This window comes from Populus nigra, chromosome 4 (genome assembly GCF_951802175.1).
Source record: "Populus nigra chromosome 4, ddPopNigr1.1, whole genome shotgun sequence".
Classification (NCBI taxonomy): Eukaryota; Viridiplantae; Streptophyta; class Magnoliopsida; order Malpighiales; family Salicaceae; genus Populus; species Populus nigra.
In genome coordinates, this window is record NC_084855.1 from 9,060,183 (window position 1) to 9,182,078 (window position 121,896).

General features: G+C 34.4%; 18 protein-coding genes and 1 long non-coding RNA gene across 23 annotated transcripts; 6 read left to right on the forward strand and 13 right to left on the reverse strand.

The window, feature by feature from the left end:
• Window positions 1-476: 476 nt before the first annotated feature.
• On the forward strand, window positions 477-1,552 carry LOC133690511 (LOB domain-containing protein 38-like). The gene is made up of 2 exons (XM_062110735.1): window positions 477-784; window positions 888-1,552. Exons 1-2 carry the CDS (start codon window positions 601-603, stop codon window positions 1,328-1,330), a joined length of 627 nt encoding a protein of 208 aa, XP_061966719.1. The 5' UTR covers window positions 477-600; the 3' UTR covers window positions 1,331-1,552.
• A 3,285-nt stretch (window positions 1,553-4,837) lies between these two features.
• On the reverse strand, window positions 4,838-10,596 carry LOC133690757 (QWRF motif-containing protein 2-like). 3 transcript variants are annotated; one of them, XM_062111024.1, is made up of 7 exons: window positions 10,504-10,596; window positions 8,826-10,252; window positions 7,186-7,305; window positions 6,619-6,735; window positions 6,436-6,525; window positions 5,359-5,466; window positions 4,838-5,180 (listed from the first exon to the last, which is right to left on the reverse strand). In XM_062111024.1, exons 2-7 carry the CDS (start codon window positions 10,098-10,100, stop codon window positions 5,106-5,108), a joined length of 1,785 nt encoding a protein of 594 aa, XP_061967008.1. In that variant the 5' UTR covers window positions 10,101-10,252; window positions 10,504-10,596; the 3' UTR covers window positions 4,838-5,105. The 3 variants fall into 3 exon arrangements, with proteins under 3 accessions (XP_061967008.1, XP_061967010.1, XP_061967007.1); XM_062111026.1 differs by having other exon boundaries at window positions 8,826-10,246; window positions 10,504-10,594; XM_062111023.1 differs by having other exon boundaries at window positions 8,826-10,587.
• Window positions 10,597-20,592: 9,996 nt separating this feature from the next.
• Window positions 20,593-22,809, reverse strand: LOC133691474 (small ribosomal subunit protein uS14z/uS14y/uS14x-like). Its single transcript, XM_062111990.1, has 3 exons — window positions 22,529-22,809; window positions 22,013-22,112; window positions 20,593-20,778 (listed from the first exon to the last, which is right to left on the reverse strand). The coding sequence occupies exons 1-3, from the start codon at window positions 22,588-22,590 to the stop codon at window positions 20,770-20,772; spliced, it is 171 nt and encodes a 56-aa protein (XP_061967974.1). The 5' UTR covers window positions 22,591-22,809; the 3' UTR covers window positions 20,593-20,769.
• Window positions 22,810-34,302: 11,493 nt separating this feature from the next.
• LOC133691345 (uncharacterized) lies at window positions 34,303-35,993 on the forward strand. The gene is made up of 2 exons (XM_062111810.1): window positions 34,303-35,001; window positions 35,234-35,993. Exons 1-2 carry the CDS (start codon window positions 34,408-34,410, stop codon window positions 35,591-35,593), a joined length of 954 nt encoding a protein of 317 aa, XP_061967794.1. The 5' UTR covers window positions 34,303-34,407; the 3' UTR covers window positions 35,594-35,993.
• Window positions 35,994-36,133: 140 nt separating this feature from the next.
• LOC133691344 (transcription initiation factor TFIID subunit 4b-like) lies at window positions 36,134-43,489 on the reverse strand. 2 transcript variants are annotated; one of them, XM_062111808.1, is made up of 14 exons: window positions 43,205-43,489; window positions 43,014-43,119; window positions 42,079-42,629; window positions 41,897-41,992; window positions 40,871-41,806; window positions 38,326-38,450; window positions 38,119-38,206; window positions 37,867-38,002; window positions 37,696-37,751; window positions 37,568-37,624; window positions 37,347-37,487; window positions 37,107-37,172; window positions 36,750-37,014; window positions 36,134-36,630 (listed from the first exon to the last, which is right to left on the reverse strand). In XM_062111808.1, the coding sequence occupies exons 1-14, from the start codon at window positions 43,241-43,243 to the stop codon at window positions 36,458-36,460; spliced, it is 2,835 nt and encodes a 944-aa protein (XP_061967792.1). In that variant the 5' UTR covers window positions 43,244-43,489; the 3' UTR covers window positions 36,134-36,457. The 2 variants fall into 2 exon arrangements, with proteins under 2 accessions (XP_061967792.1, XP_061967793.1); XM_062111809.1 differs by having other exon boundaries at window positions 40,871-41,802; window positions 41,893-41,992.
• Window positions 43,490-46,903: 3,414 nt separating this feature from the next.
• On the forward strand, window positions 46,904-48,363 carry LOC133690639 (casein kinase II subunit alpha-like). The gene is made up of 6 exons (XM_062110874.1): window positions 46,904-46,924; window positions 47,049-47,195; window positions 47,479-47,595; window positions 47,685-47,750; window positions 48,122-48,196; window positions 48,331-48,363. Exons 1-6 carry the CDS (start codon window positions 46,904-46,906, stop codon window positions 48,361-48,363), a joined length of 459 nt encoding a protein of 152 aa, XP_061966858.1.
• A 216-nt stretch (window positions 48,364-48,579) lies between these two features.
• Window positions 48,580-49,744, reverse strand: LOC133690882 (uncharacterized protein At2g23090). The gene is made up of 3 exons (XM_062111152.1): window positions 49,473-49,744; window positions 49,290-49,330; window positions 48,580-48,860 (listed from the first exon to the last, which is right to left on the reverse strand). Exons 1-3 carry the CDS (start codon window positions 49,546-49,548, stop codon window positions 48,741-48,743), a joined length of 237 nt encoding a protein of 78 aa, XP_061967136.1. The 5' UTR covers window positions 49,549-49,744; the 3' UTR covers window positions 48,580-48,740.
• Window positions 49,745-54,136: 4,392 nt separating this feature from the next.
• On the forward strand, window positions 54,137-57,608 carry LOC133692734 (acyl-CoA-binding domain-containing protein 3-like). Its single transcript, XM_062113864.1, has 5 exons — window positions 54,137-55,102; window positions 55,951-56,056; window positions 56,137-56,237; window positions 56,331-56,405; window positions 57,296-57,608. Exons 1-5 carry the CDS (start codon window positions 54,321-54,323, stop codon window positions 57,327-57,329), a joined length of 1,098 nt encoding a protein of 365 aa, XP_061969848.1. The 5' UTR covers window positions 54,137-54,320; the 3' UTR covers window positions 57,330-57,608.
• A 989-nt stretch (window positions 57,609-58,597) lies between these two features.
• On the reverse strand, window positions 58,598-63,801 carry LOC133690644 (uncharacterized). Its single transcript, XM_062110882.1, has 2 exons — window positions 63,614-63,801; window positions 58,598-58,784 (listed from the first exon to the last, which is right to left on the reverse strand). Exons 1-2 carry the CDS (start codon window positions 63,799-63,801, stop codon window positions 58,598-58,600), a joined length of 375 nt encoding a protein of 124 aa, XP_061966866.1.
• Window positions 63,802-64,805: 1,004 nt separating this feature from the next.
• On the forward strand, window positions 64,806-67,718 carry LOC133692341 (subtilisin-like protease SBT1.7). The gene has a single exon (XM_062113210.1). The coding sequence runs from the start codon at window positions 65,140-65,142 to the stop codon at window positions 67,477-67,479; it is 2,340 nt and encodes a 779-aa protein (XP_061969194.1). The 5' UTR covers window positions 64,806-65,139; the 3' UTR covers window positions 67,480-67,718.
• A 1,576-nt stretch (window positions 67,719-69,294) lies between these two features.
• LOC133692342 (protein TRIGALACTOSYLDIACYLGLYCEROL 5, chloroplastic) lies at window positions 69,295-71,188 on the reverse strand. The gene is made up of 5 exons (XM_062113211.1): window positions 71,088-71,188; window positions 70,969-71,019; window positions 70,850-70,894; window positions 69,833-69,865; window positions 69,295-69,713 (listed from the first exon to the last, which is right to left on the reverse strand). The coding sequence occupies exons 2-5, from the start codon at window positions 71,006-71,008 to the stop codon at window positions 69,577-69,579; spliced, it is 255 nt and encodes an 84-aa protein (XP_061969195.1). The 5' UTR covers window positions 71,009-71,019; window positions 71,088-71,188; the 3' UTR covers window positions 69,295-69,576.
• Window positions 71,189-73,251: 2,063 nt separating this feature from the next.
• LOC133691634 (3-oxo-Delta(4,5)-steroid 5-beta-reductase-like) lies at window positions 73,252-74,796 on the reverse strand. Its single transcript, XM_062112225.1, has 2 exons — window positions 74,624-74,796; window positions 73,252-74,528 (listed from the first exon to the last, which is right to left on the reverse strand). Exons 1-2 carry the CDS (start codon window positions 74,660-74,662, stop codon window positions 73,395-73,397), a joined length of 1,173 nt encoding a protein of 390 aa, XP_061968209.1. The 5' UTR covers window positions 74,663-74,796; the 3' UTR covers window positions 73,252-73,394.
• Window positions 74,797-81,565: 6,769 nt separating this feature from the next.
• On the reverse strand, window positions 81,566-83,128 carry LOC133691633 ((S)-8-oxocitronellyl enol synthase CYC2-like). Of its 2 annotated transcripts, none has more exons than XM_062112223.1 (2): window positions 83,020-83,128; window positions 81,566-82,921 (listed from the first exon to the last, which is right to left on the reverse strand). In XM_062112223.1, exons 1-2 carry the CDS (start codon window positions 83,056-83,058, stop codon window positions 81,788-81,790), a joined length of 1,173 nt encoding a protein of 390 aa, XP_061968207.1. In that variant the 5' UTR covers window positions 83,059-83,128; the 3' UTR covers window positions 81,566-81,787. The 2 variants fall into 2 exon arrangements, with proteins under 2 accessions (XP_061968207.1, XP_061968208.1); XM_062112224.1 differs by having other exon boundaries at window positions 81,566-82,918; window positions 83,020-83,115.
• A 3,272-nt stretch (window positions 83,129-86,400) lies between these two features.
• Window positions 86,401-88,685, reverse strand: LOC133690645 (uncharacterized). Its single transcript, XM_062110883.1, has 2 exons — window positions 86,819-88,685; window positions 86,401-86,534 (listed from the first exon to the last, which is right to left on the reverse strand). Exons 1-2 carry the CDS (start codon window positions 88,653-88,655, stop codon window positions 86,401-86,403), a joined length of 1,971 nt encoding a protein of 656 aa, XP_061966867.1. The 5' UTR covers window positions 88,656-88,685.
• Window positions 88,686-93,172: 4,487 nt separating this feature from the next.
• On the reverse strand, window positions 93,173-98,315 carry LOC133692003 (pumilio homolog 12-like). The gene is made up of 5 exons (XM_062112644.1): window positions 97,089-98,315; window positions 96,755-96,917; window positions 94,761-94,924; window positions 94,408-94,666; window positions 93,173-93,715 (listed from the first exon to the last, which is right to left on the reverse strand). The coding sequence occupies exons 1-5, from the start codon at window positions 97,904-97,906 to the stop codon at window positions 93,593-93,595; spliced, it is 1,527 nt and encodes a 508-aa protein (XP_061968628.1). The 5' UTR covers window positions 97,907-98,315; the 3' UTR covers window positions 93,173-93,592.
• Window positions 98,316-100,639: 2,324 nt separating this feature from the next.
• LOC133692124 (uncharacterized) lies at window positions 100,640-106,353 on the forward strand. The gene is made up of 3 exons (XR_009841826.1): window positions 100,640-100,853; window positions 101,890-101,952; window positions 106,162-106,353. It is a non-coding gene; the product is annotated as an uncharacterized LOC133692124 (long non-coding RNA).
• Window positions 106,354-107,239: 886 nt separating this feature from the next.
• Window positions 107,240-110,708, reverse strand: LOC133692123 (metal transporter Nramp2). The gene is made up of 4 exons (XM_062112833.1): window positions 109,856-110,708; window positions 109,371-109,507; window positions 108,598-109,250; window positions 107,240-107,978 (listed from the first exon to the last, which is right to left on the reverse strand). The coding sequence occupies exons 1-4, from the start codon at window positions 110,449-110,451 to the stop codon at window positions 107,754-107,756; spliced, it is 1,611 nt and encodes a 536-aa protein (XP_061968817.1). The 5' UTR covers window positions 110,452-110,708; the 3' UTR covers window positions 107,240-107,753.
• A 3,098-nt stretch (window positions 110,709-113,806) lies between these two features.
• On the reverse strand, window positions 113,807-116,282 carry LOC133691521 (cytochrome P450 81Q32-like). Its single transcript, XM_062112061.1, has 2 exons — window positions 114,981-116,282; window positions 113,807-114,545 (listed from the first exon to the last, which is right to left on the reverse strand). The coding sequence occupies exons 1-2, from the start codon at window positions 115,860-115,862 to the stop codon at window positions 113,928-113,930; spliced, it is 1,500 nt and encodes a 499-aa protein (XP_061968045.1). The 5' UTR covers window positions 115,863-116,282; the 3' UTR covers window positions 113,807-113,927.
• A 2,960-nt stretch (window positions 116,283-119,242) lies between these two features.
• On the reverse strand, window positions 119,243-121,395 carry LOC133691044 (cytochrome P450 81Q32-like). Its single transcript, XM_062111356.1, has 2 exons — window positions 120,359-121,395; window positions 119,243-120,027 (listed from the first exon to the last, which is right to left on the reverse strand). Exons 1-2 carry the CDS (start codon window positions 121,241-121,243, stop codon window positions 119,407-119,409), a joined length of 1,506 nt encoding a protein of 501 aa, XP_061967340.1. The 5' UTR covers window positions 121,244-121,395; the 3' UTR covers window positions 119,243-119,406.
• Window positions 121,396-121,896: the final 501 nt, after the last annotated feature.

Genomic DNA, 121,896 nt, shown 5'->3' on the forward strand with positions numbered 1-121,896 from the left:
CTTTTTGTTCAACCTCAATTTCAACCACAGTTTTAACCAAACATATATTTTTCCAAACCAACCTCAACTAAAAATACTTTTTATAAAACAACTTTTTTAAAATCACAACCACAACAGCAACAGCAATACCAAACACACTCTATAACTTCGTACTTTCAAAAACAGCAATTTAAAAGAAAACAAAAGGCAATGGGCCCACTTCAATCTTACGGCTCATAACACCTAAAAAGTAAAATCCAATGGCCTACCTTGATTTGCAGAACAAGAGACGCGAAAACACGGAGTCGCTCGTGCCCAGAGTTTGGAAGATATTCGCCTCAACAACCACGAAACGCTAACAAAATCCCCACCGTTCAATCCAAAATAACCTTAACTTAACCACAGTTACTTTTTTAGCTAAGCCCCCTAACCACACCCACTTTTTCCTTCTCTTATACGCCTTCACCACTCCCCAAAGCTCACTCCTTCCCCCCCACTTAAAATTAATCCTCCTTTGCTTTATATATACATACATATTTATATATATATAAAAGAAAAATACCAGAATTATATTCTTTATCATCATCAAGAAAAGCATCGAGATTTTATCAGACGGTGGATATGAGCTGCAACGGCTGCCGAGTGCTGCGAAAGGGGTGCAGCGAGACATGCGTATTGAGATCGTGTCTGCATTGGATCACCAACCCTGAAGCCCAAGGTAACGCTACTTTGTTTCTCGCCAAATTTTTTGGCCGTAGTGATCTCATGTCTCTCATCTCCGCCGTACCCGAAGCCCAACGCCCTGGTATGTATAAACATACAAATACAAACCAAGTTGTATATATATTTATTTATACACGTGGAAGAGTACCAATTAATTTTTCCTTTTTGTTTGTTTGGAAGTATAGCTCTGTTTCAGTCGCTGTTGTTTGAGGCGTGCGGGAGAACGGTGAATCCGGTTAACGGAGTGGTGGGGCTATTGTGGAGCGGTAACTGGCATATGTGTCAGCAGGCTGTGGAGACTGTGCTTTCCGGTGGAGCCTTACGGCCGTTACCTGGGATTCTCACCGGAGTCGTAGCGCCGAATTGCGATGAATCATCTGACAGATTCTCTGCGGCTGCGTACGCAGTACATAACATGGCGCGGAATCAATCAAGATCGTTTGCTAAAGAGAATAATAATGAAACGGTGTCTGATCATCATGTCAACCCGTGTCTCGCTAGAGGAAAAGGTGGAAGAGATAAAAGAGGAAGAGACGCGGTGTCGTTTTATACAGGAGGGGAATCGGAGACAATAAGCTTTGAAAGCAGCGGTGGTGATAAGAAAAGGCTTTTGAATCTGTTTGTTTGAATAAATAAAAAAGAAACAGAGTTTTGTTGTAACTTATTATTATTATTATTTTTTCTCTATATGAATATAATGTGGAATTTTGATTCGGTGCGTTTTTGGCTAGGTTTCTTTCCTTTGTAATTTGATTTTTACTAACTTCTCAGTTTCTGAATTAACGAAATTTAATGTTGGCGTGTAGCTGGTGGGTATTATTAATTGGGAATGAGTATCTATTTTATTGAAGTGTTTTTGTTTTTTTTAAAAAATTATTTTTAATATTAGTCTGTTTAAAACTTTAAATGAAATAAAAATATTAAAAAAATATTAATTTAAAGTAGAAAAAATAATGTTTTTAAAATATTTTTAAAACGTAAAAATAAAAATTTTAAGAAAATTATTAACAACATCATTAACATTAATACTAATTAATTTCTTAGTTAGTGAAGGGGTGGGGTCTTTGTCCCGTCCCGTCCGGTCCGGCCCGTACATATGCAGAAGCGGAGGATGGGAGCATCTAAGAGATAGAGATAAGAACCATGTGGCTCCAGGATGGAGACCTATGGTCTGACACCCACCTGACGGAGGTGGTTCTACCTAAGATTGAGATTCCCAGAAACCTTCTAGACGAACCACATCTTTTACACCTTTTTAACCTCTAGCATGCTATTTTGGTTTAATAGTGACTTTTAAATTATTTTTTTTTTAAATTGTTTTAATATTTTATGTTAAAAATAAATATCAAATTGTAGCAATACTTGTAAAAACAATTATAGTTATATTATTATTATTATATACGCATATACCAAATTTTAATTGGATGGCGCTCTAAGGTTAGATTAGAGAAAAATTCAACGAAGAAAAAGTATTCTAATTGTAGGGAATTTTGTGATTGTTATTAAATTTAAACTAGTAATTTAAATTTTTTTAACGTGATTTCTTATTTCATCTAAATTTTAAATTAAATTATATAGAAGTTATTTCAATGTGATATAATTAATTTATTTCACTTTTATTTTTTTATATTTGGCTCACATTTTTTTTTAATTTTTAATATATATTTATAAGTAAAAAATACTTTGAAAAATAAAATTTATAATGTTTTTAATTTCTCAAACAGGATAAGTTTTTTCTTATTGGAACGTGAAACATATATTTTTTGGGCTGTTTGTTTTTGTATTTTAAAAGTATTATTAAAATAAATTAATTTTTTTTATTTTTTTGCTTTAAATTAATTTTTTTTTATGTTTTTAAATTATTTTGATGTGGTAATGTCAAAAATAACTTAAAAAATAAAAAAATATTATTTTAATATATTAAAAAATATTTTTAAAAACAATAACCGCCGCTTTTTTTTTAAAAAAAACACCGTCCCTCATTAATAAAGTTCGGTGCAGTAGTTGTTCTTAGAATCTAGAACTGTACTTTCCAGAATAAATTATGTTAATTTGATTCAGAAGTCTAGATTGTTGAAATGCAAGTTAGGCGTGTGGATTTTTACACAATGTTGATTCTAGTCAATCAATTACTACACATCACATGTTTTAAAAGAAGAGAGCGTGTGTCCCATTGTACGAGGATGAAATCCTCAACTCTGTCAACAGTGGTCCTCCTCCACAAAATGGAGTTCAGATCTGCTACCAATTTCATTTGCCTCCTCCATCCTTGAAGGGAGCTACCATGCACTGTTCTCACCAAACATTTGTAAAACATAAATGGTATGTACTATGTATGTGAACTATCATCTGTCTAGTTCGGCTATGTATCTCTGCTAGCTGCTAAGGTTCATGGATGACGACTGTGTTAATTAATGACCTATATTATTCATGGTTGCTCTACTATCTCACTCCGCTCATTTATTATTTAAATAGTATTTACTTTTTAAAATATTTTTTTATTTAAAAATATATTAAAATAATATAATACTTGTTATCCCGTGTAGGCAAACGGGTCCAAGCACGTACCGGAGAAGCGTGAACTTCACATGATGTCAGATGATTTTTTGACCCACGATCTGAAAGCAGCCAAGCAGCCTGTAGATGGAGCGGAAGCATAATAGAATTACGTACTTGGCATGGAACTGAAAATGGGAGTGAAAAGGATGGGTCCCGGCTGGGATTTTGCGGAGCAAAAAATGGTGCGGGGCACGTCAGCTTCCTCCCCCAAATCCTCCTCCTCCATTGGAAGTGCGTTCCACGGCATTTTAATACCAAAATAATAATAATAAATCTCTCACAAAAAGACAACGTGATATCGTATATAAAAAGAGCACACAATTAGTTAAAGAGAAAAAAGAGAGTCGATATGATACCAATCCTTTCGACTCGCTGCGTCTCGTAGCATATGCCGTGGATCCCACGTCATCTTCATGGATCACCATTTTAGGGTACTGCCTTGATTCACCATTCCATCCTAGCAATGGGTGGTGGGCGATGCAAGGGTTAAAAGGCTAAATGTATGCGTGGTGCTTGCTAGAGAGAAGAAGTATGCTTATCATCATCATTAATTGAAGGAAAATGAATGGAATGACGTGAAGTCGAAAGAGACGAGGGAATCTTATTGTGATCGTATGGATCACAATTCCTCACCTTAACACTGTCGTAATTCTTGACATATAACATTATAGAAGGCGATTACCTCCGACGAGGAGGAGTTACTATTTGTTTTATAACTAATATTGTCTCTTCAAGTAATTCAATTGCTACAAACAGATGATTACTATGATAAATCCAATGGCCTTGCGCATGCATGATGTTATTGAACCGTTCATGCGATTGAAGTATGAAATGTGATTCTACGATAAATACCCCTTCGTTCATATACAATTAGTTCATTGGAAGCTGACCGCATATATAAAAGCAGCTGGGCAAAAGGAAAATACCGAACACAAAATAATGGGGAATAGGAAGGTCGGAAAGGCGACTTAGCCATGACGCACGAGGCTAGTCATTTGGTAATCAGCACGCACAACCATTTCTCTTGCAAATGCCAATTGTGCAAGTTTCATTGATAGCGAAGTGAAGTGCTTAACCAAATATATGTTGAATTTGGTTGCATGGATTAGCCAAATCCAGAAAAGGAGCAAGGAGGCGGGTAGAAGTGAGTGAACCATCCCATAAAAGAGGTGATTCACATCACAGCACAGCGTGACCAATAACATGACAAAGGCCCCTTTACATAAAAAGAAAAATAACTGCAAAGAGCTTATAAAGCAGGCCCCGAAAAAGTCTAATATAGCAATGGAAATCCATTTTCAAGCCAATAGGCCCAATACAGAGTAATTTCTTTCCAATCGTGGAATGAAATTTCTATTAACTTTGAACTGCAACTTTCTTTGTCTCGGTTTCGATTCGGGTCACTAGCTCCTGATCAAGTAATGCGAAAACATGTAGCAAATACACAACAGATTGATGGACGCAGAAACAAACTGCAACAGATCGTCGTGGGGACACCAAATGCAAGATCGCACAAGTCACAGACACTCGGCTAAACAAAACAGTAGCAAACAAGAACTTGAAGAACGCAAAAAAATAAAAAATAGAAGAGGAAACTTAGAAAAGAGAGATTGGAAACATCAATATGTATATTTACATGCGCTGTACTCTGCCCTGTAGAGAGGTTACCTCTATACAATCTAATTATGACTTTGATAATGGCAACTTCATGCCATCTATGCATACAAAATAGCTACTTTCGCTTTATCCATCCAATACTTTTCCCCTCGGTTCCTTGAATCACAGGATAATGAGGTGATTTGATGTCGTTAGCATTTGGGAACGAATTAGGTGATATGAGCTTTTTACACTTGTGTTGTCAGGCTGGAAGGCACTCGGTTTAGATGTAAAATATGAGTTCTCAGGCTACATTCTTTCACCTGGCAACATGGGCACTTTCAGTTAAAAAGCTAAAAGCATTACAGGAAAATGGTACGAGTACAAGTAATCTATAGGGTCGAAATATAGATGGCTCCTCTAATAAGCATACCAAAGGCACTAAATTGAATTTTACTTCTACCTCCTCAATTCTTTGTAAAAGTAAAAAACCAAAATTACCTGCAAGGCTGCAATAGTTGACAATAGATCCTTGCACTGATAAAGCCTATTACGCTCCTTCTGAGTTAATTTTTCCAGTTCCGCAACCAAAGAATTTACTTCCCCAACCTACCAATGGTGAAAGCAAAGGACAAATAAACCGTTAAAGACATTGAAAATGACTGCATCAACCCACAAAACTGAAGGATATGACGAAATTTGAAGCCATCTTGTCAAGCATTATTCAATTTACAACACATTGTTCATAATTCAGCTTACACTCAGTCGTAGGAACACAAAAATAAAGCCGTTGTAATGAAGTTTTTATATTTCATCTTTACAAGTCTTGGGCAAGAGCAGTTAAGCATTTACAGTATCAGGTTCCTGGCAGGACATGATATTCTAATGGCAATTCCATAAATTTATAGTTCTTTTGTTAGGATTCTGGAGGGGAATTCACTGGCAGGCCCAAATGTCCCTGAGCAAAACAATGTGCAGTGGCCGCTTCTATCCTATAAATCCCATCCACCTATCTCATGAAATCTTGAGCATATACACTGGACTATTGGCAAATTGAGAGAAAAAAAGGGGCTTAAACATGAGATAAGCCAAAAAATTTGGGCAACATAAGCTGAACATAAATAAAATTTAAAGATCAAAAAGCACATCATGCCATGTGTTCAACTTCATTAAAAACACAAAATCAAAAACCCACGGTCAGAAGGTCCTTCCTGATTATGACAATGAATATTTGACAAAATGATCTAAATACATGTTAATAAGGTTGGGCAGCAAAAAATGACACTTTTCCCGAAACCTGAAGAACAATACTCAATTACTCATTGAAAATGGCAAGGCATTGCATGTTTACTATGTGTTGGTACCAACTATAATATGTACTGCAGTGAGATAGCATGTATGGGGTACGGCTTATCATCACAAATTACATAGTTTATATCTGCAACAAGTCGATCAATAACTCTTTTCTGAACAAAATTCTGAAAAGTGAAAAGCACGAATGCAAGTATGAAGCAAACGTTGGACAGGCATAGAATTAAAAAAAAACTTTGAGGAGTGGGAAGAGGAAAATAGAGTGACCTTTGATATCAATAAGCAAATTGAGGATGCCATTGCCTGCATCACATCAACTGCTGAACAGATAGCATCCTTCAGATTTTGGACATCTGCCTGAAGAATTATGAATCAGATAAGCCATTATCAGAAACCCAATTGAAACAAAGTACCAAAAATGAAAATCAAGAGAAGGAAAATGGCACATACCCTTGCCCCATCAACAATTGGCAAACGGAGCGTGCTAGCCTGCAAAGCTTCAATGGCCCCTGATAAAGAACGGGAGTAATCCTGGTCAATCAATGCCAGTTCTTCCAAACACAACATCTGCAGCAATCATGAGTCATTAGTTTAAAACAGAATACCCAAATAGAAATCACTAGAAATAAATAACTTCAAGCTCCAATCATGCATAAATCTCCATTAAAATAAAGCTTTGGTTTTGGCCTTTGTTCCTTAATAAAACAGAACCCTGAATAGCATTCATGGCAGTGACATGGCTGAAAGTATGCCATATGGTTTGGAAGTCTTTAACAATCCATTCAAGAAGTCAGCCCAATGAGAGTCAGTTTATATGAAAATGTGTGTGTGATAAACAGAGAGGATTTAAAAATCAGCTTAAAATGATAAATGCCACATCTTAAAATTCAAATTATTAGAAATATTATAAGAGAAATTAAAAGGTACACCAGTAAAATTTGCATAAATACTGAAATGAAAACAAAACATAGAAAAACATAGTGCTTCTATGATGGGATCAAGTCAATCATATCTTACTTGCTCCTTGAGGATGGAAATCAGCTTCAAATTTTGCCTTAGCCATTGCAACTCTGTTCTTTTTGCTCTCACAGATTCACACAGTTTTGATGTTGTTACATGTGCATTATACAGGCTTTTCTGGTATAGATAAGAAAAATTAGACAAGAAAATTCCTCTAAATATTTTGACAGGTTGAATTAAAGGAAATTGCATAATGAACGAGTTACCCAAAATAAAAATGAGTGGCAATTGTAAGCATAATTCATACATAAATCATCATATTGCGAAAAGTGGACAAAACCTGGTATTAACATTGTTCAGATATCCTAAAATGGCTTGACTTTGGCCATAATCGTACTAAATGCTTGAAGTAATAGATGGACACATCTACAATGCATGTATGTTCTCCAACAGGACCAGCTATTACAATCTTACAGGCTTCAGTAAAAAATCTTAATCCCACATGAATAATAAATGTGAATAACACGTGACACAATTGACTCGGTCAAAACAATTTAAAAGGGAACTACAATTCAGGGGGAAGGGATCATTTTTAGCCAAAGCTTCTGGAAAGAATTATGAGAAACTAGCACCCATGAACAGTCAAAATGATCAGAATAAGCTAACTGAAGAACCAGCTGTCTCCATCATATTAAGATTTTCTACATCTTGTCAACATGGTTTCATGAACCACAAAATTTCTCTGTTAATTAAGATTTCTTATAAAACCCCATATAAAAGATTGCTGCCCAATAAGATGATATAGTTAAGGTTGGCATAGAAATTTATATTCGCCTTAGAATTGCATCCGTACACAAAACCTTATAGAATCAACTCTTACAGATTTGACACAGATTTTTCATTCCACTGATCCCCTACTCTGTTTTATTATTATATTAACAGAAAATCTTCACCCTCAAATACATGAAATTTAAAACTAGACTAGATGAACGATTGTATCTAGAAGGCAATTTAATGCCAAAACACCTGTTTTTAACAAAAATAATCAAACTCTGACACCAAAATATGGGGGCAGAGCAGCGAATGAGATTGCCTCACCTCCACTGGATCAGCCTCCCTTTGTAATTTAGCATGCTAGGCTTTTCAGGCAGTAAGTTTCATACAGCAGCATGTTCACAGGGGTTTTCAATTGCCTCCTCCCCCACCTCCACCAGGCATATATATCATTAGCCAATATACATAACCTTCCACCAGTTATAGTCAACACGGCACCAAATTGTTTTTCAATCTATAAATTCCTCCCAAACGCTTTTCAACGAATTAACAAGTAGCCAGTTTCCTTCTACTTGTTCACACATAACTAACTATTGTGCAAAAAAATTCATCATCTTTCGTGACTATTTACTTCTCAATCGCCTATCAACCTCTAGACAGAGATTCAGTTTTTATTAGACATCACTTAACCACCCAGATTTGCTTCAAATCCCTTAGTTAATAAAAGCTGCAATCATGAAAATTGGCACTTCTCACTGACAATTGAAATCAATGGAAGAACTACATGGAGAGAAGGAGTAGAGATGTTAAGGTTTCCTATCCAATAAAATACTCAATGCCATTCATTACTGATAGTAATTGCCAAACAAAAAAGCATGCAATAAAAAAAATAGATACTAAATCCTATAAAACAGTGACCATACCTTTGCATTCAACCGCTGAGCAGACAGAGCAGAATCAGCTCTGGCATTGATAAAACGCAATTGCAACAACCGATTATGAAAAATCCTTAACAAATGCACCTCCACAATCCGATTCTCCCCAATCTTCCCTCTCCTAATATCAGCAGCAAAGCTCAGAATTGGAGGGGTACTATTCACGTTGCTCAAATTACTACTCACAACACCTCCCACGGCATTCCTCACCCTCGATGGACTCATTCCCCTCATAGGAGACCGTGCAGCAGCCGATGATATCCCAAACTTACTAGGCGACCCAGGCCGTAACGCCCCACCACGAATAGGAGACATCTGTCCCCTACTATTGACAACTCCTTTTGGAGAAGATACTGGACTATCACTTCCAAACTTCTTTGGTGCAATAAGTTTGGCCGGTGTAGGTCCTTTCAATCCATTATTCCTAGAAACTGGTGACCCAGGCTCTGGTTGCCGCCTGATTCTACTAGCAGTCTCTTGCCAAAACCTTGCCGGCTCGATAAACCCACGCCCCCCCTGTCCTGCAACACCAACAGCATTTCCACTACTCTCTGAAGTAGTACCAGATGATACACTCTCAGTATCCGAAGCCAAAGGATGTTCACTATGAACATCAGATTCATTCACGTCAATAGGCTTCGTGGAATCGATTGTGCTAGAATCAGAACTCAATCTGCTTTCAATTGATGAGCTGGTATTGTTGTTATCCGCCATTGAATTTTGCAATGCCCTAACAACATTCAAATTGACTCCAGACCCAGCAAATTTCTTTCTATCATCAGTACAATCCATGCTTCTTCTAGTCATTGGATTCGGCTGCCTAAATCTTCCTGGCCACCGATGTTGCTCTATAGGCCCTAAATTCTCTACTTGATCAGCTCTTCTGGTCGGTATTGTAGTGGTTGCTTTACGCCTCTCTGGTGTTCCTTTTCTTACACTAATGGGAGACGGAGTTGGTTTCGCTTTATTCAATTGAAACGAAAACGACTCTCCTTGAAACGACACCGATAATCTTCTCGTTGAAGTTATCAACATTCTCTGGGCATTTGTCATCTCACCACTTTCAACAACCCCACAATTGGTATTTCCTATTCTCAAATCAAGAGAGTTAGTTCTTGGTGTAGCAGGACGCCTACGCTCCACTGATTGTGACCGTTTGATTGTGGAAGCAGCGGAAGTCGTTGAAGTCGCTGTTCGTCGTGAAATCGACGGAGAAGCGCACCGTCTTGACGTTGAAGTAGTGGATGCCGATGCCGATGACATGTATCGAGAACTGACTTCTCGGGATTTTGGACGGCGAGGAGCGAGAGCATTGTCGGGGTCTGATGGTAATAACGGAGGTCTTGTTGGGTTTTGGCTTTGCGTTGTTCTAGTTGTTGATGCCGTTTTGGGGTTTATTGGTGTTGAAACTGCAGCTACCATTGTCATAACAATAAAAATTCAAAATTCAATTCAGATACCATTCTTCTTCAAAACCCTAATTTCTGTTTAAAACCCTTTCTGTTAACTTTAAATAAAAGAAAAAATGGAATGATTATAAAGGAAATTAAGGAGAGAAATTAGTGAATGTGAGTCGATTTGGTGAGAGTGTGAGGGAATTTGTAATGAGTTTTTTTCTCTTTGAGAGAAAAAAAAGTGACCGGAGAGGTTTTCTTCTTACCGTTACCTTTAGCCGGCGTGGGAGAGGAGAGAGGGTGGCGTGGTTTGGGCGAGATTTAGGAGCATAACTGTCGTCCTAGGCTTTTTCTGTTTTTGGACTTCTTTTTTTCTTTTAATAAACAAGAATATATATATATATATATATATATATATATATATATATATATATATATATATATATATAAAACAGGGTTTTTGAAGATTTGATAACTTACTCGCGGGTTTTATATGCCGTTGAAGACTCGCGGGTTAAGGCGGTGACGTGGTTAAGAATGGGGGTATTTTTGGAGATGGGAAAGGGGAACGTGGCGTTTTTGTGACGTGGCTATACAAGGAAGCGAGTTTGTGGTTTTATTTTTGTACGCTACTGGAGGTGCCTGAAAAGGGGCGCACTGTGTGATTCTTCGGAGAGACGTTACGCAAACGACACTGCGCTGAATTTGATTTCTTTAGAATTATGGAAAAAATAGCCGTTTTGTCCGGTGGAGACAAGACTCACTGGTGCATGTAAAAGCAGTAGAGGCGGTGTTTTAAAGTGGTTTTATTTTAAAATGTATTACGAAAATATATTTTTTATTTATTTTTTAAATTTTATTTTTGATATTAATATATATTAAAAAATATAAATAAAAAGATAATTTAAAATTAAAAAAATATTTTTTAAAGAATACAGTTGGACCATAAAATTAAACAGTATCTAAATACAGGACTTTTATACAGGTTTTTTTCTTCATACTCCCGACGGCTGGGATTACCAGATTTTACTGCTAGGACAAGGAAAAGGGCTGAGCCACGTTCTGTTTTTACTGTTCATAGACAAGATCTCTAATGGGAATGCAAGCTGGCATTGCTAAAATGGCAGTGCGTCTAACGAAGGTATCAAATTAATGTTAACGCAATTTTTTCCACAACTAAACCTCTTACCTTCGTCTTCATTGAATAGGGGATTTAAAAACCTTATTACTTGATTGCTTAACATATATAAAAGGTGATCCTCAAAGTCGTCGTTACTGTGGGAAGGACAAAGACATCTGCAGTCAGGGAATACGAGGATTAAAGATTTAAGGTTAGATTAAAGTATTTTAATGTTTGGTTTTTTAAAGTATTTTTTTATTTAAAAATATATTAAAATAGTTTTTTTATTTTTAAAATTAATACATCAAAATGATCAAAAATATAATAAAAAACACATTTCATCGATATTATTTGATGATATCTATTTGTTTAAGTTACCCCCAACAATCGACTGTGTATCTTGCTTGATAAAATGGAAAGTTACATTCAAAGTAAACCACCAGGTTAAGATTACCCAATTATGCTGACCTGAATTTTTTTCGCACAAGAATAGAGAGAGGCAGATGGAACGGAGAGGCTTCAGCACCATCACAAAAGTACACTCACAATGATGTTTTGTCGGGTTTTATTTTGGATTTTAAGTTTATATTTTATATTACAATATTTTTTTTGTTTTAAATATATTAAAATAATATTTTTAATTTAGTTTCTTTGCGGTGATACCAAACACCCTCTTTTAGGACGCTTTGCTTCTTTATGAGTTTTACTTTTTCATGGAGAAGAAAAGGGAAGAATGTAATCACCAACTAAATTAAATTATACGAAGCAAAGCCAGTTGCGTCCGCAATTACCAAAGGCTAGCTAACTAACTATTGATTAGTCTCTTTCTTTATTTTATTTTATTTTATTTTATTTTATTTTGTTGAGAAAGGGCTACCATCCTGCTTTGAGTTTTTATAACTCAACTCTCTGTTAAGCTAATCCCAAGTAATCACGAGTGCTTTACTTCTATCAATCCGTCTGTGTGGTATCAAAACCAACCCACCTTCTTTCCATTCCAAATCCCTACACTTCTAGGTTATTTACAAACAGATGAAAAAAGATTGAAGAAGAAGTAAGAACCTCTGGCTCAACTTCTCCAGCCAAAACTATCCCTGAAAAAGAAAGAAGAAGAGAGTGGAGGATGAAAAAAGAACAAGGTAACCAAGATCGTGCAGGTCACGGTGGTTATTGAAGTCAAGGTCGTGAAAGAAGTTAATTATGGAGTTAGAAATTATCAATCATGACAGAACTACCCAACAATCTTAAGTAATAAGAGGGATGGAAGGAGCAGTGGTTCCTAGAGAGGAGGAGGAGGAAGTAATGCTATATGCTAATTATCATTAGTTCGACCATTATCCATCTGAATGTGAAAGTCTTGTCAACAATATTGAAGAAAAAGAAAACTTACTTTGTATATATCTATATATATCTTCTTCTTTTTATTAATGATTTTAATCGCATAATAACCTGGCTTTATTTTTTTGAAAAAAACGTAATAATTTCTTAATTACAGAATTTAATAAATGCAAGGTATAATAAATGGAAAATAAAAATGGATATGGTAAAGTAAAATAATGTCAAGAGTTCGTGACTTTCATGGTTTGTTTTATGGACTCTTCCTCCAAATTACAGACATTGCAGCCTCGGAAATATACCCTAGTTTTCAATGGTATTTGAAAGTGTAATATCATTTATTTTTTAAAATATTTTTTATTTTAAAATAATATTTTTTTTATAGTTTTAGATATTTTAATGTGTTGATTCAAAAACACTTTTCATTCACACTACCAGAATATAACTTTCATGGTCTAACTCCGTTGATGGTAATCGGTGGTTTGGGCGGTGACAGGTTTCTTGTAAGGATTCGTATATACGATGAAAATAATGCAGTTTGTTTGTTTTTAATTATTACTAGTATTATTATAGAAAAATGTAGAAACCAAAACTGCTTGTTTGCCTTTGTTTTTGTGTCGTCGCATGAGAGCTCTTGCCCAAAATCCCCACTAAAACATTAAGGAAATAAAACCCCACCGTTTTATCTTAAATCGTATAAGAACTTCAAACTATTTACACTTTTGAAGATTAGCACGATTTCTTTAGTGGGAACCGAACAGGTAAAGTCCATCGCCTATATATATGGAATGGTTTAACAAACTGAAAAGCTGATTAGGACATCATTTGGTTCCAAGCTAACTCGTTAGTAACTTAACATTGATGACAATCAATTTAAAATCGTATCTTTACCAACAAATCATGATCATTAATTAGGAGTTAGAAAGTGCCGTGAATTAAGCAACAATTTACATTATAATTGGTTTTAAAGTAACTAAGCCTTTTATTAACCTATGTTTCTAAGCTGATGTACGAGACCCCACTTTGAAGGCTACGGTAAATGTTTTTTTTTTTGTTTTCCTTGGTCCCAATGCTTTGATAAGTACGATGTTCATCTTTCCACTAACAAGCCCAGAAAAGAAAACAAGAGCAGGGCGAGACGGTAGGGACTCGAAGATAGTCGAGTCTCCCTCTTCCAATTCTTATCACGATACCCTGTGTTATCATTGAGAGATTGTGAAGAGAGAATGACTTGGGGAGAATATTGGTGAGCTAGCTAGGTGAGATGTTGATTTTCAAAATTGGATGGTAATAAGATTTAGCTTGGAGAAGAAGAGATCGTTTTTATTTCTGGGTCTGGTCGATGAGGGTTGGTGTGTGGATAGCTCAATTTTCCTTGATCGTTTTCTCCTTTTAGGTTTGGTTTGGTCACCCTCTAAGATGGACACTGTTCATGGTTAGCACTCAATTTTCGAGAGAGACACCATGATTGTTATTCTCTCCATGTTCTTGGCTTGTTTTCTGCTTGTTGCTTAGTAGGTATCCTCCGGGTCAAAGAATTTAGGTTCCAAGAATACATCTAGTTTTATATTATTTTTTAATATATTTTATATTGCACAATGTAACATGCATGCATGCTGAAATTGTTTTTCCATTTCGTTTCATTGGAGGTCTTACAAGACTGAAATTATATTTTTAAAACTAGTCATATATCACGTGCAATATAAAATTATTATTTTTTGCCATCCCTGCCGATGTCTTACATGAATTCTACTAGCAGTATAATTTTTTTTAATGGGATACCCATGGGCGGAGCTAGGAAATTTTTTTATCTTGGACTATAAATTATTATTGTTAATGGTTTTGCACTCCTGTGATTCTCTATTTAAATTCCTCTTCAAAACCTAAGCAAAAACCCGATGTTGTTGAGAAGAAGAAAATTTAAAATCCCATGGTGCTTCTCAAGTATTAATAAAGGTAAAATAGTGGTTTTTAATAAATGATGGAAGATAAAATCTTTGTAAGGAGTGGGTTTTCACAAAAAAAAAAAAATACAAAAGGAAAAGTCTTTGTTAACATATGCATTTGTAGGAGATAGCGTGTTTCTTGCTGGGGTTCAAGGCGAAGCCCCGAAATTTTTTTTTTCTTGCATAAAATCCATAGAATTCATTACTGTATATAAAGCTCCAAATAAAATTTATTCAAAATAATAAAAACACAACTAAAATTAACCCTACAAAAACATATAGGACTTAACGACAGTATGATTCCCAAAGAAAAGAAACAAACAAATTAAAGCTCTTAGCATTAGCTGCACTTGTAATCCTAGGCCAAAGATCAGCACACTCCTTTCCAATTGGACCGGTAATTGCTGAGCCTTTTATTTCTCCTTTGGGGTTCACAATGACACCAACATTATCTTCAAAATACATGAAAACACCATCCTTTCGGCGCCAAGGCTTACGCTACCTAACAATGACAACAGGCATAACCTTCTTCCTGAGATCAGGCTTCCTTTTCTTGACAATGGCCATTACCATATCACCAACGCAGGCAGAAGACAAACGGTTCAAGCGACCCTTAATTTCCTTCACAGATATGATGTAAAGGTCATGCAGGGAGAGTATTGAGTTTTTTAATAATAATTTTTTTAACCTAGGCTACAGCCCACCTTAGCCTCCTATACTTCTCCGCCCTTGGGGATACCAGCACTGGAATTGTGCTTATTGAATTTGAATTCTAGTTTTGTTTGTAAACTGAACCAAGAAAATTACATAAAACCATTGGTAAACATCACATCACACAAATTAACATAAAGATTAAAACTAGAAGGGAAATTATTGTGCGCTAAGACAACAAAAAAACACTTATTTATTATAATAGTATAATGATAAAATTATCCTTAATCATAAAACCTTTTAACTATATATTGGAGACAAGATGGTATTTCTACCATAATATAATTGTTATTTCAAATTATACCGGAATAGATTGATCTTTTTTTTTAACATAATAAAACTACTTAGTTGCCAAAAAAAATAACTTACATTTAAGGGTTTTTTAGTCTTTTTAATTTTTTAATATAGTAAAATAACTTAATTACCCTTATCTAAAATTTACTCAACTATTTTTCAACTATTTTCCAAAAGTTTTTTCATCCTTTCATCTTGGTTTTTTTGTTTGTTAATATAAAGATGACTCGAGCATAATTTTGTATTTTAATTAATGTTATATATTCTTAAAAAAACTTGTTGGTGTGTGCATTAGATGACACGTGTGGGGTTGTTTGGTGACGTGTTTGAATCATCTTGAAGGCTCTTTTATTATGCGTTGACGCGTGTGACCAATAAACTTCTAGTTTGATACCAACGCTCGTCTTTTTTTTCTTTTCTCTCTCATCCTTAATTATGCATATGTCTTTAAAAATCTCAAAGCAGACCTTCTATTTGTTTTTACTTCAGATTTGGTTCTTGTTCATTTTATTACTATTTGTTTTATTTCAGTTAATTTATAAAATTTAAACTCTTTTTTAATTTATTCCTCTTGATCCTTATTCTTTTGATTGCTATATATATATATATATATAATTTCATCATTCAACATTAAATTGGTTAGAAATTTAGGTTCTTGATTGAAGCTGGGATTAAGATTTAACATGTTACAAGTTTTAGAGATTAATTTATGTTTAAAAGTTTTGTCTAGGTTTGATTTTTTTTTCTTTTATTTGATCTCATGCTTTTTAAGTTTTATTTTTCAGCATTTATTTAATCAAAAATTGGGCCTTGTTATTTTTATTTATTTGCTTTCTATAAAAATTTTCACTAATTTTAAAAATAACTTAGGTTATCTCGAGCATTTTTATTTGTCATTTTTATTGAATATTCTTCAACTAATTTTTAATTTTGTTTGAGAATTAAGATTTTTTACAAGTTTAAAATATTAACTCAGATTTAGGAGATTCTCTCATGTTTGTTTGTTTTTTTTTTAAATTATGTTTTTTTAACTTTATGATTCAATATTTATATTATTGGTGATTATAGCCTGTTTTTTTATATATAATTTTTTTTATGAATTTTTAAAATGACACAAATTATTTCAAGCCTTTTTATTTTTTATTTTTTATTTTTTTAATTTACTTTCACAAATTTTTTCAATTAATATCTTTTATGGATTTGATTCTTCATCATTTTATCATATTGGATTTCATTTTCAAAAAGCCACGCTGCACCTTATCATCTAATCAATCCTTCCTGTAAAGTAAATTGTTATAAAACTTTATATTAAGAATTTTACTTTCAAAAGATTCGAATCAAATAAACTGCTCAAAAAAGAAATTCCTTGAATGTAAGCATTCAGCTGAGGCATTAATCTTTTTCCTACATCACCCAATCAATTCAAATAGTCACCTATCATCTATTTTTATTATTATTCTATTATTTTTTTTTAACGTGAGTATTTAGATTAATTTACATGTACCTCAATTAATTTTACGGACCTTAAAGTTAATAATCATATAAACTTTTAGTGACTATTATAATAGCAACTATAAAGTTCAATCTTGAAATTATAGGATGAACAAACCCTTTAATCCTAAACTTTTACTACTAAACCACCTAAATGATTTTATTATTCAACTCTTTTACAATATAAAGCGAAGAAAAAAAAAAACAGGAAGCTCTGCCCTCCCTTTTTGGCGATGCTCTGTCTGTCGATACAAACAATGCAAGCGCAGAGCATCGCCAACTGGTTATAGTGACAAATCACATTGATTGCTCCAGCTCTCAAACAAGCTAGATTCTAAATGTCTCCGAATCATTTGTCTCTTGCCTTCTGAACCTAAAAGATCGAATGAAAAGGACATAAATCCCTTTAATTCAAAGATAATTCATCATTTGAAGGGAAATAGATCTGTTTTAGGCAAGAGATCTGGATAACAAGCACGAGCAAGTAAGAACGAACATGCAGCAAAATCCGTTAATTATTACTCCAGTTCAAGGATGAAAGCAATCTCACTCCATTAATTTACCGCATAAAAATTACAGTTACTGTTGATGGATAGTGAATGCCATACACATCGTCAAATTACAAGCAACTTCAAACAAAGCAAAACAGGATGCATAAGTTGCCTATATGCAAAATTAAAACACGCAAAGTACTTGAAACTCCAAATTGAGATTAAGAGGCTACATCATTTTCGAGAAATGAGCATGTACACCAAGCAAACTCTAGGATTTTGGATGACCAGGACTGGGAGGAGAAGGCCTGGGAATATATGGGTTAAGAGGACTGCCATGCTCACTGGATCAATAAGGTGGTAACCTTCCAGATTCATGCTCTGTGCGTTGCTCTTAAAGTCACTGTTCAGATCATAGCCATTATCATGCAATTTCATAGAATAACAATCGAAAGGGAGTTAATTAGTGAGTTAATTACCATGTTAAATCCCAAATAAAGCCAATGCAAATGGATCAAATAAAAAAAAGTTGAAGGAATGAAATTAGAAAAGAGATATGAACTTCTTCTTGACCTTGCAAACCAGTCCCTTATGTTGGCAAAAAAAAAATTGGTATCTAAGCTTTAATTATTCTAAATCAATTAAATTGAGTTTTGTTTTGCAAAATCAAGAATTAACTAAGGCTATATTTGTTTTCTGGAAAGTGACTTCTAGGAAATCACTTTCCAAACTTTTCTGTGTTTGTTTGTCATTAGAAAAGTTGGTCAACGGAAAATACTTTCTAGTTAAAGAAAAATTTGGCTTGGTTTTCAAGAAAGTGTTTTCCTGAAAAATTTGGGAGGAAAACACTTTCCGGAAGATGTGAAAAATTTAGAAATGTCATATTATTTGTTGATTATATCAAATTTGGTCATCAAACTTTTGATTGTTATATATATTTTTTGTTTTGAATATATTTTTTTCAATTTCATCTCTTAAAATTTAATATTTATATTAAATTTGGTCCTCATTTTTATAATTGTTATTTGCTTTTCCCTTATCATTTTTTTATTGAAATGTTTTATCTATCAAATTTGATCCTCATTTTTTTTATTATTACTTATTTTATTTAAAATAATTTATGAAATGTTAATTATTATTATTTTAATTTCTTCATCTTTTATTTTTTTTATTTTTTAGATTTGATCTCTATTATTTTGATCATTATTTATTTTATTTGAAATAATTTATGAAATTATATTTTTTTCAATTTCATTCTCATTCAACTTTTTAATTTGTAAGATTTATTCCTCATTATTTTAATAAACTTGAGAAAAATAAAACATTAATAAGTTATTTTCCAGCTTATTTTCCATGACATAACCAAACACTGAAAATTATTTTCTAACTTATTTTCCATTACATTACCAAACATTAGAAAATATTCACTTTCTTAAAATTTACTTTAAAAAAAAAAACTACTTTCCAGCAAACAAACGGATGTAAGTGGCAAAACATATTCTTGACACCTCGAGATCTTTATATGCACACATTGAAAAATATTATCAATACAAACCACAAATCAAAGCAATTTATAAGGACTAAATAGAAAGAAAAGGAAATTGAATGATGAAAATGTAAAAAGTTCTATTTTTTAATATAAAAAAACAATGTTTGAATAAATAGTAGTTTTGACCCAAAAAATTAAGTTGTTAGAGGAAGAGAATATATATTAACGGTAATTTGGCTCGGCAAGTGGAAGGATCATATGCAAACCATGATAATGGTTGATGCTCTGTTCATAATTTCTCATTTCCTTAAGGAAAAAGATATAGTAGCAGTTTTGACTACAGATTACAATCTCCAGTTGTCTCTGTGAAAAGCATCAGCCTTTATGCTAGAAAGAATTTTCCAAAAGTTATTCTGAGATCCTTCCAAAGGAGTGCTGATGGTCAGACCATTTCCCGAGTTTACTTTCCGGAGTACTCCCGTTGTGCTCAGATCATAGCGGGGAAAGGACCTTTATCTGTCTGTTGCTCTATGCGTTTAGTGGCTCCCTGCTCGTTACAAGATTCTCCCTTTTGTTTTAGTTCTTGACTACATATTTGCCCAGCAGCGTATCCTTTCGGCTATTTTCCAATTGGAAGTTGTTTTGCTTCGCTAATTACGTTTAACAGGACGATAATTAGGGACTTAAAAGTTAAAACTAGGGAATTCATAATTCAAAGTCTTGTCATTTCACTCTAAAATCGGATAATCTGTGTTACACTTGCCTGAGGATATTTATTTATCATAATGTAAAATAACTTAAGAGCAACAATGATAAATGAGAAATCTAACAAAAAGAAAAGGGAATTTATGTGATACTACTGATTTTTGATCAATTGTTGGTCAGAATACAACATTTCCGTGCAAGATTTTAGCTCACGGAACCTAGCAAATTGCTTGAACAGGTTGAATAACGAGATCCGGAAAGGAGGGATTCTTCGCAATTTTTTGGCTCATTCATTACCAGCGCTCCAAATAAAAATCTTTCAAATTCATTTGATCTTAACAAAAAACTCGAGTCTTGCATGCATGTTCAAAACATCTTTCAGAATTCATTCGTCAAGGGGAAAAAAATTCTTTTGGAAACACGAATTTGATAGTAACCAGAACCCAACCAGCTTCTAATCAGGGGTGAGACGACACAGGGGTTAGGGAGGTACCAAGAACAAACCCATCATGGCAGACCAAAATATATCGCACTTGCACCAATCACAATCTGGTACTTAAATTCATCAAAAAGGTCTCCGGGTAGGGTTCATCTTCATACACATTTATTGAACACACAAGTGGAAGCTTACATCAAAAACCAAATCTGTAGATCCCTATACTATCTAATGTAAAACAAAGCTCTAAACAAAACAGAAATTATAAAAAACAATAATATAAACAAGGTGATATAAGCGCGCAAGAAGAACAAGTAAAATACTCCAAAAGAAATTCTAAGAATTAACATTCCAAAAAGTGACACTTCTATTGGCTCGAATGCTGAACAGAATATATAATTTGAATGTCTGAATCGCGCATATTACATCAGTGAGGGGGACAAAAGAAAAGGAAACAAAAACTCCCTCGCTTCATATTTCAAACAGAGCCTTCAAAAATAGATATAAAAAAGGTCCCCAATCAGCGATACTGCAATCAGAAACAAACACAAATAAGTCTCACCTCGCTTAATAAACGAATTCGGCAACAATAATGCAGATTGGTCTTGGGAAATGACACATCAAAAAATTAAATGGGAGAAAGCTTTCCTATTTGCTTCCTTTTATTCCTCTTTACAAAGCAAGGAGGGTCAAAGGCTCAAATTCAACAGGGCGAATTCAACCAGTGACCCATTCATAAAAAATAATCCCACAACAAATCCAGGCCAGGTCAATTTAATTCCTGGTTGTTTCATTTTAACTTACCGGATGTATCTAACCAAACACTTCACTAAGGAATATTTAAATTGCACTATAAGAACTTACCAATCTAAAAGAAAAGGGCATTTCAAAAAGTAGATAATACAACTACACAGCTGTATAAGCCAACAAATAAACGTAAAATCAAGGTTGTCAATTTCGTTCTGTTCCGCCCGGAATGGCCGAAACATTCCATACCAATTCAAAAAACGGAACAAATTTCATCTCATTTTAAATCTCAGTCCGTTCCGGATTTTTCGACTAAATTCCGCCCAGAACGTTCCGGTTCCATTCCACATGTTCCGTTCCGCTCTTGAAAAGCCATTGAATCAAATTGAACCTTATTCAACTTAATTAATTAAACCACCCAATTATAAAAAGCTCTTTTTCATTACTATTTTCTATAACAATGATATTGAAAATTATTATTACTATTTTCATTAACAATGATATTAATTTTTTAAAATTAGATTTATCACTAATATATATGGTTTATATTCATGTTGTTTTTTTCATGTTTATACTTTGTAGGAATTTGAGCAAAACAAGGGATGTTTTAGATTCCATTAGCCTTAATAACATTGACCTAACTTTATATTTAAAATATTTGTGTTAAAACATTTTACTTTCATAATATTTTGATATTTTGTTTAAGTTGAATTAATTTAAGTTAAAGATCTATTTAATCTTGACTATTTAGAAATATTTTAAATTTTGAAATTATATTTGTTTGGCATTGTGTTTGTATTGCATAATTTATAATTAATTTATCTTGAATTTGAATTATGTTTGTTGAATATATATATATATATATGAACAGTACAACCCCGAAACGGCACGCTGAAACATTCCGAAACTAAAACATTCCATTCCAATTGAAAAAACGAAACACCTACCGAAACGGAATTGACAACCTTGCGTAAAATAGAAACCAACAAAGTTAACAAATGTTTCTGAACTCTTACCTTGATGAAGCCTATTTCCTTGGAATTGCTGCGGAAGCACTGCCTACAACACATCAGTCCATACTTCCTGATTATCCCATGTGGGTTTCCACACACCCGGCTGCCAACAAGGAGATTCCAATCAAAATCCATAACTAAATACAGTAGGTAAAGTTCTATACATCGCAATCAATAAACATAAAATTCACTCGGGAAAAAGAGTCTGCCCGCATAGTAACTAGAGAACTTGTGAAAAAATAACTTGAACTGAAATGGATTAACATCAATTTTTTTAGCAATACGGAACAAGGAAAACAACGCAATCGAGCAATAGAACAAGGTTTAGATTCTGCATAAGATTCACTAGCCTAAGCTTCGTCAAACAAATAAGAATTTCATGAGTTGTTATTTCTTATTCAACAACTGTCTAACCGAAAACAGATAGCATGCAGATATCGAACCCAAAATCAAATAGAAACAACAAGGAAATCACCAGATCAAGATGACGATAGAGAGATGATAGGTTTGAAGAAATACCAGGTGCGAGATCCAGGACCGTAGTTCTTGGGATGCGAGTTCCAGATATTTGAGTGCCCCATTTCGTTCCTTTAATCGACGGAGAAAACCCTAACTCGCTGCGCCGCTCTCAAGTGCCACTAACCCTAACCGCGATTTCTTTGAGATGGAAAGAGATAGGCTTGCAGTTTTATAGGTCGAAGGCGGACCCACGTGATTTTTTTTTCTTTTTTTGTCTACAATTTCGCTGTTTTTTTCCAGGTTCTATTTGCTGCGAGGCAGAGATTCATGTTCAACCCCAGAACGTAAACTCGAAGGTCCCAAATTTTAATATTTAATAGGAAAAATTATATCTAACAACATGCTAAAAATTATATTTGCTTAAAAAAATTACTTTTTATATTTTAAATTTTATAATACACTATTATATAATATTCTCGAAAAGAATTAATTATTTATAAATTTACTACTATTTTTTATTTAATAACTAAAATAATGCTTTTTTAGTTTTTCTGCCTGTAGACCATGATCGATCTTCTTTTTTACTCTCACGATGGAGTATATGTTTGGAAATATCATGCAAATCATGTTTTTTAAAATTTTAATTTTTTTTACTTGAAATAATTTTTTTTATATTTTTATATTATTTTGACGTGCTGATGTCAAAAATAATTTTTAAAAATAAAAAAATTTTATTTTAATACATTTCTAAGCGAAAAACACTTTAAACCATTACCGCTACCACAATTTCAAACATGCTCTGCATATCTTCCTCGTCAACCACCACAAAAAGATTCTATAAAAATTGAAAAGAAATTAATTTTTAATAAAAAACCTAAAAAAATAAAACTTAAATCGGAAAAATATTTTAAACTAGTGATCTGAGTCATGAAACCGAGATTATCTTGTAAAAAAACACGAAAAAATCACAAAGTTAAATTTTTAATCATAAAAAATTAAAAAACAATATAAATAGTAATTAAAATAATGAAGATTGAATCTGATATAAAAAACTAAATGAAAAAAATAATTAGGGACTAAATAAAAAATAAAAAAAATAAAAACAAGAATTGGATTAAAAAAGTAAATTAAGTAAAATGTTGACAGAAAAAATAAAAATAATAATAAATCAAGAAAAGTATAAGAAAATAACAATTAAAATAATAAAAATTAAAATTGGATAAAAACAATTAAATGAAGTAGAATGTTAAGGGATGAAGTTGAAAAAATAAAGTAATAAAAGGATAAAAAAAACAATCACAAGAACGAGAATTAAGCCTAAATGAAATAAAATGTCAATTGGTGAAATTTTTAAAAAAAATAAAAAAACATTAAAAGTAAAAGAAATAACAATAAAAAAAAGGGGCCAAAATTGATAGAAATAGAAACTAAAGGACAAATTTAGTTATTTGCAAAAGGTTGGCGCGGATTTCTAGAATAAAAGAGAGAAAAAAAAGTAAAATCACTATAACCAACTGCATTTCCACTATGTACACGCACACCTCCAACAAAAAAAGGACAACATGCCGCTCTAAACGTTGTTGCGAACGAGTGCATAGCACATGTCATTAATTTTTTTAAAATAATATTTAATCTTTTCAAATTAGTAGACAACCTCTAGTTCAACCCAAAAAATAAATAAAAAAAATACCCTAGAAACCATTCATATATTTTTTATTATTTTAAGGGCAATCCCATAACTTCATTATTTAAAAAATAAAAACACAAAAAGCCTTTTTTTGCAAGGTTAATGGTCTGTTGCTCTTAAGGGTAATACTGTAATTTTAATGTGCAAATAATAGTAAAAAGACAAAGAAAACCCTTGAACCAAAGCTATGTACTTTTTTTCTTTTAAGGACAACAAGGTCATTTAACCGAGAAAAAAATGTGCGTGAATCAATTTATCCCCATTGAAAATATTATTGTACTCAATTGCAAGTTTTGTAGTTTTGATGAGAAGGGTAAAATCATTATCATATTGTTCCAATAAACAAACAGTGTAATGTGTGCAGTAAAACACTTATGACTTTTAGGTTTTTTTTTTAATTCAATCAAAGAACTCAACTGGTACATAAAAGTTGCTCCTGCGTTAGCAATGTGATTGGCTGGCTATATAATCATTCCAGGATTATTCATTTGATGCAGGAAGAAAAAGAGAAAATAGTGTCTGCGGACCATCGACTGTAGAATGTACCTTGCACAGCGTGATCCTGCACATATTATTCATTCATTTGGTCAGCTGATTCAAAATCCGATGCTAACGGATGATCGCACATTTTTATAATTTTCAGGTCAACTGGATCTAATCGCATGTGGTTTCCCTCGACGAGAGGATGAATGATGCCACCAGCTCTCAAAATCCTCCTTTTCTTCTGGAATCCCCGCTTCCAGATGTTCACCTTGTCCCAGATGACACAAATTAGCCACGAGTTAAGAAATCAACTAGAACACATCCCACACAGAAGCAAATCAAAAGATTGGCCCATCACAATTTCGAAAGGCAATTTATGGTGCAGCCATGCTTTTCAATCAGAATGGGATGCAATTTCAAAACAATGATGGTAGCTAGAACCAGGACTAAGTTTTGACCTCTGAACCGTTAAAGTCTAATTTAAAAGGACCCATCTTAATTATTCAAGCCACTTTCAGCAAATCACTCCATCATCTGAGTGTGCCAATCAATGCCTTAAATGGACTTTCTTCACCAATCTTCTCTCCGTTTGTAAGAATATCTAGCTATCTACATGACCAGTCCGATTCCAATCACCTCAAAGAGACTCATGCTAGATGGAAACAAAAGGACGATGATGCAAGTCACTCGTAAATGACAATAGCACAACAGCATGGAACACAATTTATATAGCCGCAAAAACATGGTTTATTCCGCTGGAGATGAACACATAAAGATAAGGAAGAGGTGGAACATATCCACACGGCGGGGCGGAGAGGAAAGGGAGGATATCTTGTACATGGAGCCTCCCCTTCTCTTTTATTATGATAAATTACTGATATCCCAAACGCAATCATCCGGATAACTGTTGTTTGAGAAGTCTTCCTCGTCTTCAAAGAGATGATAAGAAAGCGCGCTCAAGATATGGAGGTGCACCTAGCCCAGTGAAAACAATCCCACAAGGATTTGTTTTCGCGCTTTCTTGAGAATTGAACAGTTTCAGTTTCATTTCTTCTCAGCATCTTCCACATGACATGCACATCCGCGTACTCACAAGCTCTTACATCATGCCGTAGCTTCAGTAGTCCTGTTTTTTGTTTCAAAACATTATTTTAAAAATGAAATCAAACATACTTGGTCCTAAGAAAAATCAATTTCCAAAGCCATCACGAGAAGGGGAACTAAACTCTATATCACCAGCTGATGTCTATGTTAAATAGTACAACAACAAAAAAAAGGAAATTGGTTCAAATCTGAGTTATGCCTCATTCTTCCTGATAATAATGCGCAGGCTCATTTCCACGATAACAGGCAGGGGACAAATACCAGTGAATGGGGAGATACTGACCGCGTTTGCGAATCCAAAGACGCAAAGCGATGCCGTTCCAAACTCTTCGCAGCTTATCACACAACCCCATGGAGGAAGTTTTTCCGCCCTCCTTCCCTCCGAGGAGAGATAATATAAAGAGATCAAGAACGAACGAGCTGATTTTACCACTGCATCAAAATACCAGTACAAAATTATTCTTAATTTAATACTCTTAGCTACCGATCAAAAACAAAAACAAGCAATTGATTGCTGATTATTAAAATAATACTAAAGACTTCAAATTCGAATCGGAAGACTAATAAATTGTTATTACTAATACTAATTACCAGCATTAGGAATATGTAAAAACCTCCTCTCTTTTGCTTCCCTGTTCTCTCTCCCGCCTCTCTATTCCTGAAACACTCAAGTTAATATCGCTCTCCTCCGCTGACGCATCACTTCTCCATGTGTGCCACGTGTCTGTTTGACGGGAAGATCTTGACGTTGTTTGAGGGAGACGTGGTGGTTGGTTTGTTACCACGTGGAGAACAACAGTAAGAGGTCACTTCTTCGAGATTGTACGGCCATGTGATCGTGTTATTCTCTGTGGACCGAGACCTTGCTTGCCCTCCTCAAGCTTTTCCAGGTGCCACGTGTTGATGCTAAAGGTTTAAGCGCGTGTCTTGTCTTTGAGGAGAGGGGCAAAAAAAATTGCTGCGTGTTGGAAACGCACGAGGTGAAGGAAGTGAGATGTCTGTGTTAAGGCCAAAGCTTTAGTCAGTAACGTGGCATTCTAGCATTAGTTGGTCGGAAAGATAATGTCACCAGCGTACGGTGGCAGGCGAGACCCCACCACGGTTGATGGAGAGTGATTTGCATCTACACGATAAGCATTTTGATAGTTTTATACATAGAAGGTTCTGATTTTTTTTACAGGACCAAATTGGAATCAGATTCACATCCAAACAAATAGTACACAAATTTCAGCCTTGGATCATCAACAATCACATATAGGAGAATCCAAAACATCAAAATTTAAATTTGATTATTCTAACATGATTTAAAAGTAAAAGAGGGACATGAATTTTTCTTTCATGTTTGTTTTTACATTTTAAAAGTGTTTTTAAAATAATTTAAATTTTTTTATTTTTTCTTAACTTCAAATTAATATTTTTTTTGGTGTTTTTAAGTTGATGTTAAAAATAATTTTTAAAAAATAAAAAAAATATTATTTTGATATATTTCTGAGTGAAAAACATTTTAAAAAGCAACCACAACTACACTTTCAAATACGCTCTATTAGAATAGCACTCATCGAGTTACCTTTTTAGGTTTGGAATGCATGACAAGTAAATTCTCAACGCCTATAGACAGGCATCCTCCATTAATACCAGCCAACAAATATCGATACTCATAGAATTCTTAGAACAATCTGCTCATGACATTTGACTTGAAACTACAAGAGGAGGCGCGAGCATGAATGCATGTTGTATAATATTATAGCTAACATGGTTCTATAGGAAGTTTCAGGTCAACAAACCAATATCTACTCGTTAACATGCACTCCAACTCCTATGACCAAGAACCTTATATAATAGGATTTAGGCATCAAATTTCACGACATAAACATGATCATCTAGAGCTAAAAGAATACCTAAAAGCAATAAATGGTAAAATTATCTTGAATCAGCTAAAAGGCGCATCTATTGCATTCTTCTCCTACAACTCAAACTTGGAAAATTGCAGTTTTTAATTTGAAGCCCAAATCGGAGTATTAATACGTGCTTACCTTCAATAAGCTTGCAATGCAAGTTAAATAGATTGCCCATACAAATGAATAAATACTATTCACTAGTGGCTGTCAATAAACAATACCAGAAATCATATATGCTAGCAAAGAAAAATAGGAAGACCCTCAAAGTGAGCAATCGAGTCATAAGAATTAGGCACATACATATCTTCATAAAATAGGAAAGAAAAGCACCTTGAAGGGTAACTCAACTGATCAGGCTTTAGGTTTGATTTCCAATGATCATGAGTTTGAATCCTCTCAATGCCATTGGAGGCTTACATGATCGTTAACTTCAAGATCCATTAGATTAGTCAAGGTGCACGCAAGCTGACCCGGACAATTATGTTAATAAGAAAAAGAAAAAAAAGAAAATGACACATAAATACCGGTAAATGAATGGGCACAAATTTATTTATCGTAAAAATTACATGATAGCCAATAAAAAGACCATTCTTCAAAGGTGGAAGGAGGTCACGCTTTAATCTAGCTAGAAACTCATCGCCACTTTCACCTGAGGTGGTACCATAACATTCATCAAGAATGTCATAGTGTAAAAGAAATATAAACAATTAAACTAGAAGTCAATGGGCCTACGAGCAAGTCAGCACATCTCCAATCCATAAAGTTAGGGATGTTGGGTGAAACGAGTGAGAAGCCAAGCCATCCTTAGTCCTAACGTAAGGCCGAGGCCCCTTTTCCAAGGAAAAACTGAACGCGAGACAAAGTGAAAATTGAAAAAAGTAAAGAGAGAAAAGACTTATGAATATAAGAAGAAAAAGGAGTTAAAACAAGGGGGGAAAGGGCTTTAAGGGTATGTCTTCAAGTGGGGGTGAGGTTGATTTTTAAAATATTTTTTATTAGAAAATATATTAAAATAATATTTTTTAAAATTTATTTTTAACTTCAGCAAATCAAAATGGTTTAAAAACATAAAAAAATAATTTAAAATGAAAACAATTCAAATTGTTTTGAGACTCCAATGCAAATGCAGCCCCAAATAGGACCTAAAAAAATAGAAACAAAGTCAATAGCTTTGAATAAAGCATAAAAAACACCTATGATAATATTAAAAGTTATGTTTAAATAGTGAAATTCTAAAACAACCAACCATAAGGTAAAATTAAAATAAATAAATTAATTAAAAGTCATTAGTCTTTTACTATGCACCAAGACACAATTCATTTTGGATTGGAATAGTAAAATGATTGTTTTTCCCTTCGCTAACAAAATCATTTAATTAGCTATTAGAGGCAAAATCAATTTTTTCATAGGGTATATTTGTCATTATTATATTGATCGGGGATATATTAATCTTTATTTATTTTAAATGCAAAATGAAATGACTTGAATACCCTTAAAAAAAGAGGATCTAGGGGCTTTACGATATTTGACTGCTTTGGTTGTATAGTTTGATGACTAGATTGTCCTTAAAAGCATAAAAAATAAACATCCAAGGGTATTTTTTTTTATCTTTTCATCATGGTTTTTTAGTTATAATCAATTTAAATAAAGGCAATTCAATTTTTTACTAAATATAAACATCATTAAAAAAATAAAAATGGATGGCGTGTGTTATACAAGCGCCAACAAATAAGAGGTGCTCACTCTTTTTAGGATGCATGTGTGGTTCTTTATGGTGGTCAAATATCACCTTTCATGATGATGTTGGAAATGTCATGACATCCTTTTCCCAGTGGTCGGACATGTATGCATGACATAGTAGCGGTTGGGGCTATTATAGCTAGAGTAATATAAATGATACTTATACTAGTGGCGTCCTTGGTGAACTTACTTAAAATTTTTATTGATGCAATTTTTACTAGTCTTTGGGTGCCTTATTGGTTCAACTCTTTTAAATAGATTAATCGTCTAGGTTTGCATAAGCTGCAGTTCTCCTTCAATGGTTCTTAAAGTATCATTAAGGGTTAGGTCCATGATAAATGTAGATTCAAGATTAGACACTAGATAATCATAACACAAATGCATGTAACACTAGTTTAGAGGTGAAATTGAGATCTCAAATGCATCTTACAAATAAAAACAATATAAAAATAAAGTTAATTTCATTTTAAAAAAATAAAGAATAATCAAAACTAAAATACACCAAGACTTTTTTAGCTGTGGTGTATCTGTCTAGTTATGGCTGAAAATTATCATGAAGGGTTGTTATATTAAGAAAATGGTGTGACATGGCTCTTTTAATGAGTTGAATGGCAGTAGATAACCAATCTAGTTATGGGTTGAGTGACGTGGTTATTTGTTTGGCATTGACTGCTTTATAGTTGTTTATGGTTGAGATTGAGAGATGGGTTTTGCGTGGTCGATTTGACTGGTTCTTTTTAATTTGACGGGGTCGACTAAAATGGTTAGATGAGTTATTATTTTCTAGTGTTATGATGTCCAATAATGATGACGATTGTTACTCTCTAGACATTGTTGTGGCTTAGTCTATTAGTGAGAGAAACATAAATGAGAGGTGAATATCAAACTAGAAGGACACTAGTTGGTGACAACGGTGTTATTTCTAGCAAAATTAAGCATAACTGATGGTGATTATAGATTATAGAGGTTGGTGAGTATGTTGTAACACGATGACTGATATGTTTAGGGAGAAAATGAATAGCGATTGGAGTTTTGAATGTTTTGGGGTGTGTTTATGTAGGGTGTATAAGAATTTTTTTTATATATAAAAAGGCTATTCATAAATTCTAGGTTTTAGAAACTGTGTTGAATTTTGAGAGTTTAAACAAGTGTTTTAATGGATCATGTAATTATATGACTAATTAAAAGTCTTGCTCTCATATTAAAGATGATGCGAGATAAAATGAAAATTGAAAGAATTAAAGAGAAAAGAGAGGAAGAAAATTGAGATGTAACTTTTATAAAATTATAAGAAAAAAGCTCACTACAATGTGAGAAAATTATGTTTAAATAGTAAACCCTAAAATATCAATAATTAGGCTAAAGGCCCACTAAAAAATAAATTGAAGTCCAAAATAGAATAACATCAAGCCAAATAATAAATCTCAAATAAAAGTCTAAAGAAACTAAACATAATAACATAGGCCAAGGACTAATCAACAGATTAGAATATCATTCATTATCTATGATCATATGCGTGTATGAACCGTGTCTTAGGTTTGATTTTTCTAAAACATACAACAAAGCAAACATGTTAGATAGAACCTATTTTGGTTTAAATTATCATGTTGTAGCAATAAAATCTAGTGTTTTCTGTTGTTTATGGTTGTGTTAATTAGCTGCAACACTGGCTACCTGTTTGTTTTTACGTTTTAAAAACGCTTTTGAAATAATTTAAATTTTATTTTATTTTTTCTTTGCTTTAATTTTTTTGTGTTTTTAAATCATTTTGACGTGCTGATGTTAAAAATAATTATTTAAAAAAATTATTTTGATGCATTTCCGAGTGAAAAGTACTTTGAAAAGCAACCGAAATGAGAGCTTATAACAACCCATAGAGAACTTATAACAACTCTAAAGTTTAAAAAAGGTTGCACATAGTATGCTAGTAGCCGATAATAGCTACGAAAATGATAAACATTCACTGGTATTAAACAAATAGAGCCATGTTAAAGGCTAAAATAATCCAAGTATAAGGATTCATAACCAGATAAGAGCTCTAATATTGCCTTCAAATATTTGAACTAATGAAAAATGATTAAGAATTGACCAATAACGGCCACTCCATAACCTTGTGGTGGTAAAAAAAAACCCAAAAGAAACCTATAAGAGCCAAATATAAAATATCTTTTAAAATACCTGAGCCATGGAACATTGTAGTTCTAACAAAATAAAAATTGTGTTTACCTTGTAAAGTTGCATTATAGGAGAAGAAAAGAGTGTCAATAACAAGTCAATAAACCACTTGTCCTATAAATTGTTTCTTAAGGTAACCAATATGTTATGTTTTGGAAGAACTTTTGATATAAAATTGAACCAAAGATATTGCGATGGCCTTAAAAATAGCAAATCATATTCATCCATATGTAATGTTTTTAATTTAGTTAAAAGAACTAGATAATGACAACAAAGTCATTTTCATAAATGTTCACTATAAGCAATCAAAGAACTTAATTTTCACACGCTCATACACATAATATGATAAAAAGAGATCTTGTACTTAAATCTGAAAAAAAATATATCAAAAAGCTATTATGCATAGCCAAAATTATAAGCTAGTAAGCCTAGCAACAACAACAAAAAAAGAGCAAGTATCAATTTAAACATACACTTTAATGGAAAAAAAAGAGTAAACCAAGTAGTTTCATTCTTAACTTGTGATTATACCTTATAAATATTACATAATAACACCCAAAACTAAAATTGCAAGCCAAGAAAATTGTGACAAATGACTAAACTTGGATAAATATGCAATGATAATTAGAGTTTTGGCATTTATTAAAGTTAGTAAAGAGATAGAATCACGGAAAGAAGCAAATTTTAGTATGTCCATACTATACAATTAAATCTTCAAATAAAAGATGCAAAACTCTATTTTCAACCCTAACACCCAAAATGAGAGAGTAAAGATTAAAATGACTCATTTATCACTATGTCAATGTTATATTCATAACTTGAATTGCTAGTAGATGAAAATCCTAATAATGGGATCCATTAGCACTATAGGTAAACAACATCCTTCTTCTTCGAACATATTTATTAATAGTTGGGTTTCCTCCCCTCCCGCGGTGCATCTTAAATACAAAGTTGTGAAGGCTCAAATGCCTCGTTAATTATATGAACATATTCTTTTTGCATAACAAAAAAACTAAACTTGCATTTGATCGAACACAATTTATCCCTTTTAGGATAGGTATGTAAAAATCAAAACTAAACTATAATAAAATTAAAAAAGTTGGGTTTTAATACCTAATAGTGAAAGTTTTGGTGACAACCGAATACGATTCTAGCTGATTCAAATACCATCTTATAAATCTAACTTTAAATTTAAAACTTGAACAAGATGATCTTGATGTTGAAAATGGGTGTGAAAGGGGATGGTTTGTAGACATATAAGTGATGTATGTGGATTTTTAAGGAAAATATTTGTTTTCTTAGTTATTTTTTCCTATTCAATTTAAGAAATTAAATATTATACTTGATAATTTTATTTTTCCTAATTTGCTAAGGACTTTCATTACTTTTCCTTTATTTTTAGGTTTTCTAGTTTATTTAGGTTGTTTTTTGAGTTCATTTAAAGAGTTATAAAGTACCTCATATTTTTTTCCTTTGCCTTGGGTTGTCTTGCGATACCTTTTACAGCTTAGCTCGCAACAATACCTTGATCAACCCAAAGTCCAACAGAAGCAAGCATAACCACAAACCCAACAACAATAACAAAAGCAATAGAAATCAATCGATTCATGATAAATTCCTTGCAAAAAGAAAAGAGAAGAAGAAGAAATGGACGGAAACAATAAAAAAAAGATAGCAATAACAAACAACACAAATTTTTACCTAACAGGGTCATCGCATAAAAAATCTTAATTCTAAATTTTATTTCTCAAAAATTCACCACAATAAATAAGTTTTATTTGAGGTTTACAATCAAATAAACTCAAAAAACAACATAAACAAATTAGGAAACTTGAAAATAAAGGAATGACAATAAAAGTCCTAAAAAGACTAGGAAAAATAATATCCTAAACTAAATAGGAAAAAAATAAAAATAACTAAGAAAATAAATAACTTTTCCGAAAACCTCCACTAGTCTCCCCGAGTTGGAAAGAACTTGTCTTCAAGTTCAAGTTGGTCTTATCTCGATCTTATAGATGTCCAATCAAGACTCTCCAATCTCTTTTATTTCTTCGTTTTAGATGAATAACAATTTTATACATGAACTTAAATCCCTTCATGTTAAAATTACTCTGATTAAGAAGCTACTCATGCCTCTAAGACGAATTCTCAAAATTGATTATGGTTTTGTGATAACTCTCCTTGTTGTTCTCTAGTCTTCTTTTCTTCATCTCCGTTAATATATAAGATAATTTTTCAACTTGTCTATGCATGTTTACTATCATCAGCCGACGAGTTGATTTTGTAATTTATCTTTGCATGTTTTTTATCACTAATTTTTAAACTTTTCTTTCACAAGAGAGAAACACTTCATCCCCTCTTGCACGAGTACGCCATATTTTGCAACCACTTCCTCCATTCCTAATTATTTAACAACTTATAATAACTAATTACCAGAAATTGTTGGGTTGGGCTCTAATATCATATGAAAACTCTAACATCATATGCATATAGATATAACATAAGAAAGACAATACTAATAAACAATGCAAGATTCTATTTAATTTAATAGGCTCACTATATTAAAAACATTAATTCAAAATTTTATTTGTTAATAATTCACCAGACAAGTAGTTTAAGAGACTACCCCCTCGTAGAATAAACTAAAAAATAATCTCCTGAAAAAAAAACCTAAATAAATTTAAAAAGTAAAATTATTAAATATACCGAAGAATACAAATAACTTTCAAAAAACCAGAGTAAGATACCTCTGTATGATTTCTTTTTAAATCTGAGTGGGAAGGGGTAAGGCAGCTAAATAACATCTCCCCCACGTTAGGTTTGGATCCAATCTTCCCTCACTTATTTCAGGGATGGCAAATGCCTGGAAAAGAGAAAACAACAAACAGCCTAAACTCCTATCTCCCATCCTTCTCATCCTCTCACTCTCTCTCCTTCTCCTCCTCTTTCTCTTCTTCTTCTCTGCTCGGTCCCCGTCGAATCCTCCTAACTCCACACTATTTGTAACCCAAGTTTACCCAATCCCTTCTTTTAATTGCTTAGAATCTCCACAAGCTCACCCTGTGATTGCCAACATTGTGGAAAACCTCAAATACCCCTTTCTCTACTCTCTCTCAGATTTTGGGTCTTTGCCTGACAAGCCCCACAAGAACATTGTGAGGCTTCTGAAAGGAAAGCCTTTCAGGAAGCCAGATATTTCTGCCACGATTCAGCAGCTTCTTGAAGGGATGAAAGGAAGAAATGGGTTGGTGGTGGATGTTGGGGCTAACGTGGGAATGGCGAGTTTTGCAGCCGCGGTAATGGGTTTTAAAGTGCTGGCTTTCGAGCCAGTGATTGATAACCTTAAGAGGATTTGTGATGGGATTTGGTTTAATCGTGTTGCGGACCTGGTTACTGTTTTCGAGGCTGCTGTCTCTGATCGGATTGGGAATATTACTTTTTATAAGGTAAAAATTCACTCTTTTTCCAAAATTTACTCACTTCTAATTAATCTAATTTATCGAAGATATATTGGATTTTAGGGCTGATAATTATAATTGATTGATTTGATTTAGCCTAATTTGAAACTATCTACTGTATCGTCATCTGTGTCATTGATTTGATTTAGCCTAATTTGAACCATACTTCTATCTGCTGTATTGAATACTCGAGTCATCTTAGACCCTTTTAAATTGGCAGCTGGTAGGTCGGCTTGACAATAGTGCTGTCTCTGCCAATGGTGCAAAGTTGGCGTTCAAGTCCAACGAAGAAATAGCCTTTCAAGTAAGGACCATTCCCCTTGATGAACTAATTCCAAATTCAGAACCTGTGTTGCTTCTCAAAATTGATGTCCAAGGATGGGAATATCATGTGTTGAAAGGGGCCGTAAAATTATTGTCAAGAAAGAAAGATGCTGCTCCCTACCTAATCTACGAGGAGGATGAACGGTTGCTGCAAGCGAGCAACAGTAGTGCCAAAGAGATCCGGGATTTCCTCCATGGTGTTGGATATAGCCATTGTGTCCAGCATGGTACAGATGCCCATTGCACCAAGGGTTAACGAGCACAAGACCGTTTCTTGGGAAACACAACCCACCTAACTGAATGGCCTAGTTTCCGGACCTCTCCTCACCCCTTGCAAGGAAATGTAAGACATTTGGCTGCTTGGTGTTTGTCATTTCTTCGTGCCGTGAGAAATTTTCAGATATGTAGAGTTTGCATTGAAGACACTTGGCTGGCTGCTCTGGTGTGTGCCACTTCTTGCCACGGGAATTTTTCATGCAAGTAGTAAGCTGTTGTAGGTGACTGCCATATAGGGCCTCGGCATCTGTACTGGCTGAGAAAGGTCAAGTTTTCTTGGATGCGCATTCGAGCTTTTCGATTGTAACTTTTATGGATGCAATGATGTTTTTCTTCTCCTCTCTTTTGTTTAAGAAAATCTATGATTGATTTTTAGCCTATTATTTTTGCTTGTAAAACCTGTATTCACTAAAAAATTGATATTGGAGAGCTCGCAATCCTTGTAACAACATGAGTGGCGATCATCTCGCAATGATAAAATCTTGCCTTAATTTGCATGGCCATGGCTCATGTTGTTCGATTGGAGTTGCAAAATCTGCTCGATGCTAAATTTTAACAGGAAAGCGTCAGAGAGTGCATTACATTCAATGAGGAAAGCAAGAATTAAGGTGATAAATTAACACGAGAAACAGCAAACACATTGACCAAGGGCACATCTTCTGGCGCCCACCAAGTTACTGTGGACGGTTATAACTTGAACGTCGGAGCCCTATCATGCCGAGGCAGAAACTTCACAGTGATTTATCATATAAATCAGACCATGATTGAGCACGCAAAACTCAGGATCACAATCTTGTCGAGCAAAATACAAAAAGCCACCATTATCTGGGAGGCCCATGTGACGTTATTCAGGTGCAGCATCAGACCTGATTCGCTCGTACAGTTGGTAGATCAGAGTAGATCTGGACATCTGAGGTTCCCTTTCCAGCACCGCCATCACATCCTTAACAGTAATAGTACGAACCACCTTCGTTTGAGGCACAATTGCTTGCTTCCTTCCAAATTTCCTAACAGCTCCTGCCAAAGGATGAAAAAAGGCAAGGTGAAAAACCAACAAATGTAACGAACATCATTATACATATGTGATCACGAACTGAGTTTGCTTCAGCACATGTCCCGCTAATAGTCACACTTACCAGATGCAGAAGAAGGAACTGCAGGGCTCCTTTTTTCTGCTTCAAGATTTTCTTTCACATTTCTTCCAGATGGTGATTGAGGATTGCGGTTCACATCATTAACTGGCTGGGAACTAGATGCCCCCTCCATCCCTACTTCACGTTTCTGCCGTGCTTGTTCAGCCATTAGTTGCCATTTTGACAACATGTCATCTCCCCCAACAGCAGCTCGAGCAGCAACATTAGCAGCTGTTGTCCTCATTTTATCATCCTCCTCTTTGTTAGCCTACGTAGTTGTAGTTGTAGAAATTAGAAAAACAAAGATCTATTTTACTGGCTAGAAGGCAAACTTTTAATACTTGCCAACATCTTTGATACCTTCACTGACTTCACGCGACCTTCATCTTTCTCCTTGTCACCTTCACCTCCATTTTCACCCTCGGGCTGCATTTAGAGATATTGAGGTCATAAAAAATTAAGGAATTCATGCTTGCATAAATATATCACATGGTGAAATATCACGCAATATACTTGTGCATTGTTCTTTATGAACATGTACTTAATAAAATCATAGATAATGATAGTAAAAGAAAGTACAGTGCCATATAAAGCACGCACATCGTTAACTTTTTGGAGCTTTTCTGCTTCAGCCTGCCTTTTCTCCCATTCTTCCCGAGCTTTCCGGTTCATTGTCATTATCTGTTGCCTAACATCCGAAGTAATTAGAGTCTGGTGTCTTGGCTTCTCAGCATCAACACGCTGTGAGATCCAATTAAAATCATGAAAAGATAATTGAAGTGAGAAAATAAATACAAGCAGAGACAGATTAAAAAACTCACCTGCTTTGACAGCCTGATCAGGTCACTTATCAGTCCACGCATCCTTTCCTCCACGCACTAAAAATGGAATTCCATAAGAAAATGTGAGAGAATTATCACAAAGAATGCACCAAGAACAAGCAACTCACCAAGGACAAGCATCGCCCAACATCATTGCCAATGTTCTTCAAACCACATTTGGCCACTGGAGACAGACGAACCCAACACATATCAAACCATGTGAATGATAAAGCCTTCCATAAAGCACAAAGTGCATGGAGAAATGAGTTTACAACAGCTATAAGAACAGAAATACTAACTGATCTCTCCTAATTTTTTCTGCAAAGGTTTTTTCTGCAAAATCAGCCTTTCTTCTTCTTCCTGTACAACCCTCCGTGATGCTTCTGAAACTCGACTGTCCTCCTTCGTCCCTGAAAATAGTTGTTCTTCCTCTTCCTATTTCAAAGCAAAATATCAAAAGAATTACAAGCCTATTTGTCAAAGGGAGTGCTTTTACTGGCTAGGTGATACTTTTGAACAGGCAATCTTGATGATTGTAAAAAATACCATACCCTGAGATTAACTCCACTGACAGCAGTGACATCATTGAGGTGTTCAATGCTTTGATCAGAAAAAGCCCCAGATACCTTTTGCTTCTTACTGCACGTTATCCCACAGATTATGCATCAAACATGATCAAAAACAAGCTTTTAAAAAGATAAAAGAAATAAATGATCAAATTAAAATCACTCTCGCTCCATAAAAAGGAGCTATTTCACCTTGATGCAAGAGGCGATGAACCAAGTGCTTCAAATGGCTTCTTTTGGCCAACAGAAGGTTTTTTGGGAGGTGTTCTTGCACTAACTCCAGCAGGAGAAGCTACAGATGGGTTTCGCGAGCTTACCTGATGGCACATAGAAGCAAAGGGGATGTTATTCATCAAATAAACAGAGAATGACTAGTTTAATCATTACGAAAGTTTTGTGTGTGAAATTGAGTATGCAAAACAAGATATTTCAGATATGAGATAAATAAACAAAACTTTAAAAAACTTTATGTGATTGGAGAATCTGTTTTATATAGCATTACTCAGTCAAACCAAAAGGAAATAAGCTAGTAAAGACAAATTCATTCACATGTTCCATGAAAGGACGAGGATGTCTTTAGCTATATACCATATTGATGTAGGAACTTTAAGAAGATTTACATTTACTTGGTAATTTTAGTTTCTAATGCAGGAGCTTTTTTGGAAAAATAAATATTTTTCTTAGTTAATTTTATGTTTTCCTATTCTATATTATTATGTTTTTCTAGTTTTTTTTTCCTATTTAATGGGAATAGTTTTCCTAATTTATTCTTTTTATTTAGTATTACTAGGGTTTTCTAGTTTTATATATATATAGGTTGTGATAGCCTTTTGGCAAGTAGAGATATGGATGGATAAAATTAAGTATTTTAAGAGTCTCCTCATAGTTATGGTGTTCTTGATCCTCAAGGATTTTGACTTATACCAAACCCCATTATCCCTCGCTTCCATTTGTTTAAGTTGGTATCAGAGCCCAACGACTCCTATGGTTTTGGTTTGAAGTTAATGAGGATTTTTATCAAATCTCAACAATTCCTGGTGATTAGTTGATGTGAGATATTGAATAACCATGATTGAAAAAGATCCCAGAACAAGACATGCCCATGTCGAAGGAGATGAGAAGGTTCCTTCTTGAAAAAATGACATCCCGGAACTAATGTGTTGTTTTCATCTGCATTAGTTGCTCTTATCGGAAATCCTGATGGTAGCGGGCTACACAAAGATGTTGTGTTAGGATCCACAATGGGACGGTCTGAACAAAGGAGCTAGGAACCCACAATGGAGCTACATGCACAAAGGTGTTTGGAACTCACGATGCATGGCCCACAAAAAAAAAGATTTTCGTGGTGGATAACGGTTTTTGACTGAAGTCTAAACTTGAGAATGGATTCCTTCTAATCCAAAGAGACTAATGCAAGAGTTTTTTAGAAAATCAGATATTTTCCTTAGTTAATTTTATGTTTTTTTATTTTTATTTTCTTATAGCTTTTCTAGTTTTTTTGTTTTTCTATTTGAAAGGAATAGTTTTTCTAATTTATTTTTTTATTTAGTATTACTCGGGTTTTCTAGTTTTTTTTATATATAAAATGTTGTAATAATCTTTTGGCAAATGGAGACGTGGATAAAAAAATTAAATATTTTGAGAGTTTCCTATAGTTACAATGTTTTTGGTCCTTGAAGGTTTTGACTTGTGGCGAACCATATTCTTCGCTCTAATTTGTGTCAGTTTCTTATTTAGTTCACAAATCCTTACATTATTTTGAATTCATTATCAGTCCTAATAATAGTGCTTGGTTATTTGTATAACCTATAAATCATTAGTATTATAAATCCTTAGTGTTAAAAGGACCCTGCCTTCTTTTCATATAAGGATTAGGATTTAAACCTATAACTAGTATAAATAGGGCTGCGTATTCCAAGATGTCTTGTATTTTTAGAGATGGAGATTGATTTCCACTTTAGAGGTTGCTACAAACCCTAAACCTATTTTTCTAGTTCCAGCTTTAATTTTCTTCTAGTTTTAGCCATCATATTTAATCTTCTTTGCAGTTTTGAGTTGATTTCTCTTCCCACGCTACGTCATATTTGCTCACCTAAAAAGTACTCTAGTGGGATGAAATTTGTGTGTCATATCCAAGTATCTTGGACAATGCTACATTTTTCAATCAATTTCAAAGTACTTGCATGGAGGAAATTAAATTTCTAGTAAAAGATTTTCAAATTGCTAAACACATATGATTAATTAATTAATTCACGCCACTATCATTGGACTTCACTAGAAGAAACGTAAAGCCCAATACAACTGAATAAATCATCACAGACTAAGTGCGTGTTTTATATTGCGGAGCAAAATGCTTTTCAATTGAAAATGCATCAAAATGATTTTTTTTTATTTTTAACATCAATACATCAAAATAATCGAAAAACATTAAAAAACACCAATTTGATGCCTTTTCAAAGCAAACACACTTTTAAAAAGCATTCAAAAGCAGAAGCTACTGCACTCCCAAACAAGGTTAAAAGATTTGGGCTTGTGAAGCACTTAGAAACTCCAACCTAATAACTTTTGCTAACTAGTCCAGCCACCATCAAGTGATTTAATAAAGAGTCAGGGATGCTGTGCAATTTGCATCTAGTGGTTCAAATAACAACAAGGAAGATGGTAGATAAACTATGAAATCAAAAACTCCAAAAAACTAAATGTTGTTGAAATATATTAATGATCGGTGCGAGAGTACCTGGCCATTAGGGTCCAGTTGAGTCGCAATTGAAGGGGAAACAGAATTGGGAGGAACCATACCACCGGATGTTGAAAAAACAACTTTAGAAGATTGCTTGTCTAAAGATTGACCCTTTAAATTTCCTGAAATGGCATTTCCCTGTTCAACGGGTGCAGGAGGCAGCACTTGAGGGCTCAACAACTGGGGTTTGTTCTGCTGCTCACCAGCCTGTTCAAGAGAGCCCGGTTTTACATAATTCACTGATGAGAATGGAGCAGGACTTTGTTCTCTATTTGGTGGTGCTTGCCAAGGAACTGAATTCTGTTGTACAGCTGATTTGTTTGTATAATGGGAAACAGAACCACTGTGCACTCTACTAGGATCATTAGCAGAATTTTGCCTCTCAAACTTCGGCGTGCTTATCATGTTATGTGGTGGCCCTCCTACTTGTGTCACACCCATGTTCTGATGATGTGAAATTTGCCTTGTTTGTTGATCATGGGGTTGTGGCTTCACAGATGGTCCTGAAGTACTAACTTTGGTCCCAGGATATGAATTGTAATTACCACCACTGCTTCCATACATTGGAAAGGAAGTTGGTGGAAAGTGCACATGTTGTTGCTGTTTGTTCTGCCCTTGCATTGAAATAGAAGATCGCTCCCTTTCTTGATTGACAATACTGGTATTGGAAGAATGCAACTGGCTAGCTTGCATTCCAAGAGAATCTGGCTGCCATTCTACCGCTTTGGATTTCTGAGAATTGGCAATGCTTGAATCAGTCTGCAATTGGACTGCTGACGGAGGATTACGAGATGGTTCTGAAGAAATAGATCCCCTTGGGTGAAGTACAAAATGATGTGGATCAGGAAATTGAGCAGCACTGATTCCAGCAGGCATTCTCACATTGTTTTGGCGACCAGCTTGAGACTGTAACTGGGATTGGTTGGAACCTGACTGCAATATAGGACAAGCTGGCTTCAGCCTAGTATCACCTAAGAGAGTCCTTAGCTCGTTATAATGTCACTAAACCCATTCATTACTTGCCTGTGATTGCAGTTGTGCAACTGCCAACCTGAGCACTTGATCCCCAACAATATTTCTCATAAGTCTAACAAATTGGTCTTTCGCAATTTCATTTTTCTAAAAATGACAAAGGAAGATATATCATGATAACAATCAGTCCAGTGCATGAAAGAGAAAGCACAAAAGTCATGTCAGATACCCACCCTCAGTTTATTAAATAAAGTTTGCAGCTGCATCTCTCTGTCTTTATCAAGATGAGGTTTCAAGGCAGGCAACAATAATACAAAGGGTATCTGCTTGCTATTCTTTTGGTTACCAGCCTGATCTGTGCCTGCAGTTTGCTGATTGCCTATCTTCTGAAAATTTAAAAATTGAGAATCAACATCTGAAATTTGTATTTTATCAGGCTCGGATTTTGGGGTAGGATTTTGCTCAGAACTCTGCGCCCCGATAGATTGAGGAGTCTGGACAGGAGCTTGTTCCACAAGCTCTTGTTTAATATCATCTTGGAATTTTTTCTGAAGCACTGGTGGGTGGGTCGGTTCCTGCGGGACATCCCCCTTTTGTTGTTGGCTATCAGCATTAGGTACATGCTGCTTTGTCTCCATTGCAGATGACTGCTGCTCCTGATGATGTTGTTGTTCGACACTTTTTGCATCAAGTTCTTCGGTGTTACTGGCATTGTCATTTTGCCCCACAGCTGGCCAATTTGGAAATTGTTGACTGGAACTTTGATTGTTTTCGTGGGACAAAACTACAGTATTTTTCAGTTGTGTACAAAAAAATTATCAGAATTTTGAAAACACAATATTCCAGACAGGCTAAAATACCAAGCACAAGTACAAAAAACATTGCTGATATAATTAACATGACGAACATACAAAAGGCTAAAGACAAGCACAACTAATATTGCCACCATGATAAACTGATTGACTAATTAATGACTTAAATTATCACAACACCCAAAACACTCTGCAACTTTTAAAAAAAAAAATCTCCAACTTTATGCGCTTACATCGCAATGCTAATTTCCGCCATCTTATTTCTCAGCCTAAATCATATAATTAAGCTATCAGTAAATCATAAGAAACTGAATTATATAATTACAAGGCGGTTGAATGAAAGATCAAATAAGTACCCGAACTCGAATCAGACGGCTGAGAGGTGGAGACATCACCCCCGATGTCCCGATTTAAGGCAGCTTGAAAAGCCTCCACGTCAGCACCGGAATGCATGGTTTCGTCCTTTAAACACAAAACCCTCGAAACTGAAAACCTAAAATTCATAATATTATATAAAAAAGTAAAAGAAGAAGACAGAAATGCGTACCTCGTCTTCTTCAAGAAGCTTCATTATGTTAGGGTCCATTATAAACCAAACAGCCTGTGATTGATATTACAACTATGTTGCTTTTTACACAATCTGTTTGCTTCTGGAATGGATAAGATTTCGAGGTGCGAAATAAATAGAGATGAAATTAATTTAGAAATTAAGTAACAGAAGCAATAGTGGAGCTAATTCATTCAATTTTATTTTTATGTTCGAAAGACACAGACAGAACAAGAGACAGGTTTTTCGGAGAAGAGAGTGGAAACCGTTGCAGTCTTGTGTTCCCTTTTCCGTCTTATATATAGTAATAATATAGGGACCTGGTGATCCAGAACTGGTTTTTTTTTTTTTTTTGGCCTTTCCTTGTTGCCCGAACCGTTTCGTTGTGAGGGGCTTGGTTTTATTGTTTGTGTGGGCTTTGGGTTTTAGAGACCAGTCCTTCATGCGCTCTTTTATTCGGAGGCCTGTTTCAATTTTTTGGTGTTTTTAATTTGAGAATGAAAATGAAAATAATTATTTATAAATTAAAAAATAATAGGAGATGAAATTTAAAAAAATTATAGAGGATTAAACCAATAGAATAAAACCCAAAAAAAATAAAACAAAACCTAAAAAAATTAAAACATAAAAAATAAGAAAACATGAGCTCTAAAGAGAGAAGATAAAACAGGGGAACAAGAGTGAACCTTTTAAATCTGGTTTAATCTCTAAAATCTATAACTTGTGAAATTTTGAACCTAAATTGAATTCAATCAAGAAACTTAACTTCCAACAAATTTAATCTTGAATGATGAAATTGAGAAAAAATATTAATAAAAAAAACTACAAAAACAAAAAAACAACAACAAAAAGAATGAGGATAAAATTAAACAAGAAAAAACCCAGCAAGGATGAAGTTTGAAAAAACAATTAATGATCCCAAACAAAATAAATTGCAATTAAAAGAATTATGACCAAACTTGAAAGATTAAAAAAATCATAGAGGGTGAAATTAAAAATAATTTGTAATTTGATAGATTATTTATAAATTAAAAAATGATAGGGGTGAAATAAAAATAAAATTGTAAAGAGCTAACCCAGGAGAATTAAACTAAAAAAGAAGAAAAAATAAAAAAAATAAGAAAACATCAATTTAGAAAAGGAGAAATAAAACCAAGCAAACTCAACAAACATCATAGACTTGTTCTAATCTCTAAAAGTTGCATCTTGTGAAATCTTTGATCCGGATTCAATCAAAAAGTGTAATTCTTAACCAATTTAATTTTGAATGATGAGATGGATAAAAAAAACATTAATTAAAAAATCCTACAAAAGTAACAAAAAGAATGAGAATAAAATTTGATAGGAAAAACCAAATGAACATGCAATTTAATGAAAAAACTTAAAAATGATCCTAAATAAAATAAATAGCTATTAAAAGAATAAAGGTAAAATTTTAAAGATTAGAAAAATCATAAAGGGTAAAATTGAAGACACATTTGTAAAAACTTAGAAAACTTGGGCAAACATCCTAAACCTAGTCAAATTTTAAAAACTCGTAACCCATGAAACCTTGGATTCGGGTCCAATTAAGGAGTTTATTTTAAGCCAATTTAAAAATATTAATTTTTAAAACTTGTAAAAGCAAAAAAAATAGTAATTAAAAGAACATGGATTAAATTTGATAGGAGAAAAAACAAAGAAGGATAAAATCATAAAACAAAACCACTTTAAGAAATGATTCCAGATAAAGACTTGTTAAGACAAAGAAATTAGCAATCGAAAGAATAAGAATTAAATTTGATAGAAAAAAAGAGAGCAAAGAAGGTAAAATCACAAAACAAAATCAACTTTAAAAATGACTCAAAATATAAAAAAAAATAGCAATAAAAAATAAAGATCAAATTTGAAAGACAAAAAATTCAAAAGGGATGAAATTAAAAATACATATCAATTTTATAAAAAAAAACTAAATTTGAAGAACCAACAAATTGAAGGGCTATTCTTGATTTTTAAGCGATTGACGTGAAAATCTAGATGAGGAGAGAGAAAAAAAGAGGAAAGCCCTTCTCACGCATGAAGGGTGGCACACATGCCGTGAAAGGTGGCACACATGCCACCTCACGAACAGCTTCCACCACCAAACTGTCGTGAAGGGTGGTACACATGCCACCTCATCGAGTTAGGGACGCCGAGACTTTTCAAATACTGCCTTGGAGGACGGTGTTTGGTGGGTAGAAAGCCCCTCACGCGTCGCTAGAACAGTACATGGGGTCGCTCATACGTTAGTGCGTGCAAGTAGTTTTTTTAATTGTATTTAATAAATATAATTTACAATAATATCGTCCCTTAGCACCCTCAAAATTTACAACAAAAACAACAAAATGACAAAAAAGCTATTAAATGAGGGTTTAATTAATTTTATCTTTAAAGATATCAAATAATTATACTATTCTATAAAAAAATATCTTTAATTAGCCGGCATTGAATTATTTTTTTCAAGAGTTAAATGAATAATTTTATTATGCATTAAAACACATAATTACCAATATATCCCGACACAATGCTTAAAAAACATTTATGTCTTTGTAAAAAAACCACCCTACCTCCAAATCCAAATTAAAAATTAAATGACAAGGAAGTAATATAATAATTACACAATTATAATGAATTGTAAATTATATCTTGGGGAACACAGTAATATCACATGAACTTTAATGTTCTTGATAATATTACATATATTTTAAATGGTGTGAGAGAAATATTGCGGTAACTACTGTATTTTTTCTCTTTACCCTTGAAAAAAGCACTGTTATTGCTTGCCTTAAAAAAAGGGGGTCAAATGGTCATTTTACAACATATAAATGTCAATGTTATAATTGCAAGATAATATAAATGTTTTTTCATAAATTTTTTGGACTTGTAAATACTACATTGCTCTTGTGAAACCTAAAAGCCAATAGACCCCAAAGAAAGACTGTATAGACATGACCAAAGGATCAAATGCGAATGGGACATGACTGCTCTCATAAAAATTGGTCTACAGACATTAACTTATGATAGCTATCTCAACTGGCCTGCAAATTTGCAAAAGACTTGCTTAGCTTATACAAGGTATATATATCAATTCTTACAAGAGGGCTTAGCTAAATGCATAAAAGGAGGAACAATGGAAAAGAAAAATTACTATTCTTGAAGAGACATGTAATGCAGCCTTTAGAATGCTCCTTTACTGAGAAACAAACACTAAAGGGATGCATCCCTTCGCCACTGTTCAGTTAGCCTGAGACCTCTACATCGATTCTTGATCAAGAATATCCTAACCTGAGTTACTTACACACACACACACACACACACACACACACACACACATACAAGTCCATCAAACAAAGTTATAATAGTTATCAAGATGCATTCAATCCGAGGTCTCCTCAGCCTCTCCAGTGGAGGAGTCACGTACAGAAGAAGGGGGCAATTGCCCCTCTTCAATTTTCGAAATATTCATTTTAGGCTTGTTTAATTATATCATTTCAAATTTAACTACTTTATGCATGAGAAACATAGCCACTTTTTCTTTGTTGGAAAGGGTATTTGAACCTGGAGCATTTCCCTATCGCATTTATAACACATACTTGATGAAATTGTTCTAACTACAATTGCAAGGATTGAGTTTGCTCTTTTATCCCTATTTTTTTATAAGTTGGCATATCTAACCCGATGATGTCTAGATTTTCCTCACAAGTATGTTAGGATGTTGTGTTGTATATGTCAAAAGCACTGCACCATCTCTAGTTTGAAAGGGGACAACACTACAGCATCCCAAATGATCTGTTACACACTGAACTACTGCTTTCTGTAATTTTAGGCACTGGATTACTGCCATTCACAAGGCATGGTTCATAGAGATGTGAAACCTCAAAATGAGATGATTGATCATCAGGTCCAAAAACTACGCTTGATTGACTGGGGACTCGCAGAGTTTTACCATCCCGGAAAAGAGTACAATGCGAGAGTAGCTTCATGGTATTCATGAATTTATGAAGTCTAGATTAGTAAATGTAGATGTTAAAAGTATTTTCTTCTCTAACACTAAGGTGGAGATTTCAAAGGGTACTTTGTTTTAAAGTAATTTCCATGAAGGTACAGTTGGCTGAAGCACTATGAGAAATTATGTTTTTCCAAGCTGCTACTGTTGCTCTAAGCCTCTAACCCCTTCATAAAAGAGTCATAAACATTCTGTAAGCTTTTAGCGGAAAATGCAAGTAAGATATCTATTGGCGTTCATATATTTTAAGGGTCCAAAACTCCTTGTTGATTTACAAGACTCTGACTATTCTCTGGGCATGTGGAGCCTGGGCTGTTTGCTTGCAACGATGGTGAAAATTCTGGTGGATCTGCCTGTTCCTTATATTGTAATTAAATCTCATAAGAGCTAATTGCCAATGTACTCTAGTGTAATGTTATATGACCATGAGTGTTTTGCACAAATATTTCCCTGCAGATATCGCGAAAGGAGTCATTCTGCTGCGGCCGTGACAATTATGACGAGCTCGTCAGAATTGGGGGGGTAATTTTATGTCTGGTATTTGACAAAACAATCTTACGGTCAGACTTGATCAGTTGCTTGTTTGATAGCACAAGAGGACATGGTATCTCTAGTTTGTATGCTCTATTCTATCTAGTCATGGAACATCATAGTAATTGGTCATCACTTTTCTTCAGGTTCTTGGAACAGATGAGTTTAAAGCTTTATTTGAACAAGTCTTTTTAGCCTTAAAGAAAGAAAGAAAGAAAGAGTTGTTGTGGTTTCTGCCCACCCACATCCTCTCCCCTGTTACCTTTATACACAACCTTTCTCCTTTCAATTTCTAAAAACATTCAAGTCAATTTTCTGCTGTTGGCCATATACTTATGGTATGGTACACAATGCTTATTCAGTTCTTCTGCTGGTACAGCAGAAAGCCACGGTCTCAGTTCATCACTTCAGAAAACAGGCATCTAGTTTCCCCACAGGTTATGTGAATTATTTTTCCACGGATGAAATATTAGTTTCCAAATAGTCTTTGTAAGAATCATTTCGGCTTTGGCCATGGATTCTTTTTTTAACGCAAGTATTGGTTCTTTGGTTTCATTTGTGTGGCAAGCAGGCCATTGATTTTCTTGATAAGCTTCTTCGTTAGGATCATCAATACAGGATTACAGCTGGAGAGGCAATGGTATGTTTTAGTATAATTTCTTTGGGATTTAACGGATCTGTGCCTAACGTAATCTAACGGATAGCTACGCACATACATTCTTCAATTAATTTATTTTCTACCTTCACTGGCATGTTAGTAATGGCGCAATCTCAAGGAATTGAAGCAAAACCCAACAATCTAAAGATAAAGCCGACAACGTAACCAAGGCATCATAGTAATATAAACACACTCCACAATACATAGCAATTGACATCCATGAATTTGAATGAATTGCTTTGCAAAGTTCCAAACTCGATTACAAGACAATAAAGATTGAGCGTTGAATCCGTATCCACTAGTTCTTCTCCCACACTTCATCTTCATTTCTTGAGGTGGGGGAAACACGCATAGACGTCAGATTTGGGGTGTTTGGCTTCTGCATGCTCCCTGCATTTCACCTCCGATGTGGTGCAAATGAATGTCTGCATACACACCTTGCACTGCAGACAAAATACAAGACAGAGAAAAACAAAATTTTCAATTCATAATTCCATGTGCTTATTTTTAATAACTGAATTATTGGATCCAACGCATCCAAGGGGTAATCTTATTGAGTAGACCACAATAATCTCAAGATTTCCCATTGAGACGATAACATGGCTGAAGCCAATGGAAAACATAGATATGACACGATCAAGGCATCTCTCTCAATAACCATACAAGGAAGAGTAAGTATTGAAGAGGTTGGTTTTCTTCCTTTGATTAATTCATGCCTAGATAATTATTAATTGGTAAAAACAAAATCAATAGCATTTGGCCTAATATCAGCTCCAGTTTCACTTTATGAAGTAACAGGAGCTGCAATTTCTTGGAATTAAAATTTAAAAAATTTAGCAGGCAGAAAGAGGAAAGAGCGAGGAAGAAATTACCTGGATCGACATGGCTTTCTTGTTTGCTTCAAGCTGACTTCCTGCATATAGATCGGACCACAAATTCGAGTCAGGTTATGAAAATAACCACATAGATCTCCTAGACAAACATCGAGCAGTCAAATGAACTAAAAGAGAGAGAGATTTGGGTTGCTAGGGTTTTATGAATAGTTAACTAATTACCCTTGGAACCAGCTTTTTGCTTATCCAGGTTCCTCTCGCGAGCCATCTTTGCCTTCTGCCCGTTGCCTCCTCCCATTTTTTCTTCTTCGATTGAACTGAGGTCGGGTGTTGGAGTGGAGGAAATGTGATTTGGGTATCTGCCGCTTTAAGATAGGAGAGAACACCCCGGCAAAATCTTCCTAGAGGATACCTATTTATCTTCAGACCCCAGTGGAGGCCAGAGAAGATGTGCAATCATTAAATTTATTTGTGATTTTAACTATTAAGAAGAAGGAAAAAAACAAAAAAGAGGAGGAGGAAGGACTTAATCCTCTAGAACGACGTCGTAGCTTATGTTTCTGCGGGGGAGAGGGTTTGTGTGAGGACTATAATTGAGACTATTTTTTGTGTGCTGAGTGATCCACGAGGGAGTTGCTTAGAAACTTCGTTGGAGGCAGGCTTGGATCCTATTCGTGGACTAGAATAGGTGGAATAATTTAGGGGTGTGTCCATGTCATGTCATGGAAGTGGATAGAGTCCACGAAAAAGAAGTGTGTGAGTTATCAAAATGAACCACACAGCTGGAGCTCACTTCTAACCTGTGGTGGTTTGTGTACGGATGTGACGAGGCTCTAGCACACATGACTAGTGGACCCATGCAACCCAGCCCAATTTGGCAGCCTAACAGAACCAACCGCTTCTTTTCTTTTTGGTACTTTGAGCGAGTGAGAAAAGCCTTAAATACCCTTTATGGAATTTGTAAGAAACTAAGGTCTGCTTGTGATTCGGGGAAAATGAATTTTTAGAAATTATTTTCAAAAACTTCTCATTTTTATTTATTATTAAAAAAGTTGGTTAATAAAAAATATTTTTGAGTAAAAAAAATTCATTTGATTTTAATAAAATTATTTTTTATTTTAGATGGAATATATATTCCAAAAGTTGAGAAAATTTTAAAATATCATGTTATTTATTAATTGTATCAAATATTATCCTCAATCTTTTAATTGCTATATATTTTATTTTTAATATTATTTATTTTTCAATTTCATCCCTTGAAATTTTATTTAATTTAATTTTTATATCAACTTTGCTCCTCATTCGTTTTATTATTATTTATTTTTATCTTATTCTATTCTTAATTGGATTTTTTTTATCTATAAGATCTGATCTCATTCTTTTTATGACTATTTCTTTTATTTTAAATAATTTATGAAAATTGAATTTTTTTTAATATCATATTCTTTTAAAAAATTTATCCACCAGATTTGGTCTTCGATCTTTTTATTAATATTTGTTTTATTTGAAAAAAAATTATATTTTTTTTCAATTTCATACTTTATAATTTTTTCATTTATCATATTTATCCTCTTTCTTTTAATAAATTTGAAAAAAATATACTAATAAGTTATTTTTCATAGCATAATAAAATACTAGAAAGTATTTTTTAACACATTTTTTCATGATATTATCAAATATTTAAAAATAATAAATTTTTAAGAAATTCATTTTACAAAAAAAAAATTATTTTTTAGTAAACAAACAGGGTTTAATTATTCATGAAATCAAACCTTGAAGAAAGGTGCAAGCAGAAATTAAAGGCTTAAAAAAACATGAAATGTTATACATTAATTTTACATGTGTGAAGCTCGTAGTTTTTCGCTTGTGTTTTATTTGAGAAATTAACCCATTAAACTTTAAAAACTTGGTTAAATATCATGAGATGGTATTTTTAATCTACGCTAGGGATACCTAATCTTAATAAAACAATAATTTGCCCTCTATTGTTATAATTATATATAAAAAAAAAACTCTAAAACATGTGGAACAAATAATATTATGATATCCATTAAAAATATAATTTTCTCCTTCTCAAAACACACAAATAACTAACAAATAATATGGCACGTGCAGGCCTAATTAGTGGTCAAACATTGTTTTTCATAGTGGTGTTTGAATCGTCTTGGTATCGCCTCAGTAATGAGACAGCATTTATAACCAACAATCTTTTAATTTAACACCGATAACCTTTTTTGAATTTTATTTTTAAAAAATAAGCAAGCAATAGGTCCCCACTCATCCCCAAGTTACAACCACCACAATGGTTGAAAAATTAGGGGAGATGCTTTTTTTTTTGTCTAAAAACTCATTTTCCAACCCATGTTTTGCCCTAAACCATCTAGAAAAACATCCTAAATATCTTGATAAACTCATTCTTAGCCTAAAAAAACCCTAAAAAACTATCAAAAACTTGTAATCAACCCAAAATAAAGAAATCTTCTCAAACTCAAATATGTTTTTTTAAAAAATTTGAGAGTGAAAAAACACATTAGCGGAACTCTTATCACCAAATAGAACCTGTTGACATTAAAATCAACCATTTTGATGGCCACAATCAGTGTCAACGATGATTCTCTCTCTACCACTAGAATTTAATCACTTTTCCTCTTATTTCTCAAATCAATGATTGAAAAATTAAGAAAATAAAGTTTTAGACAAAAATTGATTTTTTTTAGAATTTAAAAATTGAAGGGACTCAATTTTTATAATTAAGAAAGTATCAGAACTAAATTGAACATTTCACCTAAAAGTTCAAAAACAACACCCATATCCTCCATATTTTTTACTCTTATCCTTTATCTTTTAATATTTCTATCCTTTAACAATTTTAGCTAAATTAGATCCTTAGAGGGCATTTTTTTTAAAAAAAAGAATGATAAAAAAACTCATAGGCATAATGAATCAATAGTGCCCATGAGTGTGTATCTACAATGTGTGGGGGAACAATATTTCTCCCATGCTTTTTAGAGTATTGTTATCTAATTTGTCGGCACATATTTCGTTATAAGTCGAATCAATTTTATTTTAACTCAAAAACTTGAATGTGTAGGTGTTTCTAATGTGGTTTTTGCCTTGAAGTAAAACTTTAATCATAAATTGAAAAGTTGATGCATGAATTTTAAAAAATAAATTGAAAGTCATATACATCGATAAAATACAAAATACATCATTGATAATAACCAAAGACTGAACTAGAAAATAAAAGATATATGTAAATCAAAATTTATAATCTCATAATACAATCCATAGACCTAGCCGCTTTTAATAATTTTATTTTTTATAATTTATTTTTTATTTAATAAAATGATATTAAAAACATATATACATGTGAAAGCGATTTAACAATAACAAAAAAAAAAAAAGACTTGTCAACTTTCCAATAGTTTAGCCTTCTAGTTAAATAACAACACAAAAGTTTGTTTAATTTATTTATTTTAATTAATATCAACTAAAACTGAATAATTGCTAGGTTGAGTATCTCACACATACATTGAATCAATCAAAATTAATTAATTTATATTCAAATAAAAAATAAATTAAAATAAAAAAAGGCTAGGCTACTGGGCCTAAATTGCCTAACCACATGGTTCGTTAAGAGAAAATGCAGGCACGCGGGTTTTTCCTGTTGTTTTTTATACCTTCAATGAAGGCGGGTATGTACGATTGAACATTGTTTTAGATACCAATGGAGACGGGCCCATTTGTAGAAAAATTAGAAAGGCTTTATAAAGATAGAAGTAGAGAATTCATTCTTGTATCTACATTGGCATCCTTGCTAGTATAAAAGCCACTAGACGACGTGTCACTTGTCCACTCCTTTCTTGCCCGTGAAGTTACATTTGACAGAGTCGTTTTCGTGCAGTGTTTTTTCTTCAGTGTTAATTGCATCCATGGAATTCATTTACAGTGATTTTTCAAGTCGCGTGAAGACTCCATAGTTCGACTGAAGGTATAATCTATGAATACTTGTCCGGGAGACACCACAAGACCCACACTCCTATCCCATCCTATCCACCACCGCCATTTTATTATTTTTCCTTTTTCTCAACCCTCCCTCCCTTGATTATCAAAGGAAGATGGCGTTCATCACCGCCACATATAGTTTGAGATAAGGACGCCTTTGCATCATAAGATATTCAAAGAAAAAACACTATCAATATCGTTGAATAATGGAAATTCGTGAACTTGGCAAGGCTATGTGAATAGATCAACGATGAAATATACAGGCAAAGATACTTCTGGACAGTTTGAGCCAGTCAAGACCGGACATGTCACCAAACTTATAAATGCCAAAAAGAAAACCATAATTTATTTGTTTTTAGGGTTATGGCTCTCTTGAAAATATTGATCATGATCGGGGGTATTTTTGGGCACGTAAATAAACGCACTTTTCTTTTAGGTATTTAAGATTCTAATAATTTCTTCCTTTATTGCCTCTTTAGACTTGTTCCAAGACAATTCTTTTTAACCCCGGGCAAGATCAAAACTTTTACAGTGGAATTTTTGAGTTGGATTTAATTAGAAATTTTAATAAAAACTCGTATTTAGAATTATCTTAATAATTGAATTTTAAATAAATTTAATTCTTAAAAATAATAAAATATAGTTCAAGATCGCTGCACTAAAAAAAATTAATGTTAAAACTAGAAAAAACCTGTCAACTTATTATTTTTTTGAAAGATTTTTAAAAAATAAAATAAAAATAATAAGCATAATATATGAAATAAAATGAATTAATTTTATTTAAACTTATAAATTTTATTTATTTATTCATTGAAATTGATCTAAAAAATTGATTTTAATTAAACGGTCTTTTAAAAAAGAAGAAAAAACAGTTGAAAAGGGCGACCGTGGCCAATTGCACATTTTTTAGACAGCAGAATATGCTTTGCTCTACCCTGCGAGCTTCCTTTCCCTCTGCATCTCTTGTGCTTAATCCCTTTATTACTTCTTCTGTCTTCTCCATTTTCTCTCCCATCAAAAAACAAAACAAAAAAAGCTCTCTCTCTTTTTCTGCCTTGATAAGAGATGGAGCTTGTTAAAGAGCTGCTTGTGACTGGTGTTGTTGCTGTTTTGTTCTCTTTTCTTATAGCCAAACTTGTTTCTTTGGCTGCGTCTGGTGGTGATTCCAGCAGTAAAAATGCCAATCGAGAAGTTATTACTGCAGCAGAGATTGTCGGTGAAGAAGAAGGAAAAGTGATCACCGAAGAGTTACGGTTCCGTGAAAGATTGCAAGTCGAGGGGCTTAAGACCGAAACTAAAACAGAATTTGTTGAACAAGCAACAGAAAAGATCGATGAATTCATCACGGAAAGCTTTGCTTTCGAGAACGTTAACGAGGCCGTGAATCGCGAGGAGATACTGCTTGAAATCGAGGCGCGTGAATTGGCTCAAGAATTGATCAAGGCAATTTTAAGAGAAGAGGAAGAGTACAAGTTAAAGGGAGGTGAATTTGACAATGAAGAGGTCAAACAAGTAAATTTGGCTGGCTCAATTAATGAAAACAGAGAAGATGAATCAGTTGGAATTGAATTAGATGTTGTCGAGACTGATTCAAAAGAGAAGGTGAATGAGATTGAAGTCAATGATGATGAGGATGATGATTGGGAAGGGGTAGAAAGGAGTGAATTGGAGACAATGTTTGGAGAAGCAGCAAGGTTTGTTGTGGAGTCAGGAGATAAAGATGGGAGATTCGCAGGTGTAGGGAGCGATGTGCAAATGGAGTTGTATGGACTTCATAAGGTTGCCACCGAGGGGCCTTGCCTCCAGAAGCCTCCCATGGCTCTCAAGGTTTCTGCCCGTGCCAAGTGGTATTAAACTTTCCTCAATTAACTTCCCCATGTCTCCGTTTACATTTTTTTTCTTCTTATTATTTTTACACGATTATTATTATTCTCTTGTTTGTTAATTTGATTGAGTGGGAGCAGATAAACGTTTTCCATTGAGAGCGAAGTTAGGATAAGATAGTCTCCAGGTAAAATACTTTGTTTTAATGATATAAAAAGTGAGAGTTTCCGAAATGTAGATCAAGAAAATGAAAATGCCGATAAATTGAGGCAGCTTGCTCATTACAGATGTCAGCACGAGATGAACATTTGTCAAACAAGGATAGAGTAGAGCCCTGAATTAAAAATAAATAAATGAAAATCAGAAAACGAACAAATGGAAATCACTAGAAATCCACGCTTGGGCAGGTTGTATTATAAATGACGTTTTTTGTCTGTCTCCCTCTAGGTTAGGTCTACAATAGTTTTTCTTGCTTAAAAAAAAATATAAATTTAAAGCTTTGCTGTATCTTGAAATTATATTGCTTCAACCTATAATAAATATATCAATTAATACCTTAAAAATATGATTTTCACGCTTCAAATCTTGTTGGCTGTACCTGGACCCTTTCCTGGTACTGTTCCAACTACTTAGATATAGCCAAAAATCCAGACAGCTTAGCAAACAAAATACAAGATTATGGCGTTCATCAGCTGTAATCTTTTGCTACGTGGACTGTTAACCTAAGAAAAAGAAAATGAATGCACAGAACAACACCTTAGGGGCTGCCTGTACCAAAAAGTTACACCGTATAGTTTGATAGCTAGTTATAATAACAGGGTTGACAGCTGCTATGTATGAGTGATCGAGGGCACTGGTTACGTTGTGCAAGGAATGCTTGGCAAAGGCTGGGAAACATGAGTCCAGAGGCAGCTATGGAGCAGTATATTGTCCTTGTATCTGATAGAGCCCCTGGGTGGATGGAAGACAAACCTGGTGTAGGTATTTTCCATTGCAGCGTTCTGTTTCCTATAATGACTTTGACTGAAAAGAGTCTCTGGTTAATTTCACTTTACAGGGAGACAGTAAACCAGGATCATCTGAAGTGACAAATCCTGTTGCTGTAACTCCAGATTTAAGTACATTTTCATCCCGGCAACCAGATTGTACAGAAGCAATGTATGTCCTACATGTTTGGCTATTTTGATTTTAGTCTTTGTTTTTCCTGAGCTTATTATTATAACATGATAATATCACTGTGTCCTCGTGTAGGACATGTAAGAATCCAGAGCCGAAGCTTGGTGCTGAAGAAAGGGATTTGACTCGGGCCTCAAACTGGATAACAGGGTATAAATCGTTAATTCATGCATATTGCATTTTCTTCCATATGCCTTTTTCTCCTAAGCTGTTGCAGGAACTTGCGGGTTCCTGAAAGGCTTTGAACTGAATCTTGTTAGTTTCATAGGACAATATGATTAGTGTGGTTTCTATGCTCTGCGCAGCAGAAGGGTAGGAAGTATTTTGGAGAAATCTTTAGTTGATGTTATTTATCGCAAGTCTGATGTAAGGTTTCTCTATAACCGCTACTTAAAAAAAAAAAAGAAGAAAAAAACAAGCATCAGTATTATAGTAAAAAAAAGAAAAATTTACAGGGGTTCCCCCCCATGCCTGGGGGTAGCACAGGTGTAGGGGTATGGGAGTTTGGGTTGGGATTTTAGGTTGTTGACTTGGGGTTTTCCGTTGTACCAAAAAGAAGAAAAATGTTGGTGGTTGCTGTCTAATTTGAATAATCCGTAATTACCTCCTGGAATGTCTTTCTTCAATCATGATTGAATTCAACGAGGTTGAGAAGAAATCCCTTCAAAGAATATTTTGTACTGTCGAAAAAGAAACCACAGGCATCACACTATAAATATAAAAGATTTTTGGTATAATTGGTGGATGATGACCATTCTTTGCATCATCACACTCTTATGAGAAAACTTGTTTCTGCCACTTATTGAAATCAATTCTAATATGATTCTTATCTAGCTTTCGTCTGCAACTTGACAATCACTAGCGACAATCTATTGGGAATCTGCCATCCATGATTTGTGTCATATTCTTGAGCATTTCTCTAATGAATTTTCATTTTAGTCGTCACTCATTTCTTTCTTATTGAAAGGTCTTACTACCAATGATCCCAATATACAAGCCACAGGTCTTACACGTAACCAATTTAATATGAAAATTTTCAGGCCGAAGAATGACAAGCATTGCTCTGCTGCTTGAAATCTCCAACCATGGAACCCTTCTCCTTTGGCTGAACCACAGACAAGACTAAATCTTGTTGCTAAGTATAATCTTTGCTTCAATTATGTAAGGTTCTTGCCTGTTTATGCTATAATTTATATGTCCTTGGAAGTGAACTATGCATTGTATGATACTAATAACGTGGGTGTGCAGTGCATTGTTGAATTTGTATATATACAACGTGTATGTATGTCCCATGATTCATCGCCCAGCTGGTTGGGATCATTGAATTATAATATATATGATGTTAATGCACCATTCTTCCTGAGGCATATTTGAGCATGCTTATGCCAGTCTTTCCGGGTAATTGTCCCGACTCCTTTTTAATTATAATCCCTGAAAAAATATGAAGCGATGTTGGGATTACGTGAAAGAATGTGCTATAAGACTTCCGCACTAGTTAAGCGATTGCTGTTTGTCAAATACTTGTTACGATTATACATTCACATGCAAGTAAAGTGCTCCTCGCGTTTGGAGTTGTTGGGAGGGAAAGTAGTTGCCTATAGTCTCTGTTTTTCTTCGCAAGTTAAAGCCTCCCTTTTCTTTCTTTTTCCTATTTCCTTAGCATTTGCACTCCCTTGATGCTGTTTAGGATATAGATGAGACAGGGTGGATGATATTGTGCACTTGGAGTTTAGATATGTTTAACCAAGTTAAGTTTTTTCTTTCTTTTTGGCTGTTCAGCCGAAAAGAGTAGAGAAAAATTAATCAGTCAAATAATTTGCAGAATGTCATGGTTGCTGGTATGGCAAGTTACATGACCAAGATCATTTGACTGCGCTGTGAGCTCATGATTTTGGTTCCCCGAAGTTGTCACAAGGGCTCTTAGATTTTAATTTCCCGTTCTTTGGAAGTGGACAATAAATTTGAATTCGTTTCCAAGTAATTCTGAAACGAGTTATAAGCAAAGCTCAGAATGTGGCAAGCATGGCCAAGTGTTAGGGATGGCTTCCATGCCTGACTGTCTTATCGCATTTCTTTGTGGTGGCCATGGATGACACCAGCACTGATTAATGTAAACGACTGCTATTTATTAGAGCATGCTGCTAAACGCTGACAAACTCACTAAGATAGCGAATACATTAAAAGCTAATTTGGAGAAATGTTATCCTTATTCCCCTGATTAGCGATACTAGAAAAATTAGTAATTCTTATTTGGTGAAACATGGCATATTAAGATCGTTTTTCTGACACAGAACCAGTGCTATGGACATTGTTGTGATCATATGCCCCGCCGTCCCCGGTACCTATGCCACCACCATAACCCGAGCCATACCTCCACCATTACCACGCCAGCGAAACCCACCTCCAAAGTGGTCATCCCCTCCAACGCCACCCCAGCCAACACCACCACCTTGGCCCACAGCATTCCCATTGGCATTGCCGTAGCCTCCACCTCCACTACCCGGCCCATAGCCATTATCACTACCATAGCTTCGTTTTTCTTGAAACAAAGAAGGCTTAAGTTTTCCCTACCCAACTCTTGAATTCCTGCTCGCAAGTTTTTAGCCATGTGATATATATATATATATATATATATATATATTCCCGGTCACGCACCATGTATTTCAGAATTTTTGTCTATAGAAGATAACCAGGTTATTTTTCACGCTATCGCTATAGCTTGGATAAAAAAAGTAGTATTTAGACCATAGAAAATCTTGCAGTATTATTATTAAATTTGATATAATATTTTAAACCTGAAAACCCATAATTTAATTCTTTACTTAACTTGAGTTTTAATAAAATAAAGTAAAAACTGTCTGGCCTTGTCGATTGAAAAGATCTAAAGAAAAAAAATAGAATAAAAAAAATAACATATTAATCCTAGTCAAGCTATCAAATTACCTGAATTATAGATTTTATTGGATTGAATGAATTTTTTTTATTATATAATAAAAAATATTAAAACTGATTTATAATCAACTCAATATTAAAAAATAAATTTTAATTAAAAAAATAAACATTAAATAGTGAAAATGAAATAAAAAAATATAAAAGAAAAAGAAAAAGAAAACTTAAAATGATGACCTGGATGACTTAACATAGTTAGGCCTACTACAACAAAGCTCGGGCACATGGGCGTGAAATAGGCAGGTCATCCAACCTTTTTGTTTTAAAAAAAATATATATATATATATACAAACGATTACCCATCTATTGCATAAAAGATAATATAATTCCTAGTGTTGCTTGAACCTGCGATTTTTGACTAATTAAAGACACATATTAACCAATTAAGCTACGACATAAAAAAGTTAATGGATCATTGTATTTTTAAAATTTTATTTTTTGAGTCTAAGTACATATTTTAAAAAAAGCCTAAGACATTGTGATAACACAACATATTTAGATTTGAATGAATGTCAAATCCAAATGACATGTGTTTCGCTTGCTTCTAGGTCCAATATTTTTAGATTCAGTTGTGCATTGAGCTCAAGTAAACATGAGTCTAGTAAATTGTTAGATATAATATCCTTTGATTCAGCTGCACGCTAAGCTCAATTACATATGAATATGACGAGTTGTCATACCCAACGTCCTTGAATTCAGCCTCGCGTTAATCCTAAATGGATCCGGTGAGCTGTCACACTTAACATCATTGGATTCAGCTATATGCTGAGCTCAAGTACATATGAGCCTGATGAGTTTCCAGACCCAAAAATCTTAGGTTCAACTACGCACTAAATTTAAACAGACATGAGACTAATAAGCTGCCAGACTCAACATTCTTGAATTCAGCTACGCGTTTAGCTTAAATACAAATGAGCCCGATGAGCTGCCAGGTCAATCACCTTTATGTTCAGCTATGTACTGAGCTCAAGTATATATGAGTTTTGCTAATTGTTAGATCTAACAACCTTGAGTTCAGTTATGCAATGAGCCCAAATAGAAGCGGGTCTGGCAAGCTGCCACACCCAACATTCTTGGATTCAACTGCGAGCCGAGTCCAAGTACATACGAGTCTAGTGAACTGCCAGACCTAATGATCTTAGGTTCAACTACACGTTGAGCCCAAACAGACATAAGTCTGGTGAGGTGTTAAACTCAACATCAATGAGTTCAGCTACATTTTAAACTCAAGTACATGTAAACCTGACGAGATGTTAGATTCAATATCTTTGAGTTCAGCTACGTGCTGAGCTAAAAAAGATATATATATGACTAGCTACCAGACCCATCGCCTGATGGCTTAGCATCGTGCCTAGTTCAAGTGGGTATGAGCCTGACGATTATTATGGGCCCCGTGTTGCACCACGAGGCTTTGTTTGTTTATTTTTATTACTTTTAAACATAAAATATTTATGTCTGGAATAATTATCTTTCTACACTTCTAGGAGTATAAAAGTCTTGAAATGACCTATTATATTTTCATCAATATTAATATATTGTATAAAGGATATTTGTTCCTTATTAATATTGTTTAGGAGATATTTATCTCTTATTAATGCTATAAGGAGTAAATGATATTACAACCCCTCCATTCAAGTAACATAACAAGGTTCAAAGGCTATATATACCTCTTGAACCATCCAGGTAAATGGTTTATAGTTTTTATTTTTTAAGTATTCATACTTTAATTATCAAAGCATTAATCATGAAAAAAAAGAACAAACATTCTTGTTCTTAAAATTTAAAACTTGTTTTTTTATTTATTGTAATTTTTTACTAAAAAGTCATTGATTTTATCATTTGAGAGTCCCTAAATCCTATAAAAAAATTGGTTTGCAGGTGTTGAGTTTTCTACCACCATCTACTTTCCAATCTCCAGAGAAAATAATATTAATATGGATATATGATTATCCACTATCCAAACATTAAAAGGTCTTATTCTTCATTATATTAAATCTTGAAACATTATCAGATGTTATAAACCAATTAAAAAATATATATTAACCTAGCTAGTTCAATGTACGCATGCTATTTAGTTTTGTTAATTATTTCTCGCAAGATGACGATGACAGTCGCATTGGAGGGTGGATTAAATTATTGGAGGGCTCAAATTATAAATATCATAAAGCTTTAGAAACATCATAAAATACTTTGAAAACTTTTTGCAGGCCAGTAATAATTTTTAAGGGTCTAACTTGAAAGCATGCTGAGACTAATCGTAGTTTTTTTTATTTTTTATTTATTTATTTTTTTTTATTATTGTGTGGCAAGCCACAGCTTTATGGAGCTCTACGTTTACCTGCTCAGATAGAGCCACTCATGAAGATATTTTAATGTCAATGAAGACTAAATTAAGATGTACGGAGATATGATTAAAAAGTTAATTTTTTTCACGGTATAACTTAATCTCTTGCACGGTCTATAAGTAAGAGCAACGTTTTGTATTTAGGGATAATTGCATTATTAATACACCAATGTTAAACTTGTTTTTCAATCAAGGACTTGAACTTTAATTTTTTCATTTGAGTACATCAATTTTATCAAAATCTTCAATCAGGTATTTGCATCCACCCTCCTCAATTTCTTATTTATTCGATAAAGTGCCATTTATCCTTAAATCTCTCTTGATGGAATCATTAACCCACACCCAACAATTGATTCTTTCCATTAGTTTTTTCTTCTTCTCTATCCCTTTTGTTTTATGTGTCTGCCGACTAAAATGTTGATCACAGGAATTTGATTGGATACCAACATGGAGAAGAAGAAGAGGCATTAATGGGCAAATGGTCCTTTGTTCACATTGTTTTCGCATATTAATTATTCGGTTGTGACACTGATTCCCACAAAACCCAAAGAGTGAGGGGGAATTGGCTAGATTTATCGATGCTCATTTAAGTTTTTTTTTTTTTTTTTTAATAACATAGTGATTAAGAAATATACTAAAAAATACCGTAGTTATATTTCTCAAAGTAATATATAGTTTCATGAGAGGCGCAGGCGCGTGACCATCCGCAAAAGCTGGAAAATGGCCTTTGTTAATGTAGTTATAGCTTCTTCTTTTTTTTATACTAGTAGGTTTTAAATTTTTTTAAAAAATATTATTTTTTGGAATATAGAATACATATATACTAATGAATTTTAAATTTTATATTTAAACAAAAAAAATGATCTCGCTCAGGTCACGGGTTGATCAACTGGGTCGATCGAGTTGGGCTGAATCATTGCACTGGCCAGTCTTTTGATAAATCCAGACCGGTCTAGCTCCCGAGTCGACCTATTATACCGGTCTGAATTTAATAACTATAGTTATAAAATCATGACGTGCTTCTTGCTTGATCATGCATGATCCAACGGCATGTCTTCTATAACTGTTATATTTTAAAAAATAAGTTTTCAACTATGATATTTTAGATATATATTCTTAGTCAATGTGTTATTTTTGAAAAAACCACTCCATGCCAACTGCATTCTTACAAATGCGTAAGATAATAAATACTGCTACTTTAGCAACATTAATAAATAAAAAAAATAATAGGATCAATGTTTTATATTGTGCCTTCTAAGAGCTTTAACAGTGATCCCCACAATAAAAGCTCTTTTGATTAGTCTCTTGTTTGTTTTTTTTAATTACTTATTTTGTTATTTTTACTTGATTATTTAATATTGTGTTGATTGAAAATTAAATTTAATGATTTATTTTTTTATGCATGAGCATAGAAATCTTATAATGCTAGTAGATTTCTCATCAATTACTCGGTTGATGTTCAGTTTAGTAAAATAAAATTTAATTTTATTAATTTAAAAAAATTAAAGTTTGGTGAATTAATTTTCAAGTTTAAACAAATTTTTAATTTTTTTTATTTGCTAACATTGAGAATAGGATTAATTTGCATGAGCTTCACTCAAAACTTTATCTTGAAATAATAGTTATAAAATATTATAATTTATAATTTTTTTAACCTAATTTTTCAAATCATAGCAGCAAAAATGATTACAATATCAGCATATTTATTGTCAATGTTAAATAAAAAAAGGAGTTTATTAGATAGCGGTTGGGCGATGGCTATATTAACCTTTCTCCGTTGCTCGTCCTTAAATGAAAGCTGCAAGTAATCAAACAAAAACCAGACAAACAAGTAAGTGACGATGACAGATGGAGACGCAACGAGTTACATATACAAGCATTTCAAAATAGAAGACAATGAGGCAATTATGAGTGGCGGGGCCCATTCCAGCTAGTTGTCAAAAAACAATATAGCTGTAAGATTGTGAGAAACAACCACATGGGTGTCTGTCATGATTAAACATTACGACGATTCCATTATCTAATCAAAGAAAAAGGCTCTTTTTTCTTTGGGACCTTTGATTACTTTGTGATGATTGTTAATTGGACAGCACCGCCTCTTGTCCTCAGCTTTTGTTTCCATAAAGTTTTGTTTTCATAGCTCTCTTTTCTCAGCCATGCATTTACTCCATCTAGATGGCCCAAAATCTCCACCCACCACCCACCACGATTTGGCACTGATAATTGCTCATTACGGCAGTAGTTAGAGGCCATGACTTCAGTCCTTCACCAGTGCTCTTTCCACTAAACACAGGCGGATGATTATTTCGTGCAGGTGAGGTGAGGCGAGGGTTAAAAACACAGTATATTTTCGCCATGTCAAGCCACATGGGATAACATATATTATTGGAAGCCAAAAAATGGACACACAGAGGCGATTGGCGTTCTTTCTGTAGTCAAGTTTAATAAAATACGCTTGTCTTGTTCTGTTTGGAAACTTCATTTTCTTTATAAGTTGCGAAAGGAAAGGAAACACTGCCTGAAAGCAGTATATCTGTTTATATTACGTTGAGTGAAAGCAAGAATCCATAATTTACGACAGATTTTAAAGCAGCTATGATTCCCATGTAACTTGCTCTTACGCGTGATGACCTGTAAAGTTTAGAAAGAATGGCAGATTTCGTGAATTCCCGCTCCCTACTGACTACTGAGGTCTATCTAATCTATTCTCTCAAGTGGGATTGTTCAGATAGAACCTGCAAATTCTGTGGCCAACTGCTCGCGGAGGATTAAGACATGGAAGCACCTGTCTACAAAACATGTGGCTGCAAGAAGAAGTGCTTATAACTGGCAAAAAAGAGAGTACAAATACACCCAGTAAACTGAATATTACTTGATTCACAGTGTAGCTCATCATTAACTGGGAACTTTCTCACAAGAGAAATCCAAAGACACTGGCCTTGTAATGCTGGCCAACGGCCATGAGATGGCTTCGGAATATTGGAATCACATACGAAAACTAGTAATCCTTCAACATCGCACCCCTGTGATCGGCATCCGACTCTGTAGGAAAATGCATTACCTTTAGTGCTTGCCTTTTAAGACAGAGATACTCAATAAGCCGGCCACTAAGTGGAATAACATTCAGGAATCCAGAGATAATGGTGCCACGTGGGAAAATAATTATTTAACAGCCCTCAATACCTTGCATTTCTACTCTAGGACTGCTTTTACTCATGCATATATCTGTCCCTAACTGTAGTATCAAAACTTGATTGGTTTCCATATATAAGAAAACCAGAGTATATTACACTAGTGCCATTGCAGAAGATTTCAAGAGTTAAACAACTAGTTATAAAGCACTGCTAAATTTGATAAGCTTCATAACCTCCTCCGCTAGCTCCAATTCCTATTCGGAGTTCTAGACAACAATTCATTCGAGCCAAACGAGGTTTCATCCTGTTATATATATAAACCCCGTGGAGACCGACCTAGGAGCCAAGAGAATCTTCCCTATTCCTATGCAAACCTCAGTTTCTATTCTCCCTGCACTTTAAAACAGGATAAGTTACCAGAAGTATAACATTTTATATACTGCCTGAATTCTCCAATATGAGGTCGGAAAGACATGTCATGAAGATGAAAGACTTGAAGTTCGGGCCTCAACTGATAGCTACACTTCTGGTTCTGTGCTTCTGTTACACGTATGCGGTAGCAGAAGTGAAGAAGCAAACGAAGGAGACTTTCATAATTCAAATGGACAAGTCCAATATGCCAGCGACTTACTATGATCATTTCCAATGGTATGATTCGTCTTTAAAATCCGTATCAGAATCTGCTGACATGCTTTACACTTACAACAACATAATCCATGGCTTTTCCACCCAACTCACACCAGAGGAAGCTGAATTACTTGAAAAACAATCTGGAATTCTATCGGTCCTACCTGAAATGATTTACAAGCTGCACACAACTCATACCCCGGAGTTCCTTGGATTGGGAAAAAGTGATGCTGTCCTCCTCCCTGCATCTGCCTCCCTAAGTGAGGTGATTGTTGGAGTACTGGACACCGGTGTCTGGCCAGAGATAAAAAGCTTTGAAGACACAGGGCTTGGCCCAATACCAAGTACCTGGAAAGGTTCTTGTGAGGTGGGTAAGAACTTCAATTCATCAAGCTGTAACCGGAAACTGATAGGTGCACAATATTTCTCAAAAGGGTATGAAGCAGCATTCGGACCTATTGACGAAACAATGGAGTCAAAATCACCAAGAGACGATGATGGCCATGGAACCCACACTGCAACTACAGCAGCTGGATCAGCTGTCTCAGGAGCTAGCCTTTTCGGGTATGCTTCTGGGATAGCACGTGGAATGGCTACAGAAGCTCGAGTAGCAGCTTACAAGGTGTGTTGGTTGGGTGGATGTTTTAGCTCTGATATTTTAGCAGCAATGGAAAAGGCTGTTGCAGATGGCGTTAATGTCATGTCAATGTCTATTGGAGGAGGACTCTCAGATTACACTCGAGATACAGTTGCGATTGGAGCTTTCCGAGCAGCAGCACAGGGAATTCTTGTCTCATGCTCGGCTGGAAATGGTGGGCCAAGTCCAGGCAGCTTGTCTAATGTCGCTCCTTGGATAACAACTGTAGGTGCTGGAACGTTGGACCGTGATTTCCCAGCCTTTGTGAGCCTTGGAGATGGTAAGAAGTACTCGGGTATATCGCTTTATAGTGGAAAGCCATTATCTGATTCGTTGGTGCCCCTGGTTTATGCTGGTAACGTGAGCAATTCCACAAGCGGCAGCCTTTGCATGATAGGAACTTTAATTCCTGCACAGGTTGCAGGGAAAATTGTGATATGTGATCGAGGGGGGAATAGCAGGGTCCAAAAGGGCTTGGTGGTGAAAGATTCTGGTGGCCTAGGGATGATTCTTGCAAACACAGAGCTGTATGGGGAAGAGCTAGTCGCTGACGCACATCTTCTTCCGACAGCCGCTGTGGGCATAAGAACCGCAAATGCAATTAAGAATTATGCCTTCCTTGATCCAAAGCCAATGGGCACGATTGCTTCTGGAGGTACAAAGCTTGGAGTTGAACCATCGCCTGTGGTAGCGGCATTCAGTTCCAGAGGTCCAAATCTGGTCACTCCAGAAGTACTCAAACCAGACCTAATAGCACCAGGAGTCAACATACTAGCGGGATGGACTGGGGGAGCTGGCCCAACTGGGCTAACAAACGACAAGAGGCATGTAGAATTCAATATCATTTCAGGTACATCAATGTCATGTCCCCATGTAAGTGGGTTGGCTGCACTCATCAAGGCTGCTCACCAGGACTGGAGTCCAGCAGCCATTAAGTCCGCTCTCATGACCACAGCCTATGCAACATACAAAAATGGGGAAAACTTATTAGACGTGGCTACAGGACAACCATCTACGCCATTCGATTATGGAGCTGGACATGTAAATCCAGTAGCAGCCCTTGATCCTGGCCTTGTCTATGATGCCACTGTTGATGACTATATAAGCTTCTTTTGTGCTTTAAACTATAGTGCATCAGACATTAAACAAATCACAACTAAAGACTTCATTTGCGACTCAAGCAAGAAATACAGCCTGGGGGATCTTAATTACCCATCGTTCTCTGTTCCACTACAAACTGCTTCAGGCAAGGAGGGCGGAGCTGGGGTGAAAAGTACAGTCAAATACACCAGGACTCTGACAAATGTTGGTGCTCCAGCAACATACAAGGTTTCGATGACATCACAAACTACATCTGTTAAGATGTTAGTTGAGCCAGAATCCCTGAGCTTTGCCAAAGAATATGAGAAAAAGAGTTACACAGTGACTTTTACTGCTACATCCATGCCCTCCGGTACGAACAGCTTTGCTCATCTGGAGTGGTCAGACGGGAAGCATGTTGTCCGGAGTCCAATAGCTTTCAGCTGGACATGATCCGAAATCTTGAAGAAATCCCATAAATGATTATCATTCATAGGACATGTGCCTGAATTTCTGTGTATTTTTAATCTCTTCTCTGATGTTCCAACAAATGTGCCGGTTGAACCAGCTGTAACGTTTATATTTGCTCTCTGAGGTGATCAGGGGACGTAGAAAAAAAAGGGAGAATAATTGTACAGAAGCCCATGGAAAGAATTGCATGTGAACTGAAAATGGATCTCCAGTTGTCTTTAGAGGCTCTGAATCTAAAGCCTTTAAACAATTTATGCTTCATGGCTGAAGATTAAAGAGGGAGTTAATTATGTTTGCGTATGCATCAAGCGAAACCGAACTCCAACAAGAGGAGAAATCCAGTCGCCAAACAAAAAGGCTCCCATGTTGAAATTGTTTACGTGAAGTTATCATATGCCCAAAAACTAATTGGGAAAGGGGGTTTCACAAAGACCTCGCTAAAGAAGAACACGAGGGGGTGTAAAATCATCTCAGACATCCCTCAAGCTAATTTAACTAAAATAAGAAGTACAATATAGACACAATGTAGTGTTGAAGTTCTAATAACAAGAAGATTTGTGGAGATTCCTGCCATTCATCAGTTTTGACATCCTATGGAATGAATTCCTCACCATATCACTAGCTCCTTCAGCAGTTGCCTAGTTCAACTGATTCACTATCGGTCTACAACATCATGGAAGAAGTATCAACTACTTAATTATGTAACCTGAGGTTCATTTTTTATCAAACAATGGCAAGCTGCAGTCCAGCACTACAGTAGAGTCATATTAACAAAAACACACCGAGCAACCCAACAACCTCAAGACATTAGAAGGATACGCAAGCTGTATCCACAAGGCCGGCCCGTTCCAAAGCCAATGTTCAGTATATGACCACCACCTGAGCAAACCGCCTTTGCGTGTGCTTCCATCAATGGCTTCTCCAAGCCATCATTATCGCCAGGCTATTCGAGTCCATTATCTTTTCTTCACTAAATCTAACCCTATCTTCTATGTAATTCTCACTGGAATCAGAATTTGACTTCCCTTTCCCTGCACATGCAATTGTTCCTAATATTAACCCAGACCGAATTCCTATAGAGGATATCTTCTTAATTATAATGAGACGAAAGCTGTTTTAGTTAATTACTACTGGGGATGAAGAGGAAATCATGAGGGAATTTCTATTTACTCTACCAGCAAGCATTCAGGAGAACTTCGTAGGCGTCTTGGTGGCCAGCTTCCATGGCGACGTGCATGAGCGGAGGGAGGCCATTGCTGTCGAAGCAAGTAACTTTGTTTCTGTTTCTGTATTTATTTTAGTTGATTATAAAATATGGTTCTTGCTGGTTATAATAATAAATAAATAAAAACCAATTAATGGTAATATAAATGGTAAATGATAAAATTTAAAAAATAACAATTTAAAAAAAAAAACTAAAAAAAACTGATAAGTTTTTTAAACCTAAACAAAGATTTTAAACTCACAATCTATTAAATTCTCAACCCGGGTTCTTAATGATCAGCAAAAGTAAAACCAGCAAAGTAGACTGGAGTAATCAAAATGGAAATACTCTGTTTTGCTGCGTAACGCTTTGGGTGCAATTTATGTCCGATACCAGTCTCCGTTTCTTTCTTATTGTACCAAAAAAAAAATCTGCCTTAATTGCCAAGAAGTTCTGTGAGACGTTTTCATCTCCATAAAATAATTGGTAGACATCGTAGATAAATCATAAAACACTGAAAGGAGTTCATCGATTAGTGAAGTGCAGATATAAAGGCATCACGAGATACAGCTACAAACTTGCACCAAGTCAAATAATAAAACATCAGGTTCTTTATTAGAAATTTACTCTGATTGCCACTTCGCCAGGAAGGTGCTGCATGGAAACCGGGCAAACTATCCTGGCATGTAGAATTTCTATGATCCATTAAATTGAACAACGGGATTTCGACACTACAGTACCTTGAACATGGAAATAGGTTGGAGAGCAAGCTGCTTCTCTTTTTTTTTTACAGTGCCATGACAATTGGAAACTTCAAGGGAAAAAAAGAGACAAAAAACACAAGAAATGCAGAAACTTTGCTTCATAACAAGTACTCAAGATTGATTGTCATCACTTTCTTCTTTTTTGGCCAATTCCATGCCCTGGAATGTGACAGTAGATGACCTATACTGGCTTCCAAAGGCAGTGCCAAAGCCCCATCCAAGGCCTAGACCAACCCCACAGCCTGCACCTGCAAAACAAAGGTCTTAATTCTGAACAATTCTTGAATGCATTATTTATAGACCAAGAGATATATATGAATGATAGTCTAAGATCTACATTTGAGGAAAGAGACAAGAAGGTGCATACCTGCACCAAGACCCAAAATATTCACAGGCATGCCTGCACCAGACAAACATATACGTAAGCAAATTGGTAGCTCAGTTCACACTCAAAGGGAAGATTTACGCAGAGTCTCAAACAGCAAGTCAGATGAGGTGACTATTCTACCACACACAATCAACCAGACAAGTTTTATATCAAGGATCATGGGATCGTCATGCAAAATTCTAAATATCACAAAGTTGTTCTTGACGATCGGATATCATTCACAACAGTTACTGGATGTAGCTCATATTTTGCAAAACATGAGGACACAATCAGCTGTTTTCTGTCAGCTGTGGTAGAAGGTAAAGGCAACACTAGATCAATTCATTGAAATTATGCCCCAGCCATGAATAGCAAGCGACACATAACTCCACTGAGCAGGATAGAAGTACCGAGACTGGTTGGGTTGAACAAGAATTGAATCCCAACCACACTTAACCAAACGGATCCATGCATCACCCACATCTACCAGACAATCAACACTGTAAAAGGACAGTTTGTTGTTTTCTCTCCAGAAAGACCAGCTAATGTGAAGACTACACTAAAAATACCCTTAACACCTTAAGAGAATGGCAAAGTGATGATTGTTAGATTCTTCATTCCTTAGGTTCTACGAATTGCTCAACAATTTCACTGTCCAAGCAAAGTATTTATTTATATATACTGTCCTGGAAATAAATAAAAAAACCCAAAAATACATGACAAAGAAGTAGAAGAAGATGGGCAGAAGATTCAAAATTGAATTTGGATCAATAGCAGTGATAAAGCAGTGTTTAGTTATGAAAAATTAAGGACACCACTTTAAGAAAATAAGGCAACCCCATAATCAAAACTCAAGGCAGAAATCACTCCCAACCCAACCGCCTATTCCAATCAAATAAGAACCCCACAATTCAAAGAAGCAGCATGATATTTTTAGCTTAGCTGGGTTTTCTTCAAATAACATCACAAGCAAGACTTTAAAGTGAAATAAAAAAAGGAAAAGGAAAAGGAACTGACCCCCAAAACCCCAGCCTACGCCAAAGCCACAACCAACACCGAAACCTGAAATCAAATTTCGCATAAACGACAGAGAGATAGAAGAAGAAAATCAGAATTAATTGTAGTAATAAGCATACCGAATCCAACACCAGGTCCACTAAAATTTGTAAGCACCATTGCTCTTGGAGCTGCGCAACAACAGTTGGTATATAAATAAAATAAAATCAATCAGAGGCACTTAAGAGTAAGAATATACCGTAGTCGAGTGGAGGTACGATTTCAAAAACACAACTCTCTCTCTCTCTCTCTTTTCCTTCGCTTCTATAACTGAAGAAGGAACAAATGCCCAGCCCACCAAGAATTCAAAATAGGCCTCTCAAACCTACAAACTATTGTTATATTAACTGGCCCGGTCCACTTAGAAGGGATGTCATCTACCAATTCCCAATTCCCTTCCAGTCCAGTAACTCAACTTTTGACTCCTTTTAGGTAAAGCTACATGATGATGATCATCACCAAATTGTCGGAAATCATCTTATCAATCCAAATTTTATTTTTGCAGGCCGCGGAATGCGAGCAACACCGTAGACTTTCGATGGAAGGGTCAGGGGTGTCAGGGAGTGGGAGGATCTCTGCCAAGCTGTTGCCGACTATTCAATCCTGTTACACCCACACTCTGTTAGTCTCGTGTTGCGGCAACATCGTCATCAGATTTTTTCGGCAAAAACTAACATTTCAACAATATATACAGAAACTTAGAAAAACTTCCAGTGGAATAAATTTCGTACGAAATATATCTGAGTTGTTTTTTTCCCGGATCTCACATGCAAAATCGATCAACTTTTCTGTTCATATGCAACCACTACCACTAGATCAATCAGCCTGACTGATGAGTCACGACTAGATAAGACATTGCCAGGTTTGGGCCTCTCACCCAACCCCTAACTATCCTCCCATGCAAATTCTCAAGAAGTCCCATGAGTAGCAGTAGCACACACCAGCAAAAGTGACAAGTTCCATCGAAGTCAGTATAACGCTGCATTATCCTCTACAATTGACAATACGACGCCCACCCTTCTCGGTCAAGGGTTATTTCTTGTCCGCATATCTCCTCAAAAGATGCAAAGCAAGCATTAATCTCTGCATCAATGGAGAACACTTATATTTCTACTAATTACATAACAAGATATAATAACCAATTACTCAGCTTTTTATATATTCTTTATCGTTAGACTACCCTTAACGAGTTCAGCTAACATGATCAAATTATATAAATATTTTAATATAATAGGTAAAAGTTTAAGACGAAACAATTTAACTTCACACAAGTTCATTTACAACCCATTACATAAAACTATATTCAGAACAATAGAGTAGACCACACACTCCCCCCAACATATTTTTCTCCTGCTCTCACTTTTGATTCATTATTTTTCTTCTTATATTTATTGATTTAAACATTACATAATTTTCTATTTCGATAAAAAAAAACTTAATTTTGGAATGAGCGTGGAAATCATGTTTTTTTTAATTAACTTAAAATAATAATTTCTCCATCCATTAAAATCATGTCAAATCCTTAATCATAATAAAGAAACAATTCAATACTCAGTTATTAAATAATTTCTTCAAATATATTTACTAATAAAACTAATAATTAAACTTATCATATATCAAGAATTCAATTTATGTTGAAATAATAACTAAATACTATTTATCCTGGAATTGCTTTTGAGATAGAAGGGAAAGTTACATGGTGTTTGAAGCGAAGTTAGTTTTACGTACAATCGGTTTATCACACTAAAATAAATTCTTTTCAATCATATATTAGCTGTTCTAAAAAATCTTCTTCTTGTTAAAGATTTTATTTAAAATTTAATCTAGCAGCTCTTGCTGGCCTTTAAAGATGTGTCAAGAACATTCTGAGAGGGATGCCTGATCGTAAAGGTATGTACTTTCTCTTTGGCTATTATGATTTAAACATCATGAAGCAACATTTTTTTAAAAAAGAAATTACTATAAAAACAATTGCTAATTTAATCGTTCACCAAAGAACCTCGTGATAGAATAACATCCTTTTTTTATTTAAAAAATATTTTTAACATACATTTATTTTTTTAATTTAATTATTTGTTTTATTTGTTTTAATTTTTTTAAGTCTGTTTTGACTTTTAAGTCTTTTGTCGGGCAAAAATTATTTTTTAAAAAGTTAAAAAAAATATTATTTTAATATATTTATTTATAAAATAAATTTTAAAAAGAATCACTTGCCACTAAATTTTTTTTCCTTCATTTACTACTGAAATATTTCAAGGGCCACAAGATTTTCTAATTTTTTAAAAGTAGAAGAGCAATCTAATGAAGCAGAATGCAGACAGCAAGATAATACCAACTAAAGTGGTAGGTTTTACAAGGAAATAGAATGGGACCAACTGCAAATGCAACTTTCTTTAAAATCGCAGACATGATACCAGTTACAATGGAGCACAAAGCCCTTGATCACTCTCCAATAATTATATTTTGAAAACAGAGATTATAGTAACAAAACCCAAAACCAACCATATCAAGGCACAACCTTGTAAGCTTTCATCTTGTCTATCCACGAAACGAATGATTTCTTGGAATTGCGAAATCCCAAAAATCCATGTTCCTTGCTCTTATTCAAACAAAGGACAGAACCCGGTATACTGAACACCAAATCTGCAAACCACCATCCCCCAACTTGCTCCAGCTTGTTAGGCAGTAGCTGGTTCTCCCTCACAATTTCCTCCCACACTGGTCCCTTGTCTTTCATCTTCTCCGCAAAGGTCACACTACTCTCCCCCTCCTCAAATCCATACTTTTCAATCCCAAACTCTTCTGCTAAAACCGTCCACAAATGCTTCCATTTGAACAGATCCCCGTTTTGGATATTAAAAGCTTCATTTTGTGCATTAGGATCCACGCACGCCCAAATTTCATGCTCTGCGATCAGATCTGCATCAGAAGCAATTGAGTAACTATTCCATGCCTCTTTCGATCCATGAAAGATCAGCGGAACTCCCTCGTGCTTGCATATTGCAGCGTAAACAGAAATAGTCACAATCATATTCATCAAGCTATAAGGTGAAAACCCAAATATAACACCAGGCCGGTGAACAGACCAAGTCACCCCTTCTTTCTTAGCCACTTCCTCGAACATAACATCTTCCAATGGGTAATAAAAATTGGGAAATCTTAATCTGGGCAGATCTTCCGTGAAAGGTGAGTCATGAGCTTCAATCTTGCCTAATAACGCAAAGGGACCCACATATTGCTTCAGTCCGGTTTGGAGGCAGACATGTCGGAGATTGGCAGCGTTAGGTATGACAGCCTGGAGGACGTTGCGGAACATGAGACCGTTAATCTCACAGTTCTCCTCCTCCGTGGATTTGCTGGCCCAGGTAACATAAAAGATGTGGGTGACATCGGTGAGTTTAGAAAGCTTGGATTGGGTTTCGACAGTATTGGAGATGTCGCACTGGATGTACTCCACCGGATGATCCTCGTTCCAATTGGGGCGGGAACGTCGGGCGACGCCGTAGACTTTCCATGGGCCACCAGGCGTGTCTGAGAGTGGGAGAATCTCCGCCAAACTGTTGCCAACAATCCCGGTAACACCTAGAATCAGGGCCACGCTTTGGTAACCTCGTGATGCTTCATCTTCTTCGGTTTTTTTCTGCAAATTGAAGAAAAATAAATGATATATATACGCGCGCGCGCGCACATATATGGGCATGATAGATAATAGCGAGAGGGTTGTTGAATCCTTACCTTGGCAGCGCCGATAGCACCAGACCACCACCAGCTCATTTTTCTTTATTCTTTTGATTGAATTTGAAGCAGGAGGAGGCAGGAAACGATGATAGTAGATAAAATAAATCAGGAAAGCCCAAGGAGATCCTCGCTAGCTAACAACTTTTTCTGTAACTACGATAGTGTTTTTTAAAAATATTTCTGGCTTAGAAATATTCCTTTTTATTTTTAAAATTTATTTCAAATAATTTAAAAATATTAAAAAAATAATTTAAAACAAAATAATTTTTTTTTTAAAAAAAAAACAAACAGCACCTAACGGTCAAAGCTGTATCGTTGTTTGTTCTGTAGGTTTGAATCGTTGATTGTTCTGCACGTGTCTTGGTCCGCTTCGATAACCGTACTAAAAGTGGTTTTTTCCATTATTATCAGACGCGAGCCATGACATGCGTGGCAAACTATAATGGGTGATTACAATTTGGACCAAAATACGGGATGATTTCTGTAATTTTCTCCAAGAAAAAAGTTAGTGATTGAAAACAGAGGACATAAACTCTTTCTTTTCCTGTGCAAATCAGTTTCAAAAAGGACTAAGTATTTGTTTAAGCTTTAAATTTGGTACCTGTAGCTCTAATTCTTTTAAATTAATAAAATTAAATTTTGCTCTATCTAACTATATATTAATCAACCAACATAACATTTTATTAATACCACAAGATCCCTATACATATGTATGAAATTTTTTTTATCAATACCACTCTCAAATCAATGCAATATTATAGGATGAGTGAACTCTCCAACCATTCAATAACAAGAATTACGAGATTCATCCGAATTCCTCTCAACCTTAAAATGAAGATCCAAATGAAACTGTCAAAAAAAAAAATCTAGACAATAATAACAGCACTATCTAGAGAATTTCAGATTAACAAGCCATACCCGTCAAAAGAGAATTAAGATCGATAAGCCCCAACAAAAAAGAAATGAAATTAGAGGCCCCTGTAGACCTCTCTTTGGCTATTTCTTAGGAATAGGAGGGCGTGGATTGCTGCTTCTAATCAACTTTCCAAAGTGGTAGGTGAAATTGTTCTTGCATTTTGTCTTTGTTATTTACTACTCCTACAGTTTTTTACCAGTTATCTTCTTGTGTTGTGGTGTCGTCATTAATTGCCCTTGGACGTCAAATGATAGTATTGACTATTGAGTTTGGTATTTAATATAATTAAAAAAACCGCATCTTCAAGAGTTGCATCTTTTTGACACATCTATATGTTAGCTTGGAATTTTGTGGTTTCACCTCCATCCATATGTAATCCTGGTGACATCTATCTCATTCAGGCGGAAGCACAAAAGGTAAAGGATTAGTATGAACTACAGTGCCGGCTCGTAGCTGGTTTGCAAGATTTCCGAGAGAAACAAGCATGAACAGACGTGAATGATAATTAGCGATGAATGGTAGTTGAAAGAGTAAGGAGGTCATGTGTGTTGGAAGACTTTGTTTGAAAAGGTGTAAGATTGGACCTTTAAAGTTGTATGCTTGGTGGTATGCTTTTTTTCTTTGAATGCGTACAGTGTTGCTCCTGATCAATCAATTCCTGGGAAAAAACTAATAGTCAAGCTCCTTAGCAAACCTATTGCATTGGAACCTGACGATGAACTTATGTTGCCTAGCAAACTAAATTATACTATTGATGGGAAGTGAATCCAATTGTCGAACAGATATTTGCATATAGATGCAGTGAAGGCAAGAGATTGGCAAAAGGAAACAACATACACTCACTTGTCTTTGTACTGTTGAATTTAACAGTCTGGAAATACTCTACGTGAAAAAAGATCATCAGCAAGAATAGAGAGCGGATCAGTCTGCTTTGGTGATTTCTTAAATGAAAAGCCACAACAGTCCCTGTTTTTTTCCCTCCTAGCAGTGATATTTCCACCAACAGTTCCAAAGGCAAAAGCACAAACATTTCAAGCTGCAAAATCAATAGTTGAGGTTGCAAAATCTCGTCAGATATTATTGTAGTGAAAAAAAAGAAAAGAAGCAAAAGACAAATGAAGTAATGAGTTGCTCGTTGTCTATACATATGCAAGTAAACTGATAATTCAAAATCCATCCCTTTCTTTTCCTGCAATATCTAGAAATATGAAATACAATAAATCAAATTGAAAACTAACCGTGAATACCTTGAGATTTTGCTCTTTCCTTTCTCCAAGCTCTTCATTCTGATCATAAGTGTGCAAAAGTTCCCTGTAAGCAGCACTCCTTTTCTTCTGGTTGGCTTGAAGTTTCAAAAAACTTTGAGGAATTCTAAATCCTCTAAACACCGACCCACACTCTCCATCCACTGTTCCATCCTCATTTTTATCCTGTAATCTAGGCACAAACATACTCTCATTCAACAATTGACGAACAATTTCTGGAGAAAAAACCCAATTTGTTTCTGAGCAAAAACAACAGAAACAGAAAGAGGGAGCCTTTTTTCTATGCTTTCAAACAAAGACTGGCCATTTTCAAGCTAGTATGAAAAATTAGGCATGTACAAACATGAGGGTCAGTCAATATAGTTTTATTTTCCCCTTCATTTATGCATAGTTTTAGAAAGTCAACAACAGTAATAACCTTATATGTCAAGCTTCAATTTTTTCTGTTATAGTGGCTTCCTTTCTAGGCAAACAAAAAGGAACTAAACAGAGGTTAAGGAAATATATATATATATATATATATATATATATATATATATATATATATATATATATATATATATATCAAAAGATATAGTGAACCGATACCTTTGAAAAGAGAAGGACCCATGATGATGATTACTGTGAGCAACTTTGTTCCATTGAGGATTTTTCCTCTGCGTAACAGAAAACCCAGGATACTGCAATTCCCGAAAGAAAAATAGAAGAAAGAATAGGGACAGGAAATAAGTACCACCCACCTCTAAAAAAAAGAAAAGAAAAGAAACTGAAGAAAAAGGCAAGAATCAGAATTACCCCCCTGCATCCCAAAGAGTATCACCACGTCTATAAATCAGATTAAAAATAATTAGCAATCAAACAAAAAATAATAATAGAAAAGGGGGGGAAATTGAAGAGAAAGCAAGAATCCTAAATAGTATAATTGCTTCCCTCTTCAAGCACAAGAAGAACAAGAAGCCTTCCCTTCTCAAAATCATGCCCTAGCTCTCTGTAATAATTCCTTCTCTTTTTGGTCTCGATTCCAAGAGAGGCGACATCATTGAATATCACCCTCTTGAATCTGTCTTACTCTCTGTAATAATTCCTTTTCTTTTCTTGTTGTGTCTTGAAATTATTTTTTTTTTAAAAAAGAGTTAATTTTCTACCTTTTCGTTTGTTAATTTTAAATGGTTCTGTTAGGTGGAGAAAAATCACGAGGACATGAAAAGAATACCACTTGCAAATGCTTATGGATTTTTTTAGATATGTATTTTTGACTGATTTATTTTTTGTTTAATAGCCTCTTTCGTGCTTAAATGTATTATTTTGATTAGTTTATACGATTTGTTTGCTTTCTTGGAATTACTGGGGATATAGATTTCTCTGGCTTTCTTGTGTCGATGAGAAGAGAAGAAGAAACGCTTAGATTTCTCTGGTTTTCTTGGAATTTGTAATCTGGAGCTACATCCCTGACTGCTCAGTTCAACTTCTAATTTAATTTGGTGTGTTGTGGATAAGAAAGAAAGCTGCAGTTACCTTTTTAAGCAGAAGATATCTGATCTATGAATATATCTTTTAGCTGTTTACATTTAAGCACAAAACCACACGGTGTATTGTGCTTACTCAAAATATTTTAGTGAATCCATTTTTTATTTTCTTCATTACTTCTTTCATTCTGTAGGTTTTGTGTTAGACTTACCCATGTAACCGCTGCTGCAAATATTTTAGCATTCCTTTGCACAGCCTTTTTGAAGCTAAAGTTATCGCTGACAATATTGTACATGCAACCAGGAAAAGAGAAGGATTGGTATTAGACATTACTACAATTCTTTTTTTTTTTTTTGATTTACATGGGGTGTCCGGGCCAGTTTGCGCGCACCACGACTATTCCTCACGGCCTGCTGGACATCCTGCAAGCCCAGGAGCAGGTAAGGCACCGCGGGGATGACAGGCGTGCACATAAAGGGTCGAACCCGGAACGGGGACGGAACAAGTCACACGATTAACCACAGCAGCTAGACCCTCAAGTGCACATTACTACAATTCTTATCATAAATGTTTGTGGTGATTTGGTTGGTTGGAAAGTGTCTCTAGCAACTAGATTTGCTGTCTTGTTTTGTTGTTCAACCAACTTTTATTTGCAAGTTGGTGGCCTTAGGTTTTAGAAACAATAGTGATGAACTCTATCTCTACTACTGTCTCAATTTAATGACATACAAAGAGCACCAACAGCAAAGCTATATAGAATCTGCTATGATTCGTGTAGAGATCCATTTTGGTTGAGTTGCTTATGTTTTTTTTCCCCTTGTTTTACAGGTGGGAACGACAGCAGAACGTTTGAGGTTTACATCTGAGGAAATTTTTTCTGTCAGGATTGGGGGAGTCAAAGTAAATTCTGGGATTTTCTAATGTTTCCACATTTGTATAAAGTTTTGATTGTTACATAGATGGTGTTAATGCAAGAAGAACACTAATTTTCTGCCTTCAGCTCAGCACATTGAGAAATGCAGAACCTTGCAAAATTTGTTACCAAGTAAAAAGTAGATGTAATCAAATATATTAAAATATAAATGGGTTGATAAAATAGCATTTGCCATTGGAGTGTACGTATTAAGAAAAAAAACTGTATTTATACAATTTAAAATGTTATATTAATTATTTAGCTATTTTAAATAGCCTTTTTTATTGGATATGCTCTTATATGAAAAAGTGTAATGACTGTTTTTTCCTTTCAAACTTACAAATATTGAATTAATTATTAAGGGAATTGAAATTCTTACACGTATAAATCATTATAAAATTAATAAAAAAATATTTATATTTTTTTTCATTTTAAAAACACAATATAATGATCAAAATACTCTTAAAAACAAAAATTTAAAACATGCACTCAAGGGCTTTTTTTATAATAATTTTTAATTATTATTAGATCAATTGATAGACAATTTAGTATTTAATTAAATATTAAAAAAAAAGTGGTTAGTACATATAACGCACGCGCCAATTTGCAGGAGACACCGACAGTCATCAAGTAGCTTGTGCAAAACCTCATCTTGTCCAAGATCCTCATTTTATCATGTCATTGAACGGACCATAACATCCTCTTCTTGATAGGGTGGTGCATGTGATTGATGGTGGCATTATTTATTATCAGCAATGTTTTTTTTTCTCTCTCTTCTCTTTTTGATTTTGCGTTGGCCATACCAAACTTCAAAGTTGTCCTCTAATGTTTAAGGATTTCCACTTCGATCCTTTTGATTTCTAATTTTTGTTTTTAATTTTTTTGTGAAATTTTGATCTGTTTTCAATTTTATTTTTCAATCTTAATTTATAATATTTAATTGTTTTTAATTTGATCCTTATTTTTTTATTGTTATTTTTTATGTTTTTGTTAAACTGATTTTTCTTTTCATTTTCACTCTTTGATAAAAAAATATTTTTATTTTTTATGTTAATTTTGATCCTTATTACTTTGATTTTTTTTCCTTTTGTTAAATTGGTTTTTTTAAATTTTACTATTCAATAAAAAAAAAGTTGATTGTGTATTTCGATTTTATTCCTCATTTCTTTAATTGTAATTTTTTTTATTTTGAATCTTTTTGTATAATTGAGTTTTTTTTCTTAAATTTCATCTTTCAGTATTTTATTGATCGGGGATTGGGCTTCATGACTTTTTCATATAGGATGCTTCAAGTCTAATTACCTGGGTCACGAGTTTTAAAAGTTAACGCGAGTTGACATTGTTTTTTTATATAAAAAAATAGGTTTTGTGATTTTCTTTATTTTTTTTCTATCAGATTATCTCGATCTCAAGACATGGGTTGCAGGTTTGGCGAATAATTCATATTAAATCAACTCTAATTATCAAGGTTATAAGTTTGTCATGTTAACTCAAGTTGACTGGACTTGATTTTTTAAAATTTATTTTACCTCACTTCATCATTCTATATTTAATGAGTTGAGAATTGAACTATATCATTTGTTTTTTTTTAAAAAAAAATATATGTTATCTTAATAACTTTTTTAAAAGAGATTTTTTTCATATTTTGTCATTGCTTTTTTTTATCATCCAACTTAAATAAAACTAACTTATTTCAACCATTCGGATCCATAACCCGAGTCATATTTCCTTTTCTTTTTCAAGACACATTACAACATCTAAACAATATTTCTTACACATCAAAAAAATAGTAGTCTTTTTGTAAAGTAAAATGACTAAACAATCTTTAAAATTAAAATTTATTAAATTAGGGTTTAACGGCTTTTCTTAATTTTTATATTAGTTTTTTATAATAATCAAGTTGATCAAAGAACAATTTAATGTTTTTTATAAATATAAAATATAATTTAAAAATAAAAAATTATCTTTCAAGAAACAAATAGTACTCATGGTAAAAGAGAAAGAGATAATTGGTATTTTTTTTACTTCATTGTATGTGATCTTTTTAAAAGGTGCTGGGGAAAGAAGAAAAATAAAAAACAAAACCTAAAAAAAATTTCAATAACATCAAGAAACTTCCACATCTTTTAAGATAAGAACAAAGAAAAAAAAGAAAGAGAGAGAGATTGATATCTTTGATTTTGTGTACGAGATAAAAGCAAATAAAGAAAGATACCATGGAAAAGAATTGTTATTTTTTAGCTGTTTATTATTATTATTATTATTATTTAATGTTAATGTTTCCCTAAGTATTACAAAGTTTAAGTTATCTATCCTATGGGCTCTGGGTCCTGACATGAAAGAGAGGCAACCCAAGTTGTTAATTGATACTCTACTAGTAGCTCAAAAGGAAGAGAGATTTTTTCACTTTTTATTCTAAATTCCTGACAAGAACAACCAAAAGAGAAACAGACCTCCAGCAAATGCATTTTTCTTCAGAATACAGATATATGCTTTAATAGAATTCGCCCACAAGAAGAACAATCCATCGATCTTCAAAATTATTTTTGAAAACAACCTACTACAGCGGTAAAAAACAAGCAAACCTAGACCCACCCAGCTCAAGGCACAATCTTATGAGCCTTCAACTTGTCCACCCACGAAATCAGTGAATTCTTGGAATTCCTAAACCCCAGAAACCCATGCTCCTTACTCTTATTCATACACGAAATAATGGACTCTGCACCCAACACAAAATCTGCAAACCACCACACTCCTACCTCCTCCAACTTGTTAGGCAACAGCTGATTATCCTTCACAATTTTCTCCCACACTGCTCCTTTATCCTTCATCAACTCCGTCAAGCTCACTTTCTTCCCACTCTCAGGCAACCCATATTTTTTTATCCCGAACTGTTCAGCCAAAACCTTCCACAAATGCTTCCACTTAAAAACATCTCCATTGTGGATATTAAACGCTTCATTTCGTGCATTAGGATCCACAGCTGCCCAAATTTCCTGCTCAGCAATCAGATCTGCATCAGATGCGATGGAATAAGCATCCCAAACAGACTCGGTCCCAGGGAACAGTAAAGGCATCCCTTCATGTTTACATATAGCAGCGTAAACACAAAGGGTGCCCATTATGTTCATCAAACTATATGGAGAAAACCCCAAAATTGTATGCGGCCTGTGCACAGACCAAGTCACTCCCTCTTTCTTTGCCACTTCCCCGGCCAGAATGTCTTCCAAATCGTAGTAAAAATTGGGTGCGCTTAATCTGGGCAGATCCTCCGTGTAAGGAGTGTCATGTGGTTCGATCTTGCCTACCAACTCGAATGGGCCAACATAGTGTTTAAGACCAGTTTGGAGGCAAACATGTTTGAGATTGAGGGCGTTGGGGATAACAGCCTGGAGGACATTGCGGAACATGAGGTTATTAGCTTCGATGTTCTCGGCCTCCGTGAATCGGAGGGCCCATGTGACATAGAAAATGTGAGTAACATCAGTTAGCTGGGAGAGTTTTGCTTGAGTTTCCGCCGTGTTAGATATGTCACATTGGATGTATTCAACAGGGTGGTCTAAGTTCCAATTTGGTCGTGGACGACGGGCCACTCCGTAGACTTTCCATGGTCCACCAGGTGTGTTGGAGAGTGGAAGGATTTCAGCTAAGCTGTTGCCAACAATGCCAGTTACGCCTATTACTAGAGCCACGCTATGGTGTCCTCGGAACGCGTTGCCATTTTCAGACTGCTGCTGCAAAACATATGCCCAAAAAATGAAACGTTAAGTAACAACATAATTCAAAAGTTGAAATAAAGTGAAGATTTGCAAATGGGATGGTTTGTTTATACCTTGACACCTCCAATTGCACCTGCCCACCACCGGCTCATTTTCTAGACTGGATTATTGAAGAAGTAGGAGAAATGGTAATGGATTATAAAGGGGAAAAAGGGAGGGATATAAAGGATACAAGAAGAGTCTAACTAACGGTCAATCTTTACTGTCTCTCAAGCCGGCCTGTTTTTTTTTTTTTTTAGTTAAGATGAGTATCTGAACCAGTTTGAGTACACCTCAACTAATTTTACGGGTTTTAAAATTAACGATCATGTAAGTTTTTAATGGCCTTAAAATTTATGGGACTCAAACTAGTAATATTTAGAAAATAAACTCAAAACTTAATCAATTAAATTATATATTATTTTATGTTGGCGGGTCATCAAGTTGATTTTCGAGTTTGTAGTGATGCTCTGTGTTGCTATTTTTTGAAGGTTGTCATATAGATGTGGCATGGACGACGGTTTGGAATGATTTTAAAATAATTTTTTCAGGCCCGCCCCGCGATTATCATCTATCTTGATTTTGTGTACATTGTCAAAAGTTATATAGAAAAATTAATTGTTGATATGATTTTTTAAATGGTATAAATATAATTATTTTTTATTTATACTTCAATAGAAAAAAAAAATATTTTAACAATTCATTTATATTTAATTTTAATATTTTTATAAAAATTTAATTGATGAAATAATTTTTTTAATATTTTAATATTTTAATAAATATATAAAATTGATTTTTTTTGTCACACATCATTTGAATTTTTCATTAGAGCTGCAAAATAAAGTAAAATAAAAACTAAAAATATAGGTATTTATTTTATGCGGGGGTTTAAGATTGAGTTTTAATCTATTTTTTGTTAAAATTTGATTTGTTTTTGCTTCAGAGTAATTTTTCTTAATGTTTTTTAATATTTTTATATGCTTATATTAAAAATAATAAAAAAATTATTATTTTAATATATTTTTAACAAAAAATACTTTAAAAATTAATTATTACCAAAGTTAAAATACCAATAACTAATAGGATAACTTGAAAAATTTAAATATCAGACATGAATCTCGAGAAAAAAAGAGAGTAAAAAAAACATAATCGACAATAATTCATTCAACTGCAACCTCATTAAAAAGAAAATGTTGCAACAATTCCAACAACATTAAGAATATAATGTTTTTAACCATCACAAGGCACTCCACGTGTAGCTAGAAGGTCATGAAAGGCTCCTATATATTTGCACAAGCATTGCATATACCAACTATTTTTTCAAGTTTAATAACATTTTATTTTGCTAAAAAAAACCTAAATACTATTTTTTTTCTCCATAATAACAAAAAAAACCAAATTAAAAGAACTAAAACAATCAAGCTTTAAAACTTTATATCTCAAAAGCGATCGAGTCATTTCACTGTAAATAAAAAAGTAAAAAGGATTAAAAGCTCCAGAATGCCAGCCTTAAAATTAATTAATGATATTTCCTTAGCCCTTAATTTTTTATTTATTTGTTTTTGGCACAGGTGTGGTATATGGTAGAAGAACGCGACAAACGTGAAGTTGGTCGAATGTTTTTATTATTTTATTTTTATCTAAAGTTACAATACAAATCCGCGGACATGGGCTTTTGCTGGAAGAGGCAAAAGCTGAATTGTTCTGTCAAAGCTCTCAACAAACATTTATTTGTCTTTTATGAGCTGGGCAACCTTCAAAGCAACCCAGACACTTGGTTAGCTTCATCGCAACAAACTCTCTTTCCAGACCCTCGTAGTATGATGCTTTTAATTAGAAATGTAATATCATGATGTTATTTTATATTTCATTATTTATTTTAACAATTAAATATCAAAATTATCTAAAAATAATTTTATTTTATTTTTTTTAAAAAATAAATTTAAAAAATAATTTGAATCATAAAAACCCTCCTAAGGTTTGGGTCCATGAAGTGATTGATGCAGAGCTTACCTAACTTCAATTTATCTGCAGTTGCACGTTGGATGGATTTCTATGCCTTGTATGTTTTTGTGTTGTAAAGTATTTTTTAAAAGGAATATTTTTTTAAAATTAATATTATTTTGATGTTTTTTAAATTATTTTGATGCTCTGATGTTAAAAATAATTTTTAAAAAATAAAAAATATATATTATTTTAATATATTTCTGAATGAAAAGCACTTTGAAAAACAACCACAACCACATGAAGTGATTGATGCAGACTTTACCTAACTCCATGTCTATGTCTTGTATGTTTTTGTGTTGAAAAGTATTTTTGAAAAAGAATATTTTTTTAAATTAATATTTTTTTTGATATTTTTTAAATTATTTTGAAGCACTAATATTAAAAATATTTTTTAAAAAAATAAAAAAAATATTATTTTAATATATTTCTAAATAAAAAAAAATTTGAAAAGTAACTACAACCACAATCACATTTTCAAACACTAGTCCTGTTTGAAAATGCGGTCTAGATGTTTGTGAAAATTTATATATTTTTTTTAAATTATATTTTTATGTTTTTATATTGTTTTGATAGAATTTTAAAAAATAAAATAATAAAATAATATATTTATAAACAAAAAAATATTTAAAAAAACAATAAAAAAATCCTCTACTGACATCCTATATAGATATACTAATCTGGTGTCGTTGAGTGCTAACACTAAAAAAGGCCATTACACAAATGGACTACTCCATTAAAGGTTAAGACCCTATAGGTCCAATATCTTCAGTCCATTTTCAAGAAGTCCACCCTGCAGATTTCACACCTCTAGGAGTCGAGGCCTCTAGTTCTTAAGCCCCGCAATATTTACATTCGTAGTAATTAAACTCAGCCTCACCCAAAACCTTTTTTTTTAACTTATTTTTCTTTTTTTAAAATTATTTTGTGATTTTATATATGGAATTGATAATTTTTATTTTTAAAATATATTATTTTACATTTTTACATTGCTGATATAAATTCTCGTTGTCATTTTATTAAATAACACTGAATAAATATATATTGACTTAATTTATATATATGTGTGTGTGTAAGTAAATAAACGTATAAAATGGGGATCTTTTCTATTTTGTAACCTTTAATCTTCCCTGCAGCAGTACTATTTGGTATTGTGATTCAATTTTAATTTTTTTTTTTGAACTATTTGCTTCCTCATGATAAATTTAAAATAAATACTGGTACTAGTAGTTCTCACATGTTCACCAACTTGAAAAGGTTACAACTTAATTACTCAAAATGTTCCAGAAATTGATCACTGTCATTGTGCTCGAGATTCCATTTTCCTGTTCAATAAAATAAACATCATGGCCTGCATATTTTTTTAAGGAGATCCAACGGAGAAAAACTAGTGGCCAAAAAAGTATATCGAAGATATCGAGTCCACCACAATAAAATCTGGAAGCCACAAATCACAGTATCTCTCCCTCAGCACGCAACAATCCTGATCCCCATCTACCTTCCATTGATCGAGCCACAACAGCTTTCTTACTCCTTGCCCTTTCCCTCTTTCTCTCCACCCCTTCATTTCCTATGGTGGACAGCCCTGAAAAGTTGCAAGCAAAAGTGGCTGTCAACACTAGACAGTTCAAGCAATAGCTAGCTAGGTTGCAAGCAAAAGTGGCTGTCAACACTAGACAGTTCAAGCAATAGCTAGCTAGGTTGCAAGCAAAAGTGATTGTCACTCGCATGCAACAATGGAGTACTAAATACTTCAAGCAATAGGCACATGCACCAAGTTTAAGGAAGAAATTGAGTGAAACATCTGAGTTCGAAACAGTTGTTTAAGTATGCATTGTAATGTGTATGATGAAAGCTCATATAGCTTACTGGAGATAAAACCTTTTTTCTCTATCATAATTCTCATCATCTCATCATGTTTTTGCTTGTCATAATTCTCAGAGTCACCATCCAGTTCTTGCACTCTACTTGATTGATTGCTTGATGTTTTTGACTTCAGATTGGAAAAAACCCACGTAGCTTCCATCTGTTTGCTGATCATACGTGCTGCATGGTATGGAATTTTCACACCTTTGGCTGCTTCAGTCTTGATGCAGCCATTCAGGAACATTACACAGTCCATCAAGCTTTCTTTGGCCAACCTTTTTATGTCAAAGGCCTGTGATCTTCTCCATAGGCTCTTGCTGTGAGAATTTGCAGGAGTGGACAGGCACAGAGCTCTAGTTAAGTCACTAATGGCAGCATCTGGGTTCCCAAGCAGCAAGCGACACTGAGCTCGGTCACTGTAAAGTGCCACTCTCTCTTTTCTTAACCTCAATGGACATAAATCTAGTGCTTCAGTATACTTCACCGATGCTTCTTCTATGTTTCCTAGCCAAAACATGTGGTTGCCCTGTTGTTTTATCAAACCCGCCAAAACCCTTCTCTCTTCAACCATTTCTCCAGTCATTGTTTTCTCTCGCTTTCTCCTCTCTACCTTCAAATCCCAAATTTCTTGCATAACTTTTTGAACTTCGTTGTTCTTTAATTTCAATATGCTTTGTCTGTAATAAAAAAGAAGTACTCTTGCGATTGCATCTCCTACATTTGATCGATTGCCAAGGCTCCTGAGTTCAACCAAATCTACAAGAAACAAGGCGGAAACTTCTATAACTTTAAACCTGGTATCTTGGTCCTTGAGAAGTAATAGAAGACAATCAATACCAATGTACTGCCAATCATCTGAAGATCTCGAGAGATTACAGAGACTTCTTACAACTTCTTTGGATTCAGCAATACTCTTTCTTCCGTGTTTGCTGTAACATAAAATTCTAATGAGTCCAACCCCAGCAGGTGATAAGTGATTCATCACCAATCCACCCCACATTTCACACAAATCTCTTAAAAAATCCTGCCTACAAATGAGATTCAGAGACCTTCCTTTGCAAGCAAAGCAATTTAAGAGATTGAGAGACCAGCGTTGAAGTTGGCAAGCCCACTCCTCTGCTTTCCTGTTCTCAGTGTCCAGCCCTCCAACACCTCTTGTGAGCAAGTCACTATGATACTTCAGCCTCTCCTTTGCATCCCGTACCCCAACGAATTTTGAGTACACCACTTCAAGGCAATTGGAAGCTAACTGCATAGCTGATTTCACCACATCTTCTTCATACATTGCTACTGCATCAAACGTTTTCTCAAAGCTTGCAAGGTGACCCAGAGCTCGAACGGCAACTCTTTGCTCTACCCAACTAATCTTTCCTCTTAAAAGATCCATTAATGGAGGTATCACACCCGAATGAACAGCTTTCTCTGCAAACTTAACCTTGTTCATGGTGTAAGAGCCAATAATATGAGCTGCATAATAAGGGATGTAAATGTTTTGATCCTTAAGAAGCCAACTTCTATTATCAATACCTTTCTGGATCAAACTTGCCATGCAGTGGAAAACACCGAGGGATGGGAACTCTGGATCATCTGGTTGTGTCATAGCAATATTCCATAGACCGCTAAGAACCAGAGCAAGTGCTTGGCTGTCTCTGAAAGGCATTTCCTTGAAACAATTCTGTAGTCCTGCTCTCCTGATCATTGAGTCTGGCTCTTTCATCGTGCAAAAGAAACAACTGGGATTGATGCAGTTCTGTTCAGTACCAATATCAATAATGCTTTCGTTACTGCTGGTAGTGGTTATGGTGTGAATTACCTTCTCCTTTTTCTTCAGGGAATCCATAGTTCAGTGGCAAATGAAAGAATTGGTTTAGTGTTTTTTTTAAAAAAAAATTCGTAGGGTTAGCTTAGGGTTTGTAACATATAAAATTTAACCAGAGGACATGAAAAAGCGGGGGCCAGCTGGTGTAGTGACACCTAGTCACCTAGCTGTACTGTGCACGTGAAAATCTTTAATAATAAATAATTTCAGATTTTCTTAGAAGCATTTTCCAAGATCGAATGTTTGTCTTTTGTTCTCGAGAAAGGTTAAGACTCGGTTGTTTCACCAGCAACTAAATTTATTATAACAGCTCTTACAGAGATTGTACTTCGCTGCATGTATTTACGAGCTCGAGAATGGAAGATCCAATAGTTACAAGATGCTATTCATATACATTCTTCTAGAGGGTACTATAAAGGCATTAATTTGAAATATCATAAACAAGGAGGAAACTACTGATACTACGATCACCATGCTCGATGTAAGAGGATAGGACGAGAGATTTTGTTTGTTTGGAACTCAATGGAGGGTGCAGCATCTACCTTTCTTCAATACACAGAACCCAAAACAATAGTAATTGCCATTGTTCGCCATTAAATACCAATGGAATTACTCTCTATTCTGAACAATCTACACTTTTATATTCCTCAGCAGTTTATGAATCTAGCTAAAACAATCCATAAATTATACGTTGTTTACTGCTGTATGCTCTCCAAGTGCTTCCCAGATCATAAAGCAAGTGGTCCTCATCAGTCCTTTAAGGAGGAGGGGGGGGGGGGGCAGGTATCGACGTACTATCTACAATTCTTCGCCCCACAAAACCAGAAAAAAATGAGAAATTTCAGCCAATTGCCATTCCTTAATTTTAAAATTTGACAGGACTCGTCATTCTATGAACCGATCTTCCTGAGCAGTTCATGGTCCCCGAGGAATGCATAAATTAAGCATCATTTCTCTTCCATCATGCCAAGTGCTTCTCAGTTCATAAAGCTGGTGGTCCTATCACTCCATAGCATTTTAGACCTTCCACATAGCATGCAGCTCTTCTTTGCTTTTGAATCTCACTCTTTTCACCCTCTAAATCCTCTTATTTATATATACACTCCCAATGTCCTGTGGTAAAGAATCACTTAATCAAGAAGATTAAATCTTTGCAATTTCCTTGATGTTTCAAAAGAATAAAAGTTCTGAAATTATTTGAAACAAAGTTTCCTGATTTTCTGTATAGGTTCTTCACCATGCATGTTGGGTTCCTTCATCAACTTCTTTATTGCTACTCTCACTGTCGCAATATTCTCATTAGAATCTTGTTTTAATCACAGCTACTTGCGAAAGTGTAAAACATAAAACATTAACAGTAGTGAGTGTTTATTTTCTTCTTGTTAGGAAAACTTTATGATGAAGGAGAATTTTTTTTTAATATATAGCTTTATATTAAAAGATATAATTTTTAATCGAATTATATGAAAATTTTTCTAAAAAATCTCAGAGGCAATGTTTCTGACCCGTAACTCATAAATTAACCCATGCTGTGACCTATTCTCCTTTTCAGGTCAATCACCAAGCCAGGTGTGACAACCATAATTTTTTTTTTTTTGGTCATGAATATAAATGCTGAAAATATTGGTGGTGGTGAGAGAATCGTCATTCATATAAAGAACGAACGGGGTCTTTCTTCTTTATCTGGGCTTAGTTTAGGGCATTTAGCCTATGGTTCTGGACCTCCGTTCGTTTCTTAGTTCACCGCTTTCGTTTGAGGCTTTAACTTTTGTTATTAAGCCCATTGACTTTAAAAGTCCATTTAAGTTCTGCCAACCATGCTCAATGTAAGACCATCATTCCAGGCTTCCAGCAACAGAATGTATGATTTTTTAAAACTTATCTAATCAAGTCTATTTGTACACTCCAGCGGAACCAAGTCATTAGTCGACCAAGGCAACTCAAGTTTATTTGTTGAATTCATGTTATTTTCATGCTTAATTATACAAAATCAACTTTAATTGACTTATTTTATAACTAATTTATAAAAAAATCAACAAACCTTAAACAATAATTTAACTACAATTATACCAATCATGAATTAACTATAAAACCATAAAATTAACAGCAACGTAGGATGTTTATTGTATTCTTTAGACTGGAAAGTGGTTGTGGCTCTGAGGTGGCGGTTTCTAATGAGAAAAACATGCTTCAAGGCTTGGAGAAGAAGGAGATGCGATTTCTTGGTGTTTTAGTTGTTTGTGAGATTTTGAGAGAGGGAGGGAGATGGTTGTTAGTTTTTTAAAAGAGAAAGGGAGAAAAAGGTGTGTTTTGTTATGAGAGAAGAAGGGAGGCTGAGGTTTCATTTTGTGACATGTCGCAATTTCAAACTTGAGAGGGCAATTTGTTTCGCTTTATAAGCGCGATATTCATGAAATGTCACACTTCTTAATCATAACAAGTTGAAATTGTACTATTTTGCCAATTACTTTTTAAAATTGTATTACTCCAATATTTTTAATTTACTATACTATTTTTTTTAAAAAAATAAAGATGATGAAATTGTAAAAAAAATCAATTAAAAATTTATTTTAAACAAAACAAATAACAATCAAAAGAATAAGAACCAAATTTGAGAGATTAAAAGATTAAAGTGGATGAAATTAAAAAGAAATTCTAATTTTATAAATTACTCAGTAGAATTATTTCAAATATTAAAGGATGGAATAAAAAAAAATATCAATTTAGAAAAATTAGCCAAATAAAATTCAATAAAGAATAACAAATAAAAAGAGCCGAGATAACTTGAGTCATTTAAGAAATCAGTGAAAATTCTAAATAAAACAAATAAATAAAAATGATGGAGCATAGTCTCGAATTAAATGAATGTTATATGATGAAACTGAGAAAACATGAACTCAAAGAAAAGGGAAAAAAAACAAGTGAACCTGAGCAAACCTCTTAAACTTAGGTTGATCTCTAAAATTTACAACTCGTGCAATCTTATACCTAAACTCAATTAAAAAGATTAAATTGTGTTTAAGGATGAAATAAAAAAATATATATCAAATTAAAATATTTTCCAGAGTAAAAAAAATAGCAATAAAAAAATAAGGATCATATTTGATAGGAAAAATAAATTTAAGGAGGATGAAATTGTAAAAAAATAAAATAAAAATAATCCCAAATAAAAAAAATAGCACTAAAAGAATAAAGATTAAATTTAAAAAATAAAGAAAATAGAAGGGTTGAAATTGAAAAGAAATTCTAATTTTATATATTATTCAAACAAAAGAAATAGTTTTCAAAGGACACGGACCAAATGTCAAGGGAAAAAAATGAAGGGACAAGTTTGAAATTTTAAAAGGAATGGCATATAATTCAAGTTGGAAAGAGAAGAAGAAAAAAAATAATTGCATGTGCCAAACCAGAGGTTAGTTTGTCGCATCAGTCATCCCATAACAGGAAATGTGTTGAGATCTTTTAAACACTACCATGTAAAATAGTGTTTGGTAACCAAATAACCATGTATGCATAGTCTAAAAGGTGCATGGATTATATACCTGCTAGCATGTGCGTAATACATTTCATTTGTTTTTAAAATAATATTTAATAAATACTTAAATATAAAATACCCTAGAGTCTCCTTGATATTAACCAAAAAATGGTAAAAGAACCAAAAAGTCATTGTAAGAGAGAGTTTGGTAGAATTTATCTTTAGAGGTAATAAAGTCATTTAATTATTTAAAAAAATCAAGAAGACTAAGATGCCCCTAATGTAAGTTAAGTTATTTTTTAATTACGTGGAAAATATGTAATTTTTTTGTGCATAAAAATAAAAAGACTAATTTACCCCTATATAATCTAAAAAGAACAATGCTAATACGAAGAAAAGACCATATAGACTCCGATGCTTAAATCAATGATTTTTTTTTTCAAGGATAATTTCATAACTACACTTTTACAGTATTCTTGATAAACAGTAATTTTGCTATGAGAATTAGGTTTTTTTTTTTAATTTGTTATTGTCTACTTTATTTACTTTCAGTGTTAATCCTATGGCAGCGATAGCTTTTGCTTGTCTTTCTCCAGCAATGGAAAGCTAGTCCTGGGAATATGAAAGCGATACCTTTTGGTTGCCCTCTGTCATGGATCTATTCATTTGGAACATAGACCCATCTCAAGCAGCCAGCAAAAGATGAGAGTTGAGACCATAGCAGAAAGGACCAGCAGCAGCTATCGACACAAGAACAAACAAAGAATGGACCAAGCAGGCTACATATAACAACTAGCTTTCTCTCCCATTTGTGTCAGGGAAGAGCTGACGCCAAACATGCACCCAAACATGCACTTGGGTGAGCATTTTGGCTTGGGAATGGGGAGATTCCGCTCTAAGAATTAACAATGGGCATTTTTTTCATTTATTATATTTTTCAAAGCGACAATTTGCAAATAATTCGCCATTAGGAGAAGATATATCGCTAATGAAATCTACCTCACATCAAATAAGGAACAAACTGCACTATAAAAACATCAAACTTCCTACTTCTGAAACACCATGAACTTAATATGCCCTTTTGCGAATCGAGAACTTTAAATATGCAAATAGTAAAAACAGCGGGATGATCTCAAAATATACACAGTTTAACCTTCTAATTCCCTCGAGATTGTTGTAGGCAATTCAGGGTAGCTAGTTCCTACTCAGTTGCAGAGTGACCACGACCTCCAAATTCATTTGTTCCAATGCGACAAGTCTACAACAGTACATCACAAAAAAACAAGTAACATCCTAAACAACAACAAACAACAGACACCCGCAAAGCCATTCACCATGCTGAAGTGTAAGAGGGCAGCTACGAGCTCAACTGAACAACACCACTAATAATGGAGTAAAACTTGAAAAAAAAAAAAAAACAAACCCCAATACCGAGACTTGTAGGAAAATTGTGATTAGAATAACTCCCTCAGTCTATACATGCCTATAGGTGTAGCAGTCTCCTATTCTTGGTCAGCCAAACAAGCACCTTCTGCCCATAGATATTGCTGATCATCATTTGACTGTTCCTTTCTATCAGAGCAATTAAACCTCTTTGGACTTCACCCTGCTCTTGCAAAAATGGGAAGAGGACAACAAATGATCAAAGCCCGCTTGATTTTGTGCTTAAAATACGCCTGATACAGTAAAAGAAAAAATAAAAGGTACTAAACCTATACTAGTCATGCATGAAGTAGGTAGTAGCAAAGTTTAGGCGAGCTTGGCAAAACTTCTCGAAATTTTTTTCGAAAAGCACTATGGCTCTTCATATTGATGGAATATATTTCATAAAACTATTACGTGATCTAACAACCATTAAAAGGCCTATTAACTACTAATCATTGTCAAAATGGAATTTCAACAAATGCAAGTCTAAAACCATCATCACCCCAGTACAGAGACTGATTTTGAGTTAAGTAGTCTACCAAACGAACCAAAGAACAGTACACAATCTCTGAGAAAATCAAAGATGTAACAGACTCAGTTCCTCACAGAAAAATATGTCTCTCATGTTGAGAATTGACTAGAATATATTCAGACCAATTCAAGCAGTTTGAGCCTGGGAAATCCAGATTGTCAATACACTCGCACTATAAAGTTCAATTAAACAACAGGAATGGCATATAGAAACAATTTGATACTGATATTCTCAGTTAGATATGTTGAAGAATAAAGTGATGCTTACTGTCTGCACATTACACCTGGTTTGCAGTTATCCAACAAGCAGGTGAGATATATCTTGGAGTGCAATGATCTAACCTGAGATACTGATAGTGCCTTCTGGATAACAAAGTTTCCGAAAGGATCCACAAGGAGCATGGAAGCACCTGGATTGCTTAGCAACTCCAAGATTATTTGTGTGGATTGATCCTCACTTGTTGTTAACAAGCACTTCTCCACAACATTACTTCCATACTTGTTACACGAAAGAGCCATGTAACTCCCTTCAAACTGTGTGAGGAGATTTTCTGTGACTTGTGGCATCTTTAAATCCAGAATATGTTGCACTACATAGTTTCTAGAGAAAATTATGGAAAATTACAAGAACCATATTAAGTTAATATTACGCTTGAATGTGTAGTAAAGCATTGATGAGGTTTAGTAAAACAAACCCATAATGATCTTCAGCCAGGAGTAGTGCATTTGCTATGATCTCAGCTACCAATCGATCTCTGTGTTCTCCCTCAGAGTATTCAACACATCGCTGCAGCACACAGCATCCACTCTTGTTGGTTGCAATCTCAAAGCACTTTTCTGCCACCTGTTTCAAAATATACTGCAAAAGAAAATCCACTATCAGATAATCATGAAGCGAAAATATGATTTGGTTTCAGGCAATATTTTAATTGCAGAATAACAGCAAGTCTAGCTTGTTGAAGATAACAAGTGCATCAAAAAAGAGGATTACAAGTGTTAGAGCAAAAAGTTCCAATATCCTGTAATTTTACAGCAGATTTTGGTGATGAAATACCTATATTTCCCTATTTCACATTTTATGCAAGTCTAATTGTGGAACGACGTTGAGATAGAATGCCTTGTAAAAGAAGGTGATGGACAGAAACAAGAAAGTGAGGAAATTATGATAGAACGTTAGAGAGGAAGATAAGAGAAACATGAGGCAACAGACATAAAATAACCCATGGTAAATAGGTAACACTATGGATTCAAACGAAAAGATTTTAGAAAGCTGTGGATCCAACCACGGCAAGATCAAGTAATATTTCCATTATTACAGCCTACAAACTACCATAAGTTTTTGCAAGCTTGTTGATGTTCCCAAGCTTTACACCTTAATTCAGGTGGTGGAGATGTAATGTTTATAGCTATATCCTCCCCCCAAACTGCACACCAATGATTAGGCACAGAAAAACGTTTCACATCCAGTCTAAAAAAGAGCTTGTAGAAAGGAAGAACCTTGCAAAGTCCCAAAGATTCAAATCCAAATCAAAGCATAACATGTGGAAGTCCTGATATTCTAAAGAATGAACTATGAAGAGAGCACGGAATAAACAAATAATTAAAGACAGGAGAAAATCAATACAAGCTATACGAAAATAAGGGTTTCATTTTACAAGTTTTTATGAAATTTCTGAAAATTTTGCTAAAATTTTTTCAATTGTTATAGCAGGTAAGGGTCAAAGTTGGCCCAAGAAATCCTGTGCTGATATTTTCAAACCTCAGTCAGCTATATAATTAGCTAAAGTAGCCTATCACTTTACTTCAGAAATCTCTGATATGGTGTTTACAATAGCTCACATCAGATGTTCACGACAACTAAAACAAGAGAATTTCAACTTGCAAATTGATTTGAAACTCTATTGCAAATTTTTTTTAAAAAAGGGCGCAAAATCAGAAGCAATCAGAACAGAAGCCATAAAGTTATCATAGATCCCAGCCAGATGAATAATGAGTGCGACCAGTGTATATCAAGTGCAAGCAATGGCATAAACTTATACTAAACTTCTTCAAAAGAACCCCAACAAAAGCCAAAGCTATGGAAGCCTATGACAACCCACAGAGAAGTTGCCAGCTATCATTTATTGAGAAAAGTGACTAAAGTTATAAAAGTGTGGGAGAAAAAATTGCAGCCCTTTTCTTCCCCATAAAAGATAAAAGATTTTCACAATCTTAAACGAAAGATTCCACTGGAAACGGTTAAATATTCAGGATTTTAGGCTATAGCATAAATGCATATACAAAAAGGAGAATATTGCAGTAGTAATTGCACCTCTAAGAAGTTCAGGTGGATGGGGAAAACTAGAATTTGTTTATAACCCAACTAAGTATCCATTAAGTCAAACTTAAAAGATGAAAAAATTGAATTATTCAAAGATAGAAAAGGGTATAAAAAAGAACTTAATCGATAAACAAATTCACTTGACAGAGACAAAATGTGAAAACAAGTAAAATAATCACCACGTTGAAGGGAAGTGATGGAGCAAATTATCTAGAACACAAAGAGCAGCAGGACAAGAAATAATAACCCATATTACACTCCATCAGAGATATGAAATAATAACTCAGATTACACTATAGAGATATAACACAGGATTGCAACAAACTATTTGTTTTTTGGGGGTGGGGGGTTCAATGAATTGAAGATCACCTTATTGTCTTGAGGAGAAAAATGCTTCACAGAATGCTGGATCACATGATGACCATTGGAATCCTTTATCAATGCAACAGCACCTTGGTTTAGAGCTGATACAACTAAAGAAACTTGCAGAGGGTTTGTAATACAATTCAACAACTTCTGTACAGCCCGAGTTCTATTGCCAAAAAGAATAAATAAATCAATTCAACAGTTATTATAGTAAGAAGAAACAAACTTAGCTGCTGTATGTCAGTTTCTTTAAGCAAAAACAAAAGACAGATACCACATTCTCAATTTGCACAGAAAATAGGAATGAATAAAATAACAGCCGAATGTATGTACATACCCATGCACATCAAGACAAATCCTCACGAGTTGAAAATCCGTTCGAGTTAGCATTCGCAAAACCCGAGTCCTCTGTTCCTCACTAATCACCTCTATAAGCTTTTGTACAACATAATTCCCAAATGGGTCCGCTATCAACCCCCCAACATAGTCTATCACTTCGTAAAACAACATATCAATTTGTTCTCTTGTTGCACTCTCAATAAGCCTTTGTAAGAACTTACATCCGTGTTGATCCTTAGCCAATGCCACGATCTTACCACTCAAATCCTCCCAGGACACGTAATCTTGTAACCAAGGTGGCCTCCTCCCATAATTCTGGCTTTTAGACACCAAAACATTATTCATCGACCCATAATGCGATTCTCTTTGCATTACTCCTCTCCGGTTGTTAAGGTTTGGATTTTGATACGCACCACCATAAACGAAAGTATTACTCCTCAAATCAGAATTAGAAGCAGCCATCATTGGATTGTGAACAAAATCTTGAACCCTCGTAGCCCCGAGAGCATTTATATCATTGTTTTGGGTTGGCAAAAAACCAACCTGGCCGCTAGAGGCAAGATCATCCAAAATTTTAAAATCTACAACAGACCCATTAAAGATATTGTCATGAGAACCTGAATATAAAGTTTGATTATCATGAGATACATTGAGTCTTAAGAAGACAGATTCAAGAGTTTCTAGGTAGGGGTTTTGAGTAGAAGTTTCAGGGCTCGCAAGGCTTTGATCGATTAAACGGGAAAAGGGAGTCTCAGGGGGAAACGGCGCCGTTCCAGCAAGAAATCTGCGGCGCTGCTGCTGCTGGTAAGGGTCCATAATTCAGGATGAAAAGAAAAAAGAAGTGAGAAAAAAGGCAGATAATGGTTGGGACTTGGGAGGGTTATGGGTTAAATACAAGTTTTGAGAGGTTTGGGGGTTTGAAGGAGAGAAAATTGGTGATTTGATTGGAGAAGAAGATTGTTATGGAGAGATTTTACTGGTGTTAATAGAGTTCGTATGATAAGGGAAATATAGTTGACTGGAAGAGTTATAGATGGAGAGTGAGACTGCAAGTGTGAGAGAGGCAATTTTGCATGCTTTTTTTGGTAAGTATTCATGCAAGGAAGGAAAGAAACCTTCAAGTGTTTGTGTCCTCTTTTCTTCTCTCTTCCTTTGCCTTTTTCTTTTGTTTACGCGGCGTATGTGTTTCTTCTGCTTGTTGTGGGAGTCCAAATAGGTTAACAAAGCAGCAATTTTTTCTTTCTCGTTCTTTTGCCCTCGCATGTGTCTTCTGTACCTTTATTAATATTCTTTTTTTTTCTTTTTTTTTAAGGTTGTTTCTGGCCTCCTGTTTTTCTGGGACCCATCGTTGAGGTTATGGGAGCTCAGGATTGTAAGACTTCGACGTCCAATTTGGGCAATTAGTATTCAAAATGAAAAGGAAAAGCGAATTAACACGGCAACAACAAATTTTAAAGAAATGAAATATTTTATGTATGTCACAGTTTAAAGAGGTGATATTTAATTAAATATAATGTTTGTAAATTGGGATATCCATTGTAATTTTATTGTGATCCTCAAACGTGATTAAATTATAATTAACAATTTAGTTTATCATCATTACATTAATTAAATTATCGGTTGACACTGAAAAACAGAAATAAACTATTATGTGAATAATAAGTTCTTAATATTTCAATTAAAATCCATTCTTGAGTCTACAAGTTAGAAAAAGATGTACATTTTAAATCATAAAACCTATGAGACTTATTATTTATTTTGTTAGTATGATATTTAATTTAGTTAATAATTTTAGGGAGTTAATGATTTTAAAGAGTTACAAAAATTATATTTTTAACAAGATTTTTAGACGGTGTTTTTCCTATATAGGCAAGGGTGGAGCAAGAAAAAAAAATTATGAGGGGTCAAATTATAAATTAAGGGGGCAAGAAAAAATTTCAGTTACTTTTATTAAAATTATAAATATTTACAAGGGAGGGGCATTTCTTTGCAGGGGCCCCCGCCCCTGGCCCCTGGCCCCTGCCAGCCCCCCCTCCGCCACTGTATATAAGAACTATATCTAAATTTTAACAAGATTTTGTCTCACTTAACAAATTTTTACCAAACTTAACAAAATCTCATATTTCATAATCATAAGTAGCCCACGAATGCAAATAAGAAAACATATATATATGAAAAATAAATTTCAATTACTTAAATAATATAACATTCAAGTAATTCAAATTTCAAAATATATAAATATAACTCATCTATCTATCTACGTCTACGACATCTACTAAATAATCCGGGCTCATTGATAGCATGACTGGATCCAGCTTTTTATACTTGCTTGAGTGGCCTCGTCCTCTACCATGGCATCATCAAGAGCTAATCTCTTTCTAAAGGTTTCAAGTCTAGTGCGATAAACATTTAACCATCAGGATTCGTAGATGTAACTTTCATTTTCTTCGTCAATATTACAGAGCACAAATACGGTCCCTTAACCCTCCTATAGCATAAAGCCAACCTACTATTTGTAAAACATTAATGTTAAATTAAAAGATCAATATATAAAAACCGATGTTTAACATATATTGATTATAATATATTAGATTACTTATGATATTTTGAAGCTGCTGGACATGTTCGGGAACATGTTTGGGATTCGAAGTAATGACTTGATGTATAATATTCATGTGCCTAATCAAATACTTCTTATTTGTAATCACAAGATGCACATTTATAAATATCTCATTCCTTCATGCATCCCACTATGATATATAAACTTCAATGCAACTTAACCAATTGTAATCATCATTTTTACCCCAACTAGTTATAGCGTACAAAGCTTCACTTGTATCGATATCATTTGGAATGTGTTGTCCGTTGCTGAACTGACACGTTACCTGATATGGGAAATATTGCTCGACAATATCAACAAGATCACTGATGTCTATGTATCCATCCTGATAGTGCAGATAGCTAGATAAACCGTTAATCTTTAATTACCTTTAAAATAGAAGTTTCTTAAATACTAAACAAATACAATTTGGTGATGTCAAGTTTTTTTATTTAAAAAATGACTAAAAAATACTTGGATAGCATAGTGTCTATCTAGCTTGCTCCAATAAAATGTCAACTCATGCTACCCGTTGTCATAATTCAATTTTTTACCTCTATTTTTTTATCTAAATATTCTCAAAATACAAAAAGTAAAAAATATATGATCTTGATATATTTGTGTTATTTTCAGCATTATTTCAAAAAAAAATTAAAATTTAAAAATCTGTTTTCAATGTATTTAGCAATTAACACACATATTTGAAAATCATTGATTAATTCTTGATATTAAATCGACATTGAAGTTGTATTTTTTAAAAATATCAAAATACAAAAAATAAAAAAAGTTAAAAATAAAAATATATAGAAAAGAAGACCAAAAGTGCAAGGAAAAAAAATTAAGAAATAAAGTGAATTTGATTTTTGGTCACCACGCAATCAGGAAAGAAAAGACAAAAAATTTTGCCTATAAAATGGTGACGGAATCTCAACAGAGAGGGAGAGGGAAAAAACCACAAATAATCACCAAAACACTCCCTCTCATGAAAAGAAAAAACAACAACAACAATAAAAATTATAATGGAAAAAAACAAAAAAGTTTACCTTTTCTACAATCTCGCACTCCCCAACACAAAAATTAAAAAATAACTTGGCAGCTTCCACGAGAGTTCTTTGCAACGGAAATGGATGATTGGGATCACGCAAGCAACTTTAAAGCCTAGTTGTAAGTTGCAACTAACTGCAACAATTTCCATTGCATTTCCCACATTAATCCTCACATGTTTCTAGTAATTTTGACTTATTATCAACATCGAGAATCAAAATTGTTAGTAGTGTATTTTTTTCTTTGATTCCTATATGCCTGAAAAGTTCATGTGTGCTAAACCAAACCCATTATTAGAAAGCATCAAAAAATGGTGACTGAAGTCATTAACAAAAAAACTAAGTAGTATGGCAAAAGAATTGTTCATCTATTCTGATATCACTGTATATTGTAATAGTTCTTTGAGTTCTCTTCTTTTGGTCGCCAGTTCCTTCTGCTTGGTATGGTTGGGGTGGGTTATTAGAGGGTTTGGATTCTTTGAGAGCATGAGATGTGGCTCTCGGCTCATGGGTTGGTGTTGGGTGCTCTGTGTTTATTGCTTGGTTCTATCAGTCTTTGCTGTTGGATGGGCTTTGTGTTGATCGGTTGATTAGGTCTGTTGGTGGCTCTAGCATGACTAGTGAGGACTGGTTTGGATGGAGCTAGGGTGGGGGCTGCTTTTTCCCAGGTTTGAGAGAACACCATCATTGTGCATTTAATACACAGCCTGCTTTCACCTACGTTGGCCCTCTGTTCAACACAGGGCACTTTTCAATCTGCCTTGCCAGTTTATTGATCTCTCTTGCTTAGTTTCTGCTCATGTCTTGATGTAACCAGGTTCTGTTTTTTTTTTTTTTTTTTTTTTCCATTCGGTTTCTTTTCTTGGTTTGGCATTAATGGCTTTTGTGCTTCTGTTGTCATTTCATTATGCCCTGTGTGGGCTTTTTTTTGGTATTTTTTGCTCAGCCTGTGTCCTTGATTTCTTTCATACTTTCACATCAGCTGGGGTATGTATAACAAAAAAAATTCTTAGTGGTTTTCCCTGCATTCTTTCTTGCTGCTTGGGCTCCTGTTGCTGCCCTCTCAGTTTTGTTTTCTTGGTGTGTGCTCTTTGGCTTCTTTTTTTTATCATTATCTTTTGACCATGCGTTTTCTTATGCATCCTTTTTTTTGACAGGTTTTCTGACGCCCTGCAAAGCTTCTCATCCTTTCATTTGCTGCGTCTATCTTGGTTTTGTAGGTGGGTTATCGTTCTCTATTGTTTTTTATGGGTTGCCTTTTCTTGGTGGCTTTGTATTGCTTGCTTGGCTATGTTTCTGGTCTGTGATTCTTTTTTTATTTGGTCATCAGATGCTTCATCTTCTTCTGTTTTTTCTTGCTTATGTTCTGTTCTTTGCCTGTCTTTTTTTTTTGCTTTTTTTTGGGGTGGGAACACTTGCCTTGTCCACTAATTGTTTGATTATAAGTTTGATTATCTCTTTACACCTCTTGCTTCGTGTCAGCTTTTCTGTGTTTCTTTCCTTTTTTCCCCTGCTATGTGTGAAGCACAAGTAATCCATGGAATTCGTTGGATTGGTTGTGATTGTTTTTGTGCAAGAGGTTTGATCTTTAATCTTGGTTGAGGGTTGTCATTAAATTAAGATTAGGCATGACCAGTGTGGTTACTGTGCTACCTTTGATTTCTATGTTTTTTGTCCTTCCATTGTTTGGGATGAGAGGCTTTTAACCAGCCATCTTATTTTGAATGTTGGAGAGTGCACTACTGAGTTAAATGTGTCATTGCCATGTCTATGTGAATTGTCAGTGCTTCGAATCCATTAATTTGTTTTTTGTTCATTATTTACACCGAGATTTCGGTTCAACCATTTCTGTCTCATAAGCTGGATTTGTGTGCATTTATTTAGGCTCGCTTGATGTTATCTACATATATATCTTCTTGAAATCTCGGTTGTTTGGTTGTCATGTCATTTTTTTAAAAGATGGTCATGATGCTAGCCTACGTTTAAAAATGTAATATGGCCAATGAAGATTGCCTTGCTCATAATAAGGGTTTCTTAATGTTATGGCTTGCTTTTAGACATAGATGCAACAAGCATGTGTTATGAAATATAGATTAGAGACAAGCTGTGAGACTGGAGTAATGAATTGTACATTTTTTTTTTTTGTTTTTCCTTCACACAGGGACTTTTTCAAAGCTTATACTTGGTCTAGAGTCTTTTTCAAACATCACCATTCCAGCACCTCCTTTTCTGCCAATCTCCCCTGATTCGTTTTTTTTTACGTGTGTGTTTGGGGTGTTTGACCTCTGTCTTATTCCATAAAATGGTAGAACAAAATAGTTTAGCAGAGTTGGTAAACTGCAGGGAAGAAAAGCCTGCTCTTTTTTTAGTTGGGATTAATAGAAGACTCGCTGGATATGTGTGTGCAGAATTATTGTGTCCTAGATTCTATATTTTGGGCAGCAATCAAAGCTGTCAAGTTATATTTGTGATTTTGAAAATTTAGTGAATTGGGTCATTTTATAATCTTTTTAATCTATTTAGGTTTGAGTTGAGAGATTAATGATCCTTTTTTTGTTAAGATTTTCATTGATGAAGGGATTGATCAATAGAATTGGATGATCAAGAGCCATGGACCCTTATGAATTAATTTGAGAAGCTACTTTTGAGTAAAGAAATGTGGTTCTGAAATTATAATGTACAGTGTGGATAAGAGCATCATTATGAATTTTACGGGATTCTTCTACCAGTCTCATGGCTATGTAGGCATGCTTCTGATGGATATAACTGACAAAAGTGGTCAGCTAGGGAGGAGGGGTTGAGGTATGTGTTTTATACTGAAGATTGAGGTTATAAAAGAATTATGGTGATTGAGAATTAACATGTTTTTTTATTGCTGTCAATGCATGTTAACTTTAATGGTGCTGGGAAATCAACTTTGTTTTAAGATTAAGCTTCAGAGCATGATTATTTCATTAGTTGACTCTGGTAATCTAAATGAGTTAAACGTTTGCATTGAAATGAAGTGTGGCTAAATCTTTGCCTACTTGCATGATACCCTTGCTATGAAAAGATCAAGGCAACAGTCATAAGGGGCAATATAGAGGATTGTTATTGGTTAGAATTTTCTTGGTTGCTCATTTAGGCTTTGGATAACTTTCATGAAGTTGCCATTCATTTGGACTAGATAATGCAGCCTTTACAAGGATTATCATGCTTAATTCTTTGATGTATGAGACTATGACAGATCAAAAGGTGATATTAGATGGAGATGACATCACATTAGATTTTGGCAAGTGGAGAAATTCAAGGAATGGCTAGAAATGAGAATCAGATTGTGAGAGTTAGGGACTATACCATAATCAAGAGAAACTGTCCACCTTTACATGGTAATATATTCAAGTTTTCCAAATGTTGGAATTTTTTTATGCAACCAGGTGTCTTATATGCAAGAACATGTGTACGTTCTAAGAGTTAAACTTATCTAGTCCCAGTATTCTACCAATGCTATCCTTTCTATCATATCCTGCTCAACTATCCTACCCATCCTCTATTGTCTAACAAGTGGCTGGTCTCTTTCACTCTATACAATAGAAGGGATGCATGCACTTTCCACCAAGTCATATAAGAAGGGAAACCGATAAGAGCACTAAATTGATACCAATATGTAGTTTTTTCGCAAACAATATCATGTTGTGTTTCTCCATAAAAAATTAAGTTTCCTTCAGTAATATTTTAATGATTTTTTAAAAAATACATCTCCATAATTTGGCATGCCTTTCCAAAATATAAAGCTCCACAAGGATCTGTTTCTCCTTATGTTGAAAAAGTGCAGCTATCAAGTTCATCATCAAACCATGAGCATAGATATTTCCAATGTATTATTAAAAATGACAAATATCAACTGAAACCAAGAATTAAACCAAGTGCTGAAAAGAAATGCAATGTCCGATTTCCTACCTCTAAGGTTATCACGCAAGGATAAAAAATGAAACTGGCAATTAAATTATTATGTGTTAAGTTTTTCTGTTGGAGCAGGTGGTTCACTACCTTAGCATTTACCAAAAAAAATATATATTGGCTCAACATATTGTTCTTTTCCTGTTAAGTGTCACCACTTTGTATATTATTGTATTCCTGTTTTCAAAGCACATATGATTGTTAAACAAACGTCATAGAAAGAGGGTGTGCACGCACACGCAAGGATAAAAAATTCAATTGGGAATTAAGTTATTATGTTTTTATCTTTTAAGTTTGAGCTTGAGGAAGCTTTTGTTTGTTGGTTTTTTTTTTACAAGGGGTGTATATATGTATAGATATATACATGTTTTGATTGCAATAGAAAAGAAAGAATGTGTGTATTGTGGTTGGACCATGCCTCTTTTTATTTTGTACATATTTAATGTGGTGGGAAACTAACTGTAAGGCTAACTGATTGTCCATATTTTTTATTGTCCAAGTTATTTTCGTTGTCATTTTTTATCATTGAGGAGCATCCTTTCTATTGCTCATAGAACCATATATTATAGGAGCAATGTTCCTTTTTAGCATGTTATTAGGTTCAATCATAAAGAGACATGATGGGAACAGATAGTTGTTGTGGGATTGCCATCCTGAGTGAGTTTAATGGGATGATATGACTATTGCTAACAGTCAAACTTTTAAAGAATTGTTATGAGAATTGAAGGAGAAAGGGTGTTAGATAAATAATGTTGTTCGAGAATTGCTCAGGCCAAAAACACTTAAAATAGCATTGCCTTTCATCTTGATTTATCAATGGATGCAGGCTACTGCATATTTAAGCTAAGACAAAACTTATGAGGTTTTTGTTGTTTTTGTCGATGTTTGGGGAGTTCATAACCTGCACTTTGTATTTTTGTTATGATCATTGCGTCTAACATTTTCTCATTTTTAATTTTTGAGTCAATGCTGTTTTCTATCAATAACATCAAGAAATACATCTTCCATGCATCCCTCCGTGCTCAGGTGTGTCGTGTCTGGGTGCCGAAACTAAACGATGAAACAAGCAGTTTCAATTGCTTGTTTGTTGTCAGGTCAGATAATTCTTTATCATGATTTTTGTCACGTAACATTTATAAGGAAATAATTTTCAATTGCTTGTTTGTTGTCAGGTCAGATAATTTTCAATTGCTTGTTTGTTGTCCACCTCTTTTCTTTTCTCGTAATTTTCCTTGCAATCTAACATTTGATTTGCTTTTTTTCTAAGGAAATCCTTATTTTTCCTTTTCTCACTATAGTTTATTTTCTTTATTTCTAAGGAAATCCTAACCTCATTGGCACTGCTGTCCCTATGGTATTTTAATCTAGAGATTTCTGAGCTTCTCCCATATAAGCATCAATGCACTGTCTGCTCTTCACTCTGATCCTTTACATTGTTTTTTGTCATTTATTCTTTGCCTTCTAACACGCCTTAACCTTTTATTTCTCAGCTTTGGCCAAATGCCACTTCAAATTCAGCGGCTCCCGCCTTTCGCCAACGCTATTAGATCAATTGAAGAATAAATTAATTAAAAGAGAAAGATAATCAAGGAAGTTCTTTGCATGGATCCATATTAACACAAGGTACATTAAAAAACAATGTCATTGGTTTTTTTTTATATACTATTGATCCTTTCTTTCTACTTTTGTTTCTTTTTGCATTGCATAGCATGACCGTCTCATATGCTTTTTAAATGTGCAGAATGACCGATTCACTTAAAGATTTAATTTTTTTTTTTATAAATAAAGAAAAGATGCTACAACTCGGGACTCCTCCAAAAATAAACTTACCCGGTGTCATGCTAGAGTAATGAATGATGATTGCATAGTTTGCTAGAGCCTGCTTTTTAAAGTATTTTTTATTTGAAAATATATTAAAATAATATTTTTTTATTTTTAAAATTTATTTTTGATATATTTACATCAAAACAATTCAAAAACATTAAAAATATAATTTTAAACAAAAAAAAAATAAATTTTAATCAAACAATATTTTAACCACAACTTCAAAAAATACCAATCAATCAACCAAACCCATTTCCACAGGTACACACGGCCTCTTTAAGCACACAGTGTAAAATTGTAATGTTGCGTTTGGGGAAAACTGAATACTGCACCGACCACCTAATTTATTAGTCGTTGATGAAGGAGCTGCTTGTGTACAATCCTTTAAACAAACTAATGAAACTCCCTTTGGTTGTCCAAAACGTGGCCTAAAAGAAAGGAAGATGACATTCGTCCAAAGAGAAGGTAGAAAGGACAGATACCACAGGCTGCATATGGCATTTTCTGGTCCAAAACAATTTTTTTTCGAAATTTCACCATGATGATGTTCTTATGGAACCCCATCTGTTCTTCCACCACTGCATTAACATCGGAATACGCAACCCAGCTAAAACACAGCAATTCTCCCTCATTATAAGTTGATCTTCTCATGTTAGTTGTGTTCAAGGTAAGAATCTTCTTAAACAGATTTGAGTTTGTATGACTGCAAATCATAAGAAGCAAGGTCAAAAGAAAAGACAATAATGATGGGCAATAAAGTTGCAGAAATAAATACGGTCCATATGTACAGGTAAAAAAAAAGTTCAACTCATTCTGTTGTATTGATTAGTTCCTTTCAGGAACCGACAGTGCTAGGTTGACTATCGTACAATATAAACTGTCACGTCAAAAAAACAAACTAACAAGCTCATCCGAGAATTTCGTAGGGGGTAAACAAGGCACGCTCATCATCGTATCTTCTTGCTAAAACTGTGGTCCTTCAACCACCAAAACAGAGAAAAGAATGTTCTTACGTGGTTGATGATAGGAACATGACCATCCGGCTTCTTTGAGCGAAATTGTTGAGGGGACCTGCTACATTGATTGTTTGACATTGTACACTTGCTTTATGTATGCACCAAGGTTAGTGATTCCAAACATAAATGTGAATTTTACTTGTTGAAAGAATCTCAATGTGTCATATCATATATATCGCATGGCAGCCTCTGAATGACACTCATTATTCTAATGGTCTGAGGTTTCTGCAAACGGCACCAACTCAATTTCCATTGCAAGTAATCCTCTCCGATAGTTCTAAGCTGAGCCCATTAGAAGGACTTGTACCGCAACGAGAAACAAGATAAATGATAAATGATACATATGCAATCGTGCCACTTCCGATCAGAAAGCCAAAGAGCAAGCCCTTAACTTCAGATATAAAGAAATCAATCAAAAGATACCCATTGATCAGGATAACCAGGACAGCAATAGTCCACGCCAGTCTCTACAATATAAATGAGCAGAACATTAGATACAGAAAAAACGATGCAAAAGTTTATATCAATTGGGAATCATCTTTTACATAGAAGATGATTGATCTCATTTATACTCATTTTCGGAGACAAAATAAAAATTTGCTGAAAGCACATAGGTGCTACTAAACAATTGAAAGGTCGTTATAAGAAGTCTTAAACTACATGAAATGATAGATTTGTCATGGGCGGCAATCTAAATGCTAGAACTACATAGCAGATAGAGGAGAAAATATGAAAATTTGGTTTCTTAATTTATGAAGTTAATGCATAGTCTCTAGACTAACAGATCTTCTTGCTGATTTGTTTTTCTATTTACATAAAGGGACTTTGCATTTTGTGCAACTGGAAGCCCTTGGCATATATTCCGCAAATCAAACTGCAGATGCAATACTATAACTGTTAAAATGGTATTGAAAAACCAATTTATAGGAACCAAGACCTCTGTAGCCTGATGTTCTGACATGAAGAGCAACAGGTATTGAACATGGAACTTTTCTGGTTCTATTTCAACGGTGACAGCTACCAATGTATCACACATGACAGCACAGACAACACAAAACTTACTAGAAATGTGAGTCAACAGTTTACCTCAAGAACAGGCCCGATTTTAAATACCCCCATGACCTGCTCCTTGGCTACCAAGGTCAGAAGAGGGATAAGTGCGAAAGGAATCTGCATCGACTGGAGCACATTAAGCCACTCATTCAGAATATCCAAAGAAGCTTCAGATGTGTTGAAAATGATGGCAACAATAATAGTTGGGATAATAGCAAAACTCCGTGTTATCAATGCCCTCGTCCATTTCTTTAAACGCAGGTTGAGAAAACCTCCCATGATAAATTGCCCAGCATAGGTGCCAGTTATTGTACTACTTTGTCCAGCAGCCAACAAGCCAATACCCCAGATATAAAGAATTGGAAAGAGTCCTCCACCGTACTTCTCCTCGAGATACTGCCCTGCATTAACTAGTCCTATACTACTGGCTCGTGGAGTACCATAAAACCCCTTAGCAAACACGGTTGTAACGAACAAATTTATCATAAAAGATACAAAAAGAGCTACTGAGGACTCAATTGAATAGTAAGTCAGTGCCTCTTGCACCCGGGCTTTCTTCTGAGGATCGATCTTTCTAGACTGTACCAAAGCAGAATGTAAGAACACATTGTGCGGCATTATGACACAACCCACCACACCCACAGCTTGTCGAATTGTCTTTGAACCAAGTCTTGGAATTAAAATACCTACAAGAAGGATCATAATCAATCAGAAGAATGGGTGCAGCCAGTGAAGATATTCACAGAAACAAAATCCAAACACTGAACAGCAGAGTTTTCACTTCCTCTACCAAATAAAATTCTTACCCTTTAAAAGTTCTTTTCCACTTGGCTGGGCATCACCACACATCCAGGCAAATGATAAAGCCATTGTCGCAATCAGAACCGCAAAAACACCTTCTAACTTCCTTACTCCATAATTCTCTAGAAATAAAAACATGAAACTGTCCACACAAAAAAGAGAACAAAAAAACCCCATTTAATTAAACAAATCATCAAACAAGTGCAAATATTAACTACTATCTTCCAGAACTAAAAAAACAGAGCATCAGAGAATTATCCAAAAAGATAAGAATGACAATTAACGAGCAATGCTGACTTGGTGCCCAACTTCACAACGAAGACAATATAACTCGATCCGAAATTATCAGTTTATTTCAAACCAAATTCTATAAAACCTATCAAAATCATTAAAAAAAAACATGGAAAAGAAAACAATAGGATTTGGATTCAAGAGTAAATCCAGCAAAACCAAAAATTATAAACCACAAACAATTCAATACAGCACATACCAATCCGATGCCGTAATTAGAACTCCGGCCCAAAGAGGCAAGAACCCATTACTCAAAATCTGAATAGCAATAGCACTCCCAATAACCTCCTGTATATCAGCACCAATAAGTGCCACCTCCGCCATAAACCACAAAATATACCTAGCCCAATTCGAATACTCATCTCTACACAACTCCGCCAAGTGCCGCCCCGTCGCGACCCCAACACGAGCTGACAACATCTGGATCAACAACCCCATGACTGTTGCCCACAGTAAGAGCCATAACAACGAGTACCCAGCAATCGCCCCTGCCTGAAGATCCCCTTCTAAATTCCCTGGATCTAAAAACGCTATGCTCATTAAGAACCCAGGTCCTGTGAATAGCCAGAGTTTTCTCCATGAGAATGGTGGGACATAATCAACGGCGTCTATTGAGTCTGGTCCTTCCACGTCAACGATCACGATTTTCTCTCGCGCTTCGAATGCTACTTCATCGGAATAATCCTCGCTTTGTAACGATAGAGACTGTGATGAGGATGATAACGGCAACAGATGGTTTGATTCCTCGTCTTTTTCGTCGTCTTTAGAATCCTCACCTCCAGATGGCGAACTCATTTTTTGAAATTCCGTTTTAAATTAGAATATTCCGTTGTGGAGTGGAGTGGAGAGGTGCAGCCAGGGGTGACCTTAATCTCCGATATGGTGAAGTCCGATGTGAATTTGTTAGGATGGTGGATTTATGATTTTTATGCGGTACTGGCTTCTTTTTTTTTAAATGATGGTTATTATAGAGTAGGTTTCATGTGATTGATGATCATTGCAGTGGGATATTATATAGCCAATCATGTATTGACGCGCGATAAATTGGTTGGCTTTTTTTACGGAACTTTGAAGAAACAAGAAATTATAACTTTGAAATTGCTTTGAGAGCATAAATCTGTTCTCTATGTTTTTTTGGCTGAATTTTAGTTAAAATAGCTAGTTTTTTTTAAAAAAATTATCACGTAAAGAGTTGTTTTATGTTTTTAATAAATTATTATATATGTACTAAAGGAAATGGTGTTTTCCTAAATAAAAAAAAAGAGGTAAAATTATAAAATAATAATAATAATAATAATACACTGTATATCACGTGGATGAATGGGATATGATAGAAATTGCAGCAGAAAGGCCCACGGGAAAATGTTAACAGACAGAAGGACGATGAGCACAGCACCATTCTTTTTCCTCATGGAAGAAGGAATTCATGCCATTCAGCACAGCAAGCGATGCGAGACAAGGCATCTGCTGACTTCTTCATTGTCTTCAAAAAAGCAACGATGAACATCTCATGGCTGTAGCCTGGTAGGCCGTGGCATCTCAGCTCATGGCCATTGACTTGAGCTAATGAAGGTAACATGCGTGGAAGCAGATGATGTTTGAGGTACTTTTTTGTAGATTTCTTGCTTTTATTGCCACGTGGTAGCCACCTCCCCAGCCGTTTAATTTTGATTTGGAAAACAAAAGGGGAGTCATAAATATCAATGAATTGAAGGAACAATCCTTACGCGGTCTACAGCACAACGTTCAATAACCACAACGAAATAAACAGCTTCAGTTTTTGGTGGTCATGGTACAAGTGAAGAAGTGCACTAAACAGAGAATAATCGGAAGAAGAGACTAACTATGGATCCGGATGGTACACAGATTTGATTCCCACATTATCATCTAAAATAAAAATAAAATCGTATGGATGGCACAATGTGAATGATTAGTACTAGGACCACAATTGGCCTTAAATGACAGGTTTGTGTCCAAGCACATGAACTATCCTGGGTGCCGTCGCTTGGATGCAGAGCCAAGCGATTTTTTATATAAAAAATAATATTTAGGTATGGAAATGAGATTAAAAAAAAAATATGAAACAACGCTAATTAGAATCAAGTTAACACGAGATATCCCGTCAAACTTAAAGTTCAAATTATATAACTAGAATAATTCAATAAAAAAATAAAAAGAATTATAAAACCTTTTAAAAAAAGTGTGTTAACTTTTTTAACTTGTGACCTAAGTCATTAATCCGAAGCATCCAATTTAGAAAAATTTATAAAGTTTAATTTTCAATAAATTAAATATTAAAAAATAAAATTAAAGAAAAAATAGAATTTTAATCATACAAAATAATTTTAAAAAACAACAATTCAAATAATAGAGATCAGAATCATCATTACTATTATTGTTGATAAATAATATCATCACTATTATTATTATCATTATTGTTATTAAAACTACTATCATTATTATTGTTATTGTTGTTGTTGTTACTAACACTACCATTGTTATTGTTATTTAGTGGTAGTAGTAGTAGTAGTATTTTCACAACCATTACAACTATCATCATCACTATTATTATTATGGTTACTATTATTGTTGTCATTATTATTATTATTACCGCTACTACTATTATTAATATTTTTATTATCATTCCTTTTTTTCTTCTTCTTCCATATATTATTATTATAACCATAATTTTTGTTATTATTATCATTATCATTACAATTATTATTATTATTATAACAAACTATTATTACTACCACTATTATCACCACCACCACCACCATTTATATCATTTTTATTATTATTACATTATTATCATAATTATCAATATCATCACTATTATTATCAAAAAAATTTATCATTATCACCACTATCATCATCATAATAAACTATTATTATTACTATTGTTATTACCATTATTATCGTTATAAATAGTATTACTATTAGTGTTGTTGTTGCTATCACGATTATTATTGTTATCATCATCATCATCAAAAGTTATAAAAAAATTTGACAAAAGGGCAAAAGGAAAAATTAAAAATTAAAAGTAGAAGGACTGAATTGAATATATATATATACACACACACACACACAAATTAAAAACCAATGGTTAAATTAAAAAAAAATAAAGCTTTATAAAAAATGAAAAATGACAAAAACACAAATATTAAAACTAAAAAAATTAAATCTAAAATACTAATAACAATGAAGACCGTGGTGTATTTATCAAAGTAGGAGAGAGAAATGAGAGGGGAAGAAATTAAGGATCATCGATGATAAACCAATTATATTTGAATGACACGAGCCACTCATAATGGAAAAGATTGTTTTTTTTACTCTTGGGAGTTTTTTAATTATTTTATTGTTTATTAAAATGTTGAATAAAAAAAATAATCCTTAACAAATTAATAATAACTAATACATCATGTAAAGATATGAAAATATCCCTAATTAAAAGAGAATCAATTTTTTCAACTAAGATCATAAACATCACTCCATTATTTTAATGATTTAATGAATAGTAAAGAGTGTCTATCTCCACAGAAAAATGAACTTCCCCTTCGGAATGTTTTTTATTAGCCACGCCAAATCTAGGTATACGCTAAGGATGCCAAAAGAGTCTTCGGATGCACTTGCGTGACATTGCATATCTCCACCAAGACCCAGCCAGAAGGCGACAAAGACAAGAGAAGGCCTAATTTCATTGACAAAATTAAAAACATCACATAATGTTTGACCGTACTGCAAATCACAATCCACATTGCTTGCTGTACGCATCCAGATTGGGTAAGAAACAGGCTTAGAGACAAGAGACATGATGTCCGATAAAATTACCCGTGTGATCGAGGACTGAAAGCAAAGGCAGCCATTTTGTTTTATCATCCTCCTCTCCTTTCTCTACGATGCATGTGCATCTATTATTGCTGGTTCCCCTCGTTAATAAAGTAAAGCATTTTGTCTTTAATAACATGGGCCATGCATGCCCGGATCTACGATTTAACGGGCAATTTATTTTCCACTCACGAAGCAACACATGTGGCTAGACCGCTGTCTTCGTGTCAAATAGGAGTCATGGCAGAATGTATATTGTTGGTGTTGTTTTTTATTTTAACATATATTAAAATAATTATTTTTTAATTTTCACATTAACATATAAAAAACCATTAAAAAATATTAATTTAATATTTTTTCAGATAAAATATACTTGACAAATTAAAACACGCACAGTTATCGTACATTTAAATACCCTAGATACTCTTAAATACCCTGAATACTTACTGAGAAAAAAGTTTGAGCATGCTTGGTCGTGGCCGACATATGGCTTTCAATGGCTGGGCCTTTGCCATGGTGAAACCAGGCCTCTCGGTCATATCCACCGATTTATCATCCATTCTCTGCCACTCAAAACACTGAATCAGCGAGCCCAATGCCAACCCCACCATTCTCAAGGCCAAGCCTTCTCCAGGACAGCCCCTCCTGCCATACCCAAAAGGCATCAGCCTAAAACCATCTCTAGCCCCCTCCAGGCCATTAAATCTCTCAGGCCTGAATTTCCTTGGGTCCAACCAGATTTTAGGGTCATTTTGTATGGCCCACATGTTCACAAATAGCATAGTGCCACGTGGAATGCGGAACCCTCCAACCAGGCATTCCTCTGATGATTCATGAGGTACTAGCAGTGGAGCTGGTGGGTACATCCTTAGTGTTTCATTTATGATGCTTCGGAGGTAAGGAAGGTGGGCAAGATCCGCTTCATCAATTAGACGATCAGGTCCAATATACTCGTCGATTTCTTTTTGAGCCTTCAGAAGGACATCCGAATGGTTGAGCAGGAGTGAAAGTGCCCATTCCATTATACTAGATGAAGTGTCTGTTCCGGCAAATAGGAGCACCTCCACTCGGAAACAAGATATTGTGATGATCAGTAGTAGTTAGAGAGTCGACAAAAGCGACGCAAACCGAATTACCATCAAGTGATCTACCAAATCCATAATGGCTGTGAAATTATTATGACCTGTGTACTGCAGTTACTTGAATATTTTAGTAATACAACACTACAAGTCCAGCAGATTTCATCCACCATGGTTAAAAAAGTTGCACAGCGTTGTCGCTTTATTATGTTTCTCGATCACATTCCACTGTCATCTTAATTTCAATGATTCCCATTACAAAATGACTAATAAAAGAAGATAATTTTTTCATCAGATCGCAGTCATTTTAAGTTTGACGATTCCCAATACAGAGTACGGGCGGATTTTGAATTATTGTCTAATTACCCTGTTGATGAGAATGTTATGTAAATCGAGCAAATGATCACAGATTCTTACCAGCATAAGCCCTTTGATAATATCATCCGTGTAATACTCAGGTTCGGTTTCTTGCAATGAAAGCAGAACCTGAATCATAGTCCTTTTCCTTTCACCACAACAATCACTCTCCAAAAGTACTCTCCTTTGTTCTTCGATCAAGCACTGCATGAAACTGTCCCTCTTCACTCGGCACTCTATCAATCTCTTCTCCATCTTCTTTGATTTAATCCATGGTACGTAGTCTCCGATTATGGTTTGGCCAATTAGCGTATACATCTCAGCATGAATCGCACGAAACCTTTGTGCTTGTTCCACATCAGAAACATCGTCTCCATAATACCTCTTTCCAGCTATCATCCGCATGATGATGTTCAGAGTCAGTTCGAGGAATGCTCTCTTCATATCCACCACCTGGTTCTGATTACGAAAGAGCCAGCCGATCATCCATTTTACCTCCTCTAGGTGTGTGGCAGAGTGCATCTGGAGGCGATATGCAGATAAGACTTCAATAGACACGATCTTTCTAAGGTTTCGCCAGTGGTCACCGTAGGATGCCCAAAACAGGTTTGTACAGTTGTAACCAAGGTGTTTTCCAATGAGTAGACGAGGGCGGTTAGCAAAGACAACGTCGTTTTTGGTAAAGCATTCTTCAGCTATTGAGGGGGATGAGACAACAAGAACTCGACGGGATCCGAGTCGTAGCAAGACAACGAGCTGGCCAGATCGATTGGATATATTGGACAGGGTCCTGTAAATTGGCTTCTTAAACAGGTAGAGATGGCCAATGATCGGGAGTGAAAGGAATGGACTAGGCGGGAGGTTTTGGATCTTGTCTAGGAGGTGTCTTGTGATCATATACAAGGCTAAAAAAACAGGAAAATAGAGAAATAGTGTCGCCATGATCAATTTGCCAATGGCGAATCTCCTTGTCGTTCGAAGGAGTATTACGTTAACCCCTGTGCCTTGATGAAGCTATCTGTGGATTATAAAAGAAACGCAGTTGAAGCTTGTTAAAGTATAAACCTTTGATCAAGTCTGCCAAAGAAACAATCATGCTCGCTCGACCTTTGTCTAGATTTGAATTTGAGTTGAAATGTGTCGACATCCAAAGGCCACCTACACTAAGAGACGACCATAAATTACCGAAAGCAGTACTTTCAGAAGTGGAAAAAAAAGGTCATGAATTTTGAAACACGGCCGTGAATATCAAGCAGACAATGGTCATAGAACCAAATAAATTGAGTAGCCATCAATTCATATCGGCTTAGCTTTTTGGCTCTGCACATGTTCTGAATGAGGAATCAGCAACTCAACCGAAAAGAAAATAGCAAGAAGATTGTCGTGGCTCAAAAAAGCCCAGTAATAAAGAACATGTATAGCACAAATGTCACATCATCCTTTATTCTCAGCTAGATAAGAGACAGCATCTCTTCGATAGTTTCCAAATCATCAGAGTCTAATGGCAATAATTGCAATAAAGTGGGCATCGAACAAAAGTGAAATTATTATTTTCCCAATGGTAATTACAAGTTTTCACAAATTCCATTGGTAATTTTAAAATTGCATGGCTTAGTCTTTTTATATTTTTTAAATATTCTTACGTAATTATTTTTAAAATCAAAAAGTTATTTAAACTGAAATTGAGTTTTTCTTTTGTATTTCACTTTTCAGGAAACAATAAAATGATTTCTTTGTCTTTAATATCAAGATTTTCTTACATCTTCTCACGTGGCTTGTTCATATTTATTTTTTTTGGTTTTTTTTTTGTGTGATTATTATATGATTTTAGAGGAAAATTTGGTGTTTATAAATATAAAAAAATAAAAAATAAAAAGTTGTTGGCACTTGAATGTGCTAGTAAATAAATCACTTCATCGTGTTTAAGCGACAAATTACATTGGTTTATAGCGACAAAAATTAATCTTTTTTGGAGTATTTTTATTCGTCACGGCAAGGCTTGCCTCCCTGGAGGTCTGTCTAGTGTAATTTTCTTTGGTTTGGAACTAGATGTCTTTCTCTCTCTCTCATCTTCTTCTCCATCCCCGCGTGTGACCTTTTAAATTTTTATAACCTTTCAATTTATTTTTTCTTCTGATTTGGTTATTATTTTTCAATCGATATTTTTTTTTATTTGAATTATTTTAAATATTAAAATTTATTTTTAATTTTATTTCCCATTAGTTTTTTAATCTGTCAGATTTAGTTTCTATTTTTTTTTATTTTAGATCATTTTAAAATTGATTTTTGATTAAATTACTCTATGCATCCTATACTTTGATTATTTTTTTACTTTGCAACGAAAGTTTTAAATATTTCACTTTGCAACATGAAATTTGAAGATAAATAACACTTTATATCCTTACTAATGGGTGCTAGAAAAAAAATCAATAAAACATATGTATTTATTTATAAATCTACTATTACATTTGAAATAATGTCTAAACAATCTTTTCTTTTCAAAACATAGCCTCAAATAAACAAAAACAAATGATAAACAAAATTAGAAAACCCTATCCATTAGGATTTGTTTGAGTTCATTTTTTTTTAGCTCATGTAAGTTTTTTAATTTTATCATTCAATATTTTTTTTATAGGATTTTTCGTTAATTTTGAAAATAACATAGATTATCTCGAGTATTTTTATTTGCCATTCTTTTTTAAATTTATTTTTTTAAAAAATAAATTTTGGTTTTGAATTAAATTAATTTCTTAAATATAAACATGTCATGCTACTACATGATGTTTTTGTTTTCTTAAATATAGCTTTTTGGGGTCATTTTTTTTAATTGATTGGTTATTATTATTATTATTAGGCTTCAATATTTTGTTTATTATAATTTAATTTTCTATTTTGTTTAAATTTAGGTTTCGTGGGATTATCACAGTTCTAATTAATATAAATAAAAAAATAAAAAACAACAAGGAAAATAAAAAAAAGATTTTGAAATAATAACATTCAGACTTAATTTATGCTTGTAAAGGAAAATAGATAGCAAGCTGGTTGCTTGAAAATGAATAGGTAGTTAAAATAATCTAATAAAATTCAAGCCTAATTCGAAAGTCAAGAATAGATCTAGGATTTAGTTTGCTTCAATGTAAGTCTTCAAGCTAGCACATTCATCTCCTCGTCCATGATTCTTATTTGCACCTCTCCTTGTACTGTTATATGGTTTAAGTGTTTTGCAATTTCGAATAATAAAAGTTCCACTTGATCTAGAGATTGTGAGGAGATTATTTGCACTATTTCTTGAGCCCTCTCAATACCCTAACTGACCTCCACTCTTGCATTGTGAAATGGGATGTTGCTACCATCTTCGTTTGTCAAACAGGCCAGCCAACAATGATATTAATTTAGAGATGAGTAGAAAATCCAGAAAACTGGAAAAACAATAACTGAAAAAACTGAATTGTGAAAAAAAACCAATTAAAATTTTAAAAAAACCAAGCGGTTCGATTCGGTTTTATAAGCTTGAAACCGAAAAAACCGAACCGAATCCAAACTGAAAAAAACCGAGCCAAACCGGAAAAAACCGAGCCAAACTGAAAAAACCGAGTCAAACCGGTTTGACCGGTTTTTATCCTAAAAAAACAGAACAAAACCAAAACCGGTCGGTTTGAACCGGTTTTGGTTTTTTTAAAAAAATTGGTTTGATTACTCTTTTTTTTTAAAACCGAACCGAATAAAAAATAATTACCCCTATATCCTATATCAATTGATGCAACATATATCATTGATAGGGGTTTTTAGTCTTTAAATCTTTATAGTTCTAAATTGTAGAGAAAAAAACGAAAGTAATCAAGTTTAAGATAACAACCCTTATTTGTAAAAAAAATTATAAAGAGAAATATGATATATTCGTAAAAGTTTTTTTCATTAATTCTCTTCCAAGAAGTAGCTTTTAAGGCTATTTAAATACAAGGAAAGCATTCTAATTAGTAGAATATTAATTAAATTAAAAGTTCTAATATAAATAAGAAAAATAAATTCAAAAACACCAAGAAAAATAAAAATGATTTTGAAATAGTAGCTTCAGACCTAATTTATACATGTAAAGGCATGCTAGTTGCCTCAAAACAAATAAGTAATTAGAATAATTTGATAAAATTTCAGCCTAATTCAACAATTAAATATAAATTTACCATTGTTTTTATGGTATTAGTTTCAAAACTTTTTAAGACCTGAAAAAAATCTTGACAATTAAAGAAAGTAAACTCATGAGTGAAACAAAGTTAGAAATCATCGCAGGTACTGATATCGCAGCTAAACAATGGTCCCAGTAATGATATTAAATAATGCTGATGTATTAAAATATAAATGAGGCTACCTCGGTTACTTTGCATTGGAAGGAAAAGTAAATGATATTAGGCCAGAGACTGTGACCTTTTACAACTAATAAACTTGGCAAATTAATATCTTCTGTTCAGCAAGCAGCATACAGCCTCCTTCAAATTTGAGAAAGAAGGTTTGCCATCGATGGACGGGAAGTGCACCTGGCCAGTAAAGGCTGAGCCTTGGGCATAGTGAGTCCAGTCCCCCCTGTCATGTCCACCATTTCCTGGCTAACCCTGTCCCATTCGAAACACTGAAGTAATGACCCCAGAGTCAATCCAGCCATGCGCATGGCCAAACCTTCCCCAGGACATCTCCTCCTTCCTGACCCGAAAGGCATCAATTTGAACCCATCTCTAACTCCCACGGAACCTTCGAACCTTTCTGGCTTAAATTTTGCTGCGTCGTCCCAGATTTTAGGATCATTCTGTATTGCCCACATGTTAACCAACAACATGGTGCCGCTTGGTATCTGGAACCCTCCTACCACACACTCCTCTGATGACCTGTGAGGCACTAGCAATGGGCCTATTGGGTACATTCGCATAGTTTCCTTTATGACGCAGTGTAGATAAGGAAGCTTAGCCACATCAGATTCGTCAATCAGACGATCGTGTCCAACAACCTTGTCAATTTCATTTTGTGCTTTCCTTAAAATGAGAGGATTGTTCAGCAGAAGTGACAATGCCCACTCCATTGTCCCAGCTGTAGTATCTGTCCCGGCAGACAGTAGAACCTGCAGCATATACGTGAATTAAAAAATTAGTGCATGAATTCGGTCTTCTCTTGAACAGTGGCTGCTAAATTATGTGCGCCTTGCACTTTGATCAATATATAAAAATTAAAATTAAAATAAATAGAAGAAAAAATCATTAATTCTAGGACTCTCACTTGCAGATAAATGAGGAAATAACTTGAAAGTACTAAAATTAACGAGAAACTTTTCCCGTCATTTTTCATTCTATAAGACAAGCCCATCTCCTCCTCTTTTTTTTTTTGGTAGATTGTCTCTGGAAAGTGAAATTTAACGCCACCCAGTTCTCACTGTTAGAAGACAGAGATCTTACCACCATAAGGTCCTTGATAGTTTCATCCTTATAGTACTCAGGTTCTGATTCTTGCAGTGTTAGCAAAACCTCAATCATGGTCTTGTAATTTCTCTCATTAGAAAAACAGCTCTTCTTATTCCCCATTCTTCTCCTATGCTCATCAACCAACTCTTGCAGAAACCCATCTCTCTTTTCCTGCAACTTCATCAACCTCTTCTCCGTTCCTCCTATCACAGCTAACACGTGTAAGAAGTCTCCCACAGCTGATGCGCCACTGACCTGGAAAGTCTCTGTCACGATCTCTCGAAATCTCCTCCCCTCCTCCACTTCAGCCTCGTTTTCACCGTAATATCTCTTTCCAGCTGTCATCCTCATCATCACATTTAGCATGAGCTCGAAAAATGACGATTTCAAATCTATGATCTCATCATTGTTTTTGAAAAGACGGCGAATCAAAAACTTGACCTCTTCCGTGCGTATGCTAGAAAGCAACTGGAGACGGTTAGAGGATAAGATTTCAAGGGAGGAGATTTTACGAAGATTGCGCCAAAGGTCACCGTGTGGTGCCCATGAAAGGGTCGTGTAGTTGCGGCCCAAGTGTTTTCCTGCAAGTAGGTGTGGACGATTGGCAAAGACAATATCATTCTTGGTAAAACATTCTTCTGCAGCTGAAGGGGAGGAAACTACAAGAACACGACGGGAGCCAAGCTGTAGGAGTACTACAGGGCCGTGCCTGTTTGATATCTTGGATAGGGATCGGTGGAGGGGTTTCTTGAGGAGATGGAGATGGCCTATTATGGGGAGAGCAGGGAATGGGCTTGGTGGGAGGTTTTGGATCTTGTTGCGGAAGTGTTTGGTAAGTACATAAAGAACTAAATAGAGGAGCAGAAAGTGCAAGAACATGGTGGTTTACTGTTTATACAAGAACAGACTAGCTCTGTCAAGACCGGAGATTGTTATGCTGGTTAGGGTTGCAAACAAGCAGATATAGAACACATTTTAGCCTGCCTAGACACGGAATTAAGGAGATATTTCCTTAATGAAAAAGATAGGTTCCGAAAGAAAGTTTCTACCATTCATTAATAATCAATAATCGATCTTGACCCACCATGCACCTCATCCCGCAAAGTCGTCTTCCATAACAGATCCGGACCAACCACCTATTCCCGTATCTTTGTTTTACGGTTAAAAATTGTTTTTAAGAATCTTTAATTTTTTTAAATTAATTTTATTTATATTTTTTTAATGTATTAATGTTAAAAATAAATTTTAAAAAATAAAAAAAATTATTTTAATATATTTTTAAATACAAAATACTTTAAAAAGTTGAGAAACTCTTTTTCTGTCAACGTCCATGTTGCTCCTTCTCATTCCTTAACGGTACGGCAGAGCTAGAAAGTTTTTTCAATGGGATCAACTAACGGTTTCTAAAATCAAAATCACGACTAAATATCAGTGGTGGCGACTAATTTTTAATTTTTTTTTTTGTTTCTAAACCATTTTATCGTTTGAAACGACTGTACATGACAAATAGGTTACCATAATGTTATTTAACA

Coding starts and splice junctions, on each gene's coding strand:
- LOC133690511 (XM_062110735.1), top strand. CDS start 601: ATGAGCTGCAACGGCTGCCGAGTGCTGCGAAAGGGGTGCAGCGAGACA. Junction 785..887: donor ACCCGAAGCCCAACGCCCTG/GTATGTATAAAC, acceptor TTGGAAGTATAG/CTCTGTTTCAGTCGCTGTTG.
- LOC133690757 (XM_062111023.1), bottom strand. CDS start 10,265: ATGACAATGGTAGCTGCAGTTTCAACACCAATAAACCCCAAAACGGCA. Junction 7,306..8,825: donor CTCAGCGGTTGAATGCAAAG/GTATGGTCACTG, acceptor TATCTATACCAG/AAAAGCCTGTATAATGCACA. Junction 6,526..6,618: donor CAATTGTTGATGGGGCAAGG/GTATGTGCCATT, acceptor ATAATTCTTCAG/GCAGATGTCCAAAATCTGAA.
- LOC133691474 (XM_062111990.1), bottom strand. CDS start 22,590: ATGGGGCACTCAAATATCTGGAACTCGCATCCCAAGAACTACGGTCCT. Junction 22,113..22,528: donor GGTCCTGGATCTCGCACCTG/GTATTTCTTCAA, acceptor CCTTGTTGGCAG/CCGGGTGTGTGGAAACCCAC.
- LOC133691345 (XM_062111810.1), top strand. CDS start 34,408: ATGGCAAATGCCTGGAAAAGAGAAAACAACAAACAGCCTAAACTCCTA. Junction 35,002..35,233: donor GGAATATTACTTTTTATAAG/GTAAAAATTCAC, acceptor TTAAATTGGCAG/CTGGTAGGTCGGCTTGACAA.
- LOC133691344 (XM_062111808.1), bottom strand. CDS start 43,243: ATGGACCCTAACATAATGAAGCTTCTTGAAGAAGACGAG. Junction 42,630..43,013: donor GCCGTCTGATTCGAGTTCGG/GTACTTATTTGA, acceptor AAAATACTGTAG/TTTTGTCCCACGAAAACAAT. Junction 38,207..38,325: donor TCATCGCCTCTTGCATCAAG/GTGAAATAGCTC, acceptor GATAACGTGCAG/TAAGAAGCAAAAGGTATCTG.
- LOC133690639 (XM_062110874.1), top strand. CDS start 46,904: ATGTCTAGATTTTCCTCACAA. Junction 47,196..47,478: donor GAAAAGAGTACAATGCGAGA/GTAGCTTCATGG, acceptor ATATATTTTAAG/GGTCCAAAACTCCTTGTTGA. Junction 48,197..48,330: donor GGCATCTAGTTTCCCCACAG/GTTATGTGAATT, acceptor TGTGGCAAGCAG/GCCATTGATTTTCTTGATAA.
- LOC133690882 (XM_062111152.1), bottom strand. CDS start 49,548: ATGGGAGGAGGCAACGGGCAGAAGGCAAAGATGGCTCGCGAGAGGAAC. Junction 49,331..49,472: donor GCAAAAAGCTGGTTCCAAGG/GTAATTAGTTAA, acceptor ATCTATATGCAG/GAAGTCAGCTTGAAGCAAAC. Junction 48,861..49,289: donor AGAAAGCCATGTCGATCCAG/GTAATTTCTTCC, acceptor TTTTGTCTGCAG/TGCAAGGTGTGTATGCAGAC.
- LOC133692734 (XM_062113864.1), top strand. CDS start 54,321: ATGGAGCTTGTTAAAGAGCTGCTTGTGACTGGTGTTGTTGCTGTTTTG. Junction 55,103..55,950: donor GTTTCTGCCCGTGCCAAGTG/GTATTAAACTTT, acceptor ACGTTGTGCAAG/GAATGCTTGGCAAAGGCTGG. Junction 56,238..56,330: donor CCAGATTGTACAGAAGCAAT/GTATGTCCTACA, acceptor GTCCTCGTGTAG/GACATGTAAGAATCCAGAGC.
- LOC133690644 (XM_062110882.1), bottom strand. CDS start 63,801: ATGGCCTCTAACTACTGCCGTAATGAGCAATTATCAGTGCCAAATCGT. Junction 58,785..63,613: donor CAATTAACAATCATCACAAA/GTAATCAAAGGT, acceptor AGAAAAACGAAG/CTATGGTAGTGATAATGGCT.
- LOC133692341 (XM_062113210.1), top strand. CDS start 65,140: ATGAGGTCGGAAAGACATGTCATGAAGATGAAAGACTTGAAGTTCGGG.
- LOC133692342 (XM_062113211.1), bottom strand. CDS start 71,008: ATGGTGCTTACAAATTTTAGTGGACCTGGTGTTGGATTCG. Junction 69,866..70,849: donor CGTAGGCTGGGGTTTTGGGG/GTCAGTTCCTTT, acceptor TGTCTGGTGCAG/GCATGCCTGTGAATATTTTG. Junction 69,714..69,832: donor TATTTTGGGTCTTGGTGCAG/GTATGCACCTTC, acceptor TTTGTTTTGCAG/GTGCAGGCTGTGGGGTTGGT.
- LOC133691634 (XM_062112225.1), bottom strand. CDS start 74,662: ATGAGCTGGTGGTGGTCTGGTGCTATCGGCGCTGCCAAG. Junction 74,529..74,623: donor GTGCTATCGGCGCTGCCAAG/GTAAGGATTCAA, acceptor TTCAATTTGCAG/AAAAAAACCGAAGAAGATGA.
- LOC133691633 (XM_062112223.1), bottom strand. CDS start 83,058: ATGAGCCGGTGGTGGGCAGGTGCAATTGGAGGTGTCAAG. Junction 82,922..83,019: donor GTGCAATTGGAGGTGTCAAG/GTATAAACAAAC, acceptor TATGTTTTGCAG/CAGCAGTCTGAAAATGGCAA.
- LOC133690645 (XM_062110883.1), bottom strand. CDS start 88,655: ATGGATTCCCTGAAGAAAAAGGAGAAGGTAATTCACACCATAACCACT. Junction 86,535..86,818: donor GAAAAAAGGTTTTATCTCCA/GTAAGCTATATG, acceptor GCAACTTTTCAG/GGCTGTCCACCATAGGAAAT.
- LOC133692003 (XM_062112644.1), bottom strand. CDS start 97,906: ATGGACCCTTACCAGCAGCAGCAGCGCCGCAGATTTCTTGCTGGAACG. Junction 96,918..97,088: donor ATTTGTCTTGATGTGCATGG/GTATGTACATAC, acceptor TTTTGGCAATAG/AACTCGGGCTGTACAGAAGT. Junction 94,925..96,754: donor TTTCTCCTCAAGACAATAAG/GTGATCTTCAAT, acceptor TTTCTTTTGCAG/TATATTTTGAAACAGGTGGC.
- LOC133692123 (XM_062112833.1), bottom strand. CDS start 110,451: ATGAGTTCGCCATCTGGAGGTGAGGATTCTAAAGACGACGAAAAAGAC. Junction 109,508..109,855: donor CTAATTACGGCATCGGATTG/GTATGTGCTGTA, acceptor TTGTGTGGACAG/TTTCATGTTTTTATTTCTAG. Junction 107,979..108,597: donor AAATCGGGCCTGTTCTTGAG/GTAAACTGTTGA, acceptor TTTATATTGTAG/AGACTGGCGTGGACTATTGC.
- LOC133691521 (XM_062112061.1), bottom strand. CDS start 115,862: ATGGCGACACTATTTCTCTATTTTCCTGTTTTTTTAGCCTTGTATATG. Junction 114,546..114,980: donor TTATCAAAGGGCTTATGCTG/GTAAGAATCTGT, acceptor TTCCGAGTGGAG/GTGCTCCTATTTGCCGGAAC.
- LOC133691044 (XM_062111356.1), bottom strand. CDS start 121,243: ATGTTCTTGCACTTTCTGCTCCTCTATTTAGTTCTTTATGTACTTACC. Junction 120,028..120,358: donor CTATCAAGGACCTTATGGTG/GTAAGATCTCTG, acceptor TATATGCTGCAG/GTTCTACTGTCTGCCGGGAC.